The 124,817-nt window shown below is 40.2% G+C and overlaps 1 protein-coding gene across 1 annotated transcript; it reads right to left on the bottom strand.

Moving 5' to 3' along the window:
- Window positions 1-11,727: 11,727 nt before the first annotated feature.
- On the bottom strand, window positions 11,728-65,200 carry CLINT1 (clathrin interactor 1). Its single transcript, XM_049829295.1, has 12 exons — window positions 64,993-65,200; window positions 37,122-37,226; window positions 36,353-36,449; window positions 34,710-34,818; window positions 33,646-33,810; window positions 29,441-29,615; window positions 24,256-24,499; window positions 23,641-23,722; window positions 19,198-19,275; window positions 14,906-15,201; window positions 13,971-14,175; window positions 11,728-13,487 (listed from the first exon to the last, which is right to left on the bottom strand). Exons 1-12 carry the CDS (start codon window positions 65,031-65,033, stop codon window positions 13,126-13,128), a joined length of 1,959 nt encoding a protein of 652 aa, XP_049685252.1. The 5' UTR covers window positions 65,034-65,200; the 3' UTR covers window positions 11,728-13,125.
- Between the last annotated feature and the right edge of the window lie 59,617 nt (window positions 65,201-124,817).

The raw sequence follows: 124,817 nt of genomic DNA, 5'->3' as shown, positions 1-124,817 counted from the left end.
TCTGAAATCTCTTTTGTGTGCTGGTCATCTATACTGGTCTCTGACAAGCTGAAGTGTTTGAGTTTGGCATTGCATTTCATTTGCTCACCTGGGTTTCACTGTTACCCAGCTCTGCCGTTGCTCTCCCTCCAGCTGCTGGTTGTGTCGTTCCTGCTGGGGTGGTTTTGCTGGTGAGGTTGCCCGCTCCGTGCAGCTCTGCAGCATTGCTGCCTTACGCTTAGGAAACGGTGGATACAGAGGTAAGACCGGGCCCGGGTATGTCTTCTGTAACAGCCCCATCCTGCACCGCACAATGAAGTGCACTTGTCTAGATGTAAAGAAATCACTCTGGGATGCTACCGTTTATGCAGATCCTTTTTAAAGGGTGGTTTGGGAGAGTGAATAGTTAGATCCTGTGTATCTAAACAATGACCTGTGCCAATTGCCCAGAAGCCTTTGCTGCTTGATTTTTGATTTTTTATGTCCTCTGGGACAGAGCTCCAAACCCCACAGACCCTGTTCCTACATACAACTGCCTGTCTGGGCCAAAACAGGAGGACCCAGCCCTGGTGCTCCCTCTGGGGAAACCCATCCCAGGCAGGAGATGGACGGGCACTGCAGGGGGGTGAGGTGCGCTCCTGGTCCATATAGGGGCCCTGTTCTCTGGGAAAGGACTGGAGAAACTTTCAGGGGTCTGGATGTCTCTCTGCCGTGGGCACTGAATGCTCCAAAAAGTTTGTCCAAGGAATCCCCTATGTGTTACAGCCCTTCAGGTCGCTCTTTCTTCACCTGGGAGTCTTGGCCAGATCCTCCCTTCAGGTTCGGGCGACAGACACATCGCTGGAAATGCCAGGCGGACTCTGCCAAGTCCCGTCACCGCCGCTCTTAACGAGCAGAAAATCTTCTGATGCTCCCTCCAAGAAAAAGGGATGATTCCAAATGAACTGGGGCTGACTTCGGCAGGGCGGTTTGAAGGGACCGGACTCGACTGCAATTCCCAAACACCTGCCCGCTTCCCCCCCTGCCCCTTCCCTGTCCCTAGCGGGGGAAAAAAATAAACCTCGGGATGCTGCTGCCGCCCCGGGCAGGCATCTCCCCTTGCTCGCTGCTCTGGCTCCCCACGAGGTGGCAGTAGGTTGAAGGGAAACCCCGCGGCGGGCAGCGCTCCGGCTCCCGGGGGCAGCGGGGGAGGCAGCGGGGCCGGGCAGCGCTCCGGCTCCCGGGGGCAGCGGGTTTCCCTAAACCCGCCGCCCTTGGGCAGCTGCTGGGCTGCAGGAGGCCGTGAGGGTGGTGGGGTGGGCTCTCTGCTGTCCTCTGCCTGGTGGCAGGGTGCGTAAGGGGTGGGCGCGCTCCTCGCTGCGTCTTCTGCAGCCCACCCGTGTCTCTGAGAACGGGTGGAGGTGGGACTGGGGCAGCCAAAAATCCCGAGCGGATCCGTGGGGTGCGTGAGGGCTGTTGCCTAGTTCAAGCCCGGAGTTTGGGTGATGGTCAGACACGGCATCCGCCGCTTTGCGGGGTCTAGGTCAGGCCCCGAATGCCGCAGCCCTCGTGAACGGTTACGTGTCAGATCTCCGCAGAACATCGCTTCCCACCTCCATAGGCCAAATCAAGCTCCCCCATAAAGATAGCTGTCCTGGAGCGATCGCGTGGCTGAAACCACTGGGAAAGAACCTTCACCTCCAGGCCAGGGGCTGACAACAGAAGGCAACGGCAGGAACTGGCCGAAAATTTGTTGCCCTGTGTTGGCTTAGGGGTGTTCTCTGCAAACCAGTTTCTGGGTCTCGCACCAGAGCCTGAAAGGGAACACTGGGGTAGGCAAAACGTCACTGGATTTGTCCCAGGGAATATGCAGACACAAATCCGAAGACCTCGATGGGAGGCAGCCCTTAGCAGAGGGAACCATCGCCAGGCCAAGCTGCAGGAGCGGCAGCATGGCTCTCGCAGGTAACTGTCGTGCGTGGGTTTGGGTATAAGAGTAGCAGGAGTCTTGTAGCCATCTGACGTGGATGATGGCCATGGCTGGAGGAAACGTTGGCCGTGGGAGGAGAGCAGGAGTCCGTTTGCTTGGTGGTGGGCTTACTAGAACACAGCTGCAAACAGCGACCACTAGCAGATGCTGCCCAGGCTTTAAAACAGCGCTGCGTGGTTATCCATATCTTGTCATATATGTACAGGCAGAAATCGTGTACCATTTATGCACAATGATGCAGTGGAGTAAATCCTATAAAGTAATATGCTTTGAGAGCATGGATGCCGCGATAGAGCAATCTGTAAAAGCACCAGCACAGGCTTGAAGAAGGAAACCAGCCCCTTTCTGTCCTGCCCTTCTGGAGCACGAGGCTCAAGCGCAATAAGTTTTTCCCATCAGAGCGTGGTCAATGGAACAACCATACGACGTGTTGATCAGGAAAAGGATGTGGGAGCTTGAGTGGAAAAACTGATGCTATCGTGCTAATGGCATAGAGCAGCAGGAAGGACGGCAAACAGGATACTGCACCGCGCTCGGCGGAAAGAGCACAAGACGATGCCGTGGCTGCAGAGGCTGGAGTCAGCGGTGGTCTGTATTGCGAGCATGGGAAAAGCTGGACCAGAAAGCAGAAAGTTTCTGATCTTACACTTCTCTACTGGGAAGAAGGGGGTTTTGCTGATTCTTTTAGGGAAAAGCAAGCAAATGTTAGGCAACATCCCAAAGTTGTCAAAACGGTGGAAGAACCAACTGGAGGAAAACTTACTTATAGTTGTTTGGAGGCTCCAAAATGAAAGCAGTGGGAAGCTGAAAAAAGGGGGGGACTCTCGGCAGGACCTCCTTGCATCCAGGGCATTGCTGGGAGGCAGTTCCAAACGCAGGGATAAACAGGTTCAAAGCAAAGCTCAAGGGAATATGTTTATGCCTGTCCTGCTAGCTGCTCTAACCCCCTGCGAATGTGGCTAGGAGTGGGAACGTGCCTGTCCTGTTGTTTTTTGGAAGTTAAAGGTTTTGGTGCAGATGCTATAGCAGGTCACGTGATGGGAAGATACTCTGACGGTAACTCTTCCAGTGTCACTTGGAGTTGTCTTTGGGGTGAATCAATATTTTGGCAGGCTTGAAAAACCGTTTGCATGTGAGATGACCGCGCTTCCTGGCCTACAGTTAGATCTTAGTCAGAGGTTTGAGCTTCATGGCTAAAAAACCACCTACCAAATTTGCACAGGCACATCTGAAAGCCAGACGGGCAGCATGTGGTGTATGAGACAATTACCGACCGGGGGTTGGGAAAGGGTTACCTGGTGGGAAGCGCTGGCTCTGCTCATCCAAACATGCACCCGCAGGCACCCCTGAGCAGATGTGTCACCCCAGTGTGGGCTCCTGGCCCCCTTCTCACCTTGATGTCGGGAGCGCCGGCAGGTGACGTTGCAACGGTGAAGTGAAACTGGGTGGTGGAGTCAAGGTGCACTGAAACAGGTCCTTGATGTAACCTGCCCTAAAATCAGCCCAGTGGTGCGCATTTGTACCAACTCTAGACTCTTCTAGCTCGCCTTCGGCAGTCGCTGTGTTCCTTGTATTGCAGTAACATTTGCGTGTACGTAGCCTAATTTACAGAACTGCTTTGTATCTGGGTTTGCCCACCCTCCTCATGTGCTGACAGTTTTAAACCGGTAAGATAGTAGGTATTAATTAATTTATTTTAAAAGTAGCCACGTGCTTGTCGTTCCTTGTCGGGTCAAAATGCTCCAAAGTCACCCATTCCTCAGCTTGCTGTTTTAATTAAAAACACAGGCCCTTAAAAGAGGATTGTACTGTCTCCAACTATTCAAGCCATGGCAAACGTTAGTGCAGCAGAGTGTGAATTGCTTGCTGAGAGCCATCCTCTACCCTGGCCTCACATCTATTACCAAGTGTAAACTAATGAACAAAGAGCTGGCGTTTGTCACAATATCCAGTGTAAGGGCTTTCAAAGAGTGCTGCAGGCTGACATGGAAAGATTGCAAGAGGCTGCAGTCCCTGACCTCAAGAACGGCTTCAAAGGAAGCTCCTGAAAAGTTTTTTGCAGCACAAAAAAGAAGTTCTCCTGGTAATGTAGCAGCCGGCACACTTTAATAGCTAAAACTGCATCAAGGCTTCTGCTGACTGGGTGGAAACAATATCTTTGTTGTGCATGTAAATGCTGTTTTGTAAGGTCTTTTTTTTTTTCCCTCCATTGAAAAAAAAGGACTTGAGACTTAGAAGATGAAGGTACCGGCTTACACAAGCAGCCCACCTGCAGCGACTGAGCTGGGCAGTGGGCGAGGGATGACGGAGCTGGGGAGCAAGAGCCGTACGGGTGCCAGTTCCTGCGATGGGCTGGGATGCTGCAGTCCCAGCTCCCAAGGAGAGAGAAGACCCTGCCTCTCTCAGAGAGCAAAGTGGGGAAATCAGCAAAGGCTCAGGCACCCTCCTTTGCTGCGAGTCCGTCTGGAGTGGGAGCAAACAAACAAGTCGGGGGGGCTGAGGGAGCCCAGGGGCGGCGCGGTGCAGGGAGGAGGCAGCAGTGCAAGGTGCAGTGCTGCTTTGGGGGGAAGAGGCTGCTGAGCTCCCACAGCCGTCGTGCCGGTGGCTCGGCTGTGGCCACAGCTTTGGCTGTTTGCCTTCTCACCAGCTTTTGGCTGCTCCAGCTGTTTAGCTGCCCGGCGTCGGGGTTGCTTTGCCCGCAGCACCGTTGTTTCTCTCGTCAGGCTGCAAGTGTAAAGCCAGAGACAGACCTGGTCTCTGCCTGTGCGCTGGACCGTACCCCGCTGGAGGGCATTCCTGAGGCTGGGAACCATCACGGCAGAGATGCTGGCGAGAGGGGAGACCGGGGCAGCTCATCTGGCCAAAACGGTTTGTGTCTAAGTTGAAAACTGTCATCCTGTCTCACCCTCACTACCACAGCTGTGCCGGCGAACGGGCTGTGCCCTGTGGTACAGGCAGAGCAGGTAGCTCCCATCCGTGATGTTTTTCCAACCCTTTTTTGTTTGCAGATCCTTAAGGTTTCCCATGAGCTGCAAGCCCCAGCGTAGGGAGTGGAAGGTGACGAGCACCTGGTTTGGCTCTTACCCCACCGCCCAAAGACAACGTCCGTGGGACAAAGACGGAGTACGACTGCCTACTGTCAGCAGCTCTGCTCAGTCCCACCAGCGCCATTCTGGACCTGGAGTCCAGGGGAAGGGGAAGGAAAGTGATGCTGTGACGGTCATACGCATGAGACAAAAATGACGAATGTCCCAGCACCAGGTAGGGAGATTCATGGGCATCAAAATGGGCTGGAAAACCCCTTGGAGCCCAGTTTAGGAAGCTCAAGGTGGAGGCAGGTACTTCCTCCTCTCCTTTTTAGACCTCGGTGGAACTTGGGAGGTTGTGGTCCCCCGGCTGGAAGGACAAGGGGCCAACAGAGGCTGGGGTAGAGACACAGGTGAAAGAACGGAATTTCCTGGCTTTTAGGAATTTAACCCTTAGTGCTCTCTCACGCTGGATTTTGTTTGCAAGTCAAAAATGGGGAAAGATTTTGGTAACCTCATAGTATCACCAACAGTTTGTTAAAAGACTAATTGCCAAGTAGCTTATGCATGTGGGACCATTAGTAATTCTGTAGCTATGCAAATTAAAACAGTGATGTATGATTTATAGCTTTAATAATGTTCTGAAGGCTCTTAAATTTTAATCACTTGCAACATCCTTTTTAATATTCAATTACTTTATTAACTAATTAGGTCACTTGCTGAAAAAGCACATAAGGCTGGTGCTATTTTAATATCAGCTGAACATCACAAAATACCTTTGAAATGGTGTAAATGGTTTATTTATTTTAAATAGATCATTAAGATGCTATAATTAATAAATCAATTACAGAAAAAAGACAAGAAATTGATAGATGCCAAACTACAATAGTAGTGGCTTCTCTGCTTACTTTATATCATGTTCACAGGGATGCTGAACTCAGTGAACGTGGCCGCTGAAGCACCTTCCTAGATAATTCGTATTCAGCTGAAGGGATAAGGTTGAAGATACGCTTGGTTCATTATAGATGCTTTTTGTATGAATTTAGCTTTCTGATTGATAAAAGCTCCACAAATGACCTTGAAAAGTTGAAGTATTTAAAAGGACAGCCCTCCTATACAGCTTGCTCTTTTGTCTGTCTCAAAAAAGATAAAACCATAACATCTTAGTCCTGCTAATGCTGGGATGAAAGGCAGAGCTCTTGAGGGAGGGAAGGTGGGCTGCTAATCAGTGACCTACCTGCTCTACTCAAAATGGACTAGCGCTTGCTCCTACTCACAGACGGGGGCTGTGGCAGCGCAGCGGCACTCGCATCCGAAGCAAGAATAGAAAATTGCACACCTGCAAAAGCCACAAAGATGCTCGTCTGTAGTGCAGAGGTTTACACCTCCAGTTTACACCAACCCTTGATGTAAAACCAGAAGTTTGAGAAGTTAAATTTGTCACCAGTGTGGCTGCAACTCTGAAACAGACTTCAAATAATCTTCCAGTTTAAAACTTAGTAATTAAGGGTAAAACAAATACTATTCCAGGAATTAAGTCAATCTTTTTAACAGATTTGGGCTTAAACTATATCAATGTGATGATAGAATGTGCAATAGTTTTCTCTCTTGCGAAGTTGCTAGAAAAGATCTGCAGTAATTACAGATCACTTATGTTCCCATTTTAACTTTCCATGCTTTTATTTTCTCATAACCGAAACCTGTAAATTGGGGGCAAAAAGCTTAACGCTACAGTGATCTGCTGAACGTAAGACTGCCCTTTGCAACTGAGTTGTAAAGAAAACAATTCCAAATCTCAACTTACAGAGAGTTTCTGGGGAACTAAAACAGAGATGGTTTAAGTCTGACTCTAAAGCAGAGGCGAGGCGAGGTACAAGACTGCTACTCCAGTTCCCCAGAACCAAAAATAAAAGCTACTCCTACCTCTGTCCCAGGGGAGCCTGCAGGCCTGTTATTCAACCGGTGACAGTAACCTGTACCATTACTGTGGCTGAAGATGAAATCGTAGTTTTTCTCTAAGGAAAATTCTACTTAGTTAACATTTCTCATCAAAATGACTATCGCTGCTTCAAGAGGCTACTGTTCAGCGTAACTACCCACTGAAAGGAAGAACAGACTAGACTAACCTGGGCTGGATTAGACAGCTGTGCAGAAGGGATAAGGAAACCTAAAAATAATGCTAAATCCTCTTCACATTTTATGGGAGCTGCCACAGGAAATGAAGGTGCAGAACAATACAAATAGAAGATACCAACCATTGCTAGAGGTTGGGACAACATACAATGCCGCACACCTTGGAACAAGTGCAGATAAAACTCTTAAGGGGGGCAGAGATACAGTCAAACGAGCTCATCCGTCACTGTTTTTAAGAGTGTTTATTTCACCCTACAACAGTCCTGTTGTACAACATGGCTCAGGGGCTGTTCTTTAGTCTCCTTACAAAGCCCCAGGTCTCAGTCAAATAGGTGCATTTTTCATCACGTTCCTGTAACTTCTCCCCAGTCATTAATTCACGTGATCGATTCCTGTGTCGCTCAAATCATTTGTGTAGGACAAACCACATCCTCCTCCGTCAAACCAAAGAAGACAGACTAGCTGGAATTGCGCATAAGAGGTCACCAGTGCCTCAAACACAACCGGCACCAGGAGAACTAAAGAGGCGAAATGCAGCAGAACCCACCCGCAAAGCTCTGCGAGGCCAGCCCTCTCCCTCGTGCGCCATGAGGCTGCAGCCGCCGGTAGCAGGGAGCGAGTGTTAACCTCCCCAGTTCGATTCAATGTGACAGTGACACTTCACAGCACATTGCATCCAATCTCATTTGAAGCTGACAAAGATTGTTTCTGTTTTATATCTATTGGTTTATTAATGGCCTACAGCCTCTTAAGCAGATGCATATTCATTAGATAGCCAGCTGTTAGGAGGTTCCCAGATGTCGAAAGTAGCTCTGTCTTGCAATGCGTTCTTTTTTTCCCTTATCGTGAAACAAAGTAATTGTAGCTCTATTAAAGAACCAGTTAATTACTGAACCAGTACCTTATGGTACGATTAAAAAAAAAAAAAAGCTGCAAATTTGAGAGTAAAGACGTTTTTGAAAACAGAGACTAGCTGAGCCTTTGCTCTTCTTTACACATGCAGAACTTAGATGTAGGGACCTGCATTAGTAAATGTAAAGAACCTCCAGCTGCAGACATCCAGGGATACCCTAAGTTCCGCAAAGGCACCTTTCTTAATTTTCCACATTCTGCAGAGCTTCTCTCTTACTACGTATCCTGCCTTAGCTGAACAGTGGTCACAGAAGCACATACAAAATGGAGATAAGACATGTCTCAATTCTTAAAGGTCATGTTACAAGAGGAAGCAAACTTCCACAGCACCCCAGCTAGATAAAACTGTAACCAGATCACTGAACAAGCTGTTCAGATTGACTTACAAATTCCACAGGCCATCCTTTCAGTCTCACAACATTAACCAGACTCACCTAGTTGTCTTTGCAACTTACTATTTTTTCCTTTTTTTTTTTTTTCTTCTCAAAGCACTGAAAGCAGCCCCCAAAAGGCAGGTCTTGGCAGCCTGGCTAGAACAATAACCATCCTCCCACACCACCGCCAGGAAGCCCTCCTCCCACTGAAACATTTAAAACATTAAAAGTCAGCTCCAAATCCAAGCGGTTTGGGCAAAAAGGTTCATGCTGATTCTGTGTTTCTGGCTGATGGGAACGAACTGCAGAGCCATTCGGTCCATCTCATCCCACAGCAAGAGCCTCCGAGGAGCAGGCAGCACAGCGCTGCTCTATCCCCAAGAAGGAGCTGTGCTTCAATTCCCAATATAGGAAGAAGAGGGCAACCGCTGTTCCCGAGCTGCGGGAAGAGCTCCTGGGCAGAATAATTGAAAGCATACAGGTATTCAGTGTTTAGTTTCCAATTCTCTCATTCATACTTTTAATGTTTGGCAGTCAAATCTGCTGTACAATAAGCGATTTTTCACTGTGCTGACAGTTCAGAGTACTAACAAAAAAAAAAAGTTTCCTCTGCAGTCAAATATTTCACTTAAAACAAAGAGTTTCAATGTGTGGGCAAACCCAATGCGTTTGCCTGAAACAATTCTGAATTTTAGTCAGTGACAGCTTGGAATATAACTTGGAAGGGGGAAAAGAAAAAAAAAAATTAAAAAAAAAAAATCACATCTCCATTAAAAGCTTTAATCAGAACCAAGTGATGGTACTATAAAATGTCATATGCTATAAAAGTGTTTACAGTCATGCACAGAGGAACATGGAGGCAATTTTGTAGAGTGACTCCTGGAGCAAAGGCCTCTGAGAATAAAAGTGTCTTTAGATATTTGTTATCCTGTTATAGTTGATATCACCTTGAGTATACAATGCCTGCCTGCATTATGTAAACACTTCATTGATAAATCCCTCCCCCACCTCCCTTAAGCTGTGTCAGACTGTTCTTAGCTGACAGATATAGCTGAAACAGATGCTGCTATAAATACCCTTGTTTAGCTGTTTTGAATATAATTTCTTTTGTAGAACATGGTGGATGCTCTAGTTATCACTGAACTTGCACCTGTGCTCGAATTTATTACTCCTTTATACACATCAAGATGCATTTTTTGAATGATTCTATAAAACACACACAGAGGGTTGAATTCTGATGCCTCTTTCTCCTCTTCTTAAGCAAAGACATCCTTTACAAAGGATTTCACTAATTTTAACTGAACTCTTATTAAGTTTAGAAGCTACAGAATCTAGAGCTGGTAAAAGTTTACCTTTTACAGCCAGACAAACAGTTATTTCCCTCTATTTACTCCCTGTAGGCTCCAAACTCCCACGACACTTGCTGCTTTTCAGCTTGGTGTGAAAAAAATCACACAGCTACACTGGCAATGGTCACAAAGCTTACCATCTGGGTTTTTAAACCTCATGCACTTTGGACAATAGCATGATAATATAAGCACAGTTTTATAAAAAAAAAACAAACCATAGAGTATAACTTGTGAATAGTCCGAGGGAAGAGCAAGGAAGTCGGATTTTTGCCACAGAGCAGTGGGGAAAAGCCAAATACATGCCAGTATGATAGCACACCATGCAGTCGAGTGCTACATAGCACACAGACAGCTAAACGTAGGCTTCTGGACAGTTGGCAGTTGCAGCTGGACCTGGCTTTAAAATGAAGAAAGGAGTTGTACTAACTACCATAATAGCCTGATTTAGGTTATATCCAAGTTATATTAGGCAGCAGCCAATAAATGGGAGATCATCTATCAGCATTCACACAGAAGCTCATTTGTATTTTCACCTGGCAAGATAATTTCTATTTTTAATATATTATTTTGCTCATACCCAAAATACAGAGATAGAAACACATTTTATGATATCCACCTTAAACAAGTTCAATGTTGTTTTAAGCAAACACAACCCATTTTATATTCAGTCTTTTTATCTAAAGATCTAAACCATATTCTGCTAAGCACTGCTACCTATGATCCATATCCTTTAACTCAGGGAGAGAATGGGATAAAACTTCTATGCAACAGGCTGTCCTCACTGCAGGCTGAAGATGCATGGGGATGCACCTGGCCCATCTTCTGAAGGAATCTGTCTGGGTTTTCTTTTCTGATGTTTATTTTGGTTCAAAGGACTTTGTGCTCATTCACCTGCAGACAACCTGGCTGGCTCAAAAAACTTCTTTTCACACTCCATACAACCTTCTTCATAATGAGGATACTGATCCATAAGATGAACGATGTACGGTAAGGGCAGTGAAATCAGTTCAGTACTACAACTGCTCCATAAGACTATGTACCCTTGACTAAGCTATAATGGACACAACCCCAAAGAACCACTCTAAACTGACCAAATGTTTTCCACCGGAGTTATTCTAACCCCTGACAAATATGCTTCATTATAATTAATCTCTTGATTAAAAGCTGAATCACTAGTTCCTCTGAAAAGATGTGAGCAACCCAAACAAGGACATGATCTTTCAAATCAAAGCCAGCTATTTAACCAGCTGAATTTACCTTAAAAGGACAGCATCATGAATAGACTCGCCCTACTCCTCAGAAAACCTCCTGAAGACTATTGAGAAGCACTGCACTCCTTCAGCACAACTAAGATATAGCAACACTGACTATAGGTTTAGTTTTCCTTACCCACCCATCTAACACCCCAGGAACTAACTAGCTTTCTTCCCACCACTATTTTGCGCATACTGAGCCAGTTTGAGTCTTCCCATCTGTTAGAACTAGAGGTTTTGAAGATGATTATTCCAAATAAGTTTAAAGGTTTCAGAACAGGAACCAGAGCGATCTCTCTCCTACTCAGCCGTTAAAGCTTGCCTTGATTACTTTGATGTAACAACACTTGAAAGCTCCTATTCTTTGAAACTAATTTAAACACATTGAATTGTTGAAAGATTAAAAACCGCAGTCAGCTAATTACACTCACTCTCATCTCTTATTCAGCAAATGAATCACTTTTCATTACCACTTAGCTGAAGTACATGAATTTCTGCCTAATTAGAAATGTTGTAGATGGAGCATTAGCAAGGCTGGAGCGGGTCAGGATATCTTGCCTGCTTCATTTTTAATTCCTAACAGTAGAGCCAGATAGGAAAGGCTTCAGATAAGAAGTCATTAAACAATTTTAAATTATTTATAAAAATTACTTTGCCCAAATTATAATTATTTTTTTTTCCCCAAATGCTCTCATAAACGTCAAATGGAATGAAAGGAAAAGCAGCCCAACATTGATTTTAATGAACATTTTAATGTTATGTATAACAGAACATTATGAATACAATGGAAACAAAGTTTTATCAATTTAATAATAAAAAAGAAATCCAACATAAGAAAAGGGAGGCAATAAATTTCATCCTATAGTATAGTGCTTATTCTTAACAATATTCCCAGTTTGTGAATATAACAATGTCTTTGTATTCCAGATTCTAGAATCATGATTCATGTGAACTTAAATGCAGAATTACAGAAGGAAAAACAAAAACCCCAAAAACCTTAATTCATCCTTTTGTTTTCAGTAAATCAGTAAAATCTTTGACTGCTACAGGTTTCCTTTATTAATATATATATTTTTTACTCCTCTATTGGACTCCACAACTGCTAATGCCATATTTACACAAAAGAATCATCAAATGTGATATAAAAGCTAAGATCCAATGCTGTTGGGTTAGGTAGGGTTATAGATTTACATAACTTAAGTGTAATTCACCTTGTTATTTTTTTGTAATGATGATGCAAAAAATAAATATTTTTGCCTTTTGACTGCTGCCGATGCCCTAAACCAGTGACTCCATAGGGATATTGGTGGTACAAAGGATGCTAGAGTGCCACTGTAAAAGAACTGCAAGAAAGTGCATTTTCTGGAGTTTTCTGCCAGGAAACCTTCCAGCAGTCTTGGATAAAGCTTCTCCCAGACTTGCACTGGATATCAGTTATAACAATAGAAGCATGTTAAGACCCCCAAAATCTGTTGATCACCAAATTGCTGAGAGAGGATTTTTACAATAAAAATTTGGGTAATATAGCAGTGTGGCTGGAACATTAGCAAAAGTATATATACATTCCAGGTCCCTTTGAATTAGCCATAATCACATATGTAAGCCATTTTTGGACAAAAATATATATTCTTATAAAAAACTGATCATAGTACTTGAGTGACTTCAATTGTGGACTCGGTGGTAGTAAAAGGAATGATCCAATTATGACAAAGCTATCAGGGAGAGGGGGGAAAAGAAAGTCAAGGTCTTCAAGAAAAAAGAAAAGTATAAAATTAGATTCAAACATTTTTACCCAACCCCCATTCCAGTCTTCCATCAAGTCTCAAAGTTAAAATTAGTTCTTCTACACAGGAAAGGTTTTTGTGATGGTCTCAATACAAATTATTTTGTAAAATCATCTAACACATTCCTTGGAAGAACCTTTCACCCCTCCAGAATTTGAATACTAGTTATTTCCACACTTAGAAAATAGCTTTTGGTTCTTTATGTAGACACTTTAACTGATAAAGAAAAAAAAGTATTGATCAGTGTTTTCCATCCCTTCCCCAGCTATATTTGTGCAGCTAAAAATCCTTCATTCAGTCTGCCCATTTGTTTTATTTTTATTTCATTTTATTTATTTTACAATCTTTATTTGCTAAAATTGGCAAAATTTGCAAAGGCATCTTGCTTGGGTTGTACAGTCCCAGGTGTCAGAGAGGTCATAGCGATATTGGGTACCCCCATTCCTATTGTGCCTGTCAAACCCATTCCTGTAGCTGGCACTCCCATGTTCATGTTTATTCCCATCATTCCCTGGTTCATCATAGGCGTGGGTCCCATGGACGTCATTCCCATCGTACCTGACATCACACTGGGCATTCCCATCCCCACAGGAATGGGCCCTCCCATCAATGGGCTTGTCTGGGGTCGAACAGGCATCATGTTAGGCTGAGGATTGAGGTTCACGGCTGCAAAGTTTTGGGTCATGACATTCATGGGTTGTTGCATATCTGCAAAAAAGAGAACAGGGTGCAAAAACCATTCATCAGAATCTGGTGCTGAAGGTGCTCATGTATTTTAAGAAACTTGTGGCAACTGCTGTGAACAAAGATAGCCAAAAATGTAGCTATTTTGCTCGTTTCCCTGTTTTCCGTGTGAAGACTCAGAAAACTTTTACAAAAGTTTTAAATAGCGTTTTATAACAATACATGCTACTATGCATATTCTAGAGAAGTTCTAGAGATTAGGAAGCCCAAAATCAAGATAGAGCAATGGTGCAAACTCTACAGTAAAAACATGCAAAGACACCAGCCTCCTAGCATGTCAGTCTTCATTTAGAAAATACCACTTTTGTCAGAACCATTGCAGTAGTTTAAGAAATAATTACGACAATGCAGGAAAACAGTAATTGACAGACTATTCCATCTCAAGGACAACCTACTAAACACACACAGGGCTTAGCATGCATGCAAAACAGTGCAATAATCACTCACTTTGTTGCTGCATCATGGTATTAAGTGATGGCTGCTGGGGTTTGGAAGGCTGCATCCCAGGTACTAAATTGTCCAAACTGATATTTACACTGGGATCTGACCAAGTTGAGGGTAGAGTTTTGCTTGCATTCTTCTGGACCATCTCTGTGCTTGCATTATAAAGAGGGTTAGGCTTCGGCATCATAGTGTTCACACTCTGCAGAGGCTAAAAAAGAAAAGTTTGTTGGGATCCACTTGAAACAATTTAGCAATAGGAATCACGACTAAACAACAAGTGTTAATTTTTCCACAGAAGACAATAAAAAGCCAATGAGATTTTTAGCCGTGAACTTCAGCTCTTCCAAAGCAGTGTTGCCCCGTGCTGTTACACCATTAGAACGGGTTAAAAGAGTATTTTGTAAGCTAGTATCAAGCTCCCATATCAATATGTGGAATGACAGTGATCATCTGCAGTCAAGTTTTGAACTCAAACATACTGATTTTTTCCTCCTAACACCAAGCTGACCTGTTATGGTTTCCAAAAACACTCTCCAGTGAAGCAGGCACTTCTGTGTTTTGGAGAACAAACTGGTCCTCACCTCCATCTACTTGAGGCTGGAAACCTATAACATTCTGTGAAGTATGGCTTTAAGGTTTAAAATATCATCAACCTCATGTTCCCCAGCAAAGCAGCAACACTTCATAGAACAATGAAGACCATCTGAGAGAAGACTAGCTTATAAAAGGAGGCTTTCCAAGAACATTTGACACCTTGTCTTTTTAAGAGGTTACTCAAATATTTCTGGACAAAACTTTCTTACAAAATGCTTTTTGCAACATCTGAGTGACTAGGTATGGATTCCAAGAGTGGAATACATTCATTTTCAATGTTGTGATTAAGGAGGAGGCAAAAGATTGAGGAAGGTCATGAGCAAACTGTACAGATAGCAGCATACCTGTGACCTTGACATGGGTAAACTGATGCCCACAGCATTGGAGCTCATCATAGAGAAATTCATACTTTGTGAAGAGGTCATGGTTGTCTGAGAGGGGCCCATCAAATCAAAAAGGTCAGTAGAATTTGAAGCAGTTGGAGGCTGGCCAGAAGCTGGCTGTGAGCTACTGAAGAGCTCCATAGCTGGCTGCTGTGCCGTACTGCTGAAGAGCTCTCCAGATGAAGCACTGGGACAAGGAGAAGCTTGGCTGAAGGCACTCCAGTCACCAAAGTCTCCATTTCCACTTGTTGCTGTACCTGAAAGAAAGGCAACAGTGTGGGAGGAAGGAAGACAGAAGAAAGGCAGAAGACTTAGAGAAAGGCACTGAGCAAATGCCATATTCCATGAACTGAAACAAATGAGAGCTGATTTGTGTCCGTCCAGATTAACATCTGCAGGTAGAACCTCCATCTGGACATCATTCCCTCTCATGAATATTCCAACAATTTTAACAAGGTAGCAAAGGAAATATGAAACACCCATGCACAGAAAGTAAAAGGATGTTTGATAACATGTCACCTGTGGATGCAAGACAAGTAGGGACAGGTTTTCTTTAGCTGAAATACAACTGAAAGATAACTTAGGGGTAGATTGGAGGCTCTAGTCAAAACAACACCTAGAACTTTGATAATATTTATCAACTTTTCATTTCTGCTCTGGTATTTGCTGAGAGAACAGTTGTCAAGAATGAACCACTTGATAAACCAAATTCCATCATGATAAAACAGACAACTACTTCGAAACTTGCTTATATACAATTAGTAGCTCTTTGTATAAAACAATGCTTAGGGGAATAAAACCCAGAACTTTGAAAGCAGGTCGCCAAGGAATTCTTATTTGAGGTGATAAAGAATAATTTCTTCCCATCCCATGAAGTGCTCATGTAAAACACGTTAAGTTTTCTAAATTTGATTCCTGAACTAACTGCCTTGGCTTGAAGCAGAAATTCAATCTTGGACCTAGCAATTGTCTCAGCAGAAGCTTTGCTGAACTCTTAGTTCATCACTCAAATTTTGTTTCATTTCACTATACCAGGGTTGTTGTAGACAAACATTTAAATGAAAACACAGCAACTTACAGCTCTCTCTGAATCTTACTGTGAAGAGCGTAACAGTATAAGCTATTTGTAGACAACTGCAAGGGTACCTATTTCAGGATCACAGATGTCCAGAGACACAAACCAGTGAACTGAGAATATGTCATAACCTTTGAGTCAAATGGGAGATGTTATCTCCCTTAAAAACACATGTTTTTCTATTAACAAGAAAAGGGTTACTTCACAGGAGTGATAGGGGAAGAAAAGCTTACAAAAATATCTACAGGAGATGCTAAAAATAAAGCAACGCCATTTAAACAGCTCTCATCGCTACATAGTGAATTGTGTTCCAAGTTTGGGCCATTGTACAGGTCACCTTTTTGATTATGTCACTGATATACTTTTGGTACTTCAGCTAAGTCACAAGCAATGCCATTGCCATATGCAATGAACTTTGAGTTCTAATGAACAGTGAAATCATTCCTTGAATTTCTTTAGATGAGCAAATGAAGATTCAAACATGTAAAGCTGGGACAGATGAATCTAGTACCAGTTTCTACTTCCTAACCTATACAAAGGCTAGTTCTATAATGGCCATCCGTAGCAATTTTCTATAACTGTATTCCACCCACTCAAAAGGTAACTGCAGTAGTCTTTTACACTCCATGTAAATATTTATCAACATACGTCTTCAACCTTTAATCAATCTTTATCTTTACCAATACATTAGCATTTAAAGAATAGGAGAGTAAATCTGTTCACAAAATCCAAGTATTGCCAACAACTTCAATGCACAAAGTAGACTAATATTCATTAGCTTAGGGCCTTACTAGAACATTTGCTTTGATCTCCCTCACAAAGAGGGGCTATATTAGAATGTTTCAATTAGTATCACATATTAAAAATTAAAACCTACTTTAAATATTCCTGATAGATAAGTAAATGCTGAGTGTGCTCCTTCTATGTTCAGACCTGTGCACTGAGCACAAATAATGGAAGTGGGGGTAAAAGGGATAAGGTTTTGCCCCTTCAGTAGAACTTCAAAGATGATTAATCAAGAAGGAAAAGATTTCTAGAGGGGCTTACGCTGTTCAGGAATGATTAATCATTTCACAAGACTTCTTGTCCCTTGCATAATGGTGATTGGAATAGATTAATCATAGTAATGCAGATAAAGGATTGTATCAATTTAGACTGTATTAACACAGAAATTATTTGCATAGTAGGCGGCTTAGTGTTTGCAAAACAACTTGGTTTTGACTAAGAAAGCCTGTAAAAAAATTAGAGCTGTTCTTTCCTGACAAGCAAATTAAAGGTGTATTAACTAATCCACGCACAGTACAGCTTTCCTAACACAGCAAAATAAAGGAAGAGATATAAACATGCTGACTAAAAGCTGGCTCGCAGGTAGATTTGCTGATCAACTTCGTTGCTATTCTTTTCTCATTTTGGACTTAATCCTACACGCTGGCTGAGAATCCCCATCAAATACCACTGCTGCCCAAATTAGCTTCACAAAAGACAGCCAGCCAGCTCCCTCCACTCCACGTTTGCAGCACTGTCCTGTCTGGGTAGCACTGTAGGCTCCCAAAAACGCTCCACCAAAAGGAAGCTGATTGCTTTAGGTGGCTTACCAGCATTTTTTTTTCAGTCCAATTTTAAGGGAAACGTTTTTCAGATGGTGGCCACATCTGCGTAATAGCTTGTACGTTTGCAGGCAAAATGACTGCACATACACTGAGCCAACCGCATGGACACATGACAGCTCTAAACTGCATGCCATGCAACCAGGCAAGGGCAAAACTAAGTGCTGTCCCAACAAGCATTACTAAAATCTTGCTCTTGTGATTGGCAGGGGCTTGTTCATGCCTGACTTAAGTAAAGTCTAGACATCTTTTATTTAACAGGCTTCTCCTAAAAGGGAAAAAGACTGTAACAAATTGTTATTTAGCCAAGCTAAAATAAAGTGTTGGTCAGCTTCATGCCGCAAATGCATACATGCAACTTCAAAAGCCATTGGTGAGGTTGTACTGCGTATAGAAGACATGACTAAATTCCCCTCCAACATACCAGGCCTTCCAATAGTAACCCAGACATCATTGGAAGCTTTGGAAACAGCCTGTCTCAGGCTCCCCTTGTTATGCCATCCGGCAAGGCCAACATAATTGTGTGCCTCTAAATAATTAGAAATTTTTATTATTTTTTTTTAAAATCTTAGGAGACAGGTGGGAGCTGAGGACATCTTTAGGGACTCTTCTTTTTCTAGCACAGGTGGGCTGCTACTTTCCATTGAACGCGATCCCATCTTTTGGTTTTGTTCAACTTACCCATTTAATTTACCGTCCTGCCCATAACACTAAGGTTCTGATCTGGACCCTCTGCACATGTCCAGAAACTATAAACAGCAACATAAAACCCTTCTAACAACTTTTCAGTTCACAGCATTATCACAGGCAAACCAATCAGACTACCAAGCACTTCATGCAAGTCTTTTTATCCCACCAGAGCAGCTAACTTTTTTTTAAAAATAATTAATACCTACCTGTATCTGAAAAACTTTCAAACTGTTAGTTGAAGTATTAGAAAAATTACTGGGTTTTATTGCAAATAAAATAGTTGAATAACCTTACATAAAACACTGGGAAGACTATGATGATTAATAATGTGAATGGTCCTATCACTACAGCCAATTTTCCAATCATTTTTGAAACACAAATACTGTCATCTTGAAGCATTCATCACTGTAGAACTCCAATTAATATAGCTCCTTGCCCACAACTGCAAAAGTGGGATGCTCTGGGCTGTTTTTTTTAATTGTTTAGTGAGCACTTTTCAGCCAGCATTTAGACCCACACTTGGTTATTTCAGGTTTTACTTTTCCACTTCAGAAGTCACGTCTTATTTCAGTGCGTTTCAAAATTAGACTTGAAGCTATGTTTTAAGTCTTATTATATGCTTATATTATTAGATGAACAGGGATATATTTGTAACTCCTACTAACATTTTTCTGAAATAAAGTTCATGAAAAGTTTCAGGTCCAATGAGACATGTGCAGTGCCAGACAGTAGATATCTTCCGTACTCAGTGTAGCACTTGTGGTTCAGTTACATAAACACAGTTTGCCCCGGAAAGGGAAGTGACTTTCAATAATGCCGTGTGGCATCTTTTCCCCTCTTTCTGCCCTTAAACAGCATTTCAATCCCTAAATTAATCCTACCTTGTGATGATGGGAAACTTGCTGAAGCAGCAGCTGAACTAAAATCAGCAAATCCTCCAAATGGGTCAGTTGATCCACCTAGAAACAGAAGGAAGCCAAATGCTGTTACAGGATTGTGCAAAGATCCATTGCAACAACTGCATGTGGGATTTATGAAGAAAAGCTGTTTTGTATTTGGCAAGATGGATTTATTGATTCTGCTCCCCAAGTCAGCACTGTTTTTCCTGTTCATCACCACACTATATTTATACAAGCCTGAGCAACAATAAACTGGATTATTTCCAACTGTCTTGCAGATCTTGCAATTTTGTTTTCCTAGGGAAGAACTAAAATACACAAGTTTTTGCTATCTCTAAAAAAAAAAATATGGCAGGATTAAAAAGGTTAACAAGTTTTTAACTAGTGAGGGATGCTACTAGTTTGTAAAATTAAAACTTTAGAAGCATAATGTATAAAAGCCAAGCATTTTTATTGTATAAAAGTTAATTTATTATGCTTACTATGAAAAATCACATGTCACCTTATATTTAGTTTTTGTGTTGCTTAAAGCATGAATGATTCTGCAATGATCTTGAATTGGGATTTCAAGGACAGAGCTTGCATTTGTGTTCATTTTTTTATAAGTTTGCTTCCTTTCTATAGCAGGAACATTAAGTTTTCCAACCAGACATTTGTATACAGCACATAAATTATTAACTTCTGAATACAGCATAGTAACAATTGTTCACTTAAAAAAAATAGAGCCAAGGTATAAAAACAGGAGAAAGATTTAAGAACCATTTTGGAAAGCTGCTTTTTTAAAAAATAAAAAAACAACAAAAAACAGTTTACAAAAAAATCATCTAATTATTGTTGATACTGCTTTTAAGTAGGTGTTCCACTGACCTGAGAAAGCTAAGAAGTTGACCTTATTTGTTTGTCCTCAAAGATTTCACCTCCAAGCAGTCCCACCCTTAGAAGAAGCTGCAGCAGTTCAATTATTTTGCTTTTAGTGTTATGCGTACATTATATAGGTTACATCACAGCTGCTTAGCCTGCAGTGCTTAGAAACTAGCCAGGTGGGACTGGAACATCTGTGCTGCACTCAAACACCACCAGGGACAGCTTCCAACATCTGGTGCCATTTCTGAATTGTCTTATCGCTGCAAGACATTCTGCCCCATCTGCTACTCTCAACTGGGTTAATTAAACTAGAACCATCTCCTTTTTAATAAATGGCTAGCAGTAATAAAAGGAACCATTCACTTTCTAATACATGTGTACTTGTATTTCTTTTTAATGTTATTTTTACTGTAGACTTTGCCAGGAAGGCGACTGTTCTTCCAAGGGGAAATGTCTTTTCTTGCCAAGCGTGTAGCATATGATAGAAAACATGAGAAGGGAATGCAAGGATGGTCTCTCTGAATTTTCAGAAATATAGCACTACTGAAATCCTTTTACCACCTTTTCAAGAGGGAGAAGATTTCACACAAAGTTAAGAAATTTCTTCAACACAAATTCTGAAGTAATCTAGTAAGCATCTTACATATGTTTATATAGAAGTTTTATACCGACTGCAACCTGAGAATGAAAAAGGGTAAAATGAGCCAGTGAAATATCAAGCTAAAAAACCTGTTCTGATCATGTTTACTCTGCCTACTGCAATGAACATTTTAAAATCTGTTTTCATCACATGTGTCCTTACAGAGTTCAGAAGAGGGTAATGCTTTGAGAGTTTATATGCAGAATGAGCAACACAGATGACATACTCTCAAACCACATCCTCAAAAAAATCAATGCTCTCATGCTATGCCTATTATCCCTGGGCTGTTTGACAAAGTATCTAGGGATTAATTTAATTTTAAAAACAGAACTAGGTTCAAACCCAAAATAACCCCTTAACATTTTCAGTCAAGTCAACTTCCATTCCACCTCTATTGCCTGTTTTCAAACGAAACTGAATTCCAGAGAAAGGTGGCAGAGCTTAAATGAATGCAGTAACTCTCTAAAGAAAGGTATCACTAGCTAAGATTAAAGAACCCCATCTCCAGTAACAACAAAAAAATTACTTCCCACAGGTCTAGCCACAGATTCTACATCTTCTCAAACAGATTGCTCCTTTATGGCAACCAACCGCCCCCCTCACGTACAAATTGTGTTGCTTTAGTAATGTGTAACCCCCTAAGCCTCACCAACCTTCTTCTACATCTCTGCACCTGAAAATACATAGATAAGCAAATTCTGAGTTCCCTGAATTCACATGACTTCCCTGCCAGTTCCTTCACAGGACAGATCAAAGGCTGCATTTGACCCTTTCCCTGTGTCTTGCCTGACACTGGGAATGTTCCCACACCCTGTGCTGCAAGGAACAGTGGTCATAACAAGTGACCTGCACGTGAAGGACAGTGCTAATCTTCTCAACATGAGCTATCCTCAAAGATTCCCATGTGAGATCTGTCACTACAAATGAACCCTTTCCATCTGCCTTCCCAGGTCAGCAAAGAGGTTATTTAGCAGGACCAGCTGGTAATATGCCTCTTCTCAACACCATCTCTAAATGCTGCTTTGGAAAAAGAAGAAAAAAGGCAAAAAGGAAAAAGGCTTACTACAGCAAAGAACCAAACTGATGAAAGATTCAAATGCACCATAATATGGAAGCTGCTATAGTTCTGCTTGAAATACGGGAAGGCTCACTTTGAATTGGAGACATCTTATTCTCAATGTGATTTTATTTTTATACATAAAGACATATACATATGTATATAAATAAAACCAAAAAGGGCTCTAATCTCTTTTCCCATAGAAATAAGAATTGGATAGGAGAAGTTTCAGAATTTATTTGGGCTAGTGGTTCTGATCGAGGATCTTAAAATTCCATGAAACTGTGGTAACTCCAATGTACAACACACACCTTTGTATATGAAGTGAATAAAACAGAAAATAACGCAAAATAAGTTGTTCCTTAAATTTGGGGGCATTTGTGCTTAAAAAAAGAGATGTGTGAGATGAATTTTATTTCTTAAACATTAGGAATTAACACATATTTCAGAAGAGACATATAAACTTTATCTACTTTCCCAAAAATAAAAGTGAACAAAGTTTTAAAGATCTACCAGAAATAACAAAGGAAAGATTGAGACGGATCTGACGTGGTACTAATTACCACGTCAATCCCTCCCCTCCAATAGTTTTGACATATTTTATATTCTATTAAATACTTAGAGGTCGCATTTTGGTAGCCTAATGATGAAAGGAACTGTGTTGCACAGAGTGCTCATAATACTGGCTTTGCTCATACATTATAATAAAAATACCTAGTGTGACATATTACACTGGTCCCACTACAATACACTCAGAAGCGGTATAACTTCAGAATGGAAGTCAGTAAGAATAGTTTTTACATATGCACAAATTCAGCCACCTTGCCACACATGTGGGCCTCCAGCTACTCTGGACTGCCATTTTTTGGTACTTTCTCTGTGATTTTACATTGTCTTTAAAACAAAGAAGGAGCTGATATCTGCGGTCCCCAAGTTACACACATACACTTCTACAAACAATGTGAATATGATCCCATATATAGTAAGAGAAGTTGCTTATTTGTAATGGAGAGCAGTTACATGAAAGGTCTCTACCTATGTAAAAACACACGCTCACATTTTATTTGCTATTCAAAGTGACCTTTAAACAAAAATTCTGCCCACAGTTAACTCTCTCCCAACTGTGCCATTAGACCACAAATAGATTAAGTCCTTTGTCTATTCCACGCTACCACTATCAAAACTGTCAATATTAAGAACCATAAGCACAATAACAAGGAGGTTTTGAAAAGCAAACCACCAAACCCCTGAACTCCTCTATCAATCATGTATACAATGGACTGAAATTTAACACATTCCTAAAAAAGAAACTGCATTTTGAGAGCATAAGGATAAGTCCATATGAAGGTTAATGAACTTAAAATTCAAATGCACATTTAGAGAGCGAAGCGACACGTTTTACAGTGACTAATTTTACTTTCAGGTAGCAATTTCTTTTTGGTATTAGGGTTGGGATCAACCAAGTGCCAAGACAAAATAAGATAAAGAAACAAGTTTACCATATATTTTAGATGAAAGCTTATATGAAGATCATCCACCTCCAGCTGCCTAGCCTTTGAATTGCACTATGAGAAATGCTTGAATGTGAATGGATTGCACTTGCTTTTAGAGTTAATTATAAATAACTGCATTACAAACACAGTTTCTGACTGATCTGGCAGTTAATCTTTGTGCTGCTTGCTAACGTTTATTAGTCCCATGCAATAGCACATACAGTACCTTGCTACAAAAGGTTCTAGGCAGCTCCAAATTTTTTGAGTATTCATTTCTCAATTTATCTACCACTCTATATAACAACAAACAAGCTTATCCTCAGGAATGGTTCAAAATATGCATTAAGAAAATAAAACCAAAATGTGCCTACCTGTTGAGACTGGCTGGCTAGTTCCATCAAACAACAGATCAACCAGGTCATTAGACGACTTGCTGCCAGAGGGTACAGAAGCCTGAAGAAGAAATCACACAATAGATCTCATCTCATGATGTCATCACTCATCTTAAATGACATTGAGAAGTTTTCTGGGGTTTTTGGGTGCTTCATTTTGTTTTGGAGAGATGGCAGATTTGTCTTTGAAGCCAACAATCACTGGAAGCTGGCTAAATTTCAAATCAAATAGTGAACAGCTAGTGGCTCAGGGTTTTTTTCTGGTAACTGAAGAACTTGATAACTCGTCAATAAGTGTGCAGGTTCAGAGAATCCTTCACACTTCAGGCCAAGTTTTTATCTTTGCTTTCCTGAAGAGAGTAAAACATGGTTATGACTACATTTAAAAAATTCTACATCTTAAAACAATCACACAAAAAGGCATTTAGTAATTACACTGTTCCACTGCCTTTTAAAACCCCAGTTAAGCATTTTTGATAAAATAGTTCTCTTGAAGGCTGCATAACAAAAATTCTATCCTAAACTAGAAATTGCCTCAGAGTTTAGAAGAAAACTGGTTCCAAAGTCACATTTTACTGTGCTCTGCTGTCTCACCTTTGCTGTTGACTGTGCAGTATGACCAGCAACATTTTGTTCTGGACTTGCTTTATCCCCTGTATAATGTGCTGCTGCTCCCAAGTCAATGGTTTTCGAAGGATTTGCTGTGCGTTTGTGTCTGGTGGTGGTAGTTTCTGTAGCTTGTGTAATATGAATGTGTTTCGTTGTCACTGTCTCCTCTTCATCTTTAAATTCAGCTTTGGGAGATTTACCTCTTCTTGATTTTTCTTCATCACTGTCACTAGAAAAACAAAAGCAATGGAATACCATTCATGATAGACTTAAGGGGACATTTGGCTTAAGCCACAAGAGGTTTTATTAATCTAGTTCCTTGTAGTTATGGTTTGTAACAAAAATACTGCTTCTCTTACATTTGAGAAAGGAAATGTTTTACCCTTACATAATGCATCTGCATAACACAGCATTGCACCTATTGTACAAAAGTGATGAAGAAAAGCAAGTTATTTTGTTAAACATTAACTACAAGTCCACAGCAAAGGGTAATAGGAAATCAGTGTTTAAATCCAGTACATTTAATTACCTTCTGACAGGAACTCCCACACACATTATGTAACACTTCAGCAACAAAAGTTAAGTTAGCAGGTCTGCTCAGTACTTAAACCAAGAGTCAGAAAGCAGTGAAGCAAATACAGGTACTATCTTTTGGATTTCAAGAATTCCATTCCTATTTCAACTCATTTCCCTTTCCAGAGAAACAGGCTTTTATATTCTTTAAGATGTTTGCAGAAAAAGAATGTTTACAGAATTACACAATACAATGACACTATTCATTTTCTATCAGAGAACACATATGCGTTCTTAAAATGCAAAAGAACAAAAGTGTCACCATTTTAGGCAAAAACCTTTTAGAGGTCACTGCATAATATTTAATCTGTTACATTTTCTACTTTTATATTTTAAGTCTTTCACAAACAAACCAATTGCCCCCCACCAACAGACATGTTGCCTGTTATCATCAAGATTTGCACATAACAGTGAAAATTGCTGTACAGAAAGCTTAAATATATTGAAACGTATCTTGAAATAGCAATTCCCTTAGCAACATAGTTGAAAGTGGAAGGTTTTTATATTTTAATAATGCGCTGGAATACTAAAACTACAAAATTTAGGTAAGGCTTTCCCTTTGTCGGCGGGAATACGACAGTAACTGCAATATACTCTGGAGAGTAGCCTTTGTTCTCTGTTAACAACAGAGGGGGTTTTGGAATACACATTACCTACTCACCACAGGGGATGGCTCAACTCATTAACATCAGTGAACGTAAATGCCCACTCCCTTTTTTAGTTCTTTATTTTTAAAAGAAAAATATCATAGCTGCTGGCCAACCTAGCGCATACCGGCATTTGCTTGAGCCAGCCTTACACAGACAAGTGAGCTCAAATGGCATCACCTAACCTTACCCTCCCAAGGCACTTCAACCCTGACTTGAAACAACACGCCTACTGTTCCAGTTCTGGATTTCTGCAGATAGCCTGCCTACGTGCACAAATACACCAGAGGGGACCAGGAACCACATCTTTATTTGTGACATCAGGATTTTAACACAAGCCCCCAGAGAAGACTGATCTGCACATTAGCATGGTATACATGGTACATCCATCCTAAAAGCCTCAAAGGAGTGTGGATAATGTTGCCTTTTAGATGCATGTTCAAAGTATCCAAGACCAGGACAGTAACAACTAAGGCTCAAGTCTCTTAAAACCTGCTGCAATGTATTTCTTGTCATCACTACAGAGCTGCCTAGTCCATATAAACGTTCTGTGAGTTGAAGAAGTGATTGACAACCATCAAAGTCTGATCAATGGAGCCATTGCTACAGAACTGGTAGAGCTCAATCTCACTAACGTAAGAATAGAAAAAAGTGAGTCTTTGGTGATCCACAGCAAAATAAATGTCTAAAAGATTTGAGAAAAGAAATTAAACATATATGCCAGAAAGCAGGACAAATATTACAATAGTCAGTTTTCTGTGACAACTTGTACTGCTTCCAAACTGTCTCAGGAGATCTGTTTTTTATTTTTCTTTAATGGTTACATTAACACACACACACACAAAAAATACAGATTAATGTTCCCTTTAAGTGCGTCTACTGTGAGCTGAATAGTAAAATTGCAATGCTTCATCTGAGAATTGCAGAATGAATATTATTAAAAAAATAAAGAAATAAAAATTATAGCTAGTATTGCACCAAATAATTTAAAAAACTTCTGCAAAGGCAGTATATAGTTGCAACTTCCAGAAATCAAAGTATGGATACATGCTCTTTTTCTCTGCCTTAAGGTTTTTGTGGTGTGGAGGTTTTTTTTAACATTCTTTAAGGCAATAAAAGTAGTTTACTGATACTTCAAGACTATCTGAATTATATCCTACTACAAGAGTAATCCTTTACACGGAAGTTGCATTTAAACATGGTTGTTGCATCCTTTTATAGGTGTACTAAAAGTTTTGCTTCCTTTCTAGTCTGTTACCTGCATCGACATTTCTGAATATTGGAGAAACAAGGATTGACAGAGTTTTAAGAATTCTTGTGAAAAAAGTATAGTGTTTCAGAAGAACCTCTGTATATCTGCAGGTAATTTAGAAAACAGAACTTCAGCATACAAAGCTGGACTCAGGGCAGCAACTGACTTATTCACCTAAGACCTAACAAGCACTGTGAACGTACAACAGAGGTTTTCCCACCCATGGGGTGTTGTTTCTTGCCTTCTGTACTTCCAAGGGGATAATCTAATTCCCCCCCAGCAGTACTAACACTTTTCTTCTAAAGAAAAAGCACAGACTAAGCTTCTCCAGAGTTAGCTATGTGAACTGCAGTTTCACTGAAATCTACTGTAAACTCAAGCCAGCTGTATCACAGGTTAAGGTCTTAGTTACTTCAAGCATATTTTTTTCCTTCTATGCAAACTACTAGCTTTGCAAGTAGAATCAGAAATCCAGATGTTTGGCCAAGTTCTTCTGGTGTGTATATTGGAGGTAAAGATTGTGTCATCCAAATTCCATTAACCACTGTGAAGATATGTAAGTCACATTTATTCTTTGTGGTAAAGACCTTTATTGGTTTTACAGTACTAAAGTAATAATGATTTATAAAGCTATTAAGATTGAAACAACAGAATATACAACAGCAGATTTGCCAGCTGAATGAGTTTCACCATTTAGTCACTTTTCCAAGGAAAACAGCAACTTAATTCAATGTTATATAGCAGCAGGCTACAAAAACTAGTAAGTTTTTGGAAGCTTCTTTTGTGTTTTTAGAAAAAAAATTGCTGAAGCGTGAAAACACAGAAATGCTGGTATTCATGAAACATTTACAAGAGAAAGTTATGTTGTGAGCTTAAGTCACATGACAAAATTTCATGTTTCTTTCCGTTTCAATATTTAACTTCATACAAAATATAGTATCCTGTTAATACAACGTGAATTATAAGGTTTGTATTTACAGTATCTTTAAGTATAAATAGACAGCCATTCTATAACGTTGAGTTCAATCTTCTTTGATCCTTTGATGCCTTCTGTAGAAAGGAACCCCTTCATTTCAACACTCTGATAAAATACCTTCCATGCCAAGAGAAGCCAAAAGGAAATTTCAGGCTGGCAGCCAAAGCAATGTTAGAGAAGCCATGCTACCACAACCTGGATTCCTTCTTATGGCAGGATAACCTGCAACTACCAAATTGTTTTTGCTCATATATATCCCAAAAAATCCTCCTTTCATTTCTAGTCCTGAGTTTATTACTTTCATAAATTTTGAGAAAAATACCAGAACTGACATTTACCAAAAAAAGTAGAAGACAAATAAAAAGGAAGGGACAAGGGTTACAAGAGCAAAACAAAAATGAAAAATGTAATATTAGCCAGAGAAAAAGATCAGTGTGACTTGGGGTAGGAGATGTACAGTGCAGAAGTCCTCAAAATAAGGTGCTTTTTATAAAGATGAAACACTGGAAGGTACAAGAGTTTATACCAGCACAAGTAAGAGACTAGGAGCCATTCAGAAATAAAGCAAAGGAAATAAGATAAAAAATGTTTACTGTACATCCTCTACATGAAATGCAGACAGTGAGTTTACAGATGTCATGTGACAAGGTGCTTTTGAAAGGTAAGTACAGAAAAGCACACAGCAATATACCATTGTTAAATTTGAAATTGTTTACTTTCCTTCTGATCCCTTCTCTTTGTAGTCTACTGATAGTAAGTTCTAAGAGGGAACTCTGATGTGTGCAAAGAATACCAGTTTTATGATTTATTAATGCCCTAGCAAGACGACCATACTGCCTTTTTCTCAGAAATGCTACCATTATAATTACTTTTGTTTCTGTGCAAAATTGCTTGAATTTTGTAATATATACACATCTGCATGTCTATTTTTATACACATATATATAAAAATGTGTGACTGCATCTGAAGATATTCCTGTAAAAAATATTAATCAAATCTCAGTGCAAATTTGAATTTTGTTTCCCAAAAGGGAATTATTTCAATATACTTGAGCACTTTCTCTACAGCAATTTCAGATTCTGTTAAGTACAAATTTGATCTCCAGGTAATAAAATTCAATGCACCTGTTGAAGGGTGATGTATGTAAAGTTCTTTCTGCAGGCAAAGCAGGGTAGGTTTTCTTCTTTACTGAAAAAATTTAATGACCAGATGTAAACCACAACAAGTTTCTTGAGAAGGTTCAACTGAAGTTGACTTTAAAAAAAGTCACCTGCAGTCTGTTCTTCCTGGGATCAGCTGAGGGGAGAAGCACTGTGTCAAAGTAGGTCTAAGCAATTTTGTATCTCTCTCCTCTTTGGCACTTCAGCATTCAGAGTAACTAGCATTGAACGGCAGCCTCTAGTATACTGGCACAAGGAAGACCACTGAATTGCTGAGGCAAGGAAAGCTTAGGAAATTTCAGCCAAATTCCCTGCTTTGCCAGCAGCTATCTAAGCTAGGGGCAGTAATGGAAGTCAGCCAAGAGCAGTTAACTATTGACAGAGCTACATTATTCCCCAAGGCCAGTAAGAGCTGCGTAAGAAGTCCAGGAAGGAGGTATTGAACCCACACATGCTTCTGTACGGACAAAAAGAATGGCAGAGTAACTAATAATCAGCAACAACAAAGAGCTTTATAATAGCAATTTCACAGAATAAATTCATGTTAAAATAACTCTAGTACCTGCACCTTTCTGGAGAGTCTTCTCTATCTTTCCTTCGGAACTTGCTGATGGTATCATCGATCGTGCTTCCAATTTTGTCGCTCAGCTCACCTAACTTATCGCTGAATGGAAAAGCTGTTTTTTTATCCCATTCTTCATCCCATTTTGACTTGGGCTCAGGATCATATCTTTCACCTGTGTAAGGCATTAAGATAAGAAATACTAAAGATAACAGGAAAAAAAAATGCCTGCAGTCTTTCTGGAATCACTCTCAAGCCCCCCTGCCCTACATACATAAACCTTAAAAGTTTTCAAAGCAAACTGAAAGCTCCCACAGTGCTGAATCAACACTATTACAGCAAGGCACAGCATGTAATGCCAATCATTAAGTGGCAGGAATGCAGATTCAAAGACTTTTGTTTATGACAATGACACAATCTTAATGCACTGCACAGCCCAGAACATCAGGAGACTGTTGGACTCTGCTGGAGAAGCACAAGAGGCACAATCAACCCTGGCTGCATAAGCAGCTTATCAGAAATGGGATGTGCCAGTTTTGTAAGAGTCATTTAATGCCCGATATTCCATTCTTGGCCAAGCTGTGTGCTCAGAGGTAAATCAATGGGTTTTTTTATACATTGACATTCATGAACACATAAAAGCACAGTACCAAAATATTGAAAGACATAAGTGTGCAATGCATGATAACTTTCTGTTCTTCCTTTTCCACACTCAGTGACTAAAAAAAAAAACAAACCTTTTAAAGAGTTGAAAAAAGAAGAGGCAGTAAGGCAAATCAGCTTCTCAGCAGCCACTGAGTACTCTGAACATCTTTACTAAACACTCAAGAAATCAAAAACATTTTCCTTCTAATCACATATTCAAGACCTCAATACTGGTATCTTAGCTTACAATCAGCTGATGGTTTTACTTTAAGTACATTTGCTGTACAATCTCATTAAGAAAATTCAAGAAATTTAAGCTTGGGTTTATTTATACAAACCCAGGCAATCTAAGTTTAATTTAAAAGCAAAAACAACACTTACATTTTAACAGACTTCACTATCAGAAGCACAGCACACTTTACTAACTTGTATTGTGATCTTTTATCAGACCTTCTGCTGAAAACACAGGTATATAAAACAACCCAATATAGCTCAGTTTCTAGACAACACTTTTAGACAAACATTTTATATTTTGGCCCTTGCACACATGAAACAAGGCATTTTTTGTACTATTGAAAAATGCAAAATACTAGTTAAATTTTTTTAACTTGAGGTGAGTAAAATTGAGTGTCAGAAAGGAAGAATTGTGAAAAATTCATTACATCAAGTTACATACAAATTATATTGTAGCTCAGGTAATGTTTAAGATGTATTCAATTAAGCCATTTTTAATAAAAAGAAAATGATGGATTCCAGCACTACAAGGTGCAAAATTTGAGTTATATCTGTTCAATATACCATAGGATGTATTTTCTTACTGAAGAGAACTGCAAGTCTCCAATGACATTTGTTTAGATTCATAAACGATAGACAAACTTTTTCAAAGTAGAGAACCTGTTACAAATCAGCAAGATACTCAGCGAGATCTTTATCACTGAAAAAGGAGAAATTGCTAAGAAATGTACTACTGTTAAATTTTGCAGGAGACTAAAATGGCCTTATTTAGTTTATGCCAGGCTCTCAAGCATTTTAATGTAGATTCCATTAGAAGGTTTTCTTGTGCAACAGGAATTTTAAAATAAATAAAAAACCCCGAGAGCTCAGTATTTTCAGGACAAAAAGAACTAAGGAAAACTCTGAAAATACAAGCATTTTATATTTAAATAAATAGAATCCTTCAGACTAGAAGTCTGACCTGGGAAAAAATTTGTTTTGTGCTGCTAGAAAGATTTTTTTAAAAAAAATTTTTTTTCTTCACTCAACAAATAAAGGGATAATTAAAAATTCTTTACCATAAAAATGAAATACAAGCCAAAGAAGGCAGTCCTTTAAATTAAAAAACTTGAATGGTAACTAAAGAGCATATAGAGAAAGACTTCTACCCAGCATACAGGGTTAGATCACGACTCTGTACAGAGCAAGTCAAAAGATAAGCTCAGTGGAAGAACAGAGGGACATATACTTAAACTACAAATGCAGTGACTCATAAGTGTTTCCTAAAAAGAGAATCACCAGAATTCCAACCAGGTAGCAAAAGCCTAAAAGAGTATAATAAAGCAAGACATATCCTGCCATAGAGAGAGATTTTTCAACTACTCTGCATATGTGGAAAAGGGACAGCAGAGGAACATGGAGAAGTAACCTGTCTAAAACAGAAGAGAGCAAATCTAAGTTTAAAGCTCACAGGGAAGAAGAGTAAAAACCATACATAGCACCAGAGAGGGACAGGTGAAGTTTAAGTCCTGCACAGCTACTACTCAGCTCTTATATCAAACCCTTCTCAAAGAAGTCACTGACTATAGCAAACCAGAGCCTTGTGCCATTGTGACTTTGGGACTCATCCCTTAATGAATGCAGCCAAGGATTTACTCAGGCCAAAGAAAACACAGATAAACATCGCAAGACTGACAGCTGGATCATGGATGACATGCTGGGATATACCAGACATAAAAGCCAGTTCAGGCTCAGATCCCTGCTACACATTAGGGCAGGGACTGGGGAGCGAGGAGGAAGCTGCACACTTGGACTTGATAAGCAAAACATAGTACTGGTTGTGTGCCTTTATCTAATCAAGGCTGTCAGAGAAAACTGTGTCCTCTCTAAACAAAGGCAAGCTGATGGCATTACATCCTCCGAGGCCAAAATCTTACACACTATGCTGAAGACGCATAGTCTGACAGAACTCATTGCACACATGAAGAACATCAGTCACCTCAACAAAACGGGTGCATTTCCAGAAGCAAGGGTACATCAGACTACCTCTCAACAGCATTTGGATGATGGGGTTTTTTAATTTGTGGGTTTTTGTTTTGTGTGTGCATGACCTCTGCAATGAAGGTCCCATTGCAATTACCAGACCCAAGCTGGATATAGGACTGGCACCTTGTGCAATGAGGGCAGAGATACATGACAGCTGGATTCTTTAGTTTTTGGAATTTTTGATTTTTGAAAATCTGATGGCAGGTTTTCTGATTTTTTCAATGAGGGAGCAGATGACCAAGTGACCCTTCACACACATCTTTTTAACATATATAATATACATATTTGAAAGATAATATATATAGGGATTTTTTTAAACAAAAAAGTTTAGAACTAACTTTCTGGTGTTAATTATGGCCTCTTCCCTGTCAGCTGGAATTCCCTAGGATTTAGGGATGAGCAGTGTTGCACTAAATTTCCAGCCTGCATATGGGTCTGCTGTGCTATGCAACCAACATCCAGCTGCAAGCTCACTATGTCTACACAAAGTAAATCTGGTATTGCCTGTGGGAGCCCTCCTTCGAAAAAGCACATGGGACTTGCAGCACTAATCAAACAAGATTTTAAAAATCACACAAACTGAGACAGTAACAACTGTATAGGTAAACTCCTGAAATATAAGCTCCATCACTTACAAGGTACTTTATGGATATATTTAAAGTCAGATCTGACAGACATCAGAACCCATACAGATAATCCAAAGATATCTTTCAAGTGTCCAAACAGTATTATCTGGGAAACTAAAAAGTCTAATGGCATATACCACCTACATCGTTTCACCCAAACAGTATTACTGCCCTAAAAGCCCTAACCCAAATTAACCAACGGTTCTAAAGGAGGTTGGCAGGAGTAGGTGAAGCAATTCCTGTGCTGTGGTAGGTGGAAAGTATCATCACTTTTTTTTTTTTTTTAAAGGCTTACTAAGAGACCCTGACTTAATAAGGGCATTTATTTATCTACTGCTACAGCAGCATTCATTTCACAATGAGACTCTGCCTATGGATAAAAACAAAACAGCTAAGTTTTTGCTAAACCAATGTGTTAATATAATTTGTATTAGTTTCTAGTTAGTTTTTGTCTAAAAAAGACTAACTTAAAGATTTTTAAAGTAATTCATTTAGATTTGTATGTGGGGGTGAATGTGCAAGATTTCTTTTATAATAGCAACACTGACAGTTAAAGAAATGTAAAGAAAAAGCATTGAAAGGAGCACCTTAGAAATTCCTTAAGTTATTGGTGTTATCTAAGCCAAGTTAAAAGCTGAGATTGTCAATCCTTGACCAAGAAAGCCTAGTACTCACTGTATCTGAACCCTCCAACACTGTCCGAAGAAACCCCAATGTATTTGTCTTTGTTCTTCTTTGCTTTCTTTCTTTCTTCCCGAAGTCGATCATCATCTTGAGCAAATTCAACCATTTCTTTTACCTTCTGGCGTATGTTTATACCTTGGTCTTTGCCATTTTCATCTGTATAGGTAATGCAGGATAAAGATGATGGATGGAAGAGGGGGGAAAAAAGCAAAAAAATAAATCAGAGGCAGCAATACTGAACATCAAACTGATAAGAAAATTTGAATTATGAACACAGCAGTCAGAGAAAGATCTTATGGCTGCTAACGTCCACTGCATTTGTTTTGAAAGTATCAAATAATTTGTTTCAACACAAATTTTCATCCTTGGATAAATGATAGTTTTCACTGAATGGTGTATTTAGAAGCATCTAACTGCTGCTGAAACATTGAAAAGATTAACAAAGACTGAGAGAGAAATTATATTCTCCACTTAAACAATTTTAAGCCTTCAAAATATAACCCCTTTTCCTCAGTCTTTTTAGTACAGGTTTTACACATTTAATTGTAAGAACTCAGTCTTATTGGAAAACTGAATTTTTGAAAAATTGCTTTCAGTTGGGATGTACTACAAGCTAAATGTGCTCCTTTCCCAGCTTTTTTCACATTCAAAACACACACTGGCCTTGCTGCCTTTGCACTGTAAATATTATTTGGTGGGAGGAAAAAAACCCAGCTTCAAACAGATGTGTGTGTTTTGGAGCTCTAACCTTTTCTTCCCATATGATTAAAGCTATTCCTTTACGGACACCACAGGGGACCAGTCTCTAGTGCATATTTTAATATAAACCCGAACACTCATGTTGTGTTGGTTCTGTTGTTATTAGGCAGTCTTTTCTGCAAGTTCTTGTCTTCACTAATTAATACTCTAGGGTCCCACGTCTTGGATTCTGCACTCTTCACACAACTGGCAACAGTCACATTCTAATTAGACTGGGGAAGCTTCTAAGCTGGTTCAGGTGACTGACAACTCCAACTACTGTTTTAATTTGCTTATAAGATTTTTCTATTGCTCACCTACAAAGTGGTAATTTTCCAGGGATCGCAAATCATAAATGTGTTCTCTGGCACTTGTAACAACACGCTCTGATCCATTCCTTATGAGGTAAGCTAGGAGCAGCAAAGACTATAAAAATACAAAGCACCTTATGATTGCATGAAAAAAAGCTCTATCTTTAAAAAAAAAAAAAAGCAATAGAAAACCAAACCTACCTCCCTCCCCAAATTAGTAAGTATTAAGACTTTCCTCTTTTAAATAAATGCTTATTATATGAGTTCACACAGAAAAAGCACAATGTTTTCCCCACATGCACCTTTTGCTCTTTAGAATATCAAAACTGTATTTGTCAAACTAATTTGTTGTTACTAAATCACAAGTAGTTACCTTCATCACCTACTGCTTATTTTAAAAGACAGCAGTAGCAATTTAAGAGAAAAAGTTAACCCTGCTAAATGAAGCATTTTCTTTTGCCTCTTTTGTTCACAATTTTCCAATGGTTTTCACTGAAAAGTAACTCCTACAGAAATTAAATTCCTACAGAAATTTAAGAAGCCTTCTGCAGGATGCAATGGATATACAAAACTGCATCTCAGGACAATTTTAAGCAAGTGACAAAACAAATGAAGTTTAAGTAGTACTTTAATTGCAATTTTTTACGTTGAGGATTTCTATCTAGAAGAAAATTAATGCACTTTCTCCAAAGTAGTGCCTTTATCAGTTAAAACTATCATTATATTTCAACCTATCCAAACCTGATAAGCAATTCCAAGCAGTCTTTATAACATTAAGTAGTTATGTGTGATAGCATTAAATATTAATTTATATTGTACTTCAGGGAAAACAATTACTAGGAATACAAAACATCAAGCACCTGTGAAAAGCACAAACCATGCCTTAGAATTAATTCTGTCTTGTTACAATCCTGGCATCAAGAAAAACAAAATATAAGCTAGTCTAATACATCAATTTGAAAAAAATGAGGTTATATTTGCATAATTCAGTGAACATTGAACACCACTTTAAGTGCAGCATGATATAATCTTAAGCAAAAAGTTTCTGTACCATGCTAATTAGCCAGAGACAAGAAAAATGCAAATGATTCAGTTCTTTTTTCCAAAAGGCAAGTAGGACATAAAAGCCTCATATGATAAGATCTGCAAGAAAATTTGGTCCAAAGCTAAACTACCATGTTTAGGGAATAAGAAATTGGCAGAAAATTCAGATTAGTGTCCATTTTATTTCAGGTATTCTTGAATTCCTTCAAAAACAATTTCCTGATAGCACAATAACTTATCATCTACTTCTCATGGAGTACTATAACAACTCCTTTGGGTAGATTCAAAATGTGAATGCTACTCCAATACTTGAATATCAGAAAAATGTAATTGCTCTATTATGTTTGTTAAGTGGATCTTAGACACACTTCTAAAGCTAGAATTTTGTTTTTTTCCATATAGAGCATTTGAAAGACATCTTTGACTTCAGTAACAGAATTATAAAGCCTATAGTTAGGAAAGAAATTATAGGTTGCTAGCAGAGTAAGTGATATAGCAGTAGCTAAATAAGACACTGCATCAGAACATTATACTAGCAACAAGCATTATGTCCTTCATAGACCAACTCTAAGTCTTGAATACTTCCAGCTCATATACATACACACCTTATAAACTCTCCTCCAGTTCTTTTTATTGTCTTTCAGCATTCGAGTCCAAAGCATGTTCATAAGTTCTGGAAACTGTTCATACATAAAAGTAGCCCTAAAGAAATAAACAAAAGGAGTAAAGAAATTTTATTCTCTGTGGTTTGCCACAATAGCGTGTTAAGACTCAGGGCTGACAGTAGATGGCAGGCTTGATCTAAGCCCATTCACATTTGATGACATTACAAGGGAAAAAGCTATCCTTATTTATTACTCATATAGAAGTAATTTACATACCAGTACTACAGAAGAAAAAAGTAATTCTAGAAATCTGAGGCATTAGAAGAACCTTCACTAATTTATAACAAAAATAATGTTTAACACAAATACCCTAATAACAACTGCAACTAGTCAAACATGCAACTTCCAAACTTATTTTAACAGAAAAAATGTTCAAGGAAGAATTTAACATGTTTTGCACTACTTGGAAAAGTCACAAGAAAGCAGTTTGAAAATAAACACTCCAAAAAAGTCAGATATATTGGAAGACTTATGAGGCTACATAAATAAAAAAAAATCAAGAATTTGAAAAAAAATACCTTGACTTCGTTTTTTGTTTGACAGTTTTCAATACATTGTAAGATTATGCATTAAAAAAGACTTGATTTACAGCAACTTTTCAGCATTATCAGTCAGCATACCACAGAGTTGATTTAGCAGCAAATTTCACATTCCCGTATAAAATGCACCACATTTCTCTTCTTCATCACTGAACCAAATTATCACTTACTTGGCAATCTCTCCCATGAGTTGCCCCGAAGGTCCCCACGGATCATCATTGGTTGCTTCTCGAACCTTAGACTCTATTTCTGAATAATTCATAACCACATTGGTGCTGCAAAGGAAAAAAATTAACACACATGAAGATTAGCATCAAAACTGAGAAACACATGAAAACTTAATAATGACACTAGTGTGTATCTCACTTAATGAGATACCTCTATAGGGTGGGAAAGAAAACATCTTTAGTGCAGAAGTTACCCTGAGGACACTATGCAACACATTTAAGTTATCTTTAAGGAGGTTTTACTATGCTATTAGTCTTCAAGAATACAGATGAGAAACTAGAGATTACATTGCAGCTGGATTCAGTCCAGTAAAAATGGCTTTCGGTCCACTTAAAATCCAAACCGAACCACTAGAGTCAAAGCTGATAGCTTCCCCAACTAGATATCATTTGCTTACAGGTTTGTACAGTGTACAGTTATTTGCAAGAGGCTTTATAACTCAATCAGAAGCAGTTTTTGTTTGTTTGTTTTTAATGATGAGTGCTATAGAGAAACTCAAGAATATCAGTACCAAACAGGTGTTAGTAAAAAAATTAAAAATTAAGAAAAAAAAAAAAATCACACAGAAGACTGAAGTAAGGGAGATTAGATTCACTACCAAGTCTGTTTCCTAGCTTAATTTATTTAAGAGAAAACAGCAAAACAAGAAAAGCTGCAAAGCACTCTGTTACAATTAAAGGAATACAAACACTATAAGGAGCCCAGGCTGTATCTACGAGAGTTCACAGAAGAACATAAATTGGAAAAAGGAAGCAATTTTTCCATATCAGTTATATTAGAATAGTCAATATGTGATTATTTATTTTAAACAACTCTCTCAAACTGGTAACCTTCAACTATAAGCCCAGCAACCTCCTTTGTGCCCCTGAAAGTATCCAGATACATTTGATAACATAATGATTTTCCTTATATTTTAAGGTGAGTGAGCAGGCCCAAAGCATCATTCATATGAAGAATGTTTGAAAAACAACTCTCTAATTATGGAGCAATATAGCATACAATCATAATGAAAACATTGGTAAAAGGAAACCTAGTGACCTCTGCTTTCCCTATATACTTTGCAGTGTATTTGAAATAACTTAGAAATTACATGTGTACACCTATTGTATCAAACTTTTGATACTTTACTTGTTAAAAGTACATCATACAACTGGTTTCAGAAGCTAAAAAAACCCTGCAAGATAACTGCATTCAACACAAATCATCTTATAAAGTCAAACTGATTAAACTGTAGGAAAGATCTAAAAATCTTATAATACCATGCATAGAAGGCATTTGCTGCTTAAAAAAATCCTCTGAACCTGAAAGGACTAGAAGGGGAAGAAAAAAAAAAAGAAAAAATCAAGATGCTTAATAGTCATCCCTCTGTCCATGTAGAAGTTGGCACAAAGCAGAATTCAAGCAATACCTGTTCAATTTTATTTGGCATAAGGATAGCAAAGATCTTGGAACTGGGAGTTATAAACAGTAGAAACAAGAATGAGATCCCCTTAAGTCTGAAAGGGGACACAGAAGGTAATTGTTAAAACAGAATAAAATTCCTGGACTTAATCTTGGATTCTCAGCATGAGAATTCCTGCTGTCAGATTCTGATGTATGATTTTATTCAACTTTGTGTCTAAAGACAGTGTAAGCTACATGACTGAATAAATAATCAGCAAGCTAACAGAACCTATCTATATAAGAAAACGCATGTAGGAACACAGCAGTAGTTATGAACAACAGCAATTAAGGTTTTACAAATTCATTTATGCTAAATGCACCTCAAGCTTCTGTTTCTGACATTTTCTTTACCATACATACAAACTAATACCATCTTTATTTCCCATATGCATGGAACACTAAAAAAAAAAAAAAAAAAAAAAAACAAGAAAAACAAACCACAACCCCAAAGCTACAGGCTTCAGTGCTTTGCAGCTTTCAGCACACTGGTTCCCTTGTCCGAAGCAAGGAAAGGCAGGGAGTTGAATGGAAAGGTTCTGTTTGTTTTTATAATCCCTCTTTAAGCACTTGTTTGAGAGACGATGGAGAGTTGGGGAGAAGCATAAAATGAAGCATTTCCTTCATTTCTTAGAGCAAAGAATTTAAGAGTGGAAAATTCATGAAAAGATGCAAACTTACTGTAAAAAAAAAAAAAGGGCCAGCATTAGCTATGGAAGTGCTCGAAGTGCAAAGTGCATGGCTAAAGCAGCATCGGGGTTGAAAGGGGGAAATGGAAGGAAAACAAGGAAATTAACTAATGCCAAAAGAAAGAAGGTGCAGTTCAACCCCTCTAAGTACAGAAACATGCTCTATTTCTAAAACCCTCCTGCAGTAAAGTTATTGTTCTCAGCAACTAGAAGAAAGCTCTTTTTTAAACACCAAGATGAGATCTAATGGCACAAAGCGTTCCAAAACAAAGTATCTTTAAGCCGCATTTAATTCAGCAACAAATGTAAACTTCAAGGAAAAAAAAAAAACTGTTGTATAGTTTGGCATCATTCCAGGTCACTTAAAAATAACCATTTCTAAAAAGGTGGAAATACAGTTTTATTCTTCCTTTCCCATGTTTTCTATGGCCCTCATTCCATGCCCTACCCATGATTCCTGTGACCTTTGCAACAAAAAAATAATTTATGTCCAGATGTGAAGGGAAAAAGTGACTAGCTTGATTGCCAAGACTTCCTGTGATTGATATAAATTTAATATCCGAGGACACTTTCAGACACCAGGGGGGGCTCTCTGATTAGTTTATACTGGGCAGCTTCCAGGGAATCGTGCTGGATTGCATGGACACAGTCTGCTTTGCAAACAAATGGACATACAACAGTCAAGACTGACAGAAAGTATCTTTGCAGTGTTTAAAACACCCTATTATCTGCAAGACTACATTTGGATTTACCCCAAATCGTTCACTGAAACCCTGCACAACTGGAATCTTGTGACAAGCACATTTACAGAAAGTTTTGACAAGGACAAAGACATTAAACATAAGTGTATTTTGCAAGTTACATCCAAAATAAAGGCACAGCAAATAAATGGGTTGACATCAACATTACAAACTGTTGCATTCTTTTCTGTTTGTGTCTTACATTTCTTTTAAGTCTATTAAATCAGACTGGTGTCAACAGAGGATTTTTACTCTTTATTGTACCCTTAAAAATTATTTCAGTATTGTTTCTTTTAAAAAAAAACAGAACTGTTCAGAAAAGCCAAGAGAGGGCACTGTCAGATCTCTATGAAACAGCAACCAAAATGTTAGCTTTTAATTTCTTGCAAGAGAACACTCAACTTTAAATGTTTGTATCTACAATTTATAGCAACACTGAATAGGTAGCTCAAGTTTGAGACTAAATTCCTCCACATGAATAAAGGGACATTGCTAGGGAAAAGCCAGTGGGTAGTAGTTTTAAGTATCTGATCACCTCCAACTGCATCAGACAAGAGATACACTTTCTCTTAAAAAAAAAGTTAAAAGTTTTACATGCATTTTATAAACTGTGTTTTAACATGTTTTGAAGCTGAATAGATGTACCATAGACGAAATGCCCCCAAAATAGTACTCTGTCCACAATTTTGGCTGCATTTTTCAAAGAAAAAAAAACTTTCAAAGAATTCAACCAATTGTAAATAGCTTCAAATTTTGCTCTAAGTTACATTTTGAGATTTGTAAATTTGAGATAAAGCTGTCATCTGAATCCAGGTGATATCCTATAGTGTGCTAAAAAAACCCAGAAAATAAGCAAGAGGAGGAGAGAAGAGGGATGTAAGGGGTGAGAGGAATTATTGCATGTACCTCAAATGTGTAATTTGAGGTAAAAGTGATGGTTAGTTGGTGTTAGGGAAAGCAAGCAGACAAGCAAGAGGGGACAAAAAGTTCTGTATAAAACTAAGGGGATCAGAGAAGCTACCAAGGTCCAGCCAGAAAGTTTACCGCCTATCTGCCACTTAAACCTTTACAGTTGCAACAGTCTGAAAAGCACTTTAGCTTTCAGGCGTAAGAGGATAAAAATCCTACAGGTCTGAGATTGTATTCTGAGCACTATTCTTTGAAACACGGAAATGAAAGTTAGCTTGTAGATGGCCTGCTTGAAAATAAAGCCTTACAGACTGAAAAAACACTTCAGAGAACAACATACTACAAAAAAGGCATACTTTAAGAGGGATCCTGTCTTCCCCCTTCCCTTATCAGTGGATACTGAATGTAACCAATAATGTGGACATAAATACACACGAGCACTAGTAAGCAATAAATGTATCTGTAGAAAACTTCTATTTGTGTTTGATTTCAACATACTCCAGTATAAGACTCTAACAGATATATTTTGGCTACTCTGCTTGGGCTTCTGACCTTACATAGTAATACATGAATCAAGCTACTAATGCTCAGAGGGACAATATTAGTGAGGATGAGGTGTACTCTACCCTCAGTAATGTATCAGCACTTCTTCAGTGTTTTTTCCATCAAACAGCCACAAAATAAATACTTAAAAAGAAAGCTTTCCTCTTCCAGGCTATTAAAAAAAAAATAAAAAAAAAATCACTTTTATGCCGGGAAAGTAAAATCATTGTATTTCCACCCAACATTCTGTTAAAAAATGGAATAAGCACAACATCATGAATTGAAACGTTTGCTTCAGAGTGAAGATTTTTCACTGTTCAACACCACAAGGTGTTTGTTCTGTATAGATTCATATGCTGTAACTTAAGTCAGGAGATGATCATCACTTACAAAATATTACACAACTGTAACTATACTGCTTCTAGTAATAGCTTCCAATTGGTAACACTACAACCAGTTTTGTTGTGCCTGAATTAGTTACCCCACAATAACTGCTGGTTCCACTCTGGAAAAAAAACCCAAACACAAAACCATAACAAACAGGCCCTAAATCTCTCTATATCATATCCCTTGAACCAGGAACACTTTGGAAACATGGATGGGGAAACACAAGGCTCAACATAGTCAGCAACAGAAATGGAATGAATCTATTTTCTCAGCTAATCTCTACTCTGCAATTAACCACCAAACTTCAACCCTCAAACAACATTTCATAACAATGATTTACATACACTACCAGCAAACCTGCTGAAGAAAAAGGTGCAACAACTTTTGTCTTTGTTCATTTGATTCAACAGTTCAGTTAGAACCTCAGACGCAGCATACAGCACTAGTAAGAGTAAATAGTTCAATGCCCACAGTCTTTCCAAAAGAATGCCACAGATATTTCCACTTCATGCTCCCCAGCATCTCCTGTATCTTCCAGACTTTTTCCATGGTCAGTGGTGTTCTGTTCCCTCATCACCCTGACAATACATTCCGGTGCATGAAATCACAACTCATAAAGGAAGCTTACAGTTCACTGCTAGATTTTGGGAGCAACATTCTTTTGAAGGAAGTATTCCTAAGATAAGCATTCATCAGGAAAGGAGTAGAGAGCTATATCTCACAAAGTTTCAGATCTTCAAATGACATGTAAATTTAACATTTCATATTAATGCTCAAATAACAGCAGAGTCTTAAACATGCAGAAACCTTTAAATAGCACGTGCATAGGAAACCTGCAATAGAGAAAATAAGTGCCATGAGAAAAGGTATTTATACATTAAAGGTAAAGAAAGAATAATAAATATCTATCCATCCACCCATTCAGAATGGAACTTACTTTAAAACATATTAAGGAATCAGAAAGCCTAACAGATCTTAGTGAATGTTTCTGCACAAACTTAAAAGCCTTGAATATGCCCTGGGGCAAGAGTCAGACCACTCCATTAAAAGCACCATTAGGATTAGAGTTGCTATTGATGTGGGTGGTGTCACTGAGGACACAAGTACAATTCTGGACATTAGATCCACAGAAGATTTGTGAAATGCCATGTCTAATCTTGTGAAAACTAAAATAAACAGAAGTCACAGAGAGAGTACATTACAACAGTTTCTTTATAGTGATGATAAAGGTATTGGATTGGACAGGGTAAGCCTAATTAGAAACACTTCTTAAACCTCTGGGAAGCTGCCCACTGTGCTGAGGGACTGAGCAGCAGGAACAAGAAACCTGGTTACACAGTTAAAATTTTTTTTCAATGTACATTTCAAACCAATTACAATATCATGTATACATGGGACTCCTATGTGCATAATATTATGCCTTTAACTATTACTCCAAGGACATCACTGGATTATGCACCTTCTGTTTTCCTTTTTTTAATTTTACAACTGGGAACACTAAAATACTAAAAGCTGAGATGAGAAACTTTCTCCATTTTACCACCATTAACAGTTTCCAGTGAGACACCATTCTGCAAATATCTGTTTAAAGACTAAGTGCAGAAGAAAAAAAATTCAAGCATTACACACATGTATGTCTATCATACATATGGTCTGAACATTCATGCTATTCAAAAAAACAGCAACACTAAAGAGATTATATTTTTTTAAAGAAAAAAATTAATCTCTTAGAGATGGAGGGGTCTGGATTAACAGAGGACAACAGAAGCTGTGTTACTGTACAGCAGTATGTAGTATGGTACCAAAGTCTTGCAAGAAACAAATATTTTAATCTTTTGTTATTTAAGGTGCCAAAACAGACACAACATAATTTTATATTTTAACTATGTGTTTAGCATTATGCTTTCAGTAGGCAATCTCATATACCAATACATTAATCTCATTCTTTCTGTAATTTTGTTAGCAGCTTCTTTATTTTTAGAAGGTCTTCTCCATGTTTCCTATGACTTTCACAGTAAATAAAAGCAAAGCAAACTTTAAATTTGGTCCATGACAGAATAGATATTACTGACTCAGAATAAAATCTCATTACCTCACTTGGTGACATAGCAAAGGAGATCATTACAGTAATGGTCTCTAAAGCCCACATGGACAAAACCCAATAATAATACACTTGCACAGCTCTACGCTGTGCTTCTTGCATTTAAAAATGAATAGATTGCATTGTCCAACCAGAAAAGACCATAAATGGCATCTGAAAAATAAATAGTTAAGAAACCGTTAAATTACAGCAAAAGGAAAGCTTGCTTTAACTCTAACTAAATAAGGAAGAACATACACAGCTGGTTCATTTATTAATCTTGCATATCTCCATCTAAACATCGCTATGATTTTTATGGAAAGGCATATAGATAAGAACAGGAGTGCTTTCTCATACGGATGGTTTGTTACCAGCATGGTGGTAGCTTCAATATAAAGCTCTGAACAACGGCAGCAGTAACTTACATCTGGAGATTGAGCTAACGCTCTGCTCCTACAGCTGAAGTGCTGACTTCGTCTTCCAGCAGTTTATTTTCTCCTAAGAGTTGGGTTTTCTGCTCCCTTTGAGCTGAGAAGCTAGCAGTCTTCCAGTATGGACCCACTAGGTATTACTCATCTGATCCATGACACATGTTTTAGGAATACCATCCAAACACAACAGCAGCAATTTATTTTCAGATTTCCCCAAAATCAGTACAGGGGCTGTCAACTTAAGGCAAAAAAGTATGTATAATGTAGCTTTGCCTTTAGATGTTTGAGACTGCATCCATGTTTGGATTTTTTTAAAAAGAATGAACAAATGTACTATAAAATAATATGAGCAAAGTGAACATTCAACATCTGGAAAAGAGATAAGGCAGACCCCAGTAACATTTTCACAATACCCAGTTATCTAAAAGACCCCCACCCACAGACACACATGCATTTACGATGAAGCCTTTGGAGGGGAGGGAACGCACCTTCTTATCCCCAACATTCATCTTCTACGAGTCATGGATCTAAACTATTTTTAATATCTAGATGAAAAGGTTCCTGTAAAGCAGGACTAGAAAAAGATGGAAAGGTTTCTGAGAATGCTAAAAAGTTATTTTAATATTAAATGATCCATTTTTAAATGGTGTGCAAAAGTTAGTTTCAACTACTGAGAATACACAGTAAATAAAAAAGCTAAACAACTCTTCTGAGTCCAGGGTACACCTCCCCCACTCCCAGGTGTGGAAATCTTGGCATCTATTAAATTGTTAATTAGTTTCCAGAAACATTTTTTCCAATTAAAAAAATCATTTAATACTTATCCATCTGGGCATGAAATGCTTTCAACAGAGCATTTGAATTGGTGAGCTAAAAAAGAAGTGATCCCGATTCGCACAGCACCACCTCCCAAACCACCAGGGGCCAGCACACCATGCAAGAAGCATCTCATAATAAGGGACATCATATATTAACTTCACTTATTTCTGTTAGCATTGCTTCCTTCAGGCTCTGACAGATTAAAGCTGATCACTGGTCCAAACTTGTGTTTCAAGGAACTGAAAGAATTTAAGACAAAGTCAAACCAAAAGATGCATTTCAGCACCAATTTCACTGCCCTGTGACAGTTACGTCACTACCTCAGAAAGCTCAATATGCAGACTGGTTCACAGAGGACAAAGACAAGACATCATTTACCCACCTGTTTTCCCAAACAATATAATGGACATTCAGGAATTTATGTACCTAATGTTACTAACAATTATTCAGAGAAAAAGATAGTAATCACCTTCAAAATAAAGACAGTGCTGCTCTTCCCCAAGTGAACTCATACATTCATTCTCAGCCAGCATCTCCCTCCTTGCTTGGTGAAGACAAACTAACTAAAAAACGTGTAACAAACTTAAAGCCTTTTCATTTTGCTCCTGTCAGTAATGTCACTTTTGTTATAAACATGCAGCTTAGATTTAGAGCCTTACAGATGAAACATATGGATACCAAAGATGAAGCCAGCAGTCCACATTCAAAGAAGAAACAGATGGGTACCCATCTGCCAAAATGCCTGGTGAAATACCTCAGGTTACACAGAGGTAACAGCACAACATTAGCTGATACTTGACCATTTGAAGTTACTTATTTTTAAGCCGCTCCTCAGAACCATTACAAATACCACACCAGCCAATTTAGTACATGAATACTGGCTATTATTACAGAACTTCTATGCAAGTTGCAATTATGCTTTTTCTGACCAATGATCTTCATTACAGTACAGTAGGACCTGAAATACATTTTCAGTTTTTCAAGTTAAGAGTTTCATAATTTATGTGGCAGATGTGCAAGGCAAACTGCATAGAAAGAGATAAGCCAAGAAAAACATCCTGATGGCCACAAATGAATTACGACTTGTGGGAGGAAGGAACTATAAAGCTATTTCCTGTGCCTTACAACTTCTAATCACAAAAGACTACCAAGTAAACAAGATAACCCAAAATCCACCACACACACACACTTTCAAAAAGAACAGTGACTAAGAATTAAATTGAAGCCTGTTAGAGAAGTCAGATCCCTCACTTATAGAAACCACCACTGTACATTGCTGAAGTTTTCCCTTTCAAAGTTTCCCCCCCTCTCAAAAGTTACCCAACTGCAGCTTGCCATATTCTTAATGTTTTTGTAATTGCTATGCTGCAGTTGAAGTAGTTTTTACAGATGTTGGGAACATGAGGCGACTAATCACGTGGTCGTTTTAAAGCATATTTGTGCAAGGAACAAACACTTCCCCCTCCCAAGTTGATTTAAGACTTATTTCATCTCTCCTACTGCAGATTCCCTGCAGCATGTAAGTGTTAATACTTTCATATTCTTACATAAAACCATCCCTTGTGGTTTACACCAACAAATACACGGCTGCTTTAAATATCTTCATTTGTCAACAATTGTAGAGTGGGAATATGTGGTGGTAAATAACTTCTCAAACTCACTGAGGATTTTGCCACATTAATAACGTTGACTGTGGTTTTGTACCACCTCTATAGAAAGTACTACTTCATCTAAAGCCCAGGCCCATTTCTTTATTTCCCCATTCTTTATGTGATGTTTTGGTTCCAAACACCTACCCTAACATTCTTCAGTTAGCATCCTCTAATCTTCAATGATTAGACTATCTTCACTTCAAATACACACTTCCACAATTCCATTTTTAAAGGCTTAGTAAGTGTTGTCATTTTGCTTATTATACTTAATTCAAAAAACCTTCTTTAAAAGGTGACTTACCAAAATAAATGTTATACTCTAGCAAGCAGAATGAATCAAAATACTCTCTTTTCATTTACATTGTAAGAACATCACAATAGTATTTCCATTGTTTTTCAGTATCAGTTTTTAGGTCACATTTTTTAGTTCAAATTTTAGCTGAAATTAGAGTACAATTACACCTAAACCATTCTTGTGACCAATCCAATTAATCTTAAGCATAAAAACCAATTTCACAAACAAGTGGGAAAAAGCTGCCTTTCAGGCAACATTTGATACTTTGGTGGGATAGTTACATGCTAAAACAGCAACTCTGTTTTTGATTCAGACAGAAAGGCAACACTGTTACTGCCCTTAACAAGTTTTCAGTTTCCTTGCACTCATGTGAACATACATGGGGCATATCAGATTGAAGTCACTGCTTAGTAGCTCCTGTTCCTGTGGATTTAATTGCTTTCAACGTTCAATACACTGTGTGTAAACAATAGCAGCCATATAGTAAAAAAAAAAGTGGCATTACAAAACCTGGATAACCTTTTGTAACTGTAGAACTCAAGAGATTTCCATATGTATGCTGTAATCACATGACTAGATTTATTTTTGCTCAGTCCTCAGGACTTACTTTGCTACTCTGCTCCTTACACTTCAGATTTTTGTCTTCTGTAATGAAGAAGCTGCAACAATTTTAAAAACATTTTTTAGAGTTAACTACATTTCTTTACAGAATTCAGTCAGACTGCACTTCCTCCTTTAAGACTCAGCAAAAGCCACTACATATTTTCCGACAAGTGATGCATCTTTAATTTTTCCATATTTGTGATCCAGTCAGGTAACATGACTTATACTGAAAACAAAATGTTTAACCAAGTGGGACAAAAAGCAAGAGAAATCTAATTAAAAACACACTTTCTGTAGAGTGCTTTTTATGTGAATAAAATACCACCACAAAAAAGTCAATCCCAATAAACACTGCTAGACAATTATATCATAAAACTAAAATTTAAATACATTATTTTGTGAGGGAGAGACTGAAACATTCTTCACCATAGCTTATACTCTCCAGTCAACTATGTTTCTTTGCACTTTGTTGCATTCATTTAACTTCCAGAGTAACTTTCCCTGAAAATAAAAAGCTCGTTTCAGGTGTTTGTAACATGTTGCATAAGCTGCCTTCTGAATAAGGTATCTAGTGCTACTTCTTTCTTTGCATGCAGAAAGTACTAAGATATCATATTCAAGCCCACAGCTCAAGCATTTTAAGAGTGTACAGAAACCTTCAACAGATAGAGACTCACAAGTACTCCCAGTCAGTGAGCTTTTAGGATTGGGGCACAGTATGCTAATGTTGAGAGAGAAGGATTTACAAGAAGAATGAGGTCTTATCCTTCTTTCAAAAGAAGAAATAAAAGGGGTAAAGGTTTTCAGAGGACAAACAAGTTGTAGTTACATGCAACATGAGGCAACAGTAAGCTTTGAAGCTGTGCAAATTCAACCCACTTGTGTACCTCAGACTCCCTATTTTTGACCATAAAAAATTTTGAGAATGACCTTGGATGGAGGAGGAAGATAGTGAGGGGGAAAAAACCCAACAAAAACAAAAAACCCGAAAAACCATCCTCACAGTAAAAAGAATGCTCTAACAGTAGCTATAACACTCCAAACCCTCCAGAATGTTGCATAATTACCTCCGTACTTAAGACATGTCTCCAACTCCCCAAACAAACCTTAAGTTTTCAGAGTGTCAAAAGGGCTGTGTCATTAGTGCTTTAACACGACCCCACTCCTTTGATAATCCCCCCGCCAACTGTAAAGCTTCTGCAATTCTGCGATCTTTGTAACTGTTCACTCACTATTTATGTGAAATGCGTTCACCAAAAAAAACTTTGTACTAGGGTTTTCTCACACCATGAAGAGCATGCAACAATCAAGTTTACAGTAATGCAACAACTGGTCAAGGAAACCTCCTGATGCTATACATGGTTGAAGTACATTAGTTCAATAGTTACAGATAAGAGATTTCACTCTGAAAAGCAGGAACACTGCCAGGTAGTTACTACACCTATGAATGGCGCAGTTCTATTCAGTGTTACTACTCAGACTGAATTCAAAATAATCCAAACTTTCCTTACTCAGAGAATTGTTTCAAATATCTCAACTGATAGAGTATTTGGTGCAGACAGAAGAATGCACATGCAATAACACAGAGTTTAATATTACCAAAACAACCACACAGCCCTAACATTAATGGACTGTGCTTAATGATACTTGTAGTTTCAGCTATCCCCTCATTGCAAGCTGAGTACCATTAAAACACTGCCCTAATTCCAAATTTATTACAAATTAAGCATTACTCTAAACACATGCTAGCTGTTCCACTAGGGAGGGCTGATTAAAGTTTAAACAATGCAGGCGCTGAAGCTTTTAACACACAAACTGATCATTCTCTGCTACTATACAATCACTTTGGCACTGTGACATCCCGTACACCCCTGTACTTTGCAATATCAATCTCCTTCGGCAATTATTTTGAGAGGAATAAACATGAGCACAGGTAACTCCTCTAAGCCAACTGTAAACACCTGTTACAAGCTCTTCTCTGATCAGATCCACAGGCAAGGTACAGGTAAGGGTACCAGATCTCCCTGCAGTCCTGCTCTGAAAGCACTACCCTTCTTCCCTCCAGCCTGCCTGAGGGCTGTAATTCCTGCCAGCTCCTCTCCCTGCCCCTTCAGGCTCAAGGCAACCAGAGTCGAACAACAGCATCCCAACTGCACGTAAACCACACGCCATCCACACTCCACTTTTACAACACAAGTTGCGCTCTATCCCTAACACCCAGACTAGCTTTGAAGGGTTTGCAGTTTCCTTCTACCATCAACTACAGAGCTATGACTCTGCACAGCTTCACATTTCATCTGTGATGTAGCAAAGTATTAATGTCATATTACCTAAGAAAGCCTGAGACATGTATCTCATCAACAACAGAATCTAGATGTATGGTCCAAGTAGCAGGTGAGGCAACTAAACAAGAAAACCTTCAACTGCTGTTATAATACAACCTTGTGTTCTGGAAAATGTCTTAGGACTGAGGCAGAAGCTGCTCTGCACTTTTCAGAGTAGGAGAAAGGAAGAGTTATCAGATTGCAGGCTCATAACCAGTTGTTTTCCTTCATTTATTCAAGTGTCTTTCAGTGGAATTGCTATGCAGGAAGTATTCAGTAGAAGAGAGACACACTTGAGACTACTACCTTCATCTTTGTTTTTCTGAAGTAAACCACATTATCATTTACTTATTTCTAAACACACTGGAATTAGTTCTATAATGTTGCTTGCAAAACCCCACAACCTCAACATCAGATTTCAGGCCTTTTATTTCCTGAAAATAATAATAAAATAAAAAAATTAGGAAATGAATACTGATGTCACTACAGAGAAGCTGATCAGCTTCTCTTCTCAAAATCGGTTCCTTACAGTCTGCTTGCTTACTATTTGAAGCCGAAAGCAAGAACTATTCCACTATTCTGTACAGTGCTACAATACCTGCTACAGTCAATAGCTCTAATGCACCTGCAGTGTTTCCTTTCATATCCAATACTGAAACCCAATCCAGAAAAGACCATTACATTGGTCAGACAATAAGGAAGATGCCATCTTTAAGACTACATGGAGTATGTCTGGATAGATGAACCTTATTTCTTGACTCCACTACACACAGCCATAAAAGGAACACAATCAAGGCCCTTTAAACCTGTGTTTCATTATCTTCAAGGCTATGTCCCCTTTCCTAGGAAGCTACTAAAAAACTAAGCCTTTCCCTGTACCTCACCTTGCTAATAAGAACAAGAAATTCAGCATCTTTTAAATTAAAGTGCAATTAAGACTTCACATTCTCCCAGTGACTACTTTGTACTTCTTCAGCATAAGCAGGGCTGTGCAAGAGGAAACCTGTTTGGTATTGTAATCTCTGATGGTGTCCAAAGATTACTTTTCTTTATACAATATAATAGGTAAGGCAAGTATGCAGTGATAATTCTGCAGAATAAGCTGTGAACATTCAACAGTTTACAGCTAGGGGCAAAGAACTCAGGGAGATTTCCTGCTACGCTTTTACCTTTTGCCAGTGTTCCTTAAACATCTAGTAGCCCTAAAGGTGCTCTCTGACTTCTTGCTTCCAATTTGAACTACATTGTATGCCTTTCCTAAGTTGTTCTTGAAACTTGCTCACCTGTCTTGTTTTTATTTTTACATGAGAATGACCAGAACTCTAAACTTCGCATTTTCTTCAAATGGACATTTCAGCTTTCTGAAAGACATTCATGCTTTGAATTACTTCCTTAACCGTTCTCTTCACCAATGATGTTTCTTTTTCACCACCGTCTTTGTTTGAGAAATAACAGGGTTTTTTTATGAGCCACCAATATTGCATTTTTGTTATCTCAACATCACCTGCAAGGATTCCATTCTTCAGCATGCCCTTGAAAGCTTTTTAAAAAAAAAATTCCTAAGTTATGTAAGCAACCTTTCTGAAAAATGCACCCCAGTTTTTTTTTTCTTTATCCTTCTGTTGCTCACAAAAATATTTTTAATCCAAGTGCTTTATGTTCACTATTACAGAGTGGCTCTGAAAGTGATATCCTGAACCAGAACCAACGCACAGCTCAGGATCAAGTCAAGGCTTACCACTTCTGTCTTTTTCACTAGCTCTTTGGTGAATCACTGATCACCTAAATGTGTGCTGTTCTCAGTATAAGATGCTGATGCAATGTGTATCTAACCTCCATAGGATACATGAAGTCACCCACTGCTATATCACGTTTCCTGCCCACATTGCCTCTCTGCCATCCACACGGCGTGGGAGGATAAAGCTATACAGTCCTCTTCCTGTTCTTGCTCTGCCCTCATGCCTTTAGTCCTGAATTTTCAGTTCATTGGGACTGACTGGTTGACACAGTTTGCTTGTTAATTTGGTCTGAAAAAGTTTTCTTCAGCGTGTTGCTTGTCTGTTTGTCCATGCCTTTAACAGTCTCGCTAACCACATTGTTTTAAAATGTCAGCACAGATTTATCCAAAATTTTCTGAAAGAATAATATTCCAGGTTCCACCTTATTCTTCAGCCTTCTAAAGTCTGTCTCATACCAAGACAGATAGGTCTATTGTACGAGATGCAGATCTCGTACAATAGACCTAGAAGAACTACTTTTCCCTTCACCAACTGCAGGCCTTCCTCCCATTAAATTAGTTGTCATCTCCCGATCAAGTTAATTTAGTATAATCATAATAAAGTTATGGTGACAGCCAGTTCTGACAATCAGACATTTCCCCACTTTTTCTTCTGTAACATCTTATTACACGGGATTAAGTACACCACATACAATCAAAAGCACATCAAAATAGTTCAACTGGTAAAAGAATTATAGATGATGCTCATCGCACATGAAACAATAATGAAATACTATAGAAGGGCTGCATAATGCACTTTGTGTCACTCATGGTATTTCTGCTGGCAGAAAGCGTAAAGTGGTCTTTTTTTCCCCAAAAATTGAGTGTTGGGAAATACAGGGCTGTCGTACCCTCTCAGTCCACTTTCATTTGATATGTTCTAGCTGATCTTCATTTTAGTATTCTGTAACAAGCCCTTATTGTTCCAGAGAGCTGTCAGAACCAGAGAACAGCTGAGGCTGGGAGGGAGCTCTTGTGATCCCCTACCCATGCACTCTGCTCAAGCAGGCTCAGCAGGAGCAGGTTGCCCAGGACTGTGACTGGACAGGTTCTGAATATCACCAAGGATGGAGACCCCACAGCATTTCTGCGCAACCTGCTCCAATGTTTGACCACGCTCACAGTAAAAAAAGTGTTTTCTTCTGTCCAGATGCAATTTGATGCGTTTTAATTTGTGCCCGCTGCCTCTTGTCCTGTCAAGTTTTATCACTATTTACTGTGTCTTCTAGGACCATTACTGGGATGTTTTAGTCTTGTTTGCAATAAACAAGTCTTTGATTTCAGGTAGTTCTTTAGAAAGACAAAACCGAAGTTTCTCACTAAACCATGCCAGAATAATTACTACAAGGAAAAGGAAAAAAGTGCATGAGGAAAGCAAACATCACTGTTCCAAGAACACATTAGGAAAAAAATACTTGCACAGAATTTAAATCAACTCAAATGCAGTTCCTAGGAATGACACAATTACTTAGTTTTCAGCTTATTATACTGCAGCCAGTAAATTAACTAAAAAATTGTTTCAAAAAACTCTAACCTTTTCCTACTTCAGATTGTTCATCCTTTAATAAATGTGAATTACTATGTTTCTTTCCTGCTACAAGTGTATCTAAGAATAAAAAGCGGTCACCGTAATCATAAACAGACTAAATTAGCTTAATGCCTATTTTCTTTTGTCATTCAATTTTCTATGAAGGCAGGTCACAACCTAGAAATCCTTCTACTACCATATTAAGCAGTTGGACAAAGTAACTTTGGCTATTAGTAAATGGCAGAGTATCCTTCTACAGCTATTCACAGCAGAGTATCCAAAAATGGGCACAAGCAGTAAGAACACACCATTCAGAATAAGTATTATGATATCAACATTCATTATTTCATTAAAATTTTCAGATTGGTATCTCACATTAAACAAAAAGGGTAGCTTGGCAAACTAACAACCCACAAGTTCACAAACATGCATTTTTACTCAAAGCAAGTGCTCTTTTGTGGAATGAGTCTGGCAAATTACATACAAATTAACTTTCAAAATGCCAAGCCATGTTTATTTGTGGAGGATAATGATGTTTCCTCTCCTTTCATACGTATCATTTGTTCAACTGGTTCCTCCAGGAGATCAAGTAACTCTTACGTCCTAAAAAGGTAACAAGAGCCTTTTCATTTGCCTCAGAGCCCCAGTTTCTAGTTCCTGTCCACATACGGATGATAATTTCAAACTACACTGTGTATTTACAACAAACTAATTTCACTATGCTTCAGTACAGCAACTATTTATTTATTAACTCACTAATGGTAGGATTACTGGATTTTTATCGTCTAATGTCTGCAGCTGCAGAAGTTACAGTTACTGTGTAATTAACAAAAACCTGACACTTGCAGTTTAAAGGCTAAGAGACTCTACTTTCCAATTAGAAGTCTATTAGCACTAAGTTTTCAAGCCGACTCAAGAAATGCAATCATCTATTTGGTAGCAAGAGAAAAACCACTGTGATAGAAGTTAACTCATTTAGACAAACACCTTTGAACAGTTCCCCCCCCCCCCCCCCCCTTTGCACAATCATACAGAGGAATAGTTAAAATAATTAAATAATCAAAAAGGGAATAATTAAAAGTGACAGCAATCATTAAGGTTTCATCTCTATTTGCAGGTGTAAGTTACCAAGAATGTAATTTATTTTTCAGAAGATGCATCCACCCACTGAAACTCCAATAAAGTTATCTACAGTTATCAAAAGCCTTTTTCTTCTCTTTACATTCAAAATGGACTTAAGAGAAATCTTCAACTGAGTAGTCTCCCAGAACACAAAACACACACCTCCCAAGAATCACATAGCAATGTATTTGTTTACTAAATATAAAGTTACCTCTTGAGAGGAAACACTGAATAGTCTGTAAAGTACATTAGGATGCTTCTAAACAGCTTGACAGGACAGGGAGAGCAACCAACAAGAAAAACATTTATTGTTATGACTCAGAATGGAGCAGAGGAAAAAAACCTGTACTAACTCCCAATAGGTCTCATTATTATTACAACAGATTAAAAAAATGCAGGTCAGTCTCATTAAACAAGTTGAATATACACTAATATTTCTAATTGTATCCCAAATGAACCAATTAATATCTATTAAGCATGCAGTCAATATTTAACTGGTTAGGATAGGACACACTATTTCAGTGATGGAAGGGAAGAGTACCACAGCCTTGAGGTTTCCTTAAAACACAAATACACACTAACAACATTGTGTTGTCACGTTAGTTTCATTTTTAGTGGCAAACCAAACACACCCAAAAAGATTTAAACTATTTAAAACAACAGTCTACATAGTTATCAGTGGTAAGAGTGAGTGGTAAGAGAATTATATACTACCAGTATTTCTAATATAATTAGCTGCACTTTTAAATTTAATTGATAACATCTCATATAAAGATCTGTTAGATCCTGAGACCACTTCCAGCCTGAATCATTCAAAGCAGCACCATAGAACACACACAACTATATTTCAGTCTATATCTTTTCTCCCAGTTTGGGGACCAGAAAGCAGAACCAGAAATACTGATGCATATCCCCCAACACAACAATGATACGACACAGAAAGGTTAGCTCAGGAGCTTGAAGTAGCGATATACCAAATAGAAGAGCAACCTTAAGAAATTTAAATTTGTGAACTTTTAAAGCAGTTTTGCAGCTAACAAACAACTAACAGTGCAGTTTCAAATAATAAATAAGTTACACAAAAATGTATTATCATCGAAAAAGTGTCCCAGCCTATCTTCCTGTCCTTTCGTCTATCAACGCAAGTCCTTGTGGTGCCATAAGCAACTGCTTATGCAACACGCTGCCAAATCAGTTATGAACCCTAAAAGCGTGGGCTTTTTTTAGCTATATCAGCAAGACAGCACAAGCAAATACTGAACTACACAACAGCAGCATAACGAAGGCAAAGACAGTGAATGGCCAGGTATAAAAGTGGGACATTCTTTTTTAGTGCAAGAATAAGCTTAGAACTCCTCAACCTACTTGTGAAACCACATGCTAAGGGCATACTTCAAGTACTAAACCTGTACCTTGCCCTCCTTCGCCCCCAGCCACTTATTCTTACCCAAGTACCATTCTTTCCTTTATGCCAGTAAAAATATTTGTGTGACCATGGAGTTAACTATACCAGGGAACTGATCCAGTGGAGAATTTAATTGGCAAAAACAACTGGTTAGTCTGAGAGAGATTCTCTCATCAAGCAGAAAGTATGCTAGTGCCAGCAAAAAGGAGAGAGAAGTGTGCAGTCTGTGGCAGACGGAAGGCTGTGAAACCTCTTTTACCATCAGCCTACGCTTACACTGACTGTGAAACTACAACTTAAGATTTCATGTCTTGGGTTACGTTTTCATATTTGTGCTAGTGCTGATGGCATTTGAGACTTCAGGGCAACTACAAGTGGAGACTCAGCGACGTATTCCTGTGCCCTCCACTTACACTAGCTTTAATGATCCCTCTCCTATCCCCTTCCCTCCCACCTCAACACTGCTTCCTCAGATACGCAACACAAACACTTGTGCAGTTGTACGGCAAACAAGTCTAGGTAGGGAACTAATCTTACTTAGAAACAAATAACCTACAAAGTCCTTTTGGGAGAGACACAAAGGAAGAAAGGAAGCTTCCAATTGGATCTGCTCCTCTACCTGGTTCACTGCACAGCAACCCAAACCACCATACTTACGCAGCACATGACACAAGAATAAATAAGTACTGAATACTTCTTCTAACACTGTTATTGAAAAAATACTCAGAGAACCACAGCCTATGCAGCTTTCTGGAAAGAAGTGAACTACCAACTTGTTAACAATTTCATGTGACCTTACCTTAACAAACACTTGTACCTTGAAAAACAAAGTGTACCCCAGTTAGAATCATCTTATTTTTCAGAGAGGCAGAACAGAGGGACTGTTTCATCATGAAAGCGTTATGCTCTCCTACACAATTGCTCTTTCTTAAGAGACTACTGAGCATCCTCAAAAGAAAGTTTTATCTATACTACAGCTGTTTATTCCAAACAGAACAGGTAAGTAAAACTTATGCTCCAAACTGAAAGACAACAGCAGCTGTCAATCTTCGTCTATAACTGGGCTTATACCTAACCTAGGTCAATAAGATCCAGCACACTATAAGGAGCTGGGAAATGACCAATCGCAAAACTGAATACTTTATTCACTTAGTACATTTGCTACTAATTTAGTTTCTCATTTTCTTGCCCTGTATCAGTTTTGCCTTATGAATAAAAAAAAATTGAGATAAGCATTTAAAAAAGCCTGTAAAACAGTCAACTTTAAACAGAAATTTACACTATTGTACATCTTTGTTTTAGTAAAAAAGCAATTAAAGGGACTAACTGTCCTACTTTTTCCAAAACCAAGGAGTCTCAATTTCCTGTCCCCCCTTTTTAAATACTGTCTAAATGTTAGTTCAGAAGATACAGTAGTAATTTGGAAGTTGAAGTTTCACATCAAGCACATGCCAGCAAAGTATTTGGAACATAGCTGAAGCAACACGTCGTGTTCTGCATGTTGAAGATGAGTTTCCCAGCTTCAAATGGGACTTCTTGTATCGTGACTTGTGGACAAGCTGTATCCCAAACTTCAGAATAAACCACTGGGAGAAATTCCAAAAGTTCCAAAATGAAGCACATAAACTCAAGATCACCACATTTTTGTGTTCTAAACCTACCATCCTGTGAGACAATGCTTCATTTGTTCTCCAACATCTCACCCTTCTGTTTTTACAAAAGCTTATCATTTTCACATAATTACAGAAATTCATTTAAAAGTTGAAATGAATGGAGGCAGATATGAGATACAAGAATCAGATTAGAATTTAAAGATTGCATTTTAGGACCACTGCAATGCTTAGAGTTGCACCTTGAAATAGGCAAGCCTGAGGAGAGAAAGCAGTAGTGTGTTCCACATTTGCACAATGCTTTGGAAGTAATTATACCTTGTATATGAAATAATTATGCAAATCAGCTAATATTTTATAATACATTAGCTGGCAACACAGCCAAGAGGAATCAGCACAGAACTGAGTTAAGCACCTTGATCCTTTTGACCACAGTTGCACACAGTGATGTAGGTAAGGCTCTTATCTTTGACCAGCTTCATTTACTTCCCAAGCAGAAGCCTAGTCTTACTTCTGGCAAGGCGATGCATAGCTATGTTTTAAAAATACACACATCATTTAGGTTCCCTGAAAACAGGAGGCAAACACCTTAGCTAGCCTTATGCAACATAATACAAACTACTGTTAGCTTCCCTAGGGTGTAAAATGGCAATAATACAGTTGAAAGAGCACTAACAAAAGCACCACTTGAAGCAGTGTGTTGATGGAACTTGTGTGTTTGGTCACAACTACCTTATGCTAACTCTTAATATATAGTTCAGCTTGTAACATTTTCCTACTTTTGATTATTCCACCAGTTGAATATTCAAACAGGAGAATGACATATCTATGCACATGAGATAACAGAGCATAATACTTTCAAAGATGCTTATCACCAATACTAAAGTACATGGCCCAAAGACTATAACCATTTTTATTCCTTATTAAACCCAGCAACTTCTCTGAAGTTTTTTAAAGGAAGAAGGAAAGCCCTAAGTTATAAGTGCTGTGACAAATGCTTGGCAGACACAGCAATGGACTGCTGCAGAGCCAAATGGTATGTACAAATACAGTCTTCTTTTGCATTCCCAAGACTATTTCTTCTCTCTCTCACTCTCTGATAACCAGGCAGAGGACAAGTTCTCATAGGGCTGGAGATAATAATCATCACCTTGCTTGTAATAATGATGCAAAATGCTGTTCTTAAAGCCGTTACCAGCAGGACATCTCTTAAGTAGCAATAGGAGGATAACTCATGCAGTGAGGGTTAACTGTCCCTTACATAAAACGATGGAATTGTTCACTGCTCTTAAGATCTTGCTTATGCAAACCAAAATAAATCTTAAATATAAAGAAAACTAAATGATGCTGGAGCAAGGGAGTTTACAGGAAGGTCAGATAGCAACGGACTAGTGTTAGACAGTTATTTACCCTTTTGCTGGATATATCCTGTGATGGATCATTTACCGTAATACCTGCTATTACTAAACCAGCAAACAGCACTTCATTACAGAAGAGCTCAATAGTCTGGGTGAACAAATCTATGAACCATAAGAAAATCACCCGTAAACAAGAACAATTACAGGCATATTAAAAAAAAGAAATTAGTTAGGCAATAGGATTTAAAACCGCCAGCTGAGTACACATAAGATCCTGCTTATATGTTGGTCAAACGTGAGCATACTACAGGCAATAAGCAACTGAAAGTTACTTTAAGCCATGTAATTTTAGGGTAAAATACTGGTATGCATTTACCATATTAATATGTATAATGCAGACATTGCATGAACTATTGGACAACATCAGACTGGAAGTCAGCAAATCCAGAGTTTTGACTGTTATCAACTCACTGTGATTTGGTTTACTTGACACAATTATCTTTTTAGTTTTCCTCATCAGTGAAGTGGGGGTAGTCCAGAAACCTCTACTCCTCAGCTGAAGTGCAAGGTCTAATTTACATGCCATGCTTTAGGCTACAACAGCTAGGAATTGCAATGACAATTGAAGCAGTAATTCACTCTATTTTACCAATAATTTACCCTTCTCTTTACGGCTTGTACAGTTAGAAGTACTAAAGAAAACATGCTCTTTATTAACGAAAAGAACTTCTCCCCTATCTAGTTGTATTGGAGCTAATGACAGCAGCTCCTTTAACCATTCCTTTTCCACTAACACTAAAAATCCTTCCTGCTTGCACAGATGTAACATCAGAACAAATAATAGAGGACCCTAGTGCCTAACTCTACAAATAAATTCTCAACTGTTACAAATGATTCCAGAATTTATCGTCTGTACAAGCATTACAGTAAGTTCTAAACAAGACCATTTGCTCTCCATTTAAAAACAGCTTAAGATATTACATACTTGGGCAATTCATCAAGCTTGCAAAATGTATGAAAACCTAGCTCTGTAACACTTCAACTCCCACTCACATGAGGGAGTGCAAATACATTCCTGCTGGGTCACTAGAAAGGTGTGGCTAAGAGCAGTAGTAGCAAAGCAGTTAAGACTCAGCTAGGTGGACAAACTGAACTGGAAGATGCATGGAAAAAAAGAGGAGAATGGCAGCTGTCATATTCCTAACACTGGCAAGAAATTCACAGGCTCTCTCCTCTTAACTATACATCTAAGAAGCTCAAAAACTCAGTGACAACTATCTCACCCACCTTAACCAATTCAAATGAACATTCGGATCATACAGTCCTTAGTACATACAGATCTGTCATCTTCACCAAATTTTCCAATTGGACCGTTTCTTACCCTTTGATGTGCAGAAGGTTCTTAAAATGAGCTTGCTTACATTCTGGTCATGCAAGTTGGTGCATGTGGTGGATTCATTATATTTTCTCTCCCCTGTTCAGCTGAAGAGGGGAGTGACAGAGTGGCTTTGGTGGGCACCTGGGTCCAGAATGGTAATGAAATTTTAAAGAAAGTTGCTGTAAAGTCTCATCACATTGTGACACAGGCAGCAATCTAATCTCAATGGGTCCAAAGGTCTTCAATCCTGCTTACTCCATGTCTGTGACAGAAACTAGTTAGCAAAAACGTTAAGTTACAATGACATCATATATTGAGAGGAATTATTGCTATGAGGAGTCCAACTAGCCTTGCTAACTATATATGGATAAGTGCTGTCTTCTGCTTTAAGCAGAAGAACCTTGTGCTAGGTTAACAACATACAGTTACGTTTTGGGAAAATAAGAATCAGCAGGTTCTGCTTCAAGAAGTGAGAATTCAGCAAAATTAGAGAGATATGATGGGCTGGCTTTTGAACTTGGCCACAAGGCCAAGCTAATACCTTCCTGCTTCTGCCAAGCTAAAAATTGTTTTAACGGGCTTTCTTAACAGTCCTTGGTTTCTTTTGAAAATGCCATGGGGTTTTCTTTGTAGAACTCCCCTAGAAATTTCACAGGGAACACAAAGCACAACATACACTTATCTAATAAGATTAAAAAAGGAAGTTACCAAGTTGCATAATGCTCTAGATTTCCACAGACAGGACTCCATATGTCAGGGACTACAATACCTTTTGCCAGTTCTGTTATCACACAGCAGGTAGATACTTGGTAGGGGCCTTTGATGGTTTGATTATCAAAGTACAGATGCACCTATACCAATAAAAATATGACATTTCTCATATAAGCTGCTTCTACACAGCACTGGCCAGCCTGCAGATAGTCTCACACAGCTCACAAGCAGTTCAAATGCAACACTTGCCCTCAAGTTTCATCACAACTACAGGGCTGTTTTGGAGCAGGCATGGGGTAACATGAACCCCCTGCTATGGGAGCTGCAGAACATCCAGAACTATTGTCACCAGCTTGCCCAGAGACAAAGCTGCAAAAACCATCGTGCAGCAGAGCAGTGGGATAGCTGGCGACCAGCACACCTCCTACCTGCCAAATGTTCTTAGAGCTCACAACCCCACCAGCTATCTAAAGTATGCAATGTGTGCCTCTGCACTATGTCACGTTAAGATGTTGGTACGCAGCTCATTAGGTCAGAAAAATTGGCCACCTCTTGCATATAATGCTTAGGCTATACATTTCTACCGCACACCTAACCTAAGTCTATGAGAAACCAGAATCTAACGAAAAGTCTACTACATTACTTCAGGAGTGACTCAGAAGTGCCACCTGACTCACTAACTTTACATCAAGCACCACCCTGGACTTGAGCCATCAGAAACCTCTGCCATTTAAACCAAGTTTACTGTTATAGAGCAAACAAGTTGAACACAGAGGGCTCCATTTATTTTCCAATGCTTTTGTTTACTTTCCAATTAAGTTTTGACCTACTGGGGGAAAAGAACCCATATAAGTGAACATCAAAAAAAAAAGTGAAAAGCTGCCTTCTGAAATTAATTTATTCACATAATAATGTGAAATAGAATTTATTCCAGAGGAAATAAGAAAATGTAGACCTACACCTTCTAAACTACAAGCTAACCAGAAACTCAACAGAAACTCAATATAATTCCCCACATACGAAGAACTCTCGCACACATTGCAGTACCTGAGAAGAAACTTGAGGGTGGAAGAAGTTTGAAATTTATTTAGAAACTGCAAGAATAAAGCTTAGGACAAGTAAATTTTACTAGGCACAGACAGGCTTCATTACTTATTTGGTTTAAAGCCCAAACTTATTGGCAATGCCCAGTTAGAAACAAGGTGTTACTGTTCAATCATAACTAATCGAGGCACTTAAATTTTAAGGGAGGAAGTTATATTAGCAACTAAGAACAATGAGGTTAATGAAAGGGAGAACAAGACACATAACAAAGTATCTTGTCACATCTTAGAACAGTCTAAATCTAATACTCTATCACATAGTCTTCCTAAATTTCTTATATAATAGGACCACCATTCAGTATCAAAAATAATTCTTATGCTCAAAAGCATGCACATCCATACTTTTGAGTTACTAGAAAATGCTACAGTACAAATAATAGAGGTGGTTCTAGTGTGAAGAGAACTACAAAGCAGGAATGACCTAATGAACTTGATTGCTCAATTTCTATCACACTGAAGAAAACATAAATACCAAATACTTCAGTAATACTAAATATAAACTTGATTTTTCCTGTGTATTTTACAGTTAACTTATTTTTAGGTTCTAAAACTTTGAAGAATTCTAATAGGTTACCATTTTTACTTTGGGTTTTTTCTGTTAAAGTTGCCCACAGACATTGAAAAGAATAATTAATAGTAGCTTAACTATGTATCATCACTTACTGAACTTTCACTCACTAAAAAAATCTGAAAACTGTTTATTAAAAAGTCCTCCACCTTGAAATACCACTGACCTAACTAAGCTCTCAGCCACATGAAGCCCAAATAAGGATAAAAATACCAGATGAGTAAGTTGAAATTCTAAGATGCTAAATATCAGTTGAATATGGAACCGAGATGCAGAACTAACAGCCACTACAAAGCTATCAAAGTTTGAACTGGCGAAATTTCAAGCTGTTTGCACATTTTCAAAATCCCCCTATAATCACATTCCTTTTTTTAAGGAAAGAGAGTTTCTTGTTAAAGTTCAGTATGCTCCTGCCACAGCATCAGCGGTTATTTATGAGGCAGATAATATCACTTAGCCTCTTCTGCAGAGAATTTTGTAAGTCATGGCCTTAAGACAGAAGACATTATGACAAATCTGCACCACACACAATGAGACTATTGATTTTGATGTCTCTAAATACTATTTACTCTGCAGGCTCCACTTTCCTCCTGCCCCTTTTATTTTTTTTAAATACACAATCTGCTTTATTTGGAAAACGTTATTCCCAGACACTGAAGTTTATTAAAAAACCATTTTTTTATCATTTGAAATGTGCAGCACTTGCACCTGTTTTGGAAATCAAATACCTTTTCCAAACCAGATTTTTATGTATGTTTGGCTTCATAACTTATGAAATATCTTAAAAGTACACATTTTAAAAACAGTGACAGTGTTATAATGCTATAGTGATCATTAAACCTACACGAACAAAAGTACACAAGCAAAACTCAGAAAAACTTGATTTCCCTGAAAGTGTCCTTTTAAATCCTGGAATTCAAGACAGGCCTATTTGGGTTGTCCTACTATATACCTCATCTGTCACATTAAAACTACTTTAGCAAGGGCTGGCTTTGCATGCAAGAAGCTGTAAAAAATAAACAACCTCCTCGGGAGAAGTCTTATTCACAGTGTTTTTTAAATGTCAACTGATTCTTGGCCTAGAAAAGTCTCAGTCTGGTATACAGCACCATAAGCAAAATACTTGATTATCCTAAGTAAGCTGCCATTTCTCTTCAGTTTGCTGTCTTTAAGCCTATACATAAAGCAGGCCAGTTTAAGAACTGTTTGGAGAAACAAAACCAAAAATTGTTCCAAATGGAACCTCAATTTTGAAAGACTGACTCTTTGACTTCTAAGGCTAGATACAACTATTTGTTCATGTAATCTCATTTGGTATACACTAATCTACAGACCTTCAGCCAGTTATTCCTCTAATTAGTCCAGAATTCATGGAAAAGTGCTCCAAGTTTGCCCCTAAAGATTTATTGCTTAAGGAGGCAAAACATAATCTTTGTTAAGTTCTCCACCATATCAAATTTTTTCTCATGCTAATAATAAAGGAGTGGCTGAGAAACGTAACAATAACGTCACGCTTTCAAGCTGCAACACGGTGATCGTGATAACCAAGACCGCAGCCAAGTTTGTGGTGGGAGGAGGAGGTTCTAGTCAAGGAAATAAACTTGCAAATACCTGAGCTATTTAAATGCTTAAGGGGTGGGATACAGCATTTCACTCCCCTACCGTGCTCCCCCTCTGAAAGGCCCAAGGGTGGTGGGTCAATGACAATTGCAGTAGGGACCTGTCCTTAGGGAGGAGGAACACACGTAGAGAGCACGGGATGACTTTGAAAGCACTCTGAAAATTTACTACTGTACAGGTGGTTCTTAACTCTCCTCCTTCTTTGAGTGACTTGTCTGTTTCTTCCTAAGGGGCCTAGGGGCCACGGCCGGAGCCGATGCAGCAGAGGCAGATTTTAAGGGCTCAGGTACCAAAATGGGCACGCACCCCCCGGGACCCTGGCAGAGAAGGGGGTACCCAAAGAAGCAGCACAGCTCGCCAAGAGCTGGAAGGGCCCAGAGGAGCCCGAGAGGGGCGGGAAAACAGCCAGCCATAATGGAAAGGCCACAGACTACCTGGAAAGCAGCCCCTGCTCTGCCGGAGGGGCCAAAGCCGTTCTCCGGGAGGACGAGCACGGGGCCACACCGGCCAGGCACTCGGGGAATGGGGGCGAAGGCGGGCAGGGGGAGAGGGGAAGGGGGTCAGCTGGGCACGGAGTGGGTGTGAGGCAGCCACCTCAGCAGGGGGAGGGGCAGCGGCCATGTTGTGAGGGGGGCGGGGGGGAGCACGGGCCCGGCTGAGGGGCCACGACCGAGCCGCCCCCGGCCCCCCGCCCCGCCCGCCCGCGCCCCGCCGTACTCACGCCTTGTCCACCAGCTCCCGCACTTTCCACATATTCAGCATGGCGCCGACCGCCTGGAGACCTCCCCGGCCTCGCTGCCCTCCTCCGCCGCCGGCCCCAGGAGGCCCCGCTCGCCGCGCCCCGGGCAGCCGCCGCCGCCGCCGCCGCGCCGCCGAGCCAGGCCCGCTCCGGGCAGCCGCCGCCTCTGCCAAGCGAGAGACGCGGCGCCGCTCCCGGAAATGGAGGGTCTCGTGGCCGCGCGGCCTGCTGGGAGATGTAGTCTTCCCGCCGGCGGGGCGGAGCCGGGCGGGACGGGGAGGGGAGGGGAGGCCGGGCCACCCCGCAAAGCCTGCTGGGAGCCGGGCTCCGGCCGGACGCGGAGCCTGCTGGGAATTTTAGTCTCCGGTGAAGGGCACCGCCTCTGCGCGCAATGCCTGCTGGGAATTGTAGTTCTGCGGCTTTCCCTGAGGGGAAGGGCGGGCGGCGAAGCGGGCCTCGCCTCGCCTCGCCTCGCCTCGGCGCGGCTTGCCTGGCCGTGTGGGGAGGGCTCTGTAGACACTTGTCACACAGCGGTGGAACCGAGGCTTTGTGCCCTTCTCGGCTTGGGGTGCAGGTACACCCCGTCTCTGACCTGCCCTCACGCCGCTGCAGCATCTAGCCTGTGGTAAACTTGGCCCACAGCCAGGCGAGGCACAAGAGGGAGAAAGGTCTACGCAAATAGCTGGCTACAGCACAAAACACAGGTGTAAAACTCGTGTCTGACCAGAATATGGTTTTATACCCTGCTTTTATTGCGAGGAACTCATTCAAGAGCAGCATTTTGTCATTATGACTGCCTGTTTGCTGATCGTGGTGTACGGACTATGGTGATTTTTCAGTGGACTTTCCGGATTACTCCTGCAGGCCACGACCAGGATTTCTGCAAGAAATGCCACACGTGAAAGTGGATGAAAGGGTGCAGCATGTGCGCTAAGGTAGCACAGTCCACCAGGGCACAGCACATGCAGGAACCACTTCTCAAGAAGGACCAAGTCAATTGACAAAAAGCCAGGGAACAATCACAAACATTAAAGCTGCCTCAGGAGAATACTAACTGTTTTAACATACTTGTCAACAAGCATTGCAAAACCATCTTCAAATATTGCCTGTGCAGGGTATTGAACAGGAATCACATCTCCCTGGGTATAACGAAAACAGTGAAGTCAGTGAAGTGGTTTTACAATAAGGATTGTCAGTTTCTTTACATACATTTACTTTTGTTCTTTACCAACTTGTTTTTAATGTGAGTTTTGAATGACCAGTCATGATGGGGGGAGTTTGCTTCTCAAGAGAAGTGGAAGTCTGTTGTCTATTTCTTTGCACGTCACAGGACATGAAATGACTGTCTGGGTGTTATAGTTAGTCCATAATACATTCTTGATGTGTATTTCTTGTTGGTGTGCTTGTATCATAAATGAACATATTTTGAATAAAGACAATATACATCTGCAAATTTTACTCAAAGGCAACATACATCTGTAAACATTTTGCCCTTTTATTGTTTAGTCAGAGCAAGAAAAAAAGGGATGAGAAAGACCAGTTGCAGCTGCACTTGCTTGCTGCTCAAATAACAGTCACCTCTTTTAAAAGTTGGTGGTTCTCTGCACTATTCAGGAAAGCTAAGGAGCTGATCACCTGCCCATTATCTGACATCCCATTATATCTTTTTACATAGGTACTTTCATGGCTTCTGTCTCCTGAACATCTCGGTGAAATCTATTTGAATATAAGAACATCCTGAATAGATCATCAAATCCAGCATCCTCTCACTAACAGTAGTAAGTATTAGATGTTCATGTAAAGAATGTAAAAGCTGGTGAATGTGGATGGATCAATCTCCGGGTACATCTTGCCCATTTTCAGTTTTCTGTGGCTTAGGGACTTGGTTCTGGAATATTGGCGCTAAAGCTTTCTGTTTAGGACCACTGGATGGACTTTTTTTTATTAATTTAACTGATTGCTTTTTGAATCCTTTTAGGTTAGCTTACACAACACTTTGTAGCAATGAATTCTGTGTTATAACTGTTGTGTGAAAAAATAGCTCCTTTTATATGTTTTAAATCGTCTGCTTAATAGCATTACTGGTTCAAGTATTATGAGAATTAGTATTTAACAATTCCCTATTGCTCCTTTCCTTGTCAGTTGTGAATTTAGAAATCTGTAGATTTCTTACCACACTGTTTTCTTCACTATGCCTAAGACTTGCAGTATACTTACTTTCTCCTTATTCAGAAGTTGTGCCATACCTTTTCAAGTCTACCATATTGTTTGAAACTGAAGGGGAAGAACCAGCACTGCATGCAGTAGTGAAGACACTTAGCAGCCTTGTGATGTTTTATATTTTTTTTCTCAGTTCCCTTCATAAGAGTTCTTAATGCACTTTGCCTTTTTGAATGCTACTGAACACTGAGATGTTATTTTAATCTGCAGCACAACATCTGTGGAGATTGTTTGTGGTTGGTGTTTAACTGAACTCAGCACCAGTTTTGCTGCCAGCACAAATGTGAGGCACATTGCCATGTGCCTTTCCATTGTGGGCTGGGAGAAGGGACATCCTTAATTTCATATTGTAACACCTGGCAAGGCAAGCTGGGTGAAGACTCTCACTCTTTGATATCTGCCTTTCATATTTTTCTGTGAATAAACTGAGGACATTGGTTGTCAGGAGTAGAAGAGGACATTGATAGTCTCTGTTTAAAGAAAAAATAAAGTGTTATAGTTGGAGCTTGCAAAAACACAACTTTTCTGATTTGCTACAAATGTTGTTATTTTTAAATTTGGCTTCAGTCCATATTGGATCAAAATCAAATTTCTAAATACATTTCTGATGAACTGCAAGTTCCCCAGATTCTGCTGTGGTGCAGTGAAATTGATGTTCTTGTTAGCACTGGTTTCCTTGAGCAGCTGCAAGCAGCTCCCAGAGTTCAGAGTGCTGGAACGGACCTGCCAACTCATGATGGGCTGCAAGAGGCAGTTTCCAGGGTCCATACTCTACCCACACCTCAAGGTGCACATATCCCCACAGTCAAATCCACCCATTCCTCCCTATTTTCCCATCAAGGATGACATTTGAACTTAGATAGTTAAGGGTCAATAAGCCATCAAGATTTCATTGATTTGTCTGTTTGTTTTTTACAAATCTTTGTTTCCATGTGAAAAAAATTATGACCCACTGTAATCATACACCAGAAAAAGAGAATAGTAAAGAGAGTATTTCAGATGCAGGCATAAGAGAATAACAGTATATGCAGACAAAAGAGAGAATGAACCTGGAATTTAAAAGCAGTTAAGATGAAGGTGCGCATCTTTTAAGCATTACTAGCTATGTCTGGATGCAGTAATGGGGCAAGGAGAGACGACTGGCATTTATTGTCAATTTTAAGGTATAGTAAAAAGCAGGTCTTTATGTGAGATTGAATGCAACATGACTGACAGTAATTTTGCCATCTTCATTCTGTCAGCTACTGATAAAGTGCATGAGCATATGTATAATTTCTGAATGATGTGAAGACACTTTCTGGTTCATAAGTAGTTCCTTTAAAAGAAAGATCTGATCGGTGTAGGTAGAGGGTAATGCAGTTTCAAAGCAATACAATATTCAGCATAACAGGTAGTAGTTGTAACATATATCATGTAGAGGAACTGTACTTTATTATAATTTGAGCCATCAATTACAGGAGAAGCAGTTAGAGAAATCGAACTAATTTGAACACTGCAATAGAGTTTGCACCTGGCTATTCCAGAAGTTAATGTGGGCCATTCGGTGCACAAAAAGTCTTGCACATTCTAAATGCCTGGAGAGCAATATTGTTGTTAATATCAACCATATTAATGCACAGTAGAGAGATGTCCAAGTCAGTGATTAATTTACAATTAAAATGTAGGAAAAAAAAGAGGAATGTCAAGGAAAATCACATTGCAGCAGGGGAGGGAGGCAGTGGCACAAACTGAGACAAACTTTTCATTTAAAGCAGTATTTGTTTTCATGATTTCATAAAGCTCCACTTTTTACCCACTTACACAGCTGAAGTCTGAATTTCGTAAAAACTGTTTGTTCTGAGAATTAGTCAATAGGGCAGAAGTAACATTGAAACAATGTTCTCTGTTTGCAGGCTGGTTAGTGTCCCAGGCTTTTCTGAACAATTGCAGCTTCTCCAAATCCAAATCTGTCTTTCTGTAACACATCCCATACACACTAACACACCATGTTAAAAACAGAAGGTCATTAGGTGGGCTGTTGCAGAAACTGTCTTCCTGCTCTGCCACAGAATGGTTCTGCCTCTGGTAAAAATGGCAAAATCCTCCAGTCGCTTCCATGGTTGTAAAACTGCCTATAAAGCTTCCACCATTCAGCACCTGAGCCCATATCATATCAGAAAGAGAGAATCTTGGGGTGCAGTGAATACCTTCTGTGGAAACAGGGGAGATTGAAAAGGAGACTCTGGCAGTGATGATGCTATTCCAACTTTATCCCTCCTAACACTGCCCTCTTTCTCCCTATTGCTGTGGTGTTACATCCATTTACTAAGAGCATTTGCATGTCCAGGACCTGTCTGATTAAAGGAATGTAGGTAGCAAATTTTGAAGAAGTTTTTTAAGTGAAAATGATCCGATTTTAAGCTTTAGAGCCAAGACTACAACTGCCCATGTTATGCTCATGGAAGACTGGGAGTGCCTGGCAGAGGTGATGACCTCAGAAGCTGGGAAGACAAGTCTGCTCTGAGACAGCTTCTTCTGCCTAGATAACACTAGCAGTTTTTTGCAGGAAGTCCCTGCAGGGAGCTTGTACTGAATGTTAACATCAGTCTGCATTCAGCCCTAGTGCTGCTTTATTTTCTAGCCTGAAGAAATGAAGGTCGATTCCATACTGTGGGCATTCTGTGTGTGTCACTCTGTCTCCTCACAATCTTTTGAAACAGTTGAACCATTTCACTTAGATGAGGCAGAGGTGGATGGTTCTCAAAGTGATTTACAAATTTATGCAAAATTCTTACAAGTTTCCTGAAAATAAATGGCAGAATAGGAAAGACCTTATTGTCACTGCTCCTGAAAAAGTAGTGCAAGCTGAGCTCAGCTTTTAATGGAAAGCATTTAAGGTCAAGGTTGTCTTCTAAGGGTTCTCCATTGTCCAGTAAGCAGTAAATTCTGGCTTTTCCTGTGCCTAGGGCATTCACAATATTGCTCTTTGCTGTGGATTCCCTGATGTCTAGAAAGGGGTGAATTCCTGCTGCCAAAATATTACCATTTAATTATCAAACCAATCAACTGTGAGACAAATGTCCCCAGGGAAGCAGTCTTCATTAGTTCCACTTTTTACAGAGCTACTTGGGGTTTTTTGGTTTCTCATTTTCTCCCACATTAGCAATAGGCAGTTTGTGCATGGCCTCAAATTAGGATGAAAATGTGGGGTTTGGGGATTGCCAACTAATGGCTGATATTAGATGTTCTGAGCTTTCCTTCAGGCTGATGATGCAGCATTATCTGACACTTTTCTTGGGGAGGCTTTGGAGCCGTAGTTTTTAAAATGTTCCCACTGTTAGAAATGTAAAATATGGGGAACCCCCCTCTGAATTGTGTCCTAATGTCACAGCTATCCCTGTCATGCCCTTAGACACCTCCTTTAAGTGGCTGTGGTACTTTCCAAGGGAAATTTAGGAGTTTGTATTTGAGAATTGATCCTCAGAGTAGAATTCTCTTCTCTCAGAAGAATCACGCATGATCTTTATTCTTCTCACAGAAAGTCATTTGCAGATTCTTCAGTCTTTTATTTTAGCTCCACTATATTCTAAGAATCTAGAGCCTGGATTGTTTCTGGTATTTGCTATTATGCAGCTGTTCAGTAATTTCTTTTGTCCACTGACAACAATCCATCTCTCTCTAGCATTTGAACTATACAGGAGGAGGAGAAAAGGACAGGCCACTGTCTGCTTTTTGTAACAGTCAGCCCTTGACAGGTTTGTCTTGGTTAGGAGTCTGGGTTTCAAGTTCCAAAATTCCTGTGACAGTGGCCAGAGTTAGAAAACTGGTAGCAGAACAAGGCTGAACCAGAAGCACATGCCAGACTAGTGAGGTCAGAATTCTTGGGTATGGTTGCAGTCCGTGTAAGTGTTCCCATTTGTTATGTTGTCAATTTGACTGTAGTCCAAGTCACTCAGCTTTGTGCTAGATCCCAAGCCAGAAAGGTCTTGTTTGCCTGATTTCCTAAGGATACAAATCTTATAAGATCTTGCTGTCTCTGTATTTGTGTCTCAGTCCCCTTGCAATTACTGTTGGGCCAATTTCAAATAAATTAGATACAGGGGTGGCAGGCTTAACAATAGGAAGTTATGTTTTGTGAAAATGCACAGCTGTATGGAGAGATACCATATGAATGCCCCTGTAAGTATGTAGTAGGAGTAGAAAGGTTGTTAGTAGGACTTCAATTGGATAGCTAGGAATCCCCTTGGAGAGCACTGTTACCAGTGTTCCTGCTTCTGAGGGAGACAGGGGAATCCAACCACAAGATACAAAACTTCAGGAAAACAGATCTCCTTTATTGCTCACTGAAGATCTTGTTTCTTTTTGGTCTGGCTACTCTCATACATATTAACTAGTACCATAAATGTCTTACGTGTCCCATCAGATAAAGCCCTACTATGGTTTTCCATCAGCTCTGAACAATGAGAGGACAGAGTTGTAGTCATGCGTCCCTCTTGAGGCTACTAAATAACCCCCTAAACAGGTGAAAGAAATGGCAAATCAAAATAATCTTCAAGCTATGGTCATGGGCAACTGCTGTTTGGTAAGACAGTAAAACATGGTCAATGGAAACACTACAACTTTTTCTCTCAAAGGCCATACATATTTTCATGGATGCAAGCTAACAAACAAAAAATAGGGAGATATGAAAGCAGTGTTTGAACAGCCAAAAATCAGTCTCATTTTTATTTGGCTGGAAATTAAAACTGCCATTGCAACAGTTCACAAAATGATTCTCAAATTCCTTTTTCAGAATGTTTAGCTGGACTTGGATTGAAACACAGTAGATGGAGACATTTTCACAGACTGGCAGGCTGGGACTCTCCAGCCTGGAATTATCCAGCCAGTTTTAGTCAGAGAAACTGGCTTTCTATCTCAAAGTGGGAGACAATGCTTTAAAATGCTGCTTTTTTTTTTCCCCACCACAATTTTTAATTAGATCATGTTCGAAATAAAAGAATGGAAGAAAGTGCTGCTGATTTTTCTATGTTCAGTTTAAAAAAAAAGCTGTTTAATGAGTTTCTTTTCTCTCTATCATTTCACATAATAATTTATATGCATCAACGCGAAAACAGTGCAAATGCAAGTCCTGTAATGAAGGGTTTACACCTGAGTAACTTCTGTTAGGGGGAGGAAATGGTGCTTTAGCGACTTTTACTTCCATGCTTTCTTCATCCTTCTTTTCTATTTTGCTTGCTTGCATGGAATGTGGTTGTTTTGGTTCATGTTGTTTTACAAAAATAAGGCTTTGAAATCTGCTGTTGACTACTAGTATTTTACAAAAGCAAACTGCAAGCACCATCACCAGCATAAAAGCTACTGAGATTTTCATGAATTAAAAGGTAAGTTGAAAGAGCAAAATCAGTCTCAAAGGTGCAACTGATGAGGTTTATTGTCAAGTTGAAAGGAATGTCAGATGGAAAAAAATACCATAAATTAACAGCATGTATTTCTTGTGCTGTCTACAAGAACCAGATTTGATCCACTGGGATTTAAGTAGACATTTTCTTGCAGCATTGAGTAACCTTATCCACAGTAATTTACTACAGCTTCTTTCTCAGGTTTGCTTGGTACTGGCCACCATCAGGTAAAAGACAGTGAGTTAAACAGATTGGTCATCTCCAGTTCCAAAGTTCTTATGTGAGGTTCTTGACAGTTCATTCAGTATTGAATTTACTGTGCCTGGGACCTTCAATTCTTAGATCCTGACAAAGAAAGTGAGAGCTACCATCTACCATCCACTCTTTCTCTGAACTTGAGGATAGCTTCGGGAACAAAGTGATGCTCATTTCCAACTGCCTGTCTCCTTCTTCTGGAATAATTGCCAGACAGATGTAAAATGCTGCCTTGCACGCAGTACCACCCAGTAAAACAAGTATGTTGCACAAGACAGTGGCCTGGTTAATTTTGTACCAGTTGTTCTACTGCTTTCTTCATGTGCAATAGTTTCAATTCCTCTCTTGTTCCTATTGCTGTGGCTTTTATTTACTGTCTCCCTCTGTGTCATGAACTTAATGCTTATCTTTGGATAAAGGCTGAGAGCTGAGTTGAGAGAGAGTATTAGCAGCCCTTAAGCTTCAAGGTGCTTGTTCATTGGAGTTCATCAACTTGGGAACTGCTTGCTGTTTTGGAAGACAGGAACAGAAAAAAGGAGTATAAATGCTGCTAGCTTGAAAAAAAGGTTCTGTTATTAAGAAGAGGGGAAAAAAAAAAAACCCACAACAAAAACAAAGAGGTAAGAGCTCTGGAGAGGCAGGAGTTGTCAAAAAGCCTTCCCCATCAAATAGACTTCAGAGAACCATAGCAGACGGATTTTCAGTACCAGTCAAATGTAAGAGTGTAGGAAGTTGACATGCTGTCCCTTGGAGAGCCAAGGTATTGACAAAAGACATGCAAACTTGAAAAATGTACATTTGTGGAAAAATCCATCCTGACAAGTGACTGCACTTAAGTCGCCAAATGGACTTCACCCATGGGATGAAACTCAATTATTGTTGCACATCCAATGAATCCATCCATGGAGAAAGCACATGGCCAATAAAAAGGAACCGTTCAGTAATCAGATCTTTCAAAAACTATTTAGCTCTTTACCACTGAGTACCTGCTATAAGTGACATGTACTTTCCTGCAAACCTGCTTGGCTCCTTGACTAGCTGGTTAGAAGTGCTGAGCCATTCTGAGCTGTGCTGGAGCACAAATACATCCTGCACAAACCATTCAAAAGAATTTCTCGAATACTTCTGAGGAGACGTCTGACATCACAGCTTTTTCAATTGCAGTTTGTATTTAGTACTATGAAGGATGCTTTTGTGTTTGGAGATATTTTTATGAGACTGGCAGTAGGAGCTATTTAATGCTAAAAGGATTGTGTTAAATGGTTTAGCCCAGAAAGTCCCAGTCAAGGCTCCATTAAGTAAGAATCTTGCAAGCTGTAAGTCATTAAGACAGTCTTCCATTTTCAGTGAGGAAGTGTCTAGTGTGCAGCTGCTGCTCAGAGTTTATCTTTCCCTACCAATATTTACTAGATGCCATCTCTCTCTTTTGAGATTACATTATCCTTTGCACAATCTGTGTACTTTTTATTTGCCATCTTCTTGATTTCAGCACGGCCACAGTCATGATCATGAATAAATCCTTCTTAGTGAAAGATCTGTTTTGGGTCATTTTTATTTTCTGCTTCATAAATGAAAGCCAGCCCAATGAATGGCATCTAAGCCATTTGTTTTAGGATGCACCTGCACACATATTTGTTTCATAACAAAAACATCTTTGTGAAACTGAAACACTGCAACTGTTGTTTGCAAAAAACAGGCAACAGTGGCTGGCAACAGACACTTTTAAGAACATGGATATTAAGTGCAAGTGTTTCATAAGGCCACTTAGTTGCTAAGGCCAAATTTGAAACCTTTGCTTTTTTTTACTGCCATCTAGTTCTCTGCTCTGTCTCTCCATTTTCATAGATGTGTCAAGGTGCTTTTTAGAAGACGTTATCTAGAATAAATTGAATATCCAGTTTTTCATGACAATGCAGAATGCAGTTTCCCTCAGATGTACGAAATTCCAGTTCCAGCACTGTGTACACACACACACACATGTGGACATGCACACAGACATCTGCCCTTCCACCCATCAATAAAAGGAAAAATGTCCTGGAGACTAAGCTGTACTCTTTTTTTTTTCATTTCTTTTTTACTCCCATTGTTTCAACCAAGCCTTTTTCATTATCTGTCTGCCTTTCTCTTTTTCTTTACAGGCTGGCAATTTGGTCTTGGAACATTCTCTGGGCTGCCAAGCAATAAGCTTCTCCTTATTCAGATTTTCAGTGAAAAATGTAGCACATCCATTTACACTGTCACCCTGACATAAGTTTGAGCCCACTCTCAAGACGAGAGTTATCAGGCACTATCAAATCAAGCAACAGCGATGAAGGATCAAGCATCAGCCATCAAGTCTGCACCATCCCAGCCTCAGAGCTGAGAGCTGGAGTAAACTGTTTAGCACAGTTTTATTCATCTGATGTGAGTGAATATGAACAGGGTACTCAATTTAACTCTTGTTTCGGCAGTAGTTGTCCAGAACTTGACTGTTCTGAAGCATTACATGAGCACTTTGATCTCAATGCATAGCTGGCAATGCAAATGGAAATGCAGAGGGGCACATGGCCTAGCAAGCTTAAGTCAACTCTCAGGCCTACTCTTCACTTCTTGATATAATCAGAGCCAAAGACTATTTAATATTTCTAGTGATTACATTAGCACTTTTATCTCAATGAAGTAAAAATTCCACATTCTTTGAAGAATCTCCTTGGGGAACTGAAAAAAACTGCCTTCAAACGCAGTAACACATTTTCATAAAAACACTCCATATTTGCAAATCTTCATCACACTCCAAGTCTATCTAGAAAAGTTGTTTCTCTAACATTCTTTTCAGCATTTGTCTTCACAGATACAGTGACTCAGCACAACAAGAACATAGTATGCAAGTCTACCATTAAGCAAATATTTTTCATTGTTTGCAGAATCCCTAGAATTCAGCAGAGGAATAGACTGGTATTTGAGCCAAGAAACATCTGAATGTCATGTAAAGTTCAGTTAATTATTTTCTAAATAGTCACCAGCACTACTCTAGCTTAGAGTAGGGTTCAACTGGTATTGTTGTGATCACACTGGAGCCTTTCAGAGGAAGGGAATGTTTGCTTTCACTTCGGCCTGCTTAGTTTCACATTGTGACAAAGCCATTTTAGTAAAGGATGCATTCTCAAAGAGTTAGAAAAACCATGGCTGTGGTCTTTTAAAAATTACACCATTGTGCTTCCAGGGAATCAGCTTAGTCCGATTAGTACTCTGCACATATTCCATGTGCCCTTCAGCCAGAAGCACACAGACCAGCTGTGGCCACAGCAAAATTCAAGCGAACTGCATCTTCATTATAATCTCCTGTACCTATGTTTATGGCAGCATAAAATAAAGAGGAAGTGCTTTTGAGCGTTTAGGTTCAATGCCACAAGGCTTGAGCTTTCTGGCCCAGCTCTGGGCTCCCTGACCTGTTCTAGCAGCGCTGAGGGGATGGGCAGCTGATTATAAAAGAGTTGCTCTAGCAGCAATGAGTCAACGCTAGTGAGCAACCTCTGAACACACCTCAGCAGGTCTGCTCTAACGTCAGAGGTTCCAAAGGTAGCAAAGAATCATCTGATTTGTAGTTCATATTCCAAATCTTGACATCTGCAAGATAAGCCAGAAGGCCTGACTTTGTTCTATTGCCAAAACCCTGAAAAGCAACCTAAGGAGCATGGGAGCACACCCTAGCCCAGGTTTACAAAGGTATTTAAGCATACAAAGATGTAGACAGACACCTAATAGGATTTATAAAAGTGCCTAAGGGAGTTTGGGACCTAATTCCCATTGGCTGTCAATGGGAATTAGATGTGTAATCTACTTAGGCAATTTGAAAATCCCACTGGCTGCATCTTTTCATGGCTAAGTACCATTACAAGCCTTAGCCTTAATGAATAGAATTATTATTATACTTGGTTTCATTTCCTAAAACTCTGATCTTGGTATGAAGGCTCAGGCAAAAACTGCTTGACTCCAAGCACAGATGGGTGCCATGGATATGAAGTGTCAGGAAGGAATAACTCAGTAGCTGCAACAGTCTTCATATCACCGTTGTGTCTGCAACTAGCCCAGAGAGCTCCCAGGGGTTTTGTGTGTTGGTCAGCTTGACTTTAATGTGTGTCATGTAAAAAATGCAAGTGACTTGGTGAAGGAAAATTCTGCTCACTCACAGCAAAGTAATAAAGAAAACAAAATCATAAGTGCCCAGAGGCTGTGACTAGCCAGTTGAAAGGGTTTCATTTTTCCTGCAAAGAACAGCATTGGAATCTTCTCACCACTCCATGGACTGAATTAAGTCCCATCTGGAGCTGGAGAGAATTCACAACTTTGGGCATTACAAGGACTCTTTGGTTACCCTCTTTTGCTCAGGCAACCCAGACACAGGCTGCAGTGCAGAGTTTAACTAAACAACAATCTATTCCTTTCCCTTTTTCTTGTCAGGCTTAGACTCAAACAATAACCAAGTTTTCCCTATCAATACTTTTCAAAAGCTGTGAAAAGCTTGATTTCCCTAGATTTCTACATGCTGTAGTTTTCACTAAACCCAACTTGAACATCTTGTAATTATTTATCCACTTAACTTTACATGCCTAGAATTGTGTTGTGAGAGTCAGCTCAGCACACAAAAGGGTCTGAATGAATAAACTGGGGTAGGAAATAGCTGGGATGGGTTTCTACATTGTCTGAAGCTGCAAGAAGGTACTAATTATTTACAGGGTTTCCATAAAGGTTTATGAACAAAACAAGGTGGTTGAAATGCTTCTTGAGCTTGGTGGAATTTGAAAATACCATTTGTGTTCAGTATGAATATTTTGACACTGAAAATGGTTAACAATCAAAAACTTTTTAAAAAGGGTGAGAACCTTGCTTGGAGTCAGTGGAGTCCTTGACCAGGTAGCATGCTGTGTACATGTAGCTAGTGTCTATCACATACAGTGACATAAATTGGGTGAAAATCTGGCCAGAGTCTTTAAGCACATGATTATGAACTTTTTATCATGTTTCACTGAGTATGTAGAGTGGGTAGAGAGGAAACCTGAGGACTGCTAGAAGAGATAGTAAGTTCTTGTATCAGAGAGTCAGCACTTCTGTTTGACAATAATTTTGCAAATGCTGCCTTTTACTATGTCACTGTTTGCATTTCGTATAGAGAGTGGTTATTACAAGCTAGTATATGACTGTATGCCAGCCTGGCACTTAAAACGTAGATGGCTGTTTTGCAGTGTATCACACCAGACAACTTGTCCCATAGCAGGATCTCTTGATCTCCTGGCCAGAACTCTTACCATTTCAGCATCTGCACATGCATAGAGCTGAACACAGCCAATCTGCTGTACAGGATGGTCTCGCTTGAGGTTCAGTATAGTTTTTTATTTAGAAAGAAAAGGGTACACACTGAATGTGGCTGTAATGCCCACTGACAGACCTCAAGGCAAAGAAAGAGCTGAATGTCCTGTGAAAATGGGCAAGTGCCTAGGTGCAGTCAGCACTGGGGACTGTGGTTGTATGAACAGTCACCAGAAACCCACATAAAGCTTGGCTATAGCCAACTGAATTCAGTTTTACTGCAGACTGCAACTGCCTGCTGAAATCTTGCCACAGCTAGAATTTCTTCCCAGCACACCCATTGCTGAGCAACAATGTGTGTCCTTTTCCAGAGAATGGGATCAGCCCAGTCTGGCTCTTGAGAAACACACCAGCTGCACTTGAGAGGATGATGGGATGAATGTTAAAGTAGCTCTGCAGACCCAGCAGAATGCTGGGTTTCTATAGCTCAGGGCAATTAGGCAGTGTAATCCCTCATGTGAAAGAGACACCCTTGCCAGAGGCAATGGCATTTAGGTGCAAGGGGGATACACCATTACAGCAAGGAGAGGGGATATGTATGTACAGAAGAGAAGCCAATTGATCTGTAGGAATAAGGACAGCCAGCTGCTTTCCTTTTTTTTTTTTTTTTTTTTTTTTTCTTGTAAGTCTATTTGATGCTAATGAACTGGAGGGGTATTAGGACTAACTGCTTCCTGGCATGAAGTACACAGACATTGTGCAAGATTCCTTTCAGCTCAGCTTTGCTGACATGCTTGGTTCTGACCTCAAATATCTCAAGTTTTTCCAGTTCTGTGTTCCTCTACAAGTGAAAAGGCCTGTGTCAGTGAAATTGTGCCAAAATACCTGGGGAGCTGAGGCAGACTGGAAAGACCGGGTTGTTCTCCCTATGATCTCAGGCAGGGGGTTGAGTTGCACTGTGACTCTGGGAGGCCAGTCTCCAGCAGAGGGGAAGAGGCATCAGGTGGGATGTGGAGGGTTAGTTCAAGTGAGATGAGTGAACACACTGATTGCCAGCAGGCAAATGGCTCAGTTCCTTTATTTCCAGTGGAAAATATTTCAATTACAATTTATTTTTCTTTTCATCAACATTTTTCTTAGATCCTTTTTCATTTTCTGAATAAAAGGAAGTCATCCTTGGCATAATAATGGTGAATACTGCCGTGAAAAAGCCGGTTCCCACTAAATACCATCATTCCTTCAGTAGACATTTTCCAACAAAAGGTTCTGGAATTTCAGCTGCCCCTGCATGTGCTCCAGATGAGTTTTACTTGGGGTGGTTCATGTTCCTTCCCGTCTCTGCATGGTTTTTTTTCACAGTTAGTCTGATTTGGCATCCCTTGAAAAGAATGGACATCTTCCTGGTGACTCCATAAGGCTCACTGAGCTGTATTCACAACACAGGGGGGGTGCAGGTTCTAGTTTCTCCTCATCAGGTTCTAGTTTCTCCTCATCTCTTCCCTTCCTGATAATCATCACGGTAATAATTTTCACTCTACCCATCTTTTGTCTGTCTTGATTGGCAAGCTACAGAACTAATTCTCCTACCTCACAAGGGGTTTATAACCCTCCCTCTGAATATACCTCTTAAACTTTAGACTTGAGATGTTTCCTAAATTATTTTCTTTTCTTTTCTTTTCATCTGCTTCCTCTTTTAATTAGTGAGAAAATATTAGCTGACAGCTGAGATAACCTGCCTATACAGTTTTATTTCCCTGTGTTTTCTCTGTTTCTTTCTTCACATTTTATTTGGAAAATGTCCTTGAAAAAGTGTTTATTTGCCCATCCAGTCCCAGGGCAGGATCTGTGTCTGTGTGTGAATGTGGGCATGTACATGTATGCACAGCTAGTAGTATCTCTGTGAAACATCTCTCTTGGCTCTACTGTTTGAACTGCACATCACAGCATATCAACCGACAACTGCAAAGACATTAGTTACTGTATATCGAGGAAAAAATCTGGCATTCAATTGACATGATCATTATTTTGTAAACTTGCTTACCTGTAGCTGTAAAGAGTAGTTTACTTATTCAGAGGTCTTAAAGAAGCCTTTGCTGGAGAGGCTGAGGGAGAGTGTAATAACATTACTTTTTTACGCCGTTTGAGAGTTCTGCTTTGTCTTTGATCTGTGTAGGGGCATCTGTATTTATCAACTTTACTCATCATTTCTTGATCCTGTTAGCTCTCTTAAAGCACTGCAACAGTTTTAATGCTTTTTACTCAAATTGCTCTGAGAGGTATAAGTTCTGTTTGGAGAAGGGAGCACTGAGACTGGAAGCTTTACAAGGCCTGATACCCCCTCCTCCCTTGTTGCATGTTCAGTAGTTTTTAACTGCTGGACCTCTTCCCAGCAGTTGAAGGGCTGTATGACATAGAGGAGACTTCACTCAACTTGAGCTCAAGGGGCCTGGGATTGATTTGAAAGTCTATTTTTAACTAGCTGGATTTAGCTAGTCAAAGTTTACACAGCTGTGGACAAATCCAGCTGGTAGAAGATGTTGTGGTTCCCAGGAGATCATCATCATCTACCTTGCCAGAAGTTACTGCCCCAGCCATTCTCCCAATGAAACACCCTGTGAGTGATCCTGAATTCAAGTAACACCAGGTGGATGGATGGATGAACAGATCCAAATGATTTTGCAGGAAGCAAACTAGAGCACACTCACATAAGCCTGCTCCATCAGCATGTCTAAAGAGGGAAAGGTGGTATACTCCGGTATGCAGGTCAGTGTCACATAGCTGGGGACAGGGTCTCATACTGGCACAACTACCTGGAGAAGAGGACATCTCTTCCTGGCTTAAATCATAACATAACCTTCCTCAGTTTCTGCTTCACTTCCTTCCCTGTGTCACCAGGGCTGGTTAGAGTCGAATTTGTGAAAGTGTCTCTCACTCTATGCACACTGTGCAAAGTGTTTAGTGCTCGCTTATCCCACCCAACAGAGTACTACGGAAGTACAAATCCTAGAGATAAGAAAAAATTACATCTTTTGAGAAAGAGTGAAAGTGGCAGAGTCTGACCAAAGGTCAGAGAGTGACATGGAAACCAGTCAGAATTAGAATTGATTATTTTTAGCAGGCAGCCCCATTCTTAAGCATTGCTCTATCATGCGGCTTGCTGTAGCCTTGGAGCCACTCCTCCTAAATGCATACAGTGAAGGTTGCTCTTTGAAGAATGAGAGTGGAAAGGGATTAATCAGTGGTCCCAGCAAACATAACATGGTACAGGAGAGAAGAAAGATTTGTCAGGCCTTAAAGTAGCCAAAAATTGGCAGCAGTAACAAAAGAGCCTTAAACTGATGGGCAAATATGGAAAGCAAACATATTTGCTCTGCTGAGCAGGGACAAATATATCTAGATAAACTAAGAAAGTTGACTTTTGCCTAATACTCATGGCATTTCCAGCCCACAGATTTCTGGGAATCTGGTGGAGGCCAAATCGCATGGCATTTCTAGCCAGATTTGCTGACCAAGGACTTTGGGATCAGCCCTGAACTTTGGACGATTAGTCAAAATGAAATGCTTTGGGCTTAGCTATTAACAGAGCATCTGGAGCTCTGTGCTGTGAGAGTTGAGTACCAATCAGCTCAGTGCAAAGCCAGGAAACTTGACTGATTCCTAACAGCCTTGCCCTTGTCTCTAGCAGACTCAGCCTAGACTATCAGATCCAAACCCTAGATGTCTGCTTTGTGTTTTACCTAGGTCTCCCAGGGTAAAGGGGGTTAGTGAAAAAAGCTACCAAATATATGGTACCCTGAAACAGTGCTGTAGAGGCACCTGTTGTCATCTGCTCCTCACCCTTGGATTTACCAGCTTCTGCCTCCTCTTTTCTTGCTCCACACTTTCAAGGTTGCTCCTTCTTCCCTTCTTCCCTCGTTCCCAGCCCTGAGGAGTGAAAGCTGTGACTTCGTTTTGTCTTCTTCCAAATTAGCTATTGCCTCCAGTTCCAGGGCCACCACTGAGCCTGGGCATGGTCTGGGGTATTCCTATCCAGAGCTGCTCCACTGTTCCTGTGTTAGGCTTTCCAGCACCTCAGGCTCTAGTCACACAGCATAGTGCCGTCCTGCTTCGACCTGCAGGAGCTGGCTCATGTCTGGCAGTAATTCTGCATTCAGGCTCCACGTTGGGCAAATGCAGCTGCAGCACTGGCGCATGACTGTCCTTGGAAGTGCTGTAGCCACATGCAAACAGTGCTGCATTTTAGCAAATATATGTGGCTCAGGTAATGTGCAATAATCTTCCTCTGGACATCTTGGAGTCAACTGCACTTGTCTGGGCACCTGTCACAGATACGCAGAAGGGATCTCGATGGGAGTTGCCAGAGTGAGTATGATTCAGGCATGCAACCTTCAGCAGGCTTGAGCGTACTTGGCATGGGGTCAAGACTCTCACAACAGCTGTGCCCCTTTGCTAATGGTTTGACAAATATGAGCATTTTTGCATTTGTCACAAAATCCCCAGGCCTGTCGCTTTTATGTTTCCCAGGGCTTTAATTCCATGCCAGTATACTGGGCTGAGGGGAGAGAGGGAGAATCAATGCTCCACAGACAGCAAAGGCTGGAATATCCTGGGAAGCATTAATCCTCTTAAGACAAATATTCCTTGAAGGGAGAGATTTTAAATATGTGCTGCATTTCTACAAACACTTTAAGCTGGCATAAGTCAGCCCTGCAACAACCACTTTCAGAGGGAGGTCCACCATTCCCGTTCCTCTGCCTCCTCCTTCCTGGCCCAGGGCTGCTTCTTTCCCCGTGCTGGCACCAGCATACACACGGTTATGCAGTGAACCAGGCCAGGGAACTCTGCCAGGTTAAAACTAAACAATTTCCTTTTCCCCAGGTTAGTTTCAACCTGGATGAGTTCCCTGATCTGGTTCATTGCGGGGCCACAAGAACACTTGTGTTGGCACAAGGCAGGGAGTAGCAGAGGGAGTGAAGAGGAATGTGGACTGGGGGTGAGTGGAAGGAAGGGCCATTTCCTTTAGCAGCGGTGCTGGTTTATGCTGGCTTAGAGACTTGGTGTATCTGTGGTGTTAATTGCTGAAAATGATGTGCTCCAAACTGTGTGTCACAGCTGAGAGATTTTCAGGAATAAAAGCCTCTCTCCCTTTTTAAAACAGGGCCTTGTTTCTTAGGTTCTTACTAGATTAAAGTTCAGCAGGTCAGAGTCAAAACTGAGTCCTTAATTTTATTGTGCCAAATAATTGACAGTTTACCTAGGCATGATAAAAGGGGAGATGGAGGCACAGGGAAGGGGAAAAAAATGCCTTTAAAATTATACAGCAGATTAGGAGCAGAGCCACAATGACCTGGCATGTCTCCTTGCAGCTTGGTCCCCAACAGTGGCTTCCCTGTCTCTCTGTATGGCAAGGAGAAGACTGAGTCAGTTGTCTGCCACTCAGTTCCCATGTGGGTTGATGGTGCATACTTATTATGTGTTTATTTAAATATCAAGGAGAATAAATCTTCTCAGTGGCAGCTTGGTGAATGATTTGTCAAAAGTTGGCTCATTCACCCTAACAAAATGTGAGCTAATTCCATTTACCTGAGTGGAGCTTTCTCTGGATTTACAGTGATGTAACTGAAAGCAGGATCAGCCCCACTGACTCTATAGCAGTATTAGCAAGTATTCTGCTGCCCAAATCATACTACTGGTATTTTACTAAGTTCATCTGAGGCATCCATTAAATTCTGGGGCACAAACATTGCCTTTCATTTATAGCTGTAGCCAACAGGAAGATATCAGAATCTGACCCGTTAATGGAAAAAAGGACATCAGCAAAAGTTTCCAGTATTTGCTCCTCTGCAGTCCCACTGAACAAAAGACTTATTTCAGTGACACTCGGCAGTCCCGAGGTCAGTGTGGCTGTTCTGGCTTTACATGCTTTTCTCTAATGTGAAGATATGACATATTCGTTATGCTTGTTGTGTATGTAATTCACACCGAATCAGAACTAGTCTGTTGCATTTTGAAGGTGGGGTTCTTGTGCACTGATTGTGACCAGAGGCATAAGAAATTCCCCTTTTTAAGAAAAAAAAAAGTTAATTTTAGTTACTTTCTTCCCCTTTTCTGTGGTCCCTTAGAATGTTATTGTTTTCCACTGAGAAGATAATTTAAAGTGATACTTTACCATATTCCCATACCTTTTCCCACCTAAGGAGAGATGTACTTGAACTGATTTGCATATTTATTGAATATGTGTTCCTAGGATGGCCACACTGCGATGTCACATCTCATTTACAGCATGTTCCTGCTGGCTCTGTAGCTTGTTAAAAGAAAGACACTGTAAAAAGAAAAAATATGCAATGCATTATATGTGGACTACAAAAATAAAATTGACTGAAGTATGGAGGGAAAGGGATGGATTGGCAGCCTGGAGATATAATAAGCCATTAAACCATTTAAGGGGGGCCTGCTGAGTTTGTTGTTCAATTACTGTTACTGATGAAGAATGTCAATGATTATGATTTTCAACCCGTGTAACATTTACATTTGTAAAAATTTCAGAGACTGGCTTTACTAGAACCTAGTAAGGCTACTATTAAGGAGCTAAGGTGAGGCTCACAGTGCATCTTTTTAGAAAAAGAATGTATTATGCATATGTGCTTAGCTTATTTGAAGCCCACAGCCTTTAGTCAACTCCAGCAAGCCCAAGCCAGTAGAAGCAATAGGATGGTCTGATCTCACATGTATGTCAGAGTCTGAGACGAATAGAAGAAATGGGAGTGTTTACTCTTCACTGAGCCAGACACATGGTGGAGTACTTCTGTGTAGTATAACTCCATGAAAACTTTGCCTGGGAATGATAGAAAAGTGCTGATTTCATCCATCCATCATCATCACTATGACCATAACTTGAATTCTTTGAAGAGAACCTTATGCATCTTTTCTACTTTATGAAACTAACTGCTAGCTGATACAACTAGATACAACACTTTAGCTTTGAGAATATAGACAGGAGTGGTAGTTTTGGCTATAATAAGATATCTGCACAGGACTTGGAACTAGATGATCTTTAAGGTCCCTTCCAACCCAAACCATTCTATGATACTATGACTTTTGCCAGTGGCTGAATTTCAGTCTCTAAGAAGCAGATTAGGTCAATTCTGTATTTGCCAATTGCCAGCAATGTGGCACTATTTTGTATACTCCTACCCCACATTCTTATTTATTTATTCATCTTCTAGATTTAGGAACTTGATGTGTTAGAGTAAACAAAAAAAGTTTAGATTAACCCTTCAAATAGTGATTATGTGGGAGTGCCATTGGTATCTCTTGTTTTAGAGGTGTATCGCTAATGAGAATTAAAGTAGCTCTAGATGTTAGCAGTGATAGAGTTACTGTGATAAGAAAAGGTTAAAGGATTAATAAAGTCTGGGTTTCTAGAGGTTCTCTGGGACAAGTTCATGTAATCCTGCAAACCAACTTTTCTATAGCCCTTTTTATCCAATGGAGATGACAAAACAATTAAGATGATCAAAAAAAGAGAAATGAAAGTAATTTTAAAATGCCACGTGGTAATTTATCTGAAGGGTCTCATCATTCCAGATTAATTTCCTATGCACTGTAATAGTATTGGTCCTTATAACTGTCTTTGGTATTCAGATGGATATTACAGCTGAAATCTGTAAGTACTCGGTTAAATTTTATCATAAGTTATTGGAAACTATAAATAAGATCTCACTCTTATTATAATCCTTCAGTGATACATAAAAAAGTAATCTGAAAAAAATCACAGTTTAATTATAATATCAAATAAGATTAACTGTAACAACAGTGATACTTACACTGTTTTGTTTTAGTATCAGACAAAATGTCTATACTTAAAGAAAAGATGATGGCCAGTGGTTTTTTATACATATGTAACTTAGCTATTATTCCTTATTTATGCTGGTACAGGTGAGAGTAAATCCTGATCCCAAATTCTGAAACACTTACTGTACATTTTATCATCTCATAGAAATATTTTTGTGGAAAAAAAATAATAAAATTAAAACCTTCACTTCGAAGAGTTTGAAAGGATTCTTTTTGTTTCTTATACACTTCCACAAATATTATTTTTCAAATTTTTAACCAGGATGCTGATGAAGACATTATCCTTATTTTGTTTCCTCAATGCCCGTATAGTAAGTACTGTTGTAGAGACAGGGAGAAATTTTTTTTTTCCACCAAAAATGTTTAAAAGTTTTTTTAAAAGGCATAAGATGTTTTGTGTTAAATATTGCCAATGCTGAAAGATGCTGAAGGTTTCATTTGAACAGTTTGGTGCAAGGTTCCCTCTTTCAACAAGTCTATGTCTCAAACCCTGTTGTGTAATAACTCTAGCTGCCAACTATTTTGAAAAATAAACTGCCTAAGTTGGATTCCTGTTAAGCAATCAGCTTTAATCCTCTGGAGAAAGGGTGAGCAGCTTTGTTACTTTTTGCTGAAGTCTGAGTTAACCTCCTTCATTTCTTTGTCTATAGTAATTTTGTTTCATAGAGAAAGCCTTCCTTGTGCTAAAAGATCTGTTTGGACACAGGGCGCTTCCCAGCTCCCAGTGCAGTTGGTTTGTGTGTTTGTATACCTCTTTAACCAATCCACCCTGATCTTTATGAAGGATTCTAAATACCACAGAAAAGTAGTTATACTTGGAGAGCAGTTTCACAGTTACCTTGAACTGATCCAAATCAGCACAATGCCAAGGAGGTCTGGTCTTGCCCTCCTATCTCTGTCTGGAGACAGGTCTTTTGGAAGAGTAAGGATCACTTGGGGCATGGTTTCACAATAGCCTAAGCTGGTCTAGGCTGGAACTGGCACAGCTTCTAGTTGTGCATTCCCTCCACACTTGCTATTGGTTCAGAGTGCAACTTAGCAGAAACTAATGCTTCTTTTCTTTTTTGTAGTGTTAGTTTTCTGCCACCTTGGTGAGCTGAACTGGGTCATGCAGGAGGGAGTCCAATGAGCACCTTTTCCTGTGCCAAGACAGAAATGGAGTGTGCACAACAGTTCATTATCTACTAGGACGGACCTTGACAAAGAGGGTATGAGACTGTCAGCCCAAGAAATACATCTGACTCAGTCAATCATGCTAGGACTTTCCTGTTTTGGTTACCCAGCACATTTGCAAACACACTCGTATTTGCTTTTTTTTGTTTAAACACCTATCTTTCTTGTCCAGGACAGTTGTGCTCCCTGGTCTGGCAGCTGACAATGCATTTCCTTCTGCTGAGAGTCATCACAGACTCCCCAGGGTTGCCAGTACACAGAAAAGAGGGTTGCTAGAGGCACTTTCACACCTACTAATGGAAGAATCATCAAAACTGGTCACTGGGGGAAATGATTTTCTCTTGGAAGTGAAAAGAGTTAAATCATGGTGGGTGCTTCTTGGCATGAAATGCAGCCCATGAGGAGACTTCTGCAGGGGAGGGGGTGTCTCGTTTTAGGAGTATACTCACCTTCTAAGCACTATATCTCTGCTTGCTTCTGTCTTATAAGAGTATGCAAAGATGACAAGTATCTTTTGCAAGAACTGCAGCTGTTTACTATGGGGCTTGTAGAGGAAAGTAATACAGCCTCCCTGTTCCCCCTTCAAAACCAGGACTGTGAGACTATTGCTGCAGCAAAAGAATAAGGCCCTTGCTGAAAGACAAAAACTCACTCCCTTGCATGGGAGTTACAGGCAGGACTTGGGTAAAGGGCTAATACCCATCAACACATTTCTGATGTCACTGTGCTTTTCCCTTCTATTTGAGCTGACAGCTGATGCCAGGACTTGGCTACATCTCCCCTGCATTGAGAGGAGTTTGGATGTCAGATGCAGGGAGATGGAGCAAGCTTGGGCAGCCAGCCGTGAGCAGAGCAAAACAGTGAGGAATGACTCTTTGCTCCAGGGTGTGAGGTGCCATTGCTAGTCTGACCTTTTGAATACAAAGCATTTGTCAGAAATCCAGAGAAAAGCAAGCCTAACCAGTCAGGGTGGCTCTGCCTTTCTTTTAAAGAGAAGCTCATATATTCAAGCAGACACACCTACCCCCAGGCCTGACCTAGACATTGTAGGCAAGCATCTCTGATGAAAATGGGGGCCCCACGTTCCCTCCCATTAGCAGGAGAAAGGAACCTCACAGTCTTGCAGGCTCTTCCCTCATTCCAGCCAGCTGGGAGCCCAGTAACTCCCGGGCCAGACAGAGGAAGTTGGAAAAGGCTAACACAATGTTAAAGACACCCTGAGATGGGTGCAGGCAGCTCCAGTAAGAGGTGTGTGAATCTTTCTTGCGGTTCGTTCTTTAGATATCCTGTCCTGCACCTTGGAGTTTCAGTGCCCAGGGTCTGACACACAGACAGCCTGTCTTCACAGGGTGTCTCCCAACAGCGCTCTGACTCCCTGAACCACCACTCTCCAATGCAGCTGTCCCAAAGTCTCATGCCTTGGGCTCCGGACACAAATGACTGAATCCCCTGTCATGCTCTCCAACAGGCAGGCCAGTGCACCACGGTCTCATTGTCATGTAGGTTCTCAGCCTCACGCCTTGGCAGCTCAGGGTCAGGAGAGGGGAGGTGAAGTTTATGCACCCTAAAATCCCTGTCAGGGGTACTTTTCTGCACCACAGCTGAGAGCTCTGCCCATTCCTCATCTGGGGATTTGATACACAACATGTATCTTCCCATGTGTGACAGGTCACAGGCTGCTCTGTATGGCAGAGTGAGTAGGATGAACCATCCTTATGTTCTACCATGCCAAGCATGCTTTTTCCAGGAGCTTTTCCTCCCTCCTCCTTTAGATCTGCTTTAAACTGCTGCAGAGCTGCACCCTCAGTAACCTCTCAGAGACCCTTGGAAGCATTTGCAGGTTGCACACCATGGAGTAATACATCAGCACATTCCAGTCTCACTTTTAACTCTGCTCTCCCCCACTAAGCCAATCAAGCACACAAATCTCCTTTGCAGATTAAGGAAGGCAGGACACCAACTGGCAAGGGCCCACTCCTGTTTCCTGCACCTTTTTCAACAGCATGCAGAACAATTTGCTTTCCAAGCTGACCATCAAGACCATACAGAGCTGCCTGTAAGTGGTGTGGTGATGAAGAATAGCAGTTGTTTTACAAGACCAGCTGAACATGGAGCTGGGGCTTGTCTGGTCGCTTCATGCTCGGCCCTGACATCTAGTGGAACAATTGCACTAAAGCATTTAGGAAGCTGAGCAGGAAAGATCAGGGTTTGCTTTGCTGCAAGGCTCAATGGAGCAATCATTTCCTCTGTATGCTGGTTTCTTTCATTGCACTTAATACTGCCAAAGGATTTGCTGTGGGAGAAAGGAGGAGGCCCCAACATGAACAAAGGGCAAACCCTCTGGGTAGTTGTTTTTTGCTTTTCCTCCAAATATGAACTTCTTTTTTCTGCCAGGTGAATGGCCTTCTAGCTGCAGCAGTGACAAACGTCAGTTTCACAGTTACTTCTTGATTAACACCATTCAATAAAAACCAACCGTGATAAGATCCCAAGAGACCATAGGGTAAAACTGTCAGAGAGCTCATAATAAACGCTGTGAAAAATGCAAAATTGCTATAGGCTAAATTTTCCACCCGGCTTCTCAGAACACAGCTGTGCCACTTGTAAGTACAACTGTTTGCACATGCGACCCATGCTCTGTTTTCACAGGTGAGAAAAGAGCTCTCAGTGCACGGAAGCATTTTGTGTATAAAAAGCAGATTTTTCAACTGCTCAGCTGGAAGTGATGCACGTAATTGTCTTTCATAAGGAAATGCATAAATACCTCAACTCAGCTGAGAGGACAAGCATGTGGTTTTGTGCTTTTGGAAGGTTGTTGAAAGTTTGCGATGCTCTTTGTGTAAGAACCGAAAGCATTACGATGACAGTGACAACAAAGATGACCAGCTGTTGTTGAGGTACAACAGAAATCTTTATTTGTAACATTTAGAGACTGCATTTGTGGTGCTCGATCACCAGCACAGAGTTTCCCATGGCCAGACAGCCCTGTGAGGGGTTGGGTCTGAGGGGTTCATGCCTGCTCAGACACAGGCTGGCAGTGGCCCTTGCACATGCGAGTCAGATCTTTACAAAGCCCAGAACTTATTCTTTTAGCTCATACTTGGGGGCAAGGGTTTCCAACAGGGGCACAGAGTAAGGGGCAGAAATGCCTTAAATGGCCCCAGGAACTTCTAGCCCAGGGCTGGAGTACTCCTCAGAGGCACGCTTCAAAGCACCTGGTCAAGCGATTGACTAACTGTGGTAACAAGTTACTGCCTATCAGCTGGCTCTGCTTGTGAGGCACATCTTCATCGCTGATGCCAACAGAGTTGATTACTGTGGCTGTGCTGATGGTTTGCAACTTACTAAACTGCTTTCGGCAGTGTCTAGACCTTACGAGACTGATCTGAGACCGCTGAAGTAGAATTGGAGCCAAAGCTTTTGTACTCTTTGGAGCTGCTACTTGATTCTCCATCAAATGGAGAATTCAGTGCCAGGGGACATGCCGAGTGCTCGTTGTGTAGGGGGAGCGGCAGTGTCAGAGACCTCCTGCAGAATGGTGCCATCTCTGCTGCTAATGTGTTGGGCAGTGCTGCTGTCTCATGGCCATGGCTTCCCCTTTAGGATTTGCACAGTTTGATCACTGCACAAGTCTTAAACAAGGAATTAATTGAGATTTTAATAAATGGTCACTGCATGCTAATTGAATACCCACTTGATTATTTAAAAATATTATGTGAAGTTTGTGTAATTGGCTACATTGGTATTAAATTAGCATATAAAATCTCCTGCAACTCTCATATGATTTAATGAGGCTGTTATTGTGCGTGAATAAAATGGTGATTGATGAGTGAAAACCTCTTTTCCAAGCACGGAGATTCTTTAACAAGGTCAGGAATATTTCTGACACGTACTGAGTTACTCATGTTATGCAGGTCACTTTTTGACGACCGAGTGACCCATGTGTATAATGAGGACTTTGGGATTGAAATGGATTCCTAACTAACACAGCATGTGACCAGATTTGGACCTGCAGTCGCACAGCAGCTTGTGAAAAAAGAGAGGTCACTACTCTGTCCTGGCTGAACTCTCTTCTTAATTGTCAAGCACTGAAATGGACTGAGCTGTAATTCGGGGTGCAAAAGAATAGAAAATATAAAAGGCAAATCAGTAACCTAGAAAAGGAGTGTTTGAAGCTCCTCCTCACATTACTCTAATCCTGATGCCACTTCTATCTGGCAGGTCAGAGCTGCCTTGTGTGTGGTCTGTCTTGGGTGTGCTGAAAACCCATCATCAGCCTAGGGACAGCCCAGCCAAACCTCCTTTCCTCCAGCCATAACTCCCATCTCCTACTGTTCTAGCAGCAGAAGGGTACAATGTCTTAAGAGACTCTTTGATGGCCATTACAGGAATTGGCCTTGTGGTGTGCTGAACCTATTTGAGGCCCGTGTGTGGAGGAAATGGAGCAAGTAGATGCATTAGATGACAGCCACTCCAGTAGTGTGTGTGAGAGAAGGGACACTGTACTGCAATGAACCCCCTTGCTAGACTGTATTAGGGTTCACTGGCAGTTTGTGTAAGGAAGAACAGCCACATGGGCACGAACAGAGGGATGTTTGCAGGGGGTGTGAAGTCACTTTTACTCCAGTCTACCTAAGCTGTGCTGGTGGCAGTGTAGTCAGCCGCATAAGATTAAAATATGGATGCTAGGATTTGATGTAACTGAGCTGTGCTCTCCCTGTGTGGAAAGCAGATGTTCTCAAGTTTCCAGGTGTTGAGAAATGCTGTGTCAAGCTCACGGAAGAGCTTGCCAGGTAGTTTGAAGCTAGCCAGTTTTCTCATCTCCTGGGCATGCTCCCAAGCGAGTTTTCAATGTCTGATACAAGGCAGACAAACATCTGTCAAGATTGATGTAGGCAGAGCTCCTCCTGCCTTGGGGCAGGCATATAGTCTAGGTGATCTCTCGAGGTTCTTTCCAGCCCTCATCTGAGACTGATTTCCTGGGGAAATGGTGCTTGTACAGCCATTCTGCTTGTCTATCCTCCCCTCCCCAACAGTTTTGGAGCCAGTTGGCCAATTTCAAGCACGTTTGAGCTCAGAGATACTAAATTCCTAGAGCTTCATGAAAATCAGCAGCTGCATAGAGAAGAAAGACCCAAATTAGTGCCCCCACTGAGAAATGCAGTTATAGCTCATCTTATTCGTTCAGAGAGGCAGCAGCCAGCTGGCCAGTCATCATATGTAATGGCCAACCTCTGGGCACAAACAGAGCCATGAAACACCCACAGCTCGTGGTGCCTCATGCTTGGCTAACAGGGGACTAAGGAGGCAACTGTGGAAGTTACTGAGTGGGACAGGAGGGAGAAGGTCATGGCAAGGGCTTACAGGATGAGGAACACAAAGCTGGAGGGAACTGAGCTTTGTTATCTGCTTTGCTCCTCTAGCAAGCTGTTTATGATTCCATGGTTGTCTTGCCCACCCTCTACTCTGTCTGTTAATGATCCTGTTCTTTAGTTGCTTGGCAGAAGATCTAACTTAAGAGAGATCAAGCAGCAGTAACACATTGTGCAAAGTTGTCCGAATTCCTCCTTCTGTTGATTTCTGGTCTAACCCTATGCTCACTGTGAATTAAGAAACGTTGTGAAGGTGTCCAGGAGTATATGAGCATGGAGCAGGGATAATTGCTATGTGGGAGGGTAAGAGTGAAGGAGAATATATACCTAAAGTTGTGTGACTGTGCATGTACCTGGTTCCTGAGAATCATATTACCTGTGCTTAGTGTTGGAAGGAAGCAGAAAATGTGCCTAGGTTGATATTTTTGGTTGCCACTTGTCTCTGTTCCCCTGGTCTGGGCTCTGCAGTAGAATGAGTATGCAGCTTTCTGGTGTCTGTGTGTGAACAGACTGCCTAGGCCTTCCACTGGTCTACAGATACAGGGACAAATTTTGAAAACACAGTTTCATTGCATTCCTTCTAGAGTCTGATTCCTTATCTCTTTTACCTCCTGCCCACTGGCTTGGTTTTGCATGCTTATCTGTTACATCCTTTTCCTGCCCAATAAAAACCCATTTTTGGAGCCGGATGTGCATATGTGCCTGACTGCTGACCCCTACAAAGCTTTTTAAATATCCCTAGCTGTAATCACACATTTCTCTGACTGTTGTTTGAGTTAGTATTCTTATTTATTTGCACTTATGGCAGAACCCTGCTACTTGGCAGACCTAATGACGTTAGATATCACAAGTAATGGAGTGGCTAGTTTGCTTCTGATTGTGGTGTGAGTGTGGGGTGCAGCCAGATCATACTTCTCTGAACCACAGAGCCTTCAGGCAGGTTTTTGTCTGTGATTTGTACCCATGTCTGCTCAAACATGTAAGGGTCAAAACAGAAGCTGTGCTTTTGATCATGCTAGAGCTCATTCCACAGAGGAGCAAACTCACTTGTGTGTGTTGATTCGTCCTCCAAACCTCTCCCTCAGTGTGCAACCATAGCTCTCCTGCCAGCATCAGAGAAGTAATCCCAAAGTGTCTCAGCCCAGAGAACAACAGGCAATATAAGACACCAGTGGCTACAGAAAGAGTGAGGACCCAGAGCACTATGAGAGAGGACCAGATTTCCCTGGATGCACATGCAGATCCTGCAGACAGGGTAGTGTGTGTCCATGAGAGCAAACAGCACCCCATTTACCCAAACACTTCCACAGTCTGTCTGCTAGTCTGTACAGGGGCAGCAGACAAGCAACCTGGAAATGAATTCCTGCCAGGTAAAGCTGAGTGTGAAGCTAAGATGAGCACTAAGACCAAGGTCTAACTACACAGTGAAAGCACGCTCCAGGCTGGGGGTGGTTCTTGCTGCAAAGAGAGAAAACAAAGAAGGGAAAAAATAAGGTTTCTTCCTTAGCCTCAAAGTGATGAAGTGGCTTGCTTAGGGTCACACAACAGGATAGTGACAGTTGAACTGAGCTTTCTTGATGCCTGGTTTAGTGTTATTTCAGCTCAGCTGCCTGGCTTCCAGGATGTTGTGACTGCAGAGCCTACAGTCACTTACGCCTATTATTATTTGTCCTTCTGTTGAAGTAGGTTTCTGGATTTCACCCATGCTGGTCTGTCCTCCTGGGAAGTCAAATGGAAATGCTAGTCTATAACGATCTCATTCCCCTGGCAATGCACTGAAATCACAAGTGTTTACGTTAGCTAAATATAGCAAAGAGGGACCTGTGGTTGATCAGTATTTCTCCCATTAGTGCTGTAGGTGGAACTGCACTTAATAGGAATTACACTAAATGGATATAGGAGACATGGGGATAATTGACCAAACTTGTCTTAAATGTGTTTGTGGAGAGAAAGAAGCCGCAAAATGACAGGCATTTTCCCCATTAGCCTCTATAGAGAAGTTAGTGGGCACTGTAGGTCAGATTCTCAGCTAGAGGGGCTTGCCATTGCCTTTTTGTCTTCACTGGAATCAAGCTGATTTACACCAGATGCAAACAGCATATTGATATCACCTGAAATATTAAACATCTTAGGCTCATGGAGAAGTGAGGAAAAGACATAACTACTACAACCACAGGTTTATTGTAATGAGTTTGGGCTTTTTAAATAGGAATAACTGAGCCTGCTGAATAGTAGAATTAAGGCCAATATGCCCACTGGTGTAAATGAGCGTGCAGCTGTATGGCCAGCAATAGAATTCCACATATTATGCCAGGAAGTAATTTAACATTGAATATATTATTTCCTTAATATAGAATGTATGCAAGCTGACAGGCTCATTTCCCAGAAGGTATTTTTTAGTACCAGTATACCTGAAACTGTAAAATAGATGTGTCTTTTCAGTCTTTCCTCTTTACAAACACAAAGCTGTTCATTTGAATGAAAGGGAACTTAATGCACCATTTATAGCTGTGCATTTTGCACTGGTATTTGCATTCAACATTGATTCCCTTTTATTTCAAAGGAAGTAGTGACAGGATTTGTAAATTATTCCTAGCCACTATCCACATCAGTCTAAACATGAGACGTTGTGTTTTTTTCACTGTCACCATTGGGGATTGTGCTACACAGTAACCTCCATGTAATGGTTCTGGTCTCTGACCCCACCTCCAGTGAAGTCTTCTACAAACATCTCTTTATACCACCGCATTCATCTTCTGATGACATATATATTTCTCAGGTCCCAGAAAGATCTTCCTTTGAGGGGAGATTATACTGCAATGCATTGACATAGTGCTTCATACCTGTAATTCAGAAAAAAAATATCTTGAAGTTAAGCATGCTGTTAAGATTGAAGAAAGGAGCTTTATTTTTAAGAAACTTTCTAGCCACCATAGTGACAGGGAAAAATAACATCTAGGTATGCTTTTTTTCCCCAGTGTCATGCCAGTCTAATGATTCTAGGACCTGAGTCATGATTTTGGAATGCTCCATTGACTCTGTTGGAAATTAAGCACTTCAGGTTGAAGTGCTTGTATAAGTCTTGTCTTGAGTAAGATGAGATTTATACTTGTGCTTAAGTGCTTTGCTGAACAAGGGCCCAATTAAGTTAAATATGATTATTTTGTTTCCAGAGACAATCCCCTTTCACAAGTCTGCAGCAACCAGCTCCTGCAAATGCATTCATCCTTAGGAATGAACACAAATGCCTTTACCAAGACTCAAATAAAAATAGAGCAGTTTATTTTAAAAAGAAGCTGGATTTTCATCTTTTCTAATAAAAAAAGGAAACCTGATTAAACTCTTTACACTTATAAGTGCCCTACTTTCAAATCAGACCTGACACTAAGTAGGTTAGTGGGAGGGGAGCTTTAACAAATTTCCTTTAACAGAACTTGATGTGATCCTCTGACCTGAATTTTCAGACTTAATCTGCTTTAAAGAACATGCTTGAACCTAAACCGACAGTAAAATTCACAAAAGAGCTAAGCTGTTAATTTAAAACAACAACACCACAACAATAACCGTCCCACCCCAAACAAACACAAAACCCCAGCCTAGGACCATACACAGTCAGCCTGTTATGATATTACTTGTGCTTGTGTGTGTATGACTGTGCTTGTGTGTATGCTTTCTTCTTGCTTTTTTTTAAAGGAAGAAAAGTTGCTATTGAAAGTGTTAAAGAAGCAAACCTGGGACTAAGCCCAATGCTACTGAAAGGGGCTTTTGATGATACATCCCCTGAAAAACTACAGTCCTCTCATAAGTCATCAGATATGGTATTGCAAAGGCATTTAAATGTGAGGTCCTGTCAAGTTATGCGAAAGCCCCATGATATATGGCCCAAAGGAGTTTATCTTGCTCTGGGAAAAAAAGACCTTGGAACTGACACTTTATATTCCAAAGCCAATAAAAACATCTTAAAATAACGCCCCCTCCCTTCCTCAAAGAGTAACTGACAGTGAGAGAGAGAGCAGGGGTGGGAGAGCAGTGATCAGCAATGATTCAGTTTCTGGGTCTGAGAACTTTGTTGTGGGCAGTGCAACTCCAATGATTTATAATTAACTCCAACATGAAGAAGAAAATGCCAGGCTTTCATAACAGCACTACAAAAATAACCACATTCTCAGTGTTTGCAAAATTGGAAACAAATGTCCCAAGGAAAACAAGAGCTCTTTACAGCCCTATCCATGCTTTAGAGCAAGGAAAATACTGGAATTCAATCATGACCACAGATGATGAGCCAATATCATTTGTCATGGGAAATTCATCTGGGTAAAACAGGATTGCTCCATTACCCTTCCATCACTCTAAAAAATAACTGGATTGAAATCTCTTAAATTAAAAGCAGTTAAGACCTTTTCTTCTTTTTGGCAGAGAAATGTTGTCATCTTCTGTACCCCAAGGACATGAAAGTGAAAAGCGATAGACTTAACTATATACATTTCTTGCATCCAGCTAGTGATGCAAGATTCCTGGGTTCTGGCTGACCATATGAGTTATCTTAGGTAGTAGTTATGTAAAGACACCTGATGGTTTTGGGGTCTGGGCCCAATAAGATTTTGGTTTATGTGATTTTAAGTAGGGCATGTTATTTCAATTTGGCAAGATACTACTTTTAAACATGGGAGTAATCCCAATACAGCTAGTGGGGCTACTAGGCAGAGATGTAAGTATCTTGCTGACTCAGGTCCTGAATTAGACAAGTAGCAGTGGAGTAAAGGCCCCCAGAGAGTAACAGTGAAAATCCTGAACTGGGTCATGAGGAAGTAGTAAAGATGAAAAGTTTCTCTAAGGAGGTTTCATAAGGGAAGCCCCAAACAGATCATTGCTGGCTTCCATTATGTTAGTAGCAGTCTTGTGCTAATGGATCTTTTTTCTTAAAAATTAATCTCCGGGGTCCTGGGATTTTAGAAACCTCTCTATCTATCTCTATCTCTATCTCTCTCTCTATCTCTATCTTTAAAAACCTTCTAATTCTTAGAGTTGAAGATTAAAAAAAAGCCAATATAATCATGTAGGGCCTGACTCCTTTTTCCCAAATGCCAGTGCCTGTCCATGTTGCACAGAGGAGCAGACACATTCAGAAAGGAACATGCAGCAAAATGTTCTTTTTGAATTCCTTTGTGAATCCTTATTTTGTGGATCCTAAGGTGAGATGTATCAGGGGCACGCTCAGCACTCCACAGCTGTATCCTCTGGGGGTTTCACCATTTTTATTGATACATTTCATGCTAAGTACTATACAGAATGTAGTCATGCCAAGCAATGATGACAGCCCCTGACCAGGAGCGTTTACAGTATAAAAACCCACAAATCAATGAAAGTCACTGCTACTACACAACAGAGCAAATGCAACACTAACCTGACAAAAGAAGACAAAAGCAAATGCATAATGAAAACATCCTCTCAATGTGTTTTTTATACTCCAGTGACCCTATAGCTAGCATTTATAACTGCAGCCACCTATATAGCTGTCATTCCATTTCTGATAAGACGCATCCCTGTTTAAGATGACAGTTTCTGTGGAGATACTTGAAAGGAAAGCACTGTGATTCTCAGTCATTATTATTTTGGTCCAGGCCTAACATTTTTCTTTTTTTCTTTTCCTTCTCTGCTCCAGTTGAACTCCTGTCAAATGCACCCATTGGAAACAATAAGATAAACCACCTCTGTCATTTACTTCCAATGCAGGAAGTCTTAACTGTGCTCTCTGTTCATTAGCACCCCTGGTTTTCAGAGCAGCCATCCGCAGAGCTGCTGCAGGATTCAGTGACTACAAGCCTGTGAAACCTAATTTTGATTCATGAGCTGATATGTCTCTAGCACAGCCCTTGTGGAGCTTGAAATCTAGCTGGTTTTTACCCCATCTTGTGCGTGCAGAGTCAGTATTTGGCCATATTTGGAAGACTTTGCAGAAGCTGTCTAGAAATCTCTTGTTGAAGTGATCTCTTTACAGTGGCTTTGCACTAAGGGAGTTTGACAAGACAATTTTTGCATGGCTGTTGTTTGGAGGTTGCTGTTAGACTTCTGCAAAACCTCACGACTTTTCTGCTTTGCTGTCTAGTACAAATTTTGTTGTTTTGCTGAATATAACCAAATATCACTCAAATTAACAATTATCAGAGGCACTGGGTACTTTTTACTCTTATAAAAGCAGAACTTCAATTTTATGTCTGTTTTACTGTGCAAGATATTTCTTTGTGGAAAGTGCACTAGAATTAGTCCACTGGAAAATATCCATTTGACAAAACTGAAATATTTTCACAAATGTAACAGCTTCATCAACATTTTCATGGGAAGATATTTCAAAATTCACTTAGATAAGACTGAAATGCTTCACTTTGATAAGAAACAGACCTTTAATTCCAAGAGGGTCAAAATGTTTCATTTAAAATTCAATATAATTTCTTATAATATATGAATGAAATTAAAAGGAAATACAGTGTGAAAACATTTTGACCTTTCTGACGGAAAATATTTTTATGCAGTATAAATGAAGTATATTTCAACAGAAAGTTTGGAGGTTTTTAGTTTTCTTCCACATTCGGAATGAAACACAGCTTCAAAATGTTGAATTTTCTTTTCACGTTTTTATGTGTTGAACAATTTTCTCCAAAAGCTGCAAATGTTTACTATATTGACATCTAAGTGGTCAAGATGTTACTACTTGAGTTTTTCCTAGTGACTAGGACCATGATTTTCTTTAAAGTAATATTCATATTGTGTTTACTGGCCTGTAACCATACCTGGAAATACTTGAGAAAGCTCCTTTTTAACAAATGGATTATAATATTGTTCTGGGATAGTGAAGATCTCCATAAACACTGGCTGGCTAACAGTCATAACGTGTCTGTGAGGCAGGTAATTATTATTATATTCATTTAATGAATAGATAATCTTTTGTACAAAAAGGTCTCGTGTCAATGCAGTATCTGTGCAGTATTACAAGTCCTGACTAGGTGAAATTTGAGTCAATACATCCCAGTGAAGGAACCAATGGTGGAATCTATCTAGCCAGCCAGCTTTTTTTTCGCCATTTAGACATTTAGAATTTAGACATCAGCACTTGGCAAATTCTATCTTTCCCAAATTTTTCTCGAGTACAGTGTTGTGCAATATACTGGCAGCTTCCAGTCCTGCAACTACAAATTGATGGGAGAATTTTTCCCTGGGAGGAACTTATTAGGTTGAAGGAAACAATAAGGAGACTGCATCCCCTCTTCCTTTAGGATCTCATAGTGCATGGCATATTTCTGATTGTGGGATGGAAGATAATCCATATAGCTGCAAAGTCCTCTCATGCACGTGACTTCCAGTCCTGCTTCCTGTGATGTCACTAATTATTTCTGTGTTCTTCTAAGCTGGTTAGAGCAGTGCCTTCCAGCTGGTCATCTCTCTGCTGAGCTCTGCTAAGGATGCCAGTCCTAAGGTGGGGGCTTCATGGTGGAGAAACATCCCCCCTGGCACTTGTGGGATTCAGCTAGCTGTAAACCCTGGACAACTAGATGTATTTGGCCATATAGTGCTACTGTGAACTGTGCTATAAACAAATGTAACCTCCTGTATGTTTTCTATGAATTTTTACCTGTTTTTCCTAGATGAGAATTGGCCCATTTTTTATTTCCCTATGCAAAATGAGTTCTTCTATTTTAGACCTTAGAGATGCTTGTATTGAAGCAACTAAGGAGGAGCTTGGCAGTGAAAGACTATCCCAAATATGCCAAATAAAACTGGCCTTTGTTTTGTGCCATTTCCGGACTCTGCAACATTATAATAACAAATCCTGAAACCATATGACAGTAATACAGAGCATCTTTTTATGATAAACATAAGTAATGATCCTTGTCAAAGAGACACAGGAATGAGTAATACATAGCAATCTCCATTCAAAGGAAAAGAAAGAACAACTGTTGGAAAAAAAAAGTGACATTTTCCTAAATCTCTGCGTATCGGTGGCCATAAAGCAATAAAATTCCAGGACACTGTGAGCTTAGGCACACAGAGAAGTAAATGGGAAAAAATGTTTGGGAAGACAATGTAACATTGTCTCATAATTTACAAACCCCTAATGATTTCCAAAGCTGGTATGTGAGATTTACCCTCCTTTTTTGGCATTCAAATTGACGCAGGGGCTTTTTCTTGCCAACTAGAACATTCTTTAGGTGTTTTTTTTCTTCACATGAAGTTCGTTGCAATCCCATGCTTGCTATTATTCATAAATTAATTTCTGGCATCGCAATAAATTCTAGGAAAACCAATAAACCACAAACGTACAGCTAATTCTTTGTCATTTTTCTTTCTTTCTTTTTTTTTTTAAAAAACATTCTGTGGGAAAGAAAAAAAAAAAGAAGCAGTAAATGTTTGCCGAGGTGCTGGATCCACAGCATGAATTTATGTTTCCAATTGTTCTTCCTAACTTGTCAAACAAGTTTTATTGCAGTCAACAATCTTTATTGGGTCTGTTGGGCAGGGCCAGCTTCAGAACGTATCACAGATTGAGTCTGTGTAATACATGGAAACACATTTCTAATGACTGGTAAAACTGGGGCAGATCGCAAAACTCTGACTCAGTTTCTGCTTGGTCCTTACTATGAGATCAACAAGTTTTCTGTGTGAAAAAACTCACCTCTGAGAAAGTCATGGGGTCCTTAACTATTGCATGAAGTAAATGTTCGCGTCTGCATTTAATTGAAATTTCAGCCCACCAGACATTTTCATTTCAGAAGTAGAAGGGGTTGGTCACTGATGTGTGCATTTGTGCATGCATATTGCACACTGCATGCACCAATGTGTGCACAAACTGCTTTGGGGGATAAAGTGGTACTTCTTATAGCAACTGTACCTAGCAGGCTGTCATGGGCCAGGCAATACAAGAAAGCATCATTAACAACCAGGGGAGAGCCTGTCACTTACAGCTCATTCCCCAAGACAAAGGAAAATGTGTGTCTAGTCCATTAGGCAACTGAGATGTGAAAATAGCTCCATTTTTCTTGGTGCGATAATACAGATTTAGAGCCTCATTTCCATTAAAATTACTGGGTTGAAATGTCCACACCAGATCCTTATTATGATTAATCTATATACAGGCAGGTATGTACATATAGTAGCTCTATCTCTTCTATCTGTCTCTTTTGGCAGAGCTGGGTTCAGATTCAAATGTGCTTTGGGAAACAACAGGCAGAGATTGTGAAGTCCTTCTGTGCTTAGAGGTTTTGCTCCAGAACTCAACGGTATTTAGGCACCAAATTCCTACTAAAATATTAGAAAAAGAGAATCTAAGTATGCTGAGGAGTTGGGCATTTCAGCTTCAGTTCTAATGAAGCTTCAAGTAGTTTAGCTACTTAAAGAGTGCTACTTGACTAGAGATCATAGGAGTTTTCCTGGCCATCTGGAAGCTGAGCTCACTCTCCTGCAAGTTTTTCTCTTTGAGGCTTTCATGCTACAGCTTGGGAAAGCTTGCATGAACTGCCATGTCCTGCCCTTGAAAACATGGAGGCTCCTTCAGGCTTGGTGGGCATTGTTGGCAGAAAGAACAGATTTACTGACAGAAGGGATGAATGAACTTTCAGTATCCTTCTTAATGAGGAATAGCCCTGCCTGAAGTTTTCTTATGTGAGCTGACTAGTTTCAGTTCAAGCATTACAGCAATTAGGAAAATCCTGCTTTTTGCCAAAAAGGAAGGATTAACAGAAATTTTTCTCTTCTTTTAATGCTCTTCTTTCTGAGTGAGTCCTGTCAAGACTCAACTAGGCCTGCAATTGCACTTGGAATTACCAGCATGCCAAGCGGTAATACTAATCCAGAGGTAAAACTCCTGCAAAGTGTTTTTCTTGGAATTCTTCACCTTGCTCACAAGAGTCAAGTGCATACAGGCTTAGTGAATTATCCCCAGGCAGGACATTTGCACAGGTCTGTAGATTCCTTTCAGCTAATGGCAAGGATAGTAAATATGTACTATATGTACATATATGTCACCCACAGTCCTCTGGGGTGAAATGGGGAAGGGTACTGCTGGAGGGAACTGCACAGATCAAAAAGAAACTGCAGTTTTTCCAGCCTTCTAGCCCTGTGTTGCTTGTGGGTGTGCTTGGGCTGTGCTCTGATCTGATTAGCTTTGTGATAGCTACCGCCTTCAGTTGCAGAATCTGTGGATTCAGTGATGTGCCAGAGTTATGGTGACTTAACAAGGTATAACCCATCAGCTGAGCTCTAGCAACATCCACACATGCGCTTCTAGCATGCTCCAGTAGCAAAGTAGCGCAGTTTAGTGTCAATGCCTTTCCCTAAGGTCAAGTGGGATCAAATTATGTCACAGATGATGTTCGCTGTGAGCTTGTGCGTGCTGAACTCATAGTTCAGCAGAACGCAGTATTTTGTGGCATGAATGTGTATCTGAGTCTCTTGTCTGTCTTGTGTTTTGAGGATAACTGTGAAAACTTTCAGAAGGAGACCCCATCTATGAGTTGCTCTTGGGGTACTGTGGAAGAAATGGATGTGAATGTGATTCCAGGAAGACCATGGAAAAAACACAATGGTGGAGACTGGGCAGCCATATATCTCATCACCAGGATGACATGTATATACACGCCTTACTCTGGAAAAGACTCCTTCCTTTCCCCTGCTTCCTCCAGTCCATTTCTTGTGCTCCTCAGTCTAAACAGAACAAAATGTGATGGTATCCAGTTCACTACAGGACTGAGAGCAGTGGACAGTCAGCTGTGGGTTAGCAAGAAATGATTAATTTTTCCAGAACACTGCACTGCTCTTTTATAAAACATATTAGTGTTGTTATAAATCAATGAACATGGTTTATAATAGCAATGATGCCCTTGAAATCTGTTAATACTGCAGTCAGTGGTGGTTTGCTAGAGCATTTAGTGCCCTTGATTTCACCTTGGGCTATTAACTAACAAATCGGTTATTAGCCAGTGGTAATGACCAATTTTCTAGGGATGATTGCTTAAATATTGCCCACCTTGAAAAGAGAATTATTGCTCAACTGAAAACTGAACCCTTATTTTCAAGTCGACAGAGCTAATGATCTTATCTGATTTCTTTATCTTCCTCCACCTACTCGAAGGTGGTCCAAGATCGTATTACTAGAGAACGGCTTTGCCTTCTGCCTTCTGTGACTTGAATCCAGGAAAAGTTCCATATTTAATATTTATTCCCTAAGCATCGGTGGATGAAGACAGATGGTAATGAAACCAGTGTTGCTGAAAGTGACCACAATGATAATAGATTCTTTATGATGTCCAGGAATTCTGGACTCTCAGTCTCGGCTTAAATGTAGCATGGCGCCAAGCCCGTCACCTTAAGCTTAGTATTCCTGTCATCTCCCTGACCTGTCTTTAGACCTGATGAGTGCAGGCTGCACTAAACGCATCAATCTGTCTTTCTCCCTCTATAAATGTTTTAAAAACCCAAAGCTGGTCACAAATGAACCATTCTGCAAGAAAACCTTTGTGGGGTGGGGGCTGGGAGGCAAAATATCTAGGGTAAAAAAAAAAGAATATTTACTCTGGAGCTCATTGGATGTATATGTTTGTTACATGTTATAAATTGGAGGTGTATGCCTGTGGTTTGTACTTTCTGCTTCTTACCGTCTTCTCCCAAAAGCAGCAAGTTTTAAATGTTTATGGAATCATGAACCTCTCAATTTTTTTCAGAAGTGCAAACAACTATGTTTTGAATTTAGTATATGGACAGTGGAATTTTGGTTGTTAACTTTTGAGGATCCCTTAGGGTCTACGCAGGTCTGAGGACCACAGAGTGAATGAAAGGGTTTTGACTAGAAGCTGCATTTCCCTCTCTTCTCAGGCTAACTCTGCTGCTAAATAAAACCTCTGCATTTCAAAAATGAAAAAAACTAAATGTGGTTGCAACCAGCAGTACTTTGGACCTTGTATGGATGGTGTGGGCTTGGAACAAGAAGTGAGAGGAAGAATTTGGGCAGCATGTCCTTGAGCTCCTGTGGCCAGTGATGCTCTCTTGCAACTCACACATATACTGTCCTGCAGGGTGCAGTTTCTGCACTATGGCTTCCTGCCCAGATGCAGGGCCAGACCCACCCATGTTAAGGTTAAAAAAGAAGTCCATGATATCCACAGACACAGAGGGTATTGTATGCTTAACTCTTTCTTCCTCCATCAGGAATGTGTAAATGAGAGTTTAAACCTGTGTTACGGCACCAAATGGGCTCAGCTTCTCCCTCCCCAAAAGGCTTTGGCCTGCAGAGACGGCAGTAGCTTAGGAAAAAAAAAACCAACCCAGAAAGCAAACAACAGTGTTCTGTGGACAAGCAACTTCTTTTTTTATACCATCTTCTACTTTTCTTATTTCATTTATCTTCTCCTTGAAGGCTGTGCAGTTTGTGCTATGGTAATGGAAGCTGTATATACAACTGAACTCGGTAAAACCATGGCAAAAGTCCCTGTGAATCCTAGCAGGTTGAGTATATGTCAAATATTTGAGGAGAGATGGAGACGACTTCTTAGCTAGAAGTGGAAAAGCTCATATGCTCATGCAGGAGTTTGATGTCTTTGTTCTGTGAGAATATTACATCACTTCATTTTTTACGGTTGGACTCAATGATCTTAAAGGTGTTTTCCAACCTAGGTAATTCTATGATTCTATTTTATAAAGTAATAGCATTTAAATCACTACAAAAAGAGTTCAACATGGGTGTAAGAAACTGTATCTTATAGGGCAGCAATGGAAAATCAGGGCCTCTGAACAGGGAATGAATCTTCTAAGATGCTGCTGGATAAAAAAATAAATAGACTTTCTTTTTTCTTACTTTCCAAACAAGAGCAACATGCAGCGTTTTCACCTGGCTGAGACAGCAGGAACAGTCTGCTGGGGACAATGGGGAGCATTTTCTTGCTTCCACTGTCTACGCTGCCAGTGTCAGGTCACTGATGCTGGGTCTCGTTGAGATTCCCAGTCCAACAGGAGTAAATAATGGATGTTGCACCAGCTGGCTGGTTGGCTCGCCTGTAAAATTCTGTTTCTAAACACAGGATAAAAGGAGAGGAAAAAAAATACATGCTCTCCTGTCCATATCCCTAATACTGCTTCACTCTAAAGTATATAATGTAACTTTTACCTTGCAATGTTTTTAAAAGACTTTCTTAGTGCATTAGGCCAAAGCATAGTCATTCTGTATGGTAAAGCCATGCAATTACCTGTTTTCTATAGTTAAATTAGGTATGCCACTGGTTTATGCAAGCTAAAACACTTGCAGCCTAGTAGCCATCAGTAGTGCTCTAAAAATCCTGTACTAACAAACCAGAAGACTTCTCTGGGCTGCGTGCAGCCAGAATATGAAGGGGAAAGGGGTTGTACAATTGTGTTGCTACTCTTTATCACAAGAGCCAACGTATATGTTCAGTGCATGCACCTTTTCAAAATCGAACTGCCTTTACTCTGCCCTCACTGAAAGCTGAGAACAATTCCCACAGAGGGTAGATTTATGCCAATACCAACTGAATTGGAATCACCCCTCCTTGAACTAAATATCTTGAGGACAGACACGTAGGGAGAGACATCCAAAGTGACTTCCTTGTCCAGCTGGACATACTTGAAAAATGCCTGCATTTCAAAAAGTGGATGCTGGACTCTGCTTGAAAACTCACTAAGTAGTTTGAACCCTCAGAATAGAAGTCCTCAATTGCTAGGCATTTTGGAAAGCCTGGTGATTGTTACCCTGTCAAACTTTTGAGTAACTGTATGAAGCAGGTAAAGCTCAACAATAATTAGATCCTTGCTCTCAAGGCAGAACATGAAGTCTCAGGAGAGGCACTAAAATTTGGCATGACAAAGTGCAAAACAAATTAAATCATGGTCATGCAGTTGAAGTTCCCTCCTTTCAGTAATCCACAGTACACACAAATGCACCTCAACTTGCAAAATTTATTGCTACTGGCAGCATAGCCTCAAGAAACAGTGATTTTCTTCCTGCTTTCAACTGACTTCTTGCAAGACTTTATGGCACTTTCTATGTGTTCCAAACCCAAAAGCATGAATTAGCTCAATAGGTCAGTAGAGAAAAGATTAACACTGTTCCTTTGAGTAGACAATCTGCTCACAGCTGAGTGGCAGGATGGGGCAGCTGTAGGCCATTATCTGCCCAATGCAGGTGAGACCCTTCGTGAGAGAAACATCTTAAAAAAAAAAAAAAAAGAAGGAAAGAGGTCAGGGATTTTGTCAGAACTCTTTTACCATGGTGAGGATTTTTCTTTTCTTTCTGCTTTTACTTGCCTTTCCTCAAGGTGTCTCTAAGACGCTTTTAACAGGCAGGATAATTGCCTTTTAGAAGCATTAGAGGCTATGATTAGGATACGGTGTTCCTCCGTTCTTCTGAGGGTCCTCTGCAGAACACAGAAAGGGAATTTACCCAAATTCTTTTTCATCTGAGGGTTGGCTGGATTTGTCTAGGGCTTCTAGGTAGATGGGAGCTCTCATCCAAAGGCAGGTTGACCTCATAAGAGGCATGGGCTGTAGTAACTTCTGCATAGGAACAGCAGCAGGCCTGAGTCTTTCTGGTTTCTGACTTGCTGTATGAGGTGTAAACAGCACACATGCAGTGAGGTTGTCCAAGCAATCCTGGACATATGGTATTCTGTGATGTGGTATGTTCTCCATCACTGGAAACTTTTCTATTGCAGTTGGATGTCTTTCTAAAAGATACTTGAACTCAGCTGCAGCTATTGGACTCGATGTGGAATTTAATTTAGAGAAGCCCTATGGCCTGTGTTGTGCAGGAGACTAGATCAGGTGATCAGTAGCACCTTCTGGCCTAAAATCACAACTGCCTCAATCTATAACTTATCTAGTTAAAAGCTGATTTTGGCTTTTACAATGGCCAGGTTGCCCCCAGCAGTGTGATTTTTCTAAACCTTAGCCTAGAAAAGACTGCCAAAAACTTCTGCTACAAGGAGTACAGGCAAATACACAGTGTGCTATATGTCTGCTCTGTATATTTGTGGTGAGCAAAATATAAATCTTTCCCATAAAAGAACTCAGAAGAAGTCTGTTTGCCAAGTTACTTTCTTCCTTGGCTTAGAGTTTAAGGGAACTTTTTTTTTGTCATTTAAGTGAGAAAACATTTGAATAGATTCTGTAGTTCTGACCCCTGTTCTCCAAGGCACATGCTCCCACCAGTCTGGGTTTCGCACAGCTTCACAAGGAAATTCAGGAGCAAAAAGTGCAACTCTTAGGGCTTATCTGAGCAGTAAGTTAGTACAGAGTAAGTTTGGTGGTATGTTTTAGGCACTGTAAGTGTTCTGTGTTAACACCCAGAATGGATGTTTTTTTGTACTAACGTGTCTTTGTGCAACTTGGGTTGATCCACTTTACAAGTGGATTAATTTAAACTGCAGAAGAGGTTCTTGTGGTACAGGAGATCGTGAAATGGCTACTCTGTTTTAAATTTTCATCCTCCTTTATTTTGTGCTCCTTTGCTGTATAGTCAAGTCCCTACTAAAGCAGCACTGACACTTGCTTAGAGTAGCTGGAGAGAACCATATTGCATTTTTTCATCTTTTAAAAGGCCAGAAGAAAGTCGATTCATTATTCTTTTTTAGTAAAACGCGAAGTGAGATATTTCAGGCTTCCTAGGGCAGTCTCCTATGGTTCAAAAAACACTGCCTCATAGGCAATGTCTACTGCAAACCTGTTGCCAAAGTAGTTTGGCAATACCTTGAAAACACGAAGAGTGAAGGCACCAAATGGCTGCTGAACAAAGTAAGCCTGTTAAGGTCTTGATGGGAATATGCATCTGAATTACACTTGCAGGAAATTTTTGTAAGTCCGAGGAAACAAATTTGTAATTATTCTGGTTTTATACCCAGTAAAGGTCAATTATAGCCATGTCGGGGCTATGGTCTGTCTTGGAGAAGCTCTGGCTTAAGCACTGCAAGTGCAAATGCAGGGAGGATCCCTACAGTACCATTACGTGGAATAACTTTGATGATTACAGCATGGAAATTGTAGGTGCAAGTAACCTATTAGATGAAATTTTCTCCAACAAGCTGATAAAGTTGTTCTTTCTGGTATCTCGTGTTGATTTAGCTATATTTGTTGGAAAACTGTTCCAAGCAATGCTCATCCCAATAGTGATAATTGAGATGTGCATTGAAAGTTGACCAGCATTAAAGGCTGTCAGGAAATGGGGTGATACACCCCATAGATAGTTCAGCACATCTGTGGCTATCTGTGAGATAGTTCTATTTGCATGAACACCAGTAATGAAGGCTCAGTTATCCCTACCTGCACCATGCTTTTGTCTAGATAAGATTCTTGTTCTTTCTGCTGTGTAGTGTGAAGTTTTGATGCACGTGCAATGCCATGGCAAAGACACAAGAGATCAGAACTGAAAGAGCAAATCCAGAATGACACAAACACCAGAATGACACAAACATCTGGTAACTCCATTAGGAGTGTGGATTCCCAGATGATGTTGAGAAAGGGGGGGAAAATTGGGCTGTAGACACCAGACGGTCTCACCTTGCCTTGGCGGCTTGGAGAGAAAGGAGGTGGAGGGGTCAGTAGCAACAGAAAAACAATGAGGAAGGAAGATCTACTGAAGCTTGTCTCCATTCTCTCATCTCTTTCCACTGCCTTCCGCTGCCTTGGCCAAGTTGCCTGATGAATTTTCCTACTCTCAGCTCTTGGCTTTTTTCTTTGAAGTCATGCTGTGCTCTGCTCCCAGATGGCTTCTCCTATGCCCCTGTGTTTCCCCTCTGTCAAGCACATCATTAAAACTCATTCCTTCCAAAAGGTAATTTATACACTCATAACACTCCACATTAAATATCTGGGGATTTTCAAAGGGAAACAGTAGAAATCATTTCCAAACATGCTAACGTTGCTATCATTTCTAGTTCTACCATTCTCCCTCCCTTTCCCCCATGTTTCTATTGGTTTTACTCAGATTCAAGCATACCAGCCTCAAGGTGACACTTATTTCTTTAGAGCCTGGGAGACTGAAAAAGATTATCTTCAAGTAAATATGATGCATTGCTCATTTACAACAGCTAACGAAACTGCCATGTAGAGTTTTGTCTTAACAACCTGACTTGAGAACAGATTTTGATCTCCTACTTCAATGCTGAAGGCAATGTTTTTCTCTTAGTAACCATGCTGGTACATTCTGCAAAAGGCAGCACATCCCATCCTTTGTGTTAATGGGGATCCCACTGTTTCTGTAAAGAACTTCCTAAAAAGCCAGGAAAAGGTAAACAGTGAACTTGGCTTCCTCTGGTATTACTTTCTTCACCTGTCTATATAGAATCTAACATGCTACTTGTATTATGTAGGTCATGAAAAATAAAGTAGTTTGGCTGGAACTAGGCAAAGGCAACAGGTAGGAGGGTTAAGTTTGCTATTTCCTTTGCAGGCTAGGCACTTGCATTTTTTTCACAGAACAGATGACCAACAAAAATATCAATACTCTTGCATGACTTGTGGTGTGCCAAAGATCTTGCAGTCTGTTTGCTACGTGGCTATGCGGTTAGGATAAAATTTTCCATGATGTCAGAAAAAAAGTCACACTGATGCATGATGGTGGTGGTTGTTATCTTTTATCATAAACTTGGTGATGATCTGCACCTCTGCCCATTGCTTGAACTGACAGTAGGCCTTCTGCTTCCCACAGACTAGGAAACCTCTGTTAGTTTGCTTAATACTTTTCCCTCTAGTGTCCTTTTGTGGTGGTCTCAGCAAAAACTTGAAGGTGAAGGTGAAACACATCAAAGAAAATACTCTTGCAGCCGTGCTGGTTCAGCCAGGGAGAAAGCAGTAATGAAAATAGCATGAAAACACCTGATTATGTTTCCAGCTCTGTTTGGCAGGTCAAAAGACTTTGGAGGAAACACAAAGAGACACCAAACACTGTAGAGAAGTTTGAGCTAAATAATAATAGAGAATTCATCAGTCATTAAAAGTAATTAATACTTCTAATAATAGCATGAAATGGCAAATAGTTCCAAAGTGGGCAGATATAGAGCAGTGGCTTTACTTCCCTTAAAAACAGAAGACAAACCAACAAATACAATGTGTAACCAAGCAATAATATTCTACTTTATAGTCTCTGGCAGTAAGTTAATAATGGCTCTGTGGTGTTAAGGGCTCAGGACAATTTTAAAGGAATTTGATATTTTGGTCATCCAGGGAACCATTTTTAAAGCAAGGCTGGTCTTATTCACATGATGGAGCCCTGAAATCATAGAAGTTGACCTGCAACAAAAGCAAACAAAAAGAAGGCTTTTTGATTCTGTCATAAACATTTGGTTGTAAATCACCACCAGCCTTAGAACCCACTTAAAAAAATATGACGTTATTTGACTTTTTCTTAGCAGTCAACTAGAAATCTCCAGCTCCCAGATCATACAAATTTAGTTTAATGTAAAAGTACAGTAAGTTACCCAGTGCCTTTCATGATTATATCAACAGCACTTTCTGTTGGCTGACACATCAGGCTTGTTTAAAATCACTAGACCAAAGCAGACATGCTTTCCTTCTCCTTTTTTTCTTTTCCCGTAATTTCTGAATTGATCAATTATAGGAGATTTTGAGAAAGTAGTAATTAAAAAAACCCCAAACAGAAGATGGACAGTTTAAGTGCCAACTGTTAAATTATCATTATTAACAACAAAATGGTGTTTTATGACTTTGGAAATAAACAGATTTGCTAATCTGAAAACTGTCTCTCTTGCCTATTGCTGTTTTCTTCACAACTGCAATTTATAAGAAGAAGCTATCCGGCTGCATTTCAGGGATACAAGAGAAAGCAGCTTCTGTGTGAAAACTAGAAATAGATTTCAATTTTCTTCCTGCTGTTGTAACTAAACAGCCTGTTAACCTATTTAAATAGGAGAACATACTGTGTAGTCCTGGTCTAGAATATATCAAAAGTAATGTGATTATGTCTGTTTTGATACAACCCTATCTCACTGCTACCTAGATGCTCTTACATGAATGATACATGGAATTAGTTCCACGTTTCTTCTCTTACAATTAGCATATTAATGTACCAGAGAGATAATGCTAAAAGCCTGGATGCTTGAGCACACACAGTGCCTTCTTCATTGAGCTCCAACACTCAGCCCCTGTGAGTCCTCAGGAATGTATCTGTACATGCTTTCTGCCTCCTGCTTGTCCTGAGAGCAGCCCTGACCTATGGACCACAGCTGAGATACTTCAGGCGCTTATTTACTTTATTGGCCTCAGAAATTCCATTAAAAAAAATGGCTCAGTGTCAGGCTGCCCACAATGGGGCCTTTGCTTTTCCTATGTATGCGTGTTGATGTGTGTATGTATGCATGTCACGGCTACATGCATTCCTTGATATATGCAGAGACAGTCTAAGGGATTTTTAAATACCCAGCTTTCACACACGTTTTTGATATATGCTTGTATGTACATATGTAAGTTTAGACCTATGTATATGGTATGCATGTACATGCATACAGGCCATGTATTTTTGTGTTTGTATATGTAATGTGGAGGTTTAGACAGTCTCCCATGACTTTATATGTCAGGGATCCAGCATGGCTGGTGAAAGTTTCTAATCTTTAGTCTATCTTGGTGAAACACTAATGAACTTGTAAAAACAGGAAGCAGTGGAAAACAAATGAATTTCAGCTGGTGTTTGAAGAGCTGTCAGATCCCCTCGCTGAAATGTTTCAGAAGAACATCTTTCTGATAAAACCTCTGAGAAAAGTGGAGGAGTTTCAGACGAGTGATTGGAAAAACAGGATGCCGACTGGCAGGCTTTGCTAATGCATTGCATCTGTAAAGACTCCAGCAACCGAACACAGCATTAGCTATGTGAGAGCCACGGAACTAGGGAAAGTTATTACATCTGAGCGTGATGGGAAGAAGGGGGAAGGGGAAAAGCAGGCTGCTCCCTTTATGCATCTTGAAGTTTGTAGTGTTTTTGAGCCTTTGACATTTTTCATTCCATCTACTTCGCTGTCAGCATGCAGACTTAATTCTAACACTAACGAACAATGCTACTTTACTGTCCAATATCATCTTTCATCCAAGGCTCTCCAAACATTTCACAAATGCTAAGGAAGTTGCAATACCACTGTGAGACAAAGCTAGGACTTGCTGGCTTCACATAGGATGCTGTAGTGTCTGCACCTCATTGGCAGATGTTATCCTCATTTTACAGTGGTTTAAATCATGGAACTGCAGGATCCTCGAGTTTCTATTAATTTCCCTTTTTCTCCATTCCAGAGTTTCTATGACTGTTAAACTGACCTCCTGGTTCTGGCCACTGCTTTTGGAGGGCTGCTTCTTCCACTCTCTGGATCAGGAATCTGTTGCTTTGTGTCTTAACTCCTACCTGATCCATGCTCTTGAAAGTCAGGGCATTGGAGTGAGACTGGAGCAGGGCCCACATGGACAAAGGAGCTCAAGCATAGTCTTGGTTCCTCCAGTCTAGACATAGTCGTGCTTCAGAAAGCTAGGAATTGGGTCCTTAAAAACAGGGGGGGTGTTAAAAATGTAGAGTGAAGTGACCTGGCAGCAGTTGTGAAGTAAATTGTAGCAGCACTATTGATTACACAGAACCAGTCCTGGTTCTGTGGCTTTACCCACATCCTTTTAGTTCTGCTTTTGCTGGAGTTGTCCCCCTGAGCTGAACTACCATCCAAGGGACTTGCATGAGATCAGGAGCCTGTCTGTAGACCTGTCTGTGGTGTCTAATACAACATGTCAGCCTAACAGCATACAACTTTTTGCATTTTCCCTCCTGAGGTCAGTTGCTTCTTGGTTTTTTGCTTCAATCAATCTGCAATTCAGCAAAACGCTTACATGTGAGCTCTCCTTACTCAGCAAAGCACTGAAAAGTCTGTCTGCAAAAAAATCTTGCATCTATTCAGAGAACGACTCCGAGGATACGCACATGCCCTGTTTGAAGTAGGTGCACCCAATGCATCATAGTGGAGCTGAGAACTGCTTTTGGACGTCTTTCTCGGGCTGTTACAGCACTCTTTGGGGGAGTGCCACCGAAGGTTGTAGGCTTTGTTTATGCCTAAGCCATTTCTAACATCCGAGTCACAGCAGCAGAACAGCAATTCCAAACATCCTGATCTCTGCAAGAGGATCTAACAGTGGGCCCAGGAAAGCCAAGGACGAAGCAGCAACTGAAACAATGTAAACAGGAATACATCTTTAAAACAACAAGATGCAGAAAAATATCTAACAAAGCTGGTTTTCATTAAACCATTTCTCAGTTGTCTCTTTTGGCTGTTCCCACTGCCGCTTCAGTGCATCCTAGTTCCTTCTGCTCCAACAGCCCTTCCCTGGAAGGCAGATACTTTTGTGGATGAAGCACCAGGCTGGGAGTTAGGAAACTTAGTTTTGCTACTGCATTGGGCAAAAGCAGTGTCATGTTTTCCTTTCCAGTGCCTGTCTTGTGATTCTTACCACCCTTAACTCTCAAAGGCCTGTGTTCACGCTTAGTTGTACATACACGAGTCTCAACAGTTGTAACTGGTGGGTTTACATATGTGTGGAAGGTATTAGGAGGGTCACGTGGGCAGGCTGAGAGCAGCTCTTCCAGAGAGAAGCTGACTTTGAGGAGACTATTCAGGACATAGCTCAAAGTCACTCTTCTCACTTCTGAATGCCAGGCCATGTTTACATAGATATAAAAATATTTTTCAATCACACAAAAATATCTACTTCTTAATTTCTGTATGCTGTGCTCCTTCCATAACTAATTAATCATTACAATGGCCTACGAAAAATGTAATTATCTAAGTTGTCGTTGTCCCATTTCACAGGCAAGGAAAACCTTGGGGACACCTTGCTGTATTGTACCAGTATTTTGTTGGTCTTAGTAAGCCTGTGTGCCTCTTAAGCACAAGACAAGATTTACAAATCCTACCTTGGTTCTGGAAGGAAATATATGATGAAATATATGATGTACTTTTACTTACAGAGAAAAAGAACTGTTTTCATATTTCTAACATAGTGCTTATCTGTTGCTTTGCTTTGATCTGCTTCATCTTTTTGAGGCAACTGGCTTCCTAGGGCAAGGTCTGCCTTCTGTTAGCTGATTACATACCATGTTTTAACACCCACTCTAACCCTGGCAGGCCCTTCACGTTCTGCAGTCATTAACTATTATTTTTGGCTGGATAAACGGTTTTGTTTATTTTTTTGTTGTATTTGTATGATCACTGGGCTGTTTGAAAGAGTTATATTAATGATGAGTTGCATTTTTTTTATTCAGATTGCTGATATTTTGATAGTAAAAAGGCCACTTCTATGAGACATACTTTGTTAATCTGCCAAAAATAAGGTAGAGTTCTAGGCCATCTTGTAGAAAGGTGATAGAGATGTCTAGTCACAGCTCAAGATAACATCTGTGCTTCTAACAGTAGTCAATGCAAGAATGGAAATTTGGAACAATGTAAAATCTTATGCTTCTTGGTCTAAGACTTTAGACATAGGAGTTTAGAAAGAATATTAATTTTGGAACACGGTTATTCAGTATCTGTCACACACATCCAACTTCACACAATCACATTCATTAGTGTTGTCTAATGCTGGCTTTGACTGGAGATCTGATATTGGATGAGAAGGACTTTGTTCTCAGGTGGTTGTGGGGTTGTGTCCCTTGATGTTGGCTTCAACCCCATCTTAGCTGCTGGACCCCAGTGAACTCAGACTCTTAGAAATGGCCATCGGATGTGTGACGTTAATGCTGCAAATCTGTTTTGCTGTGAAACCCTCTATTGTTCTAGGTTTGAGGCCTTGAGAATTCTCTCCATCAGAAAAAATAATTTGCCAGATGTCTTAATAAGCCCTGTGCATTGACGGTTCTATATAAGGAGGATTTTTTAAAGTAGAGGATGTTTATTTTTGGCAGCTTCTGTCATTTAATGATTTTCCTGCTCCAGCTACCCTCCAGAAAACTGATAAGTGTATCCTCTTCCCATCTTTTAAATTAGAGATGAGCCTCTGTACTGGGTCCTGTCTATGTATTTGGCCTGAGTGCAAACACTGTCTGAACGTGGCAGATCTGGGGAAAGTTCTGGTCCATGTGTAAAACTATGCAGGTTACGGAACCTTTGGGTCTGGTATTTTGCCTTTGTTCATTATGGATTTAAAGGTTTAGCCCAGATTTCTATTATTTAAAAAATCATGTATGTGTGTATATAACGGGAAAGAGAAATAGAACATCGGCTTGAAAATCCTCCAGTTCTAATAAGGGAAACAGCTTTCTCATAGGTTCCCACATCATCAGTCAGCTCATCACATGCATGCTGCTGCAAGACATTTTTCTTGTAATGAATTGAATAATCACATCTGTTTCTGAAGCTTGAGAAAAGTTTAGAAAGTCATTAACATTCTCCGTTTCCATCATTGGCAGAATCTACTTCTTTTTTTTTTTTTTTTTTTTTTTAAATCAGCATCTCGGCAGTGTAGACACGTGTGCATGTGAAAAAATGGCTGTGTGTGTGCATGTGTGTGCCTGCAGCAAAAATGATGTGCGTGTAGTTGTGTACACTTCCACGTAGACAGACGGCACCTATTTCTGCGCATGCACACAGTCCCAACTTGCAAGCATGGACACAGAGATGAGCTCTGGGTACAGCAATGCATGTGCACACCTGCTTTTCTCCAAGAATTCTGACTCTTTCTTTCAATCATAACCACGCACCAAACTTTCTGTGTGGCTGTTAAATCTGCTCTCAAGCACATGCAGGCAGAAGACACGAGAGGGCAGGCTTTCCTTCTCCTGCCTCCCTCTGCCTGGGATCTCTGCTATTGTTATGTTTATGCAAACAGCCTTTGACATAATAGCTTTGAAACAGTTGAAAATTGGATTGTGCCTTTAGGCCAAACATTCAGACCACCACCTTGGCTATATTCATCTGCCACAGTAAATTGGGTTCAGCGTTGGCTCCACACACTGTATTTCAGGGAAAGATTACAGCTTGGCAATAACTTTTGTACAGGAAAGACAAATGCAAACTCCTGGCAGAAACATTGGAGCTGTTTGGTTGTGCAAACCCCTATCTGGAGGAATATAGATTGTGCTGAGAATTTCTTTGGACATCCAAGGAGCAAATAAAACAAATTCCCAGGCTGGAATCTCCATTCCTTTCTTTTTCAGCTTCCGAATGCAATCTAATTATGGTTTAACCTCCTGAAATAAATACCTAATAAAGGATAAACCTATTAGAAGAGTAAATTTACTGCCCACTAGTTAGCAGAATTTCTTGCCGTGCTCCCTTTAAGTGGTAATGTTATTGGGATTGAACATTGTTTGACTGCTTAATGGTCCCTCTACTGCAAGACAGATTATATGAAAAATAAAAATCAAAGCAAAGCCAGTCACAGTATTAAAGCCCATAGTCAAAAACATTTTTAATATAAAAAGATGAGTTGAAAAGAAGTGAGAGGGTAACAGCCCCTCCAACAGGGGTTCAGCAAGAATCTAAGCTGTGGTCTGAAAGGGAGACAACATTCCCTGGATTCACCGTAGTCAGTGTCACAATTAATTTTCTACAGGCTGTGTTACAATTTTATTGCACATTTAAGAAAGTGAAGGTTTATTTGGGCCTGATCCCAGAGGCAATGTGCTAGTTTAAACCTTTTCCAATTCATCCTAGCAAATGTGGTGTGTCCATGGAATTTGGGGCTATATTCTTCCTTCTATCTCCAAGAAGGGTGGAGATCCAGGTGGAAAGGAGGAGATGGTTGCAAGAGGTCTGAGGGCTGGCAGGAGAGATCTGAAGGTGAGGTTAGGGTGAGAGCAAGGTGAAGGCTGGGGAGAGAAGAAAAGCGGCAGTTCCTCTGGCACTCTTCCCTGCTGCATCTCTAGTTTCCATCGTGGTGCTGGCCCATCAGCGGATTAATGAGGCCATTGACTTTGCCAGGGGTGGAGAATATAAATAAAAGCAATTTCCTGGCCTAGCTCCCACTGAAATCTAATCCAGTGGGAAGAGAAAGGCTCTTGTCTTAAGACGAAGGCTTTTTTAGCTCGGGTGGTAGCTGAGCTGCTGATAACTTTATTGTGAAAGCAAGATTTTTTTTCAAAATATATATTGGGTTTTCTGAATTCACGCAGACTTGCACACCAGCTACTTCTGGTGTGCAAATGAGGTGACAAATGTATTGTTAGCAGGAATGAATAATAACAGGTGCAGTAGAAACACATTTCTTGCATGAGTACCTAAATGTTTCCTGTGCTGGAATTTGCCCAGATCTCGTTACGCTGTACCCATGGAGGTCTCCCAGTCAGATGATCTTAACTCCGCTTTATTCATTGCATATACCAATAGCTCATCTCCTGCTTTTACAGCTACAGAATACAGCAAGAATTTTACCTGCCTAATGCGCTGAATGAAGCAGTCCTTTTACGTTAACATTGGAAGCAGTAGCTCCACTTAAACAAGAAGTAAAGCAAGCATGAGAAACTCTGCTCTGCTGCATCCCTCATTGGCTATGATGGACCAAATCCTGAAGAAAAAAAAACTTGTTCATGTTTTAAACAGGAACTCTGACCACCTGCCCTGTGATCAGTAGCCTGCAGGACCTTCCACAGTCAAGAGACAGCAGCTTAGTTGGAGTGGGACAGCAGGGACATCACACATGCTCCATTCCAAGAAAAAAAAAGTCAGAATTAGCTCACTTGACTTTTTTTTTTCATTTTTCTAGTCCGCTCAGTCACACTTTGCTGTCTTAAGCAACTTGGTTTTGCCTGTGGGTAAAATATTTGGTACTGGACTCTGCCAGAAGACAGAAGTCACTAGCTGAAAATGGATAGGAAGTCACACATAATTGGAGAATCATATATTTCTGTAGTACTATGAGGAAGTTTTGCTGCTTGAAAAAATGCTTGTTTCACAAAAAACAATTAATCTTTTTTTCTGTCTCCAGCTGTTTCCCCCAGAAAGAAAAAAAAAATCTCGCTAGATGTCTTCAGTATGGTCCCCCCCCCCATTTATCAGGCCTCTCACACTGAATAGAGCTGTATTTTTATGGACAAAACTGAGTGAGCTGGCTGAATTTTGCTTTAGCAGACTCTGATGTGGTAAGGCTCTTTGTCATATATCACAGTCAGAAGTCATTTATTATCGTGCTATCCTTTGGGAAGAGACTGGGGCAAAAGATCCAAATTCTACCTTTCCTTTTCCTCAAGTGTGTGTTTTATAATCATCAGTATTAGCAGGATTATGGTAGCATCTAGGTAATCTTGCCAGGATCGGGGCATTATTATGATGAACAATGACAGAAGTCTATTCATTAGAGTCCAGAGAAATTATTTTGCTTGGCTGTAAAAGCACTTGGGCCAAGGAGGTCAGACAGCTTTATTCAAAGTCTTCTGCCCGTGTTACCAACTCTCGTGATATTATCAAAGTCTCCCACCATTCTGGGCTTTTCAGTGAGCAGCACCTCCTGCTGTCATGTGAGTCCACAAGAAGCTCAGCCTTCATTAAACGAGAAAGATGATTCAAGCCCTGTTGATTTCAAGTGAAAAGACTGAAAAATATGGGAAGCAGAAGGCAAAGAATTACCCTCTTGAGACATACATATAAAAATACATATATATATATATTAATTTTTTAATTTTTTTTGAAGGTCAACTTTGTACTTTCTTGGAGCCTGACTCATTGGAGACAGGACAGGAAAGCACCTTGGAAGTCCTTAGCCCCATGTTTTTCAATCTGCAAGTGTGTGCTCCCTGGTGCCGGTGCAGAGCAGGAAGGCAGGTATGAAACACCTCTTTGTGTGACTCGGGGCCCTGCCAAGGCATGAAGGATTCCTCATCATTTGAAGGAGGCAGAAAGAGTGTGGGCTAAATACTCCATAGATATTTACTTCATAAAGCAAGGCTCTATTTCAGTCTAGCTTACCCATCCCAAAAAGATGGCTATTCCTTTTTCATTTCAAGGGTGAAAAGTTGGGCGCCAAGAATAAGTAGAGGGAGAGGGGCTGTGATAAAAATACTTCTTTCCTCTTTCTCAAGATTGGCTTTACTACAGCCAAACACACATGAATGCCACTAACTGTATCTCATTTATCCTTGGTTTCTCCTTTCCCCTGTCTAGCCCCTTTGTCTCCTGTCTCTATGGCTTGTCAGATATATTTACCCATCCAGGCTCCCAGGCTTTTGCCCAACTCTAGCAATGCTTAAAATGCTGGTTTTCAGGAAAGCACTACTTACAGCAGGCAGAAGAAAGATCTGAATTAGAATTAACCCAAAGAAAGCAATTCACTTTACTGGAGATTTTTTGATAGCCCCAATTTCAGTTTTGTTCCGCTTTGGGAAGCTCCAAATGGAATCTTTTCTGCCAGTCTGATCCCCAAAATAAAGGAAACCCTGAATTCTCTTTTTATGTCCCTTCGAGCTACAAATGCTGGGAGCCTTGAGGCCCTAACTGATCGGCAGACCTTGCTGAAATGCAGATTGCCCCACTCATGGGAAACCAAAATTGTTGGAACAAATGCTGGAACAAAATTCAGGAATGAGAAGGCTTTCCATGGATTGGAAATGCCAGTTCTCAGTTTGTTTTGTTCTCAGAAGACTTTGAAGCATTTGGGTTGGTGTTTTGGTTTTAGAAACAAAACAGCTGCCTGGTCTCCTGAGGCTGTGCCAGGAGTCCCCCACTCCCAGGAACCCTTTTGTGCTGATTCCACATTATTTTCCAACAGAAAACTATTTCACAGGAGAGTTTCCATCCAGTTCCACAGGGAACCTCTTCTCAGTCCTAACAAGCTTGGTACTGCCAGGGGAATCCTGGATCCCATTTTGAGTTAATTGCTTAGTTCTTATTCCTTCTTGCTTGGACCTTTGCCTTGTCATCCCAAACTATGTGTGAAGAAGGGGCCTCACTGTCTGAATAAAAGCTTCCAGGTTCAGGGTCTTCCTTCCTATTCTGAGAGCCTATAAGAACTTTTGGTCCTGTCCTTTCAGGCAAAGATTTTCTTTTCCTCTTTCTTTCCCTTCCCTTTACAATTAATTAGCTAATAATTTTGCTACTGATCCATTCTTCATTAAAAAGCTGAATTCCTTTTGTTAGATCTGGTTGGAACAAAGGTAGGAGAATTTATGTCTTAATTTTAGTTCATTATGGCAGAGAGCATCCCACCCCATCACTCTCCCTCTCCCCCTCCCCTTCCAAGCCCTCCCTCTTCCTTTAGAGGATCAGTTATCACTTTGCCCCTAAACTCCTCACACTCTGCAGAGGCATTGGAGGAGCTTTCACTGCCCTTTATCTTCTGCTGCCTCATTAAGAGAAATGAACCTGAGTCTGAGAGAAATGACACAAGGGAAATAAAAATGTAATCCCTTGGTGCCACCTATAATGAATTGTTATGAAAACCATGAAAATATCTGTCTGCAGATATTGTTCTTTGATTTGAAGTCAGTGTTGTAAGCGGTAATTTTTGTCATTAAAGCTGTTAATCTGCGCAGCGTTCCTCATAAGTTTTTATGAAGAAAAACAGCCCTGCTGCCTACATGCTCATGCAGGGAGCTTCTGAGCAGTGCTACATGAACAGGGTGCCTTTGAATAATTAGCTTTAATTATAGCCAAGGTGGTTGTCTGTCTCAGAGATGGGACTGTTTCATGGCAGCCTGCTGTCCACTGTTGTGATGGGATGGAATGAACTGGTTCATCTGAACCTCACTGACAGGCTATTCCCCCCCACCTGGCTGATGATGGGGTGTGGACATGTCCCAAAGCACTGAACTGTGTGTGTGTGTGTGTGTGCGCGCGCAATTAGTCACAGTGATTGCCCCAACCATATGCTTTTGCATTTGGGATGGGACTGTAAGGGATCATTGCGTCCTAAGCAAAGATGAGCTGTGGTGAGCAGAGAACTGCTAGGAGTGATACTCCCCAGCTAGCACAGAGCTGACCTCCTTCCTGCAATCTGTCTTCAGCTTTTCTTGAGTGGGGCTCCTCTTTTGCCACATCTGAGTGCTTCCCTGAGATCCCAGGTGGTTGATTTTCATGCTGTGCATGTCGAGACAGGGCTGCAGTCAAGACATGGCAGGGGGGGTCCTGCAGCCCCCTTCATCAATGCACTAGGATTATTGTATGCATTTCCAATGCATTCACCATGTGAGTGCACTCCATTACCCCAAGGAGTGAGCACTCTGGAAGGAAAACAGTGCTGTTGGGGAGGAAGAAAGCATGGGAGTCTTCTGGTATCTAGATTGCTCTGACTGAAAAGAATTATGGAAATAAGTGTATTCCTGAGTAACTTCCAGCTCTTACAGAAGTTGCATTTTGTGTCTCCAGAGCAATTAGTTGCAGCAAAAGAAGGTGGAAATGAGTGTAGCTCAGCAGGGAAAATGGGAAGAGATGGGGACATACAAAGCTCTGCAAACCAGCACTCTGCGCAGCCTCCTTCTGTGGTCACAGCCCACCACAATCTCTTCTCTGGCCTTCACGAGCAGGGAAGTCACTTCTACATAGCATGATTTAGAAGCGCTCTTCAGAGAAAGCAGGCTGTAGGAGAAAGTGTAATGCAAACTCAAAACGTGGATTAGTTGGAGGGAACACTAAACCTAGGGCGGGAACCTGAGGCTGTTGCACATTGTGCATTGGGAGAAAAGGGGGCATGCACTGACTGAAAAGAGGCCCCTCTGCCTGTGGGCTGGCCTCACTTTGCCCCAAGGCTAAGGGTGATACCTATGTGAGCACTGCCCACATGTGGATCTCCTTGCCTGCTGTACTGGGAAGCCAGTTTTGCTGGAGACCTTGCTCCATTGCAGTTAAAGAAAGGAAGTCCCAGTCAGATCATGAAGGTGTTAAGCCTCTAACCATGAAAGATTCAAAGCAGCCTCTAACCATGAAAGATTTCAGAGGAGAACTAGAGTAAGAGGAAAATCAGACTTTGGAAGGTTTTGTGCACCTCCCTCAAAGAATTACCTCCCTGCTGAAAATGGACTATATGAACCTGCAGTCTGATCTTGTAAGGATTTCCTTATTCCCATCAGAAATTACGTAGTCTCAGTGCTGATTTACACTAGGCAAAGATTTGGCTCAATGGCTTGACTTCCTGGATCTTAGCACAACTACAGACACTCCTGTGCTCTGCAAACATTTAGGTTCCCATTTGTGGAAAAGATGAAGGCTGAGGCTGATCTCCACTGACTTTGCAGAAAGGCCATTGTGAAGTGCATGAGAATAGAGGCAACATTAGAGACTTAAAAATAGAAATAAAAGAGCAATAAAGAGAATGAGTTAATAAATCTTTCAAGACACCAAGTTGATGGAATAATGAAAACAACTAGCAGGACTTGCCATGGCCCCTGCCCCTTAAAGGAAGCCTCTTCCCCATTTGGTCTCTGCTTTAAAAACAGAACAGATGTAAATAGCTTATGATTCAAGGCATAAGACATTCATTGTCTTTTCTATTCTTATGCAGCTGTCCACTCTGAAGTCCTGGTATTTGACCCTTAAGCATCTGGAACTAGGCAGGGTCCAGTATAGATTCCTGTCCAAAATAGATCAGTCAAGATTCCTGTATATAATGCCCATAATCTCTGTAGAGAAAGTAAATTATGTTTCCTGAAATTCTCAAGAGCATCGCTAGCACCAGGTCTTTTCCATAGGCAGCTTGGGGCTTTGTGAGTTCCCAAGAAGCAGTTATTTATCTGCTCTGCTTCGAGGTAGAGAACTCCAAAATTTGGCAAATTACCCTTTATACTCCAGGCAGAGTAGCAGTACAGGACAGGCAATTCTTTTCTTGCTTCTGACATCCTGCAGCTCAGCAAGTATTTTCCAGCATTTTGGGGGATGTAAGAACAAGATGATCAGAGAAGAGGGCTCTGCAGACACCATTAACATGGTAGGCTGAATCTGCTGACAATAAGTCAATGATTCTTTCTGACATGACTCTAAGAGTAGCAGAAGGACGTCTGTAGGATGACTCATGTTAATGGAAGAATAGTATGTATGACTTGAGATTTAGGACAGATGTCAGGTTCAGAGAAGCGTGGTGTAAGGAAGATCATTTTTATTGGCATAGTAGCAGGAGACAACTTGTCAGAGTGATGTTGACTCCTTTTTTTGTATTGTTTTGGAAAGTCCCTTGGGAAGATGGCAAATGGAAAGGGCAGAGTAAGACCTGGCAACATCCCCAGCCAACTGGAAAAGGTTGGCTTCCTACAGACAAATAGACCATGTGGTGGTGGTGATTCCATTACCTTCAGTTTGCAAAGGAGCAGCCTTGGAAGAGCTGGGAAGACGGTCTTTATCATCTCCAGTGTAGGCAGGGTGGTTCCTCCCTCTCAGACCTGCTTATGTGTTGAGTTTGCACCATTCCCATGTGTTGACTTAAATAAGGGACCTATTTTAAACATGGCAAACCCCTATGCAGATATCGCTTCAAGGATTAAGGAATTCTCTTTCTGCCTTGCACATGCATACTCAGCAACCGAGGTTAAATATTCGTAAGTCTAGGTTTAAAGTATCAGAGAGCAATCCACCAAGTTAAATCAGTCTTCTAATGAGTTCAGAAGATAAGATACACATCTTCTTCTGCTGGCACCTATTTCAAGCTCCTGGGTTTCCTTTCCCTGCTTTTGAAGAAGGCTAAGTATTTCAGGATAGCTTCATGGTCAAAGAGATGCCCAGTGAAAACATTAAGCAAAACTGTGATACCTCTTTTTCTTTGTTCAAGAAGTGTATGTGGGTTGCATTCTTAACTTCGTTCTGGTAACTATAACAGTAAGATCTACAGTAATTATTAAAAAAGCTTTTGAATGAATTCCAGTCTCTCCTCCCACCTCCTAAAATCTGGGGTGAAGTTCTATACAGCTCTCATTGGGAACAAGAAATTCAACCAGACACCTTTAGCAGTATTAGTCTTATTTACTACTAATAAATTATTATTATTATAGTAAATTCTTAATTAATATTGATGTACAATATATAAAGCAAGGATCAGGGCTGTCTACTTCCACTTCCATGTGTGACCTGCACCCTATTCCAGACTTTATTCTTTACTGGTTGCCTCTTTGGGCACATGACATTTATCTACCATGATCTCTGCCGCATTTTGTCCCTCTTGTTCACAGAAATGATTGCAGCTGGAATTTGTGTGGAATTTCCTGCTCTTCCTGGTTTCTGTGTTCCCTCTTGCCATGGGGTCAGGACAGGAAGTGGGATTTTGCAGAATATTTTGAATGCAGTGTGGGAGACTTAAGAAAAAAAATGAGGTTAAAATGATATCCAGT

This window comes from Accipiter gentilis, chromosome 26 (assembly GCF_929443795.1).
Source record: "Accipiter gentilis chromosome 26, bAccGen1.1, whole genome shotgun sequence".
Classification (NCBI taxonomy): domain Eukaryota; kingdom Metazoa; phylum Chordata; class Aves; order Accipitriformes; family Accipitridae; genus Astur; species Astur gentilis.
This window is presented reverse-complemented; position numbering and strand designations above follow the sequence as displayed.

What these genes read in the sequence shown, in the direction of transcription:
- CLINT1 (XM_049829295.1), bottom strand. Translation starts at nt 65,033, where the DNA reads ATGCTGAATATGTGGAAAGTGCGGGAGCTGGTGGACAAGGC. An exon ending in TGTTGGAGGGTTCAGATACA is followed by an intron (nt 29,616 to 33,645) that starts GTGAGTACTAGG and finishes TGCCTTACACAG; the next exon opens with GTGAAAGATATGATCCTGAG. An exon ending in TACCATGATGCAGCAACAAA is followed by an intron (nt 13,488 to 13,970) that starts GTGAGTGATTAT and finishes TCTTTTTTGCAG; the next exon opens with ATATGCAACAACCCATGAAT.